The sequence below is a fragment of the Pelmatolapia mariae genome, linkage group LG9 (genome assembly GCF_036321145.2).
Source record: "Pelmatolapia mariae isolate MD_Pm_ZW linkage group LG9, Pm_UMD_F_2, whole genome shotgun sequence".
In the NCBI taxonomy this organism is placed as follows: Eukaryota; Metazoa; Chordata; class Actinopteri; order Cichliformes; family Cichlidae; genus Pelmatolapia; species Pelmatolapia mariae.
The window spans coordinates 22,104,542-22,222,315 of record NC_086235.1 but is presented as its reverse complement, the minus strand read 5'-3'; the positions used below and the strand labels follow the sequence as shown (position 1 = coordinate 22,222,315).

Here is a 117,774-nt window from a genome sequence, read left to right as displayed (position 1 = left end):
GAAAATATATTGACAATTTCGACCGTTTTCAGAATTTACACAGAAACCAAGTTTATGTAACTTAAAGAAGTTTAAAATGCAATCATAAGACTATAAATCAGAGAAAGTTTCTGAGCAAAGTTTTGTCAAAATTGGTCTCAAAAAGTCAATTTATGTGATATTAGCATAAATATTGTATGAGGTTCAAACGAGTTTATAGTGACTTTATTTCTTTTGATTTAATAAAATTGCAGCGCAATTTGACTAAAAGAAAAAAAAACAAGAACAATATATATTTACAAAACAAAAAAAAACAACTTTTAAACCATTCTATAAATCCGGGGATTTTTAGCACTGGGGCCATTATTTCCCCCTGTTTTTCAAAGCCTGGCTACCCCAGTGAAGCTGGTTTCCACAGCAACCAAACCGGTCCATGGAGAGGACAATAGATTCCTGTCCCAGATTGGGGCCACAGAGACACAGTGCGTCCGATAATGAGAACACAAAGCGTGTTTTGTCCTTCATTCACACAGCTTATTTTGGCTTTCTATACATTAAAAGACAGTGATTACTCCGCCAAGTTCCGGAGGACCTCACAGTACACTGCAGCTTATAGAAAGGCTCTTTGTAGTATTCATCTTATTTTTGTCTTTACAACATTAGGCTTTTTCCACTTGTTCTCATTAGGGTAAGAAGTTGCAGATTGCATGAATTAGGCCGTTTGCTAAGGTACAAATCTGAGGAAGTCTACTGTAAGCTCTGCTATATCGACTATGGCCCACAGTTGTCGCTGCTCATCAGCGCTGAGCAGCTGATGCGTCCTTTGGTCAGAGTAGACAAACAGCTTGTTGTTGCTCTGCTGCGCTTTTGCCGCTGCGCAGCTCGCTCACTTTATAAAGAGCAAAGCAGAGAAAAAGTGAGCCTGATTGTGATATTTTGTTTGTTTCACCATGGTGAAACAACGACGCGTCAGAGCGCATTCCTCTTGCGCACCTGTCGCGCCTTTTTGTCGCAGAAGAGGATCTCTGAAGGTAAGACATCCCTAAATAGACATTAAAATAATTGTTCCTTTATGCGCAATTTATATGCCTATTCCATTTGTTGACTTTTTTTCTTCTTCTTTTTGGTGAGGATTCGCGGGGGTAAATTTTGCCCGTTAGCTTGGAGGGTAAACTTTTGTGAGTGGTCGGAATCTAACCCTAAAGAAAATGCGCCAAATATTAAAATACGACGATCCTGTTACAGTCAAATGCACTGCTGTACTTTATATGAGCTTGGTCTACCTTAAGTTATGCAATGAGGGATACTAAACTAGTCAGCACAGTTTTTTAGCTTCTTCTTTCCCACAATCATGTTTGTTTACAAATCTCACACAAAGATAAGCACATAAACTAGACACGTGAAAACCCACATACTTCTATTTAAATCAGCGTTTGGCGGATAGCGGTGCCACTCAGTGCCATTTTCCACTGATGGTGCTATGGCCTGCCCAACCAATCCTCACCGGGTATACTGGCGGTCCTCTCTCATTGGCTACCTCATGGAGCTCGCTCTCCTCTTTTCCGTCGCCATGGAGAAAGCTCCTCAGCGCGCAGAGATCGTTTACGCAGACACAGATTCACTCACGGCTCGTGAAAAGATGTCAGTGTGATCTCTTAATTCATCTCCTCACTGTTTTGGGTTGAATTTGTACTCATTTGTTAGTACACAGTAATAAACAGACAGGTCGTAGCAAATCAAAATCAGATTATTTGACAAATATGTTTTCCCATGTGAGGATTTCACCATAGAGTCAAACAATCAAAAGAAGAGTGCTCTGGTGTTTCCCCGTATACCCTAAAGGGGCACCCCTGAGCAGACAGGGTTAAAAGCCTTTCAATTCGGAGAAGTCTTTTATGTTAAAGCTTTAATATGGCGCAAGACTAAAGGGAATATAACTGTGATTTAACAGACGGCGCTTGACGCTTTTTAAATTGCTATTAAAACGCGGAAGGCAGAATTTGTTATGCCAAAAAATAGTCAGAGTGAGGCCTCTGCCATGAGCCTGCGTCTCTGCAGCAGAGAGGATCAGATGATGAGGAGAGGACAGACAGAGAGGCAGAGCGGAGAGTGGGCGGGGGAACAGAGGAAGGAGACAGAGTGGTGAGGAGAGGCATCGTTTCACTGATGCTGAGTCACATATCAGAGGGACCACAGCTGCATCCCATGAGTCTTTGGGAATAATGGAGGAGCTTGAACACACCTGCCCTCATCCCCGAACGGTAGGGCATCCGCGCCTGTGTGCGTGTTTTCTCGTCTTCCATTGCGCACAGAGTGTGTGTGACAGAGAGGGAGACAAAGGGTCCTGTTATGAAACAGATCCCCTGTAGCATGTGGCTGTGGGATATGCTTAGAGTGCTGAGTGGACAGTGTGTATGTGGGTGTTTCTGAGTGTGTTGCCAAAGGAGGGAAGGGGTCCGTACGGTAGCCAACATAGCATGAACGTCCTGCTGAGGGGGAAAATGCTGCAGCGAGGATTACAGAGCCTCCTATGTTAGGATACTCTTTCTTATCTCTTCTATCTTTTTGATGATTGCTCACCCTGGTGTGATTTCTGGCTTTAATGCTCCTAAAAACTCTAAAAACTCTCCATTTTGCCTTTTCCTCACCTCTGTCTCCACTCCATCAAGCCATTTTTTCTTCTTGAGAGCCAATCTCATTGTTAGTCTCATGTCCCGTGTCCCCGTGGCTCTCTCTTTCCCCCCAGCCTTAATCCTTCTTATGCCAGATGTTCTTTGCTTGTGCCAGAGTGGGCATTACTGAGCGCCTGCTCTGATAGGTCAGGTGCCTGTACCTCTGGTCACTTGGTTTTCAGTCTTTACCATCTGCTGTGTTCAGATGGTGGAGCTCTGTTCTTCCTGGGCCATAGGTGAATCACAGGTGATGAGGTTGCTCCTCCAGTACTTTGTTGTTTTTTTCTGTTGCAGCCCTGATGACCCCAATTTAACTCTAATGCCCTTGAATTAGAAATTGGTGGGTCAGTTTATGACAGGTAGGATTGTTTAACATGACAAACAGCAAAATGTTCATTAGGGTGAGATTGTGCATGCAGGTTGGTCCTCTTTTGCTTTATCTTATAAAAAAATAGCAATCTAGTACAGAAAGAGCACATTGTGATAAACCTTTTAAACTTAATGCTTTCTGGATCATAGTGCATATTAGGAGTTATGCATGTATTCACTTTTAAGCTCTAATAAACACTGTTAACCAACACCTTCTGGCTGTAGTGTTGTCTGTAAGTGCAGTGGAATGAGGAAGTATAGGACAGCATTTAAAGGAAAAGGTTAGCAAAGCAAAAGTTAGATTGTCAGATTGATGAAGACAGTAGGCAGGACTACTGGGAGGCTATGTGTAGAAAATAGAAGAGGCAAAGGAAAAGGCTTGTAGTGAGTTCTATGTAAGGCTGGACACTAAGGAAGGAAAAGGACTTGTATTGATTGGCTAAGCAGAGAGATCAAGCTGGAAAGGATGTGCAGCAGTTTAGGAAGCTCAAGGATAGAGATGGAAAGGTACTTATGAGTGAAGGGATGATAAAGGATGGAAAAAGTACTTTGGGGGGCTAGTCCACACTGTGATTTAATGTATGTACCTGCGTAAATTCATTCATATTGTGCCAAAATGTCCAAGGAAAACTTTCGTTTTTGTTGACACGGTATGTATTGGAAACCTTTCCTTCTTTCCTTAAACTCAACTTAATCATTTGATGAAGCTCACATAATATAGAAATTCAATTCAGCTCAGTTTTATTTGTATAGCACCAAATCACAACAACAGTTGCCTCAAGATGCTTTATATTGTAATGTAAAGAGCCTATAATAATACAGAGAAAACCCAACAATCAGATGACCCTCTATGAGGAAGCACTTGGTGGCAGTGGGAAGGAAAAACTTATATTTAACAGGAAGAAACCTCTGGCAGAACCACCCTCAGGGAGGGGCCGGTTGGTGGTGAGGGGAGAAAGACAGGACAAAAGAAATGACCACAAAGCACAGCTGTTGCACAGATAGGCAGGCTATACTGTTCAGCTTATACATGTGCAATTTGAACTCCTTTTTGGGAAAACAAATATTCATCTATGATCCAGCCATGTGCATTTCCAAAGTTAGAGAAGTACAAGCATGTATTCATGTGGCACAAAAGTGGTAAAATTGCTTACTCCAACACTGAGACAGGATCAGTCAGGATCTAACTGTCACGGTCACTACTGTTTGCCTTCGATACTTGTTTTGAGTTCTTTACTTAATGTGTTTAAGTTCGAGGTTCTGTTTGTTTCTTTTATAATTCTAGGATATTACAAGTCTTAGTTGTGGTGGTGTTAAGTGTGTAGCTGTTTTATTTTATTATCTTAGAGCAGGGGTAGGCAACTCACCTGAATCAAATGCTTAGTTCATTACCAGGCCTCTGGAGAACTTCAAGACATGTCGAGAAGGTAATTTAGCCATTATATCAGTTGTGTTGGATCAAGGATACATCTAAAACCTGCAGGACACCAGCATTCGTGGCCTGGACTTGCCTAACCCTGTCTTAGAGTTTTTATTAGAAGTTGTTTTGGTTCTATTATTGGTTTATTAGCACATTTCTGGTGTTTCTTTTTGTGCTTCTCTCTGTTGCATTTCTGTGTTTATGCCTTGGTCCCTCTCCGCTCTCTCTGTCATCTTGCTAAGTGTTACTGTTGGTATCTGTCAGCCTCTTTAAATCATTACCGGCTTTTACTTTGAAGATTGTTTTGTTTTGTTTCCCATGTAAGTTTTGCTTCCTGTCTGCCTTCCCTAATGATTTTTACCTGTTGCTGACTGTGTTCCCCTGTGCTCCTCTCCCCCCGTTTCTCATTAGTCGTCAGTCTTCTGTCTTTCATCTTTTATCACATCATCTGTTTGCTTATTTTAGTTTCTTGTGTTTTGAACTTGGATAGCTGCCACTAAAGCTTGCTTTTGCAGTACATGAACTCTCTCCTGCATTCTGTCTTTGGTTCCACCTTTCTGGTCACTAGCAGTCAGCAGGGATAAATGTTGACATTTTGAGTTAGGTGTCTCAAAATGTCAACTTACTGACTTCTAAGTAATCAAAGTTTTGAGATACCTAACTGGAAATTTTGACCATTGCATTAAGTGGCACAAGAGTTTATAAGCTGTCTGTTAAAGGGTATAGTGAGAAAGGTTCATAAGGAACGCTTGATTTGTTACTCAAATTCGAGGTTGGTAAAAATTCAGTAAACAACAGTGGCATGTTTCTTTTTTGATTTATGGCAGTGAGATACTGTTTTAAGGTCAATATAAAATATTTGGCATCAATTTTCCCTTCATTATAATGGACTACTGATGCATACATATATGCAAATAAAATCTGCCCTCTAGCTCTGTGTTTTCTTTTGTTATCTATTTACCTTTTTAAAACCCCCTCAGACTAACCTTCTTGGTGTCACGTTTACTGGTTTGTCTCCATGCCAGACCGGTTGCTGCTCCTGGAGGATACATGTTGACGTCAGGTGCCTGTTTATTCCACAGAGGCTGAATCTGTCTCCATCCTTTCTTCCTCCTCTCACACTCCCACGGCTTTCTGTTCTGTGCTGACTCCAGGTCCCTTTTATCTGTGTGAATGAGATTCAGCGTTTCTCCTGCAGTTAACAGATGGCACGAAAAGACACATTTTCAGGCGGGCTGCAGCACTTTAACCTTGATATAGCTTTGACACACGCTACCAGGCACCCATATCTCACCTGTGCTTTCTTGTTCTGTATTTTGCTTCCATGTCCCAGTGATAACTCTCCTCACCTTGCTCATTTTACCGCACAAGTGCTCTTCTTGTTTTGCATTTTTCCTGAGAGGCTTTTGAATCAGTAGCTCTACTCTTTCTCTATCTGTGCCGTCATGTCAATGCACACACAGGTTTGCGAAAAGGTAAATGTCTGCCCGCACACACTGACTGATCGATAACACTGAGTGCAGCGTTGTCTGTTTCATGCGCTGCTGTCCCAACAGAGCGCAGACATCAGCTATGATCAATAACTTAATGGAGGTTACAGTAAGTGGGGAAGGGCGTGGAAAAGGAGGCATGCTGTGCATAGCTGAAGTGATAGATGAGTGTGTTTCTCTGCAAAGGGATTTCCCATGCTTTTGGATGCTGAAGTAACTATCATCGGTCTCCCTCGTTCATTCTGTGTTTAACCTGGTCACTCTCTCTTTCTCAGACTCTCACAGAGCCTGCCATCTTTGCCAACGAGACCAGCTGTGACTGTCGCGCGCCTCATGAGAAGCTCACCATCGCTCAGGCCTGCAAAGGCACCCCAGGTAGACCTCCTGCTGTTTGGTATCCTCCTGTCTTGCGCACAGTCTTCTCCCAGCTTTCATGTTTTCCATTTACAGCATTCCTCTGCAACATCTCCTACTGCACTACTCTATCACAATTACGTCTTTTTCTACTACTACTACCACCACTGCTACAGCTCCTATTGCTGTTGCAACTAATGGTTCTGTTCCAAGTGTTTGTACTATGAACTCTCAGAGCAGCTACTACACTCTCACCCCTGATGTCATTACCACCACTAATTCTGTGCTAACTCCTTCCACTAAATGTGTTGTTGTCTGCTGTTGCCATTTTTACAGCTGCAACTTCCCATGTACTCTTGTACTTGCACTGCTACAGTAATTATAGTATGTGAGATAATAGCATGTGTTTTTACAAGATAATTGGACTGAAATGGGCAAGTCATTACTAGTCCTTTTCATGTCACCACCACTGCTGGGGACGACTGAACTTGTAATTAATGTAGGGATTTAACTACATATTGCAGTAACTTGCTGGCAGTTCAACTACACTCATTACTTCCACAAAAGAGTCTCTTTCTTTCTTTCTTCTTTGTCTTTCTGTCTGTTAGCATGTTATTTAAAAAGGTATGGCTATAAACTGCTCAAACAAATTATTGTAACACTTTGAAAACACATTAGATCTCAATGGGGAAAAAAAAATCATGCTGGATATCTACACTGATGTGGACTGGGTAATGGTTTAAGAATGAAAGCAGGAGGCTAGTCGATTTTGCTGAAGTTTAATTGCACCAACTCAGTATGGTACTCAGTAGCTTGTACTCACACCAGTGGCCTGCTGGAGGTCATTTTTTTGGGTCAGTGCTCATCATGTTCCTCCTGCACTAAGGAGCAGATACCGAGCCCTGTCCAGCTCTTCTAGAATAACTGTCTGTCTCCTGGTATCTCCTGCATGCTATTGAGGCCGTGCTGGGAGTCACCAAACCTTCTGACAATGGCACCCACTGATGTGCCATTCTGGAGGAGTTGGACAACCTGTGCAACCGCTGTTGGGTCCAGGTGTTGGCTCATGCTACCAGCAGTGATGCTGACCCTAGTCAAAGCCAAAGCTGGTGAAAAACAGTCAGAAAACGATAAAGAGGAAAAAAATCCTTTGACTCCAAAAGCACTGCCAATTTGATCATGCTTGGAAACATTTAAAAATGTTTAAATGAGCCTCTGTGGCTCCAGATGAAGCTGTGCAAAAGTACTTTGCAGCCTGCTTATTCTCTGTTTCTGTGTTTGACTTGAGGCTATATCCACTGTTACTCTAACAGCACACCACTTCACTTATTTGTGCTTACCTGTTCCCGTGATGTTGTACTGTTTTTCTGTTTTTGTTTCTGTATTTTCAGTGGACCGGCCAGTCAGAGTCTACGCAGATGGCATCTTTGACCTATTCCACTCTGGACACGCTCGTGCTCTCATGCAGGCCAAGAATCTCTTTCCAAACACCTACCTCATAGTAGGAGGTAAGACAGACCACACTGGTACGGTTTCACCTGTCCAGATTTGTTATTTAATCACCACACCTCACGTGGGTTTTATGTATGTCACTGCTGTGCTCTTGAAACAGTGTGCAGTGATGAACTGACCCACAAGTACAAGGGCTTCACAGTCATGACGGAGCACGAACGTTACGAGGCGCTGAGACACTGCCGCTATGTCGATGAGGTCTTGAGAGATGCACCCTGGACTCTCACGCCTGAGTTCCTTGAGAAACACAAGGTGTGTGTGTGTGTGTGTGTGTGTGTGTGTGTGGGAGGCGGGGGTTTGAACTATATAAACTTTAAAGTAGATGAAATATTTTGTTCACTAATTGGCTAAGTTTTGAGACGCTTGTTGCTCAAAATTAGGATCTTGACAGTTCCTTGGGCTTTAAAGTTTTTGGTTTCAGGGTGAAGTTACCTGAAAGAAACTTACCTGCTCACATTCAGTCAATGGTGCAGACAGTGTTAGCAATTAAGTTTATTTTAGTTTAGTTTTGCTATTAAATTCAATTATATTTCAGTCAAATCTAACCTGGTCTAATCTAGTTTAGCTCCTTTAATGCTGCTCTGCATTGATATACAGGTAGAGCTGGTCATTCACTTATCAGAAGATCAGTAGTTTGATCCCCAGTGTCTCCCTGGGGCCAAATACTGAACCCCAACTCCCCCTCAGTGCATCTGTCAGTGTACGAATGAAATGCTTAGAGGAAGAGAATAAACGTGCTATGTGAATTTGTGTAAACAGGTGAATGAAGCTCGAGTGCTTCGAGTAGAAGTATTAGTACATTTACTATATGTATTGTACACATTCACTTACACAAACCTGTCACCTGTGACCTAATACCTGTAGCTAGTGAGTAAAGTATTTGAGGAGGATGCTATGCTGTGAGTAAGGAAACTTTCTTTACTATTTAGGAGACCTCTAATGATGAGACGCTTGTGACTATCACCCCGGAAATTCTGTGTGCAATGATGTGTTCATGACCATGTCTAACTTTAAGCATGCATAGTTTGCCCTTGAAAGACCTGCTGCATGTTCACTTGTGTGTCTGCCATACAGTACGTGTCCTTTGATTGTTCCTCAGATCGATTTTGTGGCTCATGATGATATTCCATACTCCTCAGCAGGAAGTGAGGACGTTTACAAACACATCAAGGAGGCAGGTCAGTGTCTGTTGATTAAAAGGACATAACATAACTGTGTTTTCCACCATAAAACATACCTGCTGTGTGTGTGTATATTAGGGATGTTTGTACCCACGCAACGCACAGAAGGAATCTCCACCTCTGACCTGATTACGAGAATTGTCAGAGACTATGACGTCTACGCCCGACGCAACCTTCAACGTGGCTACACGGCCAAGGAGCTTAATGTCAGCTACATCAATGTGAGAGCATTTTACTGCACTGTGTTGTATTTATAAACATCAGCTTAGCACAAATTTAATGTGAAAAAAAGCAGATTTTCTTCTTTTGAGAAACTAACAGGTCTTTGGATATTGTGCATCACAGTTGTATGGAGCTTAATTTGTGATGTGACTACAAAGCTGCGTTGTTGAAAACTGACCTCAGACATATGCTTCCTATTTACAATATTCGCAAATTTCTGATTTAGGTTCTGGTTCTCCAAAAACATTTTAATCATCTGCAATATTTTGTGCCCTCAGGAGAAGAAGTACCGGCTACAGAACCAAGTGGATCGGATGAAGGAGAAAGTTCGCACAGTCGAGGAAAAGAGCAAGCATTTTGTTTACCGCGTGGAGGAGAAGAGTCACGACCTCATTCAGAAATGGGAAGAGAAATCCAGAGAATTCATCGGAAACTTCCTAGAATTATTTGGACCTGATGGGACATGGGTAAGTAACTATGCAATGCAATGTCAATGTTTACTAAATACAGAAAAAACTTTAAAATACTTAATATCATTTGGTCACTAGAATGTCTTTGACACATTTTCAAGTGCAAGTTTTATTCCCTGTCGCTTGTACTTTGGTGTGATAACAAGTCCAGTGTGGTGTGTGGTGCGGCTGCAGGGGAGGCGTGATGAGCCGATGCAGCTCTGCTGTGTCAGCTTCCCCGCAGCAGCGCCACAGACCGCGCCCCGCCACATTCAGTTTTCTCAGGTGATCTGATTTCCTAACATTTCGATCCTCTTTCCCCTCCTTGTACAGAAGCAAGTGTTTCAGGAGCGCAGTGGTCGAATGCTCTCCTACGCTCTGTCTCCCAGAGAGTCACCCAGCAATAGCCCTCCCCGTGAACTTTCCCCCCTGCGCTCACCCTCTCCCCCGTCTCCCCCCGCCCGCTGGCACAACGCGCGGCCCTCGCCTCCCACCTCCCCAAAAGGAGCGTCTGCCTCTATAAGCAGCATGAGCGAAGGGGATGAAGACGAGAAGTAGACGGTCACACCAACCCGCACACGCGCACACTCACACACAAACACACCTCACTCACAAACACATGCACACACTCCTCCAAACACTGGCTGACAAACTGAAAAACAGTTACCCTCAAGGATGTTGCAAATATGCAATGCAGACAGTGATCATGGGGAATGTAGTTCTGAGCTGCAGAGCTAAGAAGCCATTACTGTCTCTGTTGTTTCTGGGCAACCAAGCAGACAGGAGGAAGAGGAAGGAAGAAGAGGATGAGGACACAGTGTCAGATTTTGTAAGGACAAAAATCCCGTGCAGCATCTTTGACTGTCCAGCACTGATAGAGACTGTCAAACAGCTTGCTTATAATATCATCATTTTGTTTTTTTGTCTTATTATGTGAGATTATCATTTTCTCTTCAAGATGCCTAGTTTTCTTGTAACCGGTGTGATAGCTATGATTGAGTAGGCACAGACTTACAGAAACACCTCGTCTTACATTCAGTTCTACATATCGTCTACACTGGAGCTGGTTTCATTCATTTTGTGTAATTTTGTGCTAGTTAAACAGAATTTAAACAACAGACCCCTGCGAACCCTAGAGTAGCTGAGGCGATGCTTGGATAACGCACGCCCTTGCTGTTTTAGACCGTATTCACAAAAACGATCACATTGAAATTCACTAATCACAAGTTACTTCTAAGATATTCATATGAAATTCTCTGCAGGAGCCCAGAAGAAGAACGTATATTGTCAAGTTTCTGAAATGCAGATAATATGTGCAAAAAATCCTAAGCAAAACCCATCAAGATACAGGAAAAAAAAGACATAAACACAACTTTTAAAGCTCACTTTTTTTCTTTTTTTTTTGATGATTGTAAAAGAGACACAAAATCCAATCCTTGAGGCTTCATGCACCAAATAGTTTGATGAAATAGAAAAAATAGAGCCTTCGTTTATTAACCTCTTGAATGTAAATTGCATCTTTTAGACTCCACAAAGAGGTAATGTTATCACTCTCACATCTAGCCATATAAAAGGTTGCGTCTCACCTGTTAAAGGAAGCACTTGTGGATTTTCACCATTAAAAAAAAAGCCATGTAATTTTTTAAGTAGTTTTTCATGTTTAGCAGAGATTTCTTTGGCTCTTTGGGATCTGATGTCAGCCGTCCACAAAAACCTGACAAACTCTGACGATACTTGAAATATCTCAAAAATATTAAAGCTCTGTGGGTGAATCATCAGGCTTGAACATAGCGCTGTTCTCGCTGCGATGATTAGAAATGTACGTTGCTCACATCTGAGCAGACCTCTCTTCCACCCCTACAACACAGTAAGTACCCTATAATGCAACGTAGAGATCTTAATGTCCTGTACACACTACATGTTAATCTGCACTATATGAACAAAATTTGGGAATGTGTGTCTTTTTTTTATTATTCATTTTAATGTTCAAATGAATCAAAATGTGAATAAAAGAAAAAAAATGTATAACAGAATATGAAGCAGACTTTTAGACTTTTTAATTGATGCTAAAAAGTTAAAGGTCAATAGAGACTGGGGGGGAAATGACTTTAGTTCAATAGCTGTGCAAATAAAGAGTTGAAGTAGTGGGAAATGTGCAAAGAACTCTGTTAAACTCCAGTGACGGTCTGTGCGGTATTTCCTACACTGTTACAGTGTAGTTTGATATTAAAAACAATATAAAACCCCAATAGCACACATATATGGAAACTGGTGTAGGTAGTGGTCATGTGAAAAAGAAGGTATGGCGTCTTTCACTTCTACGTTTTCAAAATCAGGACATAAAAATAATCCAATCCTTAGCTGTTTTAAAAAATTACGTGTGTGAAACAAGATACAACCTATTAGACTGTATCATTATTTCCACCTTCCACAACAATTAGAAGGATAAGTAAGTGTGAAAGCAGAGGTTTCAGCAGTTTTTTAGGTCTGGAGTGGTTTTCTCTATATAAAGAACACAGCACAGCTCAGGCTTGCAAAGCTGCATTTGAACAAACCACAAGACCTCTGGATTTTTCCCATAATAAGCACAGAAACCCAAACACAGCTGTCAGCACGGTGGTGGTGGGGTAATGATTAGGCCTTATTTTACAGCCACAGGACCTGGACACCTTCCAGTCACTAAGCAGACCATGAATTCATCTGTATACCAAAGTATTATAGAGTCAAATGTGAGGTCACCTTTCAGTCAGTTAAAGCTGGACTCTAACTCGGTCATGCTACAGGATAACAATCTCAAGCACAGCAGCAACAGAATGGCTGAAAAAGAAAAGAATAAGTCAAAGTCCAGATCACAACCTGATTGAAATACTGTTGCAGGACCTCAAGAGTGCTGTACATAAAGCAATACCCACAAACCTTAAATAAATAAAACAGTGTTGTGTAAAAGAGTGGGATAAAATTCCTCCACACAAAAGGAAGAGACTGATAATTTACTTCAAGTCACTTGCTGCTAAAGGTAGTTTTTCATACACTGCTTCTGTTTTTTGGTTCATTTTTTGTTAAATGACAACACTGAGTAATAAATCATGTGTTACTGTTCAGCTAAGGTCGTATATTTCAATAATTTTAGAACCTGGTGAGGCCCGATTACATCTTTTAAACTTGTTTAGTAAAACCGTAGACTGGACAGAGGGTGTACTTCCTTTTCCACAACTGCAAACTTTAGGCAAGATCTTTACGGGAGATTCAAACGTTTATCTGAGGCAGAGCCAATCATCTAAAAGCAATCGATCAAAACAGAGACATGAACTGCTTAATGTAATCATGCATAATTGCACCGCATGTGGTGTGGACCAGAATGTTTCAACACTGTGGGAAAAAACCCCGATCCGGTTACAGCGTGGATAAAAACTGAACACACCGATTACACACAACAGCAAATCTCTTTTATTGTAATGTTTGACAGTTGGTATTGGAAGTTCATCTCATGCTGAATCACATTATAAGACCACTGTAAAACTTTTTTTTTTTTGGTGTATGTTGATGTTGCACGACCACCTCTTATCCAGGAGACTCCAAATGCAGTATTTAAGCTGGATGTACAGTAGGCTGGAAAGTACACTCATCACTCCACACTGGCTGCATGTACAGCTTATACATTATATATGATTTTCTAAAATACTCTTACCACATAGAAGGTCTTTAAACAGTAAACTACTAAAAGTAGAAGATCTTCATTTCAATAAATGATGGAAACTGGAAGTATAACTTTGATCAAGACGTGGTTTTTAGGTGACTGGTCAACAACAGGACCACACTGACCTACACGTCAACCACTAACCTATAACGCAGCTCATCCTCTACGGTAGGTTATTCACAGGGTATCAGCCACACTGGCAGGTCACAAGGAATTGGCAGTGATGAAATCTGATGGTTAATATGTCGGTTTCCACACCGAGTTATTCTTTCTTTACACGTCAGGTGAAGCTAAATGACATGAGAAAAATAAGTCTCTTCGTATTTGTGAAAAATCTCCCAACATCTGCTTTAAATAAATCCAGGTTTGAGCCATGACTCATTTAAGTTTTGGTCTTTTTCAGCAGCCTCAAAAAAAATTGAATCACTATTAGTAAATCCTGACCTGGGATCCGATCCGATTTAATTAGCTCCTTGATAGAGGTCTGGAGTGATTGAATGAAAGCTACATGAGGTTAAAAATATACACGTAGGATTAGTAAAGTGCACAAAAACAGGTTCCTGAATATGATCCATGTGCCAAAAAAAGAGAGAAAAAAAGTGGATGGATTGATGCACTTTCAGTGCCCTGGAGGCTCTGCTTCTTTGACCACATTTTCCTCCGCCGACTTATCCAAACCCTCAACTGTGTGTGCCACATGACTTCCTATTGTATAAATAAGGAAAAAAAATCAAGTTAAAAACTTACAAATCACTAAAAGATGAATAAAAGCAATCACGTGTCAGTGCCAAAAGACAAAAAAAAAGCCAAGGGAAATTGTGCACAATCGTACAAATAAACTAAAAGCCTGTCAAAGTATCTGCTCTTACGTTTAGCTTTTAATTCAGTTATTTTCACTCAAGTTAAAAAAGGCAGAAGCACATAAAAAAGCAGAACTTTGTTCAAACTCAGAAGACTATGAGGATTAGTAGTACCACAAAATAGATACACGCTGACCCGATGAAGCATTGTTAGGAAAAAAAGTCAAAGCTGCGAGCAAGTTGCTTATCCACCGTGGCGTGCTGGCAGCGTCTGCAGGACGAAATAAGAAGTGTCGAAATAAAAGCTGTAATCCCACCTTTTTTTTTTTTTTTTTTTAAATAGTCCAAGTGTGATCCCAGCAGATCCATCGCATTTAGCAAGGAGTTTTTTTTCTAAGCAATACATGGTGCTGGTGTGGCTGAAAAATGACACGACTGCAACCCTGCGCTTTCCTTCATCTGGTGTTTTGCTGAGAGGACAAACTGACTAAAAAAAACCCCCAAAAAACGTAATTACGATTTATTGATGAGCAATTCAGATTATGCGAGTGCATCGTGGCTACTCAAGCGAAGTCTCTCATGATCATTGGAAAAGGTAAAAGAGTAATAATGATGATGCTACTATCATTTGAATCACAGTGAATAGACAACTCTGGTGGCAACTCTTTCCTAAGGATCCGAGAGATGCTCCATTTGTCTGTTAGTAGTTGTTAAATCAGGACAAAGAGCAAAAATAGGGTTGATGAGGGTTAGTACCATTTGTTAATTGTCTGCAGGTGGCTGGTTATCCTCTAAGCGCAAAGCTAAACAAAGTTGAGTAAAAAACACTTAACTTTTCACTTCTAACATCGTCCCTTTTTAAATGCTCTTCAAGTTCCAGCCTTCAAAGGCGGGCTTTTTAAAAACAATAAATATGCCATACGTTACCAGAAGTAAGGCTCGCTCTCTTTTTCATTAAATAAAATCCTGACTTTTAGAAGCTTTAAGAATAAAGTGTATGCTTCATCCATTGGTTCCTATTTTCCCCCCCAAGCTAAAAACGGAGGGCAGCCAAAACAAGTCTCTATGCCAAGGGCACACCGGCCTAATTGTGCGTTCAGTCAAGAGTGTATCCGAAAGGAAGGAAGTAAAACCTCCTCCTATTCTAACTTGCACTCAAACTAACCCCTTTCTCCTGACTCTGCCTGTGTGTGGCGAGAAAGAAACAGAATACGAGCGTTTACTGAGAAAGACACTCGATCAGCAGCGGGAGGGGAGCTTATTCAGCTGCACAGAGCAGTAGCCTAGTCAGCAGCAGGCCAATGTGTGTGAGACAGAGGAAGAGATGGCAGTACTGCTATAAAGTAAATTTGAAGAAATGAAGTTCATCTTTGTAAAGGTTCACGAGAGCAACCAGATATTTTTAAAGGGGTCGGACACTGGGGGTCTATAACATGGAAAAGGTTCATTTTAAACCTCGTCTTACAGCCAGTGGTGAAGCCACGACAGTGAAAGCTACGCTGATGAAGGTCATTGCCATTGGGTACTGATATGAGTGGAGGACATCCATCCTTTCAAAACCTTTAGCGACTGGAATGTGAAAGCAGGTCTAATCCAAACCCAGGCGTTTTACCCAAGGGCAACATTTCATCGTGCATGCTCTATGCAGAGTGCCGGCATTTTGGCTCCCAGGGGAAGGCTTTGCTAGCGAGCTGGGCAGAGTTATCTGTTGGCTTTGTATTTGGACTTGCTGGCATCACGTGGCTCTTTGCTGGGGTTGCTCCAGTCGTCCGCCTCGGGGCTCGTCTTATAATGCCTCCACGCCGACTTGTTGAAGACAGGCAGACGCTCAAAGGACTCACTGGACAGAGCCTTTAAATAAAGAAACAAGACATCCAAGTCAAGGAAAAGCAACTTTGACTTATCTTTATTAGAGGAGTTATTATCATTGTTTTTATTACTTGCCAAGAGTTGGATGGGTCTAAATAACCGTGACGCTGGAGATGATTAGCTTAGCTCAGCATGAAGACTTTGAACACTGTTTCTGGTGGCTTCCAGCTTCTATACAGTTTTGTAGGTAATAAAGTGATGAGCCTAAGAAATCTTAATACTTGAATAGTGATATGCAAGGTGTTTACACTGCTTCAAGTTTTATGCTTAACTAAGCTACTCATCTTCTGGCTTAATCATCACACTATTTATTTGGGGGGGGGGGGGGGCGCCTAGGTTACAGATACACATATTTTGCAGAACATCAGCCTACATACCTATAATAACTGTATGGCACCTTTCAAAGAAGCTGAAAGAAAACCAGTGCCATTCACCTTTTTCAATTAAAACACAGGGAGCTGCTTCTGCTAAGAGGAAAATTGTTTGTAGCAGCATGTAGTTAAAATCTGTCAAGTCAGCCTCAATCTGTCCACAGTTAACACACCGCTCGCAATTAACACCACATTTACTCCATCACAGTCCAATACCAGTATGCAGTACCAGCATAGGCCAGCGAGTATACTGAAACATGATATACTAGAGTGATTTTTTCATTAGCACCTTGATGTTCATAGGTATCAAGCTGTTTTTACAGTATTTGATTGGTTGAAATGAAGACTTTCAGCTTTAGTTCAATGGATTTAACCAAAGTATTGCATGTACTGATGAGGAACCACTGTACCCAATTTTCAGAGTCTTAAAAATAACTGAACATTTGACTGGCAGGTAGTTTTCAGGTGAAGCCTGTTCTCTTGTTACTCCATGACAAACATCCACAATCAGTTGTACAACAATCTGATACATTCTTAAACAGAAGAAATTCATTGGTCATCGTCAAAAGGCCTGAAAGACCACAGAAGACAGCTGACATGGATGACAACAGAATTATTTCCATGAGTAAGTAAAACAACTTCGCACATCTAACCAAGTCAAGAGCACTCGAGGAGGTAGACGTGTCATTATCACAGTCTACAATCAAGAGGCGCCTTGAATACAGAGGTTCTTACAACTAAATGTAAACCTCTGCACTCAAGAACAGGAGGGCTGGGTTAAAACAACCTACACAGATCTGGAAAAAACAAATCGTTGGACAGATGAAATCAAGAAAAGCTTGTACAAGAATGACGGGAAGAGAAAAGGAAGAAGAAAAGAAAAAGTTCAGGGCCAGCCACTGGTGTTTATTGACAATGTGACTGCTGGTACGAGTGTTGGGATAACCTGTGAAGTGTACGGGGCTATACTCTCTGCTCAGATTCAGCTCAATGCTGACGGCGCTTGGTTTCATGGAGTAAATTAATCATGAACCAAAGCAAACTGCAAAAGCAACCCAAGATTTTCTCAAGGCAAAAAAGTGAGCTATTCTTTAATGGCCAAGTCAGACACCTGATCTCAACCCAGCACAGCATAACGTTCAGTTATTAAAGACTAAACTGAAGCCAGAGACTGCAGTTGGCTGCAGTAAAGGCAGTAAACTCATTCAAGACTTTTGCTATGGTATCGATTTAAAAGTCATCCAAGAAATCTACATCGCCTCATTCTTGAGACATCATGTGCACAAAGTTAGGCGTCCAAACTCCCCTTCCACAGCAGCAGAATAGTTCACAGAGAGACATGGGAGTGAATTCTTCTCTTTTAATCCTTCCAAATTTAAAAGTATTTTCAACTCTCAGTTAAATAGAGGTGTCAAATTAAAGGAAAACCAAAAACAAATAAACAAAAACAACAAAAGGAAAGGTCCTGGGTAATTACGCGTCACCCATTTAATGTCAGTACAGCCTGGATGCTTACAGACTCCAGGGTTCTGAAAGTATCCAAGAGTCTACAGGAGGGATGGAACGCCTTTCTTTCAAAGGGCATTTCCTCACTAAGGGTTTTGATGAAGCCAGGAGAGAGTATTATCTCACACAAAAACCCCACAGTACAGTTCGGCCATCTGCCCAGAACATCACCTTTTGTGGCAGAATCCACAATCGAAATCACAATTCTCCTGACAGATTTAGTAGAACTCGTGATTACATGACTGGCTGTGTATATGGCTGCCTGGATGCAAAGCCTGTGACTTGAACTTCAAGCTAAAATCCCAGCTTATAAGTCTCTGCATACTCTTTCGACATCTTTATGTCTGATTAATGAACCCAGTCCTAAAAAAATAAGAGAAAGAACTCTTACTGGCACTGACTGACGTCAACTCTAATTTCACTTTCGCTTCGCCTATTTTTACCATAACCAGTTCCACCTCTTTGCTGTCAGCTCTCACTGATGGCAGGTTACAACCCAAGACACCAAATATGGCACACAACACTAAGTATCATTTTTCCCCAGTAATCTATCTCAGGTGCAATTTAAAAAAAAAAATACTAAGATGATCACACAAGTGATGGACATAATAATAGTAGGAAAAAATCCTGGAATAGGAAAGTTTGAACAGCAGGAGGGGCAGAAATAATCGCAAACTGTGCCAACTCAATCCCAAACAGCACAACTGAGGTGTTATAGAGGTCAAGGGTTCAGTTTTTTTCCTTTAATTCATCACCAATCTGTGTCATGCCTTACAGATCTTTGCAACTTTACAACATACTCAAATTTGAAAAGCTCACCTTCAGATAGATGACTGCATCCGTGCCAACTCCTTCCATAGAGTACAGCTTCAAATCCCCCTGGAAATATCGGGCATACAGCCTGGAAATTGGTAAACCGTAGCCAAAACCAGCCTGTAAAGTAAAAAGAAAATTAATGTAAAGTCATACCATATAAAAAAAATGCAGGAGCCAAAAGATGCTTTTGATCACAAGGGTCGATACTGATGTGATTGTATGGTTGCAGGTACCAGCGGGACAGCTCCTGGCTCCAGGCTCGGCGTCGGGGCAGTGGAGTACATATAGTTGAAAAGACGGTCTATCTTCCTGAGAGGGACTCCTCCTCCTCTGTCGCTGATCTAGAGACAAAAAGGATAAGACGAATGGAACAATGCTAAAGCTAAAACACCTCTAAATATTTCTTTAATGATGCAAATGTGTGTCAAATTTACCTTTATCGAGAGATCCTCTTTACCCAGAGTGACTTTTGCCTTCACTGGTGGTAATCCCTCTTTACTGTTCTCATGAAGCTCCACTGTTGCTCTCATGGAGTTCTGCAAACACCCCAAGACTTTATTAATTCAGCTCAGCAGCAGCCCTAACAGAATTATAGTCCAGTTACGGCTTAATTGCATTTAATTAGACCCGGGTCAGTTAGGTTAGGAGCACTGACACTGGCCTGCCTACCTTAAAGAGCTCAAATAACATGTGGAATAGATGAGAGGGCACATACACCACTTGGATGGGCCTTTTGGGAGCCTTCACTGCAAAGAAAAGGAGCATGAAGACTAAACACACACTAAAAAGCAGCTTCTTTTGAAGTAAATGAGGTGGTGGATCATTACAGGACTAAATCTGGCCCCAATCTGTGCCCACAAGCTCTAAAAAGACCGGGTAACATGGTTGTAGTTTTTGCAGTGCTGTGACTAATTACAGAGGAGATTGCTTAAACTGCATAAATGCACAAAAGCACTCTTACTGTTGAATTCCTCAATCTTGAGCTCGGGAGCGGCCGAGTAGTACTTCTCGCACAGCATCTTGGCAGTGTCGTAAGCATCTGATGGAAGAGGCAAAACAACATAAGTCAGACCAGAGAACGGCACATATTTCTGTTCACAGGTCACTAATGCATCTTCTGTCCCTTCCTGAGTCACTGAAAGTGCAGCGCTAGACCCACACTGCTGGAATTCCTTTAAAACTATCATTATGTAAACACCCCGCTCAGCAAAGATTGATACTCTTTTGTTTGATTTGTGTCACTGCAGAGAGCGGCTGATGTGATATAAAACATAGCTAACCCCCGCTTCCTGTGAGAAGAATGAATACATTTGCTCAGTATAACAAAATAAGTCAAACATAGATAGAAAAATATTCCCTCTGACTTGAGTGAGCATGATCATGAGGAATTACGGCATTAGAAGGAGGATGAACACACAAAACAAATTGTATGCCCAGAATGTTGGCTCTAATTTGATTACATGTAAAGTTTCCTGTCATTTTGTTACATAATTACAGTGCAAAATATAACATTTTATGAAATCTGGTCTAACAAACTTTACTGGACTGGTATACAATCAGTTCATACCAAGTACTCCTTAATGACTCATGATCTGACTAAATAAACCTTTAATTTTATATATTTTAGCTGCATTTTACTCAAAATTACTGCTTCATGTTTGTTGAGGGTGAAGAATATTTGTCTTTTTAGCAAACCGGGTTAAATCGGTCATGTTAAATAACTCCCAAACTTACCATTGACAACTTCTGCCACGTTGCAGTTCGGATCAATGCTGCCTATGTGTTTGGGATGTGCTGGGTTGGTATCGTTACCAAAAAGGAGTGCTGAAACACAGACGTGTGGATATATAAACTTCAGCTGCACAGATAGATCCGAACGGCTAAACGACATAAATGTTTTGGGGGATTTTTGGAGACTCACTGTGCTGGTTGATGAGCATGCGGAACGAGATGCGGTTGGTGTAAAAGCGGTCCAGGAAATACTGGACGTTGCTGCTGATGAACGGGTCAAAGCCGAACCTCTCCTTGTACTCGATGACCCCCTGAGCCATGGTGGGAACTACATCGTTGTGGCGGTTGCGGATCTCAATCAAAAGCTCCAGGAAACTAAAAAAAAAATGAAACATGAAAGAAGAAACATATTTTATATGTGCACAAAGAACAAGCCAGAACTTTAAATGTGACCATGATTTCTCTGCACAACGCAGCACAAGAATGAGGATCTGCATTGTTATTTCATTTTCCCTGAACAATTATTGGAAACGTGTTCTCTAAACAGAGAGACCCAAGCACATTCCTGTCTGCGTTTATCAGTGACACATGGCTGTTTAACAGACGGGCATTGTTTTTGTATAAATACAGTGTTACCTGAGCAGTCAGCAGAGATCTATGTGCACTAAGAGGATTAGTTGCAGTGCCAGAGGGACTCTAATCTTAATGACATAAGTATAGAACAGCTGGGTGTCGTAAAGCTTTATTTACTGTACATACAGCGTGCTTATTAATTTTTCATACAGCTAACATCCACTCACTCGTTCAGAGTATGAGGGTCCTCTGGCTTTCTGTTCTCGTAATCGAGCAGCTCCACAAAGCTCTGCATGTACCTGATCAAACAGACAGAGGTCAAAAGGCAACTTTTACACATGCTTACTAACAATATGGCAATAAACCTTAAAACAAGTCCTGCTGCCATAAAGGCTGCCCTTTGGCAGGCGTACAAAGAACATTTCTGGAGGGAGTGTCTTACCATTTTTGCACTAGTTTGACAGAGGGCTGGCTAAGCAGTTTATCGGGGAGAAGGTTGACCTCTCTCATGGTGTTGGCCAGCCGAACGGGCAGCTCCTTACGCAGGAACATGAAGGACGTTTTCTCACATGCATTGTCCCGGCCTGAGGGAAGCAGAAGTGAGAGGCACAGATAAAGCCAGGAATATTTGAACGTCGACGGGTGTTCTGTACTGCCGCCTCTGTGCACCGTCACAGCAGATTTTTTAAATTGAACAATCCATATGAGACTGAAATACAGAGTTTCAGCTTTAATTTAGTCAAAGTTTTGCATTAGCCATTTATGAATAACAAGTTTTGGGGGGTTTTTTTATGAATAAACCACCAAACCAAAATAAACCTTTTAGATAGGAATAACTTTAGCAATCAATCAATGACCAAATTAATAATTTGGGCCACCTTAAAAAGAACAAATGCACTAAAAGCATTCAGCAACACTGAAAAACCTGAAAGACCACAGAAGTCAACTAAAGTGGACGATCGCAAAAATGATTTCCACGGAAAACTACTTCACCACATCTAAGCAAGTCAAGATCAAAATGAAATATAAGGACTGTTTTAAATACTAGGATGAAAATCCTTTGCAGTCAGTGACTGCCTGAAGTCTAGAACCCTTGGAGATCACCTAATGTTGCGTTTCCTTCCTTGAGATGCTTCAGTTGCTGCTTCTTTGTGAGTCTTTCTGCCCTCAGCTTTGTCTCCAGTAACTAGATTATACTCCAGTAAAGTTTAATCTGACCCTTCTGTTCTTAACCTGTGGTTTGCACCTCGGTGGTTCATGCAGAACTTCAGTTAGAACCCTTTGGATTGCAGCTGACAGCCTAGACTTGAACCATATTGACTGCTTGATCCATTGTGGTGGTGTAAAAAAGGCAAAGATAATAAAAATTGTGTCTTTGTCCAAATACTTATAAACTTAACCGCATATGTGGAGCTTCCAGTTTAGTTTTCTCTTGCCAATAAATACAGTGTGGAGTAAAAATTATCAGCTTTCTGACACTTTCATAATCCTGTTTATTGCCATCAATAAAATATCGTGATTAGAGTTCTTTGGTTGCTTTGGCAATCAGAGAGGCTCCCGGCTCACGGGGATCAAGGTCAAATGAAAGACAAAGCTTCATATAAGAAGGTGCTTAAAAAGCAAGTGTGCTGAACTCATCTAAGAAGAGCGCTCGGTTTCATATCTAACCTTTAACCTGATATTTTAAACTTTGCCATCTGACTGCAGCTGTATCCACGTGCGTGCCAACATTAGCTCGAAAAGTTCACGCAGGGAAATCATCGGTCATATTTGCCTGGAAAGAGGGATGGGCGGTCAGGGAGACGTTCGAGGGATTGGTGTTTTAGATCTGTTGTGGGGGAACTTAACATAAAGTAGAGCCTTCTAGAGTGTGGACAGTGCTGCCCTGGGGACAACCTCAAAACTCTCAACACAGAAGAGACGATCATGACGTCCAGTGTTAGAACTTGGGATGATCACACAAGAGGAAACGAGGGAAAAGCTGGACCTGACTCAGCAGTTTAAAGGGGGGAAATCTTGTGAAATGCAGAATGAGGAAGCTTGTGCGTGAGAACAAAGAAGCCTGTGGCGACTATCCCTGGATGACGTCTCTCGTGCTCCAGAGTGAAACACAGACACCGATATGTTTTGGCTCTCTTGGTGCCAAGCAGGGGTTCTCCTTAATGCAAACAAGTGCGGCACACTTCCCGTCACGCATTCTACATCCACAGCTGCGAGAACAAATTACGCAACAGACATGCCAGCGTTTAATCAAGAGGCGGATTAAGGAAAGCCTTGAGTGCTTCTGCACCATTAATAACCGTCGTCTTGAGGCACACATTGCGACTGGCGGGATTTCTACATGTCTTTGTGCAATAGAGGGGGAACTGAAATCAAAAGGGAGGGGGGGGGGGGGGGTATTAACCAGAAACACATAAAAAAAACATCAATCTGCAATGACTCGTGCTCTAGAGCGACCTCACTAAGACACAGGTGAAAATAAATAAAATGACTAAAGGCTTCCTGAGCATCTTGGCAACAGGAGCAGGGCTGCTGGCCCCTCCACTGCATACGTGCTGCTGTGCCAGTCTGACTGAGAATACCTGCATGCGTTAGGGTGCCTGTCAGTACTTGTTTACAACGTAAACAAATCCGCACAGGACAGAGGACCGTCCTCTGTTTATATGTGGCTGCTTCACTGCAGGCGATCTCTACGTTTAACACACCTGACCGTAAGAAAGTCTAATGTTCCCTTCTATTAATAACGAGCCGGGGCTTGCGTGTGACTCTCCAGGTCCACAGCTGCGACTGATGAGATGACAAAAACACACAACAGGGCCTTCCACCTCATCCTCCACCCTCTACAAGTCATTCAAGTCCTCTAAAGGTGCCGGGCGATGCCTTTACTCACCGAAATCCAAAAACTGCTTGATGGAGAGCGGGGACGGTGAAAATCTGGAGTAATACTCGATTTTGGGGTTGCTGTTTTTCAGCAAAGACCAGAAGATCCTCATATTGAAAGTTTTAGCGATGATGTGAGAGAGAAGAAATTAGGAGAAGGCGGACAGATGCTCGGACGGTGCGTTTCTCCCAGGGGCGGCCACATTTCCACTGGCCACAGCGGAGGAGACGGAGCGACGCGACAGAGGCAGCTCCATTAGGTTACAGGATAGGATACAAGCGACACGGACGGCTTCCTGGATCTACATTACTGCACGCTCAGATGAGATCAGTTCTGCAAAGCCCCTCGCAATGACGTGACGACTTCATGCCATACTTTTCAAAGTAAAGAAAGAATGCGCAGTATATTTCGTAATATTTTATACCGTCTATAGGGCAACACTGCAAGCTGCAAGGAGGGGTAAATTGGAAAACCTGGCAACAACATTTATTAGTTTTATATAATATTCAAATAAAATGATTAATATTTATTAAATCAATTAGCATATTGTATATTTCATTTTCTGCACACACTGTATATATTTAATACTGTAGATATGGTACTTATTTATCTATTGTGTTTTGCATGTATTTCTTTAGCACTGATGTGGGCCAATACAACAATTTTGGTCTACTGTTGTGCAAAGTATGAGCGTGCAAGGACAACAAAGAGTTAAACTTAAATGTTTTATTAATTTTAATGGATAAAACATTATATTCTTATACTTGGGATTATTATTTAAAGTCTCCCCCCGACCCATGACTTGCATTTATACACAAATTCTGTTGCTTAACAGAAACACCATGCTTTTTTTTTTTTTTTTAAAGAATTTACTTAATTACTGGTGTATACATGGTCTATAAGGGTCACTTATCACTCGTGTTTTAAATTACAATGGCATTATCAATGTAACCCCAAAGCAAATGTCTGTGGACAGTTCCTTGTTGAAGGTTGTATGAAGTTCGTATTAAACAAAATATATTTTTAGGTAAAATGATTTGTTTTTGTCTTGCAACAGGTTTCCTTTTTGTGTTTTCGTATTAAAAATAAATAACAACACCGTAAACCAGTTCATAGATGAAACACGTTTAGGTGTAGTTGAATGTATCCCTGCGTAGAGGCAAACGCTTTTAATTTGAAGAGCTGATCTGTAAACATCCGGTGTAATTGATCTCCGTTGACGTTTGTGGAAAACTTCGACTCAACCGCACTTGGTGCAGGCTTGTGGATTCACAGCCGTGATTGGCTCCAAGAGAGGAGCGACAAATTCGACAATGTTATTGGTCAGAGGCTTGTCAGTCAACGTCATTAACGTCTACATACTTGTTTATCTGTTCATGCGCAGTCAGCGGGCAGTGGATGTTAGAAATGGGGGGTACAGAACGTTAGATTGTCGGTGGAGAACAGGTTTAAGCACAATTTTTAACACGATGTAAGCAGATTATGGTTCTTTTAAAACGAAAAATTAGAGGTTTTTCGTTTTCCTTACTGTTTTGTTTTGTTTTTTTGGTTTTTACTGCCCCCTAGCGAGGCAATGTTTTAAAAATCTACAGTGGCCAGAGCAATGACTGTATTGGACCAGAGAACAAACACCACAGCGGAGAACTGTTAGAACATTACCTTTTTAAAATAACCACATGTGAATAGTTAAAGTAGCCCAACATATCATACATACATACATGCATACATATGTGTATTATATGCATTTAATAATACTCTATTTGAGCACCTATAGTTTTACAAAAACAAAGTAAACAAACAAACAAAAAAAATCACCTTTTTTAAATTTAATGCTAATTCAGCTTTTTAGAAAGACTTTTAAATTGGCCTGCTAGTTATTTCCAATTCTCTTTGTAACCCAGAGAGTCGGAGGATTGCAGGTACGCTGATGTTAAACTGTAAAATGTCAGCATGTAATGAACAAAATTTTTTAATAATAAATTAATATTAAAATACAGTACTGCACAACAGTCTAAAACCACTCCTCATTTCTTTGTATTTTGTTACTAAAGTGATTAATAGGTTCAACGTGTACACTGAAATCTAAGCAAATGTACTGGAAATACAGCTGTAACAAGCCTTACTGTTAGTGCTTGGTATGACCACCTTTATTCTTCAATACAGCTTAAATTCCTTTAGCCAAGCTTTCTTGTCATTACTTTTAAAGCAGTCTTCAGTTCTCTCAAATAGCATTTAAAGCTTATTGTAAACTTGGTGCCAGTGGCAGAGTGTTTGGGATCATTGTCATGCTGAAAAAGAAAGTTATTGCTAATCATGGTACTCATGGTGTGGTATAATGAATCAAAATATGATCTTTTATGCATGTGTAATCCGTCAGTTTTGAGAAGATCCTCAACACTGCAGCCCCAAATCATGACAGAGACAGCTGAAGACACTCACTGTTGCCCATCTCGCCAGACCTCTTCCAAATATATTGACGACGATTCAAGAGAAAAATATTAAATGTATTTATTGTCATAAAACCTGCCGTCACTAATTTTAAGTCCAGTTTTGATAATCTGAAATATTTAAGTATAGCTTCTTCAGAGCCAAACATCCACTGAGACCATTTCTGTCAACAGCAGATGGCTCAGAAGATGCATGTGTCAAGTCTTTGATTTTTTTTTCTTCCTGTTTCTTAAGAACACGATTTTTAAATACTGTTCATTTGCTGTACATAGCCAAAGAAGAAAGAAATGCAAACAAATGATATGTTTTGGGAACTTGCTGCTAGTAACAAAAAGCCTCTTTTCTAAGTTTGTTATGTGTAGATCCAATATTGCTTCATGTCTTGAGTTACTGAGGCGGTAGCTCAAGACTTTTGCACAGTACTCGATACTTCAGTCATCTGAACTTTGGGGATTTTTTAAAATATTTGCTTTGCTTTATTTTTCTGTAGTGTTGTCTTCTTGTAACTGAGCACCATTGCAATGATCTCAAGTAGATGAGAACCAGCATCCATCAGCGAGGATTTATGATGCTGTTCCAGCTTTTTTCCTTTATCTGTTTCGCAAGCGTAAGGAAATCATGCATTGAAATCTCCAGAGACAAAGGCTTTCTTTCACTTGTGTACTTCACAAGCCATTACTCAAATGGTATCAAAGTAGCCTACATAATTTTTTCAGCAACATTTCTGGTTAATTATGGGGAAATCCCATATTTGTAAAATAAAACATCTCCTAAAACAAACCCCCCGATACCACTTAATTAAGAACATGTTTTCTGGCAGTCAGATGTGGTTTTGTGTCTCACTGGCAGATTATGTTTTGGAGGAAAACTAAAGGGTTCTTCTGGGGAAAAAAGTGCGTATACAAGAGTTATCACGCAAAAATGATCGGGCGACCTCGAAAATGTGAGAATGTGGTGTCAAATGTAGCACTGAGAGCTCTAGGACAAAACAAGTCCAATGTCGGAGTCTTCAGTAAAGCTGTATTTTAACTCTTCAAGTTATTGCCTGTACCTGTTTTTGTGTACAGTACAGTGAACTGTATTCACAGACAGTGATTTCTGGAAGTGTTCCTGAGCCTGTGCAGTGATTTCCATGATAGAATGACACCTGTTTTTAATGCAGTGTCATTTTAAGACCTGAAGATCACATGCATCCATGTGCACGGAGATTTCTCCAGGTTCTCTGAATCATTGGATGACATTAGGCACTGTAGATGATGAGATATTCAAAGCCTTTGCAACTTTACATTGAGGAACATTATTCTGATTTTTGATTTTTTTGCAGATTGGTAAACCTCTGCCAATTTTTACTTCTGAGAAACTCTGCCTCTCTAAGATGCTCTTTTTATTCGCAGTGATGTTACTGATCTGTTGCCAGTTAACCAGATACTCTGCAAAATGTTCTTTCGGCTGTTTTGTTTTTTAGTCCCACTTACTTTGTACGAAAAAAATGGAGGCTTTTAAAGAGAGTCAGTCCATTTCCACGGGATGTTCTTATTAATTTCACATGCCTGTACATGACCTGAGTATCCTGTTAGTCAAAACTTTGTAGCGGACTCGCAGCCCGGTAACCTTAATGAGCAGCCACATGACCCATTTACATATAATTCATATTTGTTATTTTGAATATATGCAATGTCTTAATCAAATACTTGAAAGAAAATATGAATCAAACATACAAACACACACACATACATACACACATTAACACAGTTTAGTTCTCATGGAGACTGTGTTAAGTCAGTCATCCTGGTGTTTTCATTGGCATCCTGCTCTTCAGGTAAAGGATCATACTGTCGTCGATAGAGCAGCCGTGTCACCATCGTTATGATGAACATCTCCATGATCAGCAGCTGCTGGCTCATCACTGTGAAGGCAGAATAAGGACGCAAAGAAGCTCAGCTGTCACAGGGTTACTGGTAAAAAATAAGGATACTGATGCATGCTAAATATGATACAGTTGGATCCACAAATATTTGGACAGAGGCTGCTTTTTTTTTTCTTATTTTGGTTCTGTAAATTACCACAATGACCTTTAGATGAAACAACTCAGATGCAGTTGAAGTGCAGGATTTCAGCTTTAATTCAGTGGGGGAACAAAAAGATTGCCTAAAAATGTGAGGAACTAGAGTATTTTTTAACACAATACCTTCATATCAGGGGCTCAAAAGTAATTGTACAAATTAAATAAGTGAAAATAAAATGTTTATTTTTAATGGTTTTGTTGGCAATGACAGCCTGATGTTTTGAGCTCATGGACATCACCAGATGCTGGGTTTACTCCTTTTCATGCTCTGCTAGGCCTTTACTGCAGTGGCTTTCAGTTGCTGTTTGTTTGTGAGCCTTTCTGTCCAAAGTTTGGTCTTCGACAAGTGAAATGGATGCTCAACTTAGTTAAGATCAGCTGACTGACTTGGCCATTCAAGAATACTCTACTTATTTGCTTTAATAAACTCCTGAGTTCCTTTGGCACGTTTTGGGTTATTCTCCATCTGTATTTTGAAACGCCGCCCAATCAGTTTTACTGCATTGAGCTGGATTTGAGCAGACAGTATGCCTCTGAACACTTCAGAACTTATGCTGCTTCTGTCCTGTGTCACATCATCAATAAACACTAGTGTCTCAGTGCCACTGGCAGCCATGCACGACCAAGCCATCACACTTGCCTCCGCCGTGTATTACAGATGATGTGGTTTGCTTTGGATTCAGAGACATGAGGCGTTTCACGCTTCTCCTTGCTTTTTTCTTGCCATCATTCTGGTAGAGGTTGATCATGGTTTCATCTGTCTAAAGAATGTTTTTCCAGAACTGTGCTGGCTTTTTGAGATATTTTTTATTTTATTTTATTTTTTAGCAAAACCCAAATCTAGCCTTTCTATTCTTGAGGCTTATGAGTGACTTGCAGCTTGCAGTGAACCCTCTGTATTTACTTTCATTCAGTCTTCTCTTTATAGTACACTTGGATATCGATGCGCCTACATCCTGGAGAGTGTTGTTCACTTGGTTGGCTGTTGTGAAGAGATTTCTCTTCACCATGGAAATGACTCTGTGATCATCCACCACTGTTGTCTTCTTTGGATGTCCAGGTCTTTTTGCATTGTTGAGTTCACCAGTGCGTTCTTTCTTTGTCAGAATGCACCTAACTGTAGATTTTGCAACTCCCAATTTTGCAGCAATTTCTCAGATGTTTTTTTTTCTTCTGTTTTTGCAGCTTAAGGATTGCTTATTTCACCTGCATGGAGAGCTCCTTTGACCGCATTTTGTCTGTTCACAGCAAAATCTTTCAAATGCAAGAACCACACCTTAAATCAACTTGAGTTCTTTTATCTGCTTAACTGACATATTCAAGAATTGCCCACAACTGCCCATGAAATAGCCTTTGAGTTAATAGTCCAATTACATGTGGTCCCTTTAAAAAGAAGGTGGCATATGCTAAGGAGCTGGAATACCTAAACCCTACCTCCAGTTTGAATGTGGATACCCTCAAATGAAAGCCAGGAGTTTACACATTATGTCCAAGTCCATTATTTAACTACGATCGAAATGTGTTTCAGTAAACACATACAAAAATAAAACTTGTGTCAGTGTCTAAATATATATGGAACTGTAAATATGTGGATGATTGGTCTGACAGGATAGATGGATGTAAACTCACTGTATCCTCTGATCGACGAGGGGAAAGGTGGAGAGCAGGCGATGGTGCCACTCGAGCCCAAGGTGTTGATAATAGCTGTCTGCAGCTGGGTAAGAATCAGGAGCAGCTAACGACACAAATGAAAACATATAAGGACTAATTGTAGTTGCAGCTTGTGTTATCCTGGCAAAACAGTCTTTCAAATCTGTTATTAGTCTTTATCCAAAAGTGTGCACATGTGCTTGATCAGTGTCTTACCTGATACATGGCGTATTTCGGAACGATCTTTATTGTTCGCAGGGTGTTCTTCAGGTGTATGAACGTGATGCCAACAGGCCACAAACCTGTGATTGTCAAGACGCCTACAAAACTGTTGATCCATATTGCATCTCCTGTAGCACTTACCTGCAACATACAACACACACACACACACACACACACACACACACACACACACACACACACACACACACACACACACACACACACAGTGGAGTCAGGCAATGAGGAACCAGAACTGTACAAACTAATGACACACTGTGGAAAAAAGATGGTAGGAAATGTATCTGAGAACTTTATATAAAACTGGATATTAAAATCACATCAGATATCTATTATTCTATTATATTCTATTATATCTATTAGATATCTATTAACAAAAAATAGTTGTGCTGCAAAGAACAAGCATTGCTTGAGGTGAACACTAATGACAACATACTCATATGGTCACACTGACAGCAAGATGAAGGTTACAGCAAAATGTTTGCCATGTTAGCTCAGCTGAGTTGACTCAACAGTGGGCAGGACATAATTAAGGCAACTTTGGTGACTTAGAGAAACTGCCAACACATTAGTAATCATCAACAGTGATCATTTTATATATATAAAATGGTCAAAACAGAGCTTGTCCATTGTCTTTAACATATGAATATGGTGATTTATCTTTTTCATACAAAATTGGAGTTATAATATTGGTTTAACAGTACTATAAGCAGAGCTTTGTCAGCTGACATGAGAAACTAACAACAAAAATACAGAAATGAAAACAGCTTTATCAGGATTTCAGGGTAGTTTCAATTACATTGTACTGTCATTGGGCACTTTGTTAGGAATACCAGTTCAACTGGTTATTTTGGGAGAGTTTAAATCCATCTTAACGGAACGAGAGAATAATTCTTTTAGTTAGCGTGATTGTTTTTAATGTCGCTCTTACTTCATCTGTTATTGTATGTTTTTCACATGTCTGTACAGGATATTGTATTGTATAAGGACTAATAATAATAATTTTTTTAAAAAGTGTTCCTAACCACAAATGTTTAATTGGCCAATTACATCGCAGCAACTCAACTGCTATTGCACCTAGGCATGTAGACATGGTCAAGATGACCTACTGAAGTTCAACCCAAGCATTAGAGTGAGGAAAAAAGATGATTTACATAACTTTGAATGTGGCATGGTTGTTGGTGCCAGACGCCCTGATCTGAAACTGCTGATCTTATGGGATTTTCTCTCACTAGGGTTTATAAAGAATGGTCTGAGGAAGATAGTATCTTGTCTGTTCCCTGGGTGAAAATGCCTGGTTGATGCCTAGGTTTGGTAGTGAATTGCTTTGAATGGAAAGAAAGGCATCAGTAAGTCAAATGGACTAGAGCAGAAGTACTACTTTTGTAATTTACACAGGCTCGCCAAAATTAAACAACAGAAGATTGGAAATATGCTCTTTGGTCTGATAAGTCTCAGTTCTGCTCTGAGATTTGGACGGTAGGGTCAGAATTTGGTATGAAAAACATGAAAGACTGGATTCACCCAGTTCAGGCTGCTGCTGGTGTAATGGTGTGGGATATGCTTTCATGGCTGTCTTTGGGCCTCTTTGTACTAAATTCTACTAAATTGAGCATTGTTTAAACACCACAGCCTACCTGAGTATTGTTCCTGACTGTGTCCATCCCTTTATGACCAGTGTACCCATCCTGTAACGGCTGCTTTCAGCAAGATAACACACCATGCCACAAAGCTCAAATCATCTGAAACTGCTTTCTTGGACACAACAATGAGTTTGCTGTCCTCAAACGCCCTCCACAATCACCAGATCTTAATGCAACAGAGCATCTTTGAGATGCAGTGGAACGGTAGATTCACATCATGGACGTGCAGCCAACAAATCTGCAGATGCTAACTGTGATAGAATCATGTGGATATGGGCCAAAATCTCAGATGAATGTTTCCAGGAGCTTGTTGAGGGCTGTGCCACGAAGAATTAATGCAATTCTGTAAGAAAAAGGGGGTCCAACAAAGTAGTAGCAAGTGTGTGAGTGTGTGAAGACTCTTATGGCTAACAACATGTGATTTACTCAGAGTGGAGTTATTAAAAGTAACTCTAGGTAGAAAATAATTCACTGTCAGACAGGTGGCTGAATCTAGACTTAACTGTAACAGCTTGATTTAAGGGAGCAACCATATGACACAGTGAAACAGATAAGTAACATAGACTATAAAAACTACTGTACTATAAAATGAGGCATGTTAGGCAGATCAGCGATTTTGTTTTCTGTGACTTAGCTTTGAGCCAACTTCAGCTTTTGTGACTTCGCAAACGTCTTCCATGTACAAAATATTTCTAAACTGAAAAAAGGGACTATTAACCCTCTGTCTCTACAACAGGCTTAGATTACAAATTACAACTGCGGTTCCAGCTGTGTATAAAACGTCCAGAGCAACAGAGTATTTTTTAAAATCATTTTCAATGAAAAAAACTAAAGAAGCAAACAAGAAGCTTTCTGAGAGCGCACACCCCCCTCAAAGGCTGCGTACTCTCTGGGCAGTATTTACTTTTGGGCAGCATGACAAAGGTGTACTTTGATTACACAAACATTATTTAGAAGTGGGTAATGGATAACGTGTATTGATTTTTAAATAACTGGACATGAATAACTTGAGTTTACACATGGCTTAAAAGAATTAAATGAACATTTTTTAATCAGAGGATAGCATTAAGTCAGTTAAAATTCTGGGACACTGATCTGATCGTTTATGTAGCAGTTTTAGCTGCTTTGGTGTTAATGAAATGACAGTAACAGCAGGTGCACTAGAGATGCAACAATGAGACAACCACCAAGACAGGACTGCTTTTACAGATGGAGACCACTGAAAGATTTCACTACTGTTCAGTGTCACTACTGGTAGTATGAGGGTATACCTGGACACTACAGAGGTTGCACAGGTAGTCCAAGTCCTCCAGGATAGCACCAGCATCAGCATGTACCATTGCCAGAAGGTTTGCTATGTTTCAACAGCGTGCGAATTTACATGTACATCTCTCCTAAAGTAATTTTACAGGGTCAAATAAAGTCCTTAACCCATCAGCAGGACTGGTATCTGCTCCTTTCTGCAAAGAGGAGCAAGATGAGCACTGCCAGAGCCCTACAAGATGACCTCCATCAGGCCATTGTCGTAATTGTCTATGACCAAAAAATCAGTAGCAGACTTCATGAGGGTGGCCTGGGGATGGGATGTCCTTTGGGCCCTGTGCTCACTGCCCAGCGCCATCGAGCCTGATTGACTTTGCAATAGAATAAGAGAATTGGCAGGTCCATCTCTGTTGCCCTGTGCTTTTCACAGATGAGAGCAGGGTTACCCTGAGCACATGTGACAGATGTGAAAGAGTTTGGAGAAGTTATGGAGAACGTTATGGTGCCTTTGACATCGTTCAGCATGATCGGTTTGGCAGTGGGTCAGTGACTGTAAGACCCTAAGCTGGTGCAGTGAGTCCTGGATTCCTCCTGGTGCACGACAATGCCCGGCCTTATGTAGCAATAGTACATTATGTTTCGGTCTAAACGACGCCTCCAGGTCACAGCTCAAGCTGTGCAGGAGCTCAGTGATACTCTGGTCCAGATTTAGGAAGTAGATTCTCCAGGGCACCATCTTTCATCTCATTAGGAGCATGCCCCAATTAAAAAAAAAATCTAAACTAGATCTTCAGGCATGTATACAAACTCGTGGGGGCCATTTAGACTACTGAGTACCATGTTAAGTTGCTGCTGCAAAATTTGTGGGAAATCTGATGCATATTTTTTAATGTTGTCTTTGAATTATGTCCTTGATGGGGTGATAATTTTGATTGCTTCTATTTCTGTTTTAGAAGCCAAATTTTAACCGTTAACGCAGCCCTGCTCTACACCATATAGGATTCTAGTTGCCCAACAGTCCTTCTGTTCTGTATTTTCTATTTCATGATGTGCCAGATGTTTCCGTTAGTGAAAGGTTTGGGTCTGCAGACAGGCCAGTTTAACACCTGGGCTTTTTTATTATAAAGCCATCCGTTGTAATAGCTCCAGTATGCAGTATCTTGCTGAAATATTCAAAGCCTTCCCTGAAAAATACATCTGGATGAGAGTATATGTGTCTCTAAAACCTGTATATGTTTTTCAGCACTGCTGGCGCCTTACCAGATGTGCAAGTTGCCAATTCTACAGGCACTAATGTAACCCCATCCCATCAGGGATGCAGGAATTTGAACTGAACACTGATAACAAGCTGGATGGTTTCTCTCCTCTTTAATCCAGAGAATGTGGCGTCTGTGTTTTCAAAAAAAAAAAAAAAAAACCACTTAAATTTTCCAGCCTTTTGTTGCCTCTGTCCCAACTTTTTGGAGACGTGTTGCTGCCACCACATTCAAAATGAGCTGATATTTTTACTAATCTTTTTTTTTTTCTTTACACAGTGTCCCGACTGCTTCAGAATTGGGTTTGTATTTGGAGAGATAGTTGTTTACATTTCTGTACTTTCAACTCACATCCTTTATATGATAGTTGTCGTTGGTGTAGAGAACGATGGAAAAGATGGTGAAGGCAGTCTTCAGGACGGCAAACTGGAAGGAGCCAAGTTTGAGCAGGAAGAGAGAGCGTCTGGAGACGAAACAGAGGAAACCATTTCATTATCTCTGCTGATGACCCGGAATAATCTAACCTCTGATTTACAGTAAAAACCACAAGAAAGTTCATTGTGCAGTTCCACTATACCTGCCCTTGAACATTACTACAGGATGTCTGGAGCAATACAAAGTGGATCTGGACACATCTGTGTGTGCTGCTGGCATGTCAAGATTTGACTGCTGTTACGCAACCAAAACAACATTGTGCTTCTGAGGTGCATTAGTTTTTTTTTAAACATAGAAACAGGGCACAGTATAAGTAGCTGAGCATGCCCTGGCTTGATTGTCATGATCTTGCAATTCAGAATGAAGGCTTTAAAAGGATTTTTTGTTAACTTTGTACATTTGCCTGTCACTGCCTGGCAACAGTGTGGCCTCATTCCAAGAAACTACGTGGGAAGGAGATAATGCTTGTGTGGGCAAATATGTGGCATGTTCACCCATTTTCTTATTTGTTTAGACCCCTTGGGCTCATCTTTGGCCTGGAATTGATCCTTTCTATACACTGAAACTACAATCAAGTTCATATTAGCAGAACTGGGAGTGTTATGGTGTGTTTGTATTCCACATTTCTATCGCCATTAACTGTGAACTTTAATTGCAGCGGCTGTTCTGTCTGGTCATCATCTTTAGGCTTCAATAGGGATGCGTTCATAGATCGGCACTTCTCTAAGGGATAAAAATGCCACGCAGTCCCATATGAACTGGGACGCCAGGTCAGCTCTGTTCAAATAGTACATTCTGCAGACAGACAGACAAACCAGTGTGCAACTCCTGTATCTGATTAAAATGGCCAAATCAGAAAGTCCATTGCAACACATGGTGCCACTTGGCTTTGTCCTGAAAGAGAGGGGGATGATATGACTGTTCTGTAAATGCTGCCCCACCCCGACCGAGTTGAATGACCAGTGGAGTAACCTGGATTCTGAGAACCGGACTGAAGCTCTAGTATGGATTCAATGCTCTATGCAAAGAGGCTCTGTGTTTGTGTAATGTTTGAACGGGGGCGCAAACTACATCAAAGCCACCCGCCATGGTCTGTGCTTCATTAGCATTCCAGGTTGTTGCCATCTGCCTGTCCTGGAGCAATTGCCCAATATCAAAGCATCAGTGGAAACATCCTTGGAAATTGACCACCCTTCGCTGGAACTATTAAATACGGACAGTAAATAAATAGAAACTACTGCGCAGGTGAACGCACCATTTCAAGACTATTCTTCCATATACGTAAAACTTCAATAAAATAAGCCTGGAATTCAGGCAAACACGAGAGCTCATGCTTGATTGCACTGGCAAAATTGCTTTCAGATCTCTGACTGCTTTCAGAGAACTTTTGCGGATGTTGACATGCTCCTTTAAAGGCCAAACTTAGCCGTGAGGTTTAATCTAGTTTATTTAATCTGGCGTTTATAGCCTTAAAGCCCCCTTCACCCCTCCACCCCTACCTACCAAGGAGGAAAAAAATGTACCAAAGAAAAAGACTCTTCTGCCAAGAATAACAAAAAACAAAGATCGGAAGACGTCCATCATCATCATCAGCTTTAGTGACTATTCTGAAGATATGCATCTGCTGAGTGCTCTCCAGAAGTTAGTCATTTAGCAGGTTTACTCTCATCTTACGCGGCAGTAAACTAAAGCAGAAAAGTGACTGTGTCACTTGTGGATTTACCGTGTGATGGCCACCTCTGGCAGGCAACAGCAGCAGCAGCAACAAGGCCCCGTGCTGATCTTCAGTTTATATTTTCCTGCACGCTTCAGAAACGCCTCGTCGCCACCCACCTCTTCCACCATCAGGATCAGGAACTTGAACACCACGATGGCAAAGTAACTACGGTGAAAGAAGAGGACGAGAGGCGGGTAAACGGAAACGAGGAACATGGGAATGAGATCTAGGAACGTAGGAAGAATAAGAGAAAGAGGTTTTTGGAGGAGGGCTCAGGAAGAGTAGTAGAAAAGTAAATGACACTTCACACATTACTTAACAGCACTCCTGTTTTCAGTTTTTCTGTAGGTTCTGAGGTTCAGGTTTCACTATTATCTTTCACAGCAGGACTCTGCTGGTCAGAGAAACACACAGCACAGTGGGAAATGGAGGGTGAGTAAAAGAGAAGGAACGAGTGGGAAAAAAAAAAATAAAAACCCACCAGCCAGAGAACATATCAGTAAACATGGTAGCTCTGGGGAACCACATCCCCAGACATGACATGGTGCCAATCGCCTGAAAAAATGAGACAAGCGTCAATTAAAGATCCAGGTATACGTTTGTGTCATCTGTTTCTTTTCTGCAAACTGTTCTCACCGGTGCTGCTCCATTCACCCAGACGATGAGATTCTTCTTATTGGCAGGTACTTTCCTATAGATGTAGATACATTCCTCTAAGAAGACCAGCAAAGAAACTGTTGCCATGAAGGTCAAGATGCCATACAGGATGTAGTCAAAGACACCAAACCCTGAAATTAACAAAGGAAAGGAAAATAAGTTTGTTTTCATCAAATCTGAGGTGGTCGATATGATCTTTGATTCTGCTCATGGGTATTGTTGCTGATATATTTTTACCATTTGCTCAAAATACTACCTACTGCTGAAAATGTTATGTCAAAGTGTTACCCTGATATGGCAACATGAGAAGCATGTGCAAGCAAGTGCTAGCATGCTTTTTACAGGAAAAAGTCCAATTAGGTTTGACCCTGTAAACCACAAGAGCCCTCTGATGTCAGAGAGATCAGTCAAGTGTGACTGCTGCCCAAGTCTCCTCCAGGATGTCCCAGAGGTTCTCAGTGGGCCTAAGAGGAACATGATATTTCATGTTCCCTGAATCACTCTTGCACAATTTGAGCCCAGTGAACTCTGGCTTTGTCTGAATCTAAATATGCCTGTGTGATTCAGTATATTCATATTGTCAACTGAGCTCAATTTTTTTGGCCTTATTACACCGATGAACCTAGACCCGACCAGGTGAAGCAATCCCAGATCACAGCATTACCCACTGCACTGCACAGGCTTGTTCGGTAGACACCAGGCATGACAGCTGAAATTGCTTCATCAGCTCTCCTCTGACACTGATGCTCCCATCACTTTAATCTTTATCAGACTACATGATCTTTTCCCATCACTCCAGATGCCAGCCTTTATGCTCCCTAGCAAACTAAGGCTTTTTTTTACAAGCCTCACTGATAAGTGCTTTTCTTAAGGCTCACAGCTGTTTAATCCCAGTCTTTTGAGTTTTCTTTATATTGTATATTGAAATGCTCTCATTTTCACAGTTAAACATGAGCTTAAAAGTGAGCTCTATGGTTGATTTCAGCAATCATATCATTTGAGATGCTTTTTCTAGATGTCTGGTCACCGCTATCTTTCTTAGTTTTAATAGTGTGTCGGAGAGTTAACCCAGTTTTAGTAGTTTCAGCAATCTTGGCCGTTTTCTTTGCTTGACACAGGCCAACATTTTGACTCTTCTGAAAATGATAAACATCTTTTACCGCGACCACAGGATATGCCTTCTGACATAGACGTTGAAGCAATGAGAAGGTACTCAGTGCATCAGTTGGCTGAATAACATGATTCAGCTGTTATGAGGTGAATCACTACAGCTGAATCAAAACAAGCTCCTGTAAAACAAGCTCCTGTAGCTTTGCCCATTGTTAGGCTGATATTCATCTTTGTGCTAGCAGAACTTACTTTGTAGTCAATAAACAAAAGTGCCATCACAGACGTAAAATGAAACAGCAGTAGGTAAGCTTCTCGTAAGCTGGTTAATGATTCTGAAACAAGGTGCCATGCATGTGGGCAGGATTATGCACAATGGAAAGTAACAATGCAGGGCAAAGTGTAAGTTGCAGAAACATCCACAGCAGCTGGAAACCAGCAGCTAGAAAGTGTAATTACGACTGAATTGTTCAAACTGATTTTTCACAGAAAGGACAGTGTGTGATAAGAAATCTGCAATCCGGTTTGTGTCTGAACAAGAATGGGAGGAAGGGCTGAGTAAAAGTTTCGGCATGCTGATATAATTAAGACGATTCTCGTAATATGTGCCATTTCTTCTCTGGTGTTCATGGTTTTGAGCGCACAGACATAGACAAGAGACATTCGTTCATTTGTTTGTTTGCGATGAGGCAGACAATGACTGAAATCTGGAGCCTATAAATCACAAATTCTAGCGGTATTTTAAGTGTTCACTTTGACCACTCAAGCTACCATACGATGAGCCAGATATGCATGTGGCACCATCTGGTTAACTCAGCAAAGTGGTGACGAGGCCACACGGTTTTACCCTCTCCTGCAGTGGATAATCAATCCTTGATTTTTGGGGCTGTTACTGATTTTTGAGAATTAATTAAAAACAAAACAAAACAAAACAAAACAAACAAAAAAAAACATTACCCACTGGCCAATCATCTGGTTTCATTTCCTAACGTAACATTACGCATCTTTGTAGCACATTTGCAACTTAGACATGCAGTCTGAAGGACATTTATCTCAGCGCTACAAAAAATAAAAATAAAAATAAAAATCTGAAGCTTCAACAAACAGGATGCAGCAATAATTTAGCGTAAAATCGAAGGTTAATTCGTAAAAATAATTAAGGAAAATGCGCTTGGTATAAACTGAATATGTATCAGGTAAATTTAAATGTAACCAGATCCCACAAATGTAAAAGTTAGCACTGTTCTTATGTAAGCAAACTACATGGAAAATGTACACGTAATTATTTAGTTAAAGTCAGAAATTTGGGCAAAATATTGTTTATTTCAGTGTGTCTCGTTGCTGATCATGTGTAGCACTGCGCATGATCCAAAACAGACATTAAAGACAAAATAATAAACACGTTTTTCCAAAAAAAAAAAAAAAAAAAAGAAAAAAGAAAAGAAAAAACGCCCTCAGGCCAAATGGAAGCCATCCACAGAATAAAATTGAAAGTGCAAACATGGCTCACACTTTCACGCTCTTATTATTGGGATATTACAATAACAATATTAAATCCACATCTGTAGAAAGTTTTGTTGTGCGGTTTGTCTATTTGTTCGCAGATGGGTTACAGTAAATGTAAAGCGAAGGAGGGGGAGTCTCTAACTGTACTAAAAGATCACTTGCTGTACACTTCAGTGGTGGGGAAAAACCGAGCAGATGTTGGCACACACCTGGCTCTGAGACAGAGTCAAACTGGGCTTAAATAGTTTGCTGGGAGGGGGCACGAGCAAGATACCATAAAAATACGTATATGTTATCGTCTGTGTATTCCAACACAGTATTAATATGTAATTCTCGGCTAAATCTATATTGTGACACCCCCTCCCCCCCTCAAAAAAAGTGTAACATTAAAAGCCAAAAAAAAGAAGAGTCTCCTAATGAAGGTTAGAAGGGCACAGTGGCCCAGCTGGTGTTCACAGTATGGATTTTTACTGTAAAGTAAAGAAACAAGTAGCTTTGATTTGACTGCTGCCCTAAAAAAACCTGAGCCTGTTTACAGAGCACAGCTTTTGAGAGGATGACACAGAACTGGAACCTTGGTACATTATTTATTTTGTTTTATTTCATATGTCTGAAAAAATCCTCACTTCAAAGTAGCTGACCATCGTGCTGTAAAGGGGCAGCAACATAGCACAACTTCAGTCTCTCATTCCACAGTGTGGTTCAAAGATTTCCAGGAATCCCATTAAGTCCTAATGAAGTACAACCAGCAGTTTAGTTTCTCTGCTCCCCCACCGTTACCAGGGCTCTGCGACCCAGTGGTACACAAAAACCCTCCCACCAATTAAAATTCCCGTGGATCTACTCTTGCTGATCGTAGGGAGCTCTTGAGGGGAACCGTGAAAACGGGCAAATCTGCCGTGCGGAACCCGCTTTACTCACTGCGGATGACATCCATAGCGAAAGGAGCGTCCTCCGTTTGACATATCGGGTCAGAGATAGGGAAGGATCTATTGCTCATGTTGGCTCCTGTCGGTGCCGTCTCGGTCCCCTTTCCATCCATGGACGCTCGATGTGTAAAAGTCCGAAGTGGCTTCTCCTGAGAGCGTCCTCAAACTTTTTAAAAGGGCATATCTGCTTCTCAGATACCCTGAAACACTCAGTCAGTGCAACTGGACCCCGCCTCCTTTGAATAGACAAGGGTGAGCTGTCTGCATCTGACGGGGAACTTACGCACAAAGGATGACTTTAAAGTAGTCCCACATTAAGAGACTCTTGCTTCCTTTGAATTGGTGCAATATTGATTTGCTCACCGTTTAGATAACACTGGGCTGATGAAAACGCGTGAGTCATGTTTGTGCCGCTCGTTAGAATCAGGTGGCAATCTGGTTAATATATTCTGATTTGGAGAGTGGTAGTTTGTGACCCCACCGTGGCTTTTGTAAATGCTGCTCACTTTAGACTTGTCCTGCGTCGTTGAACGCAAAAGCAGCCGTTCTCCTCTCCTGTTCATTATGACACACTCACATATATAAGGTGGAATCTGATAGAGGGTTAGCTTGATTCTTTACTTCACTGTTACTGTCAACTTTCTCTTCTCAGATGAGGATTTGAGCTAAGTGGGAACATCTTTTATAATTTACTACAAAACAGTACCAAGGCAGTGGAGTTTAGGACGGAGGAGGAGGGGCAGTTTGACAACATCAGGGCTGCATGTGTATGTGATTGGGGGTGGTGTATTGGTGGTGGATTTCTTTGGGATTTCTTTGGACTTGAGCACCTACAAAGCACACACATCTTTCTGCTTTCACTTTTTTTTTTTGCAATACTTTTGAGCAGCACTCAAAAGGCAGTTAATTATTTGAGACCACCCAGGTGGGTTTACAGCATCTGAACAGCACCAAAATACAACTACAATGATAGGACGCCTCACTGGATATCTGAGAACATGCTCTGTGCCTGTTTTGTTTGTTTGTTTTGGGGGGGGGGGGGGGGGGGGGGGGGGGGTTGATTCAGGTAAACCTTGTCTCTTCGCGAGGTTGGATCCTTTCTTTTTGTTTACACCAAGATTAAACCCCTTTATCCTTGAGTTGCATGTACAGACCCGTCACAGGAATGATTAACAGAGATAGCTGAGGGGCACAAAAACAGGGACGCATCTCACGTCAGATGATTTACACAAGTACACATCCTTCACTGTACAAAAAAGGGATGATATAACACATCATTTTCTGACCTCATATGAACACTGAGTCATTTTAACCAAGCCTGTGCAACTCTCTCGACTCTCAAGGCTCACCTTGGTTGCTACAGACTGAGTCTTTAGAACTGATTTGCCCTGACTAGCCTGCATTTGGGTAATTGATTGAAAACTTCAACACTCTACAGCCTTCAGCCCTGACACAGTTTTACCCTGAACAGGTTTGAACAGGTTTCTCTTCACACCTGCAATCTTGTTACAGCCAGTGATTCACAAAATAGGCGAAAAATTACTGATTTGAGCAATTTCGCATCTGGAAGCCAGAAATTTAGGTTAAAGTTCATTTGGGTTCAACCTTAAATTTAGCTGATAAATTTAAAATAAAACTGTCAATTGGTTGCATCTAATTTCCTGCTGGTTGGCTTTGTTTGTAGAGCCTGATGTCATTATCCAGTCATCACCATCACTATTTAATGCCTTTCCCTTTAATGGATAAGCCACACAGTGGTCTTCAGTGAAACTGCGGCTGCCTTTGCTTTTCATACTTTTTTCCCCCTCTTTTACAAGCAAATACTGTTTTCTTTCTCTGGAAAAGTGACTCAGACTTTATTATCTTAGGTGGCTCAACATTGGCTCAAACACTCACATTACAGAGGAGAGTAGAAAACTGGCGAAAACCAAAAGTTCTTCTGTTTTTATTGTGTTTCCTCTTTTTTGAACTGTTTGGATTTTGTTTATGTTTTTTCTTTTTTACTACATTTTGCTCCAGTAGCTGCTTAAACTGACCCGTGGAACAGATGCGACGCACGCTCTTCTGTCTTTGTGTGCCAACGCTGTGATTTGCAGACAAGCACAGCGAGCAATTTTACAGAGAAAGTGACCGTGAAAGACAAGAGGATGAGCAAACAACAACCTCATCACCAGAGGTGAAGGGCCTGGGTGTCACAGAGATAGCAAAGGTCAATGCTCAACAGGGTTCCTGAATCTAAGTCCACAATGAGTGTTTACTCTTTCTAATCACTTCTGACAGCACATGGCTAAACACAGCTACCCATTCAATGTGCACACTGTCACTGTAGCTTTGATAGAAAAACTTAGAACTTTTTTTTTGTCATTGTACAGTTGCTTGCACAGCGATATTAGGTAGCAAGACCACAAAGGTGCAAAAGTACAGAAATCAATATACACAGAGGGAAAGCAACATAAGTACAACAATATAAGTACACTATATACATGCATAGTGCATGTTTCTTTGCAGATGCTGGAGTGTGTTTCCAGAAAAGATGTTTTGCAAGCACTCACTGTAAAAAAAAAAAAAAGAAAAAAAAAGAGAAAAAAAAAGTGCTGTTTTTACTGGAAAACGCTGGCAGCTGGGGTTACCAGGGACTTCCTGTAAAAAATACAGCAGCACAGTAGATCGCTTTACAGATGCAATATGTAAATTGATTTACAGTGAATGAAACTCACATTAAAAACTGTTAAATCTACAAAAAAAAAAACCCCAAAAAACAAGTTAATTTCACACAATGTTGTTATATATGAATAGACTATTTCCTGTATCTTTTAGATGTAATAAATGCTTATTGTGGATCCATAAATTGTAAAATTAACAGGGAAATATTGACCAAAAAATAATTTAAACTGGTAGAACAACAGTGAAACTGTGCATATTGGAGCTGCTCTGTATATTATACATAAAATCTATTACTATGCTGTATTTTTATGTTTTCATGTAAAATTTTAATCATAAACCTGCAAACTTATTACTGCTACGCCTACACCTAAACATGCAAAAATACATCTCGAGAAAACACAAGAGAGGAAAATATCACTTTTGGGAAATTTATTTTGCAGCCAATAAAACAAATGACGACAACTGGATGCATTTTTTCCAACTAACACAATATGCAAGGCACACAGCAACTACACAATTCAATCAAAATATAAGCTATAAAGCGGTGGAACATTCCTGCAAAGCAAGAACCATGTTCATGAAACAAGCATTTGTTAGACCCTCTACCAGAAAAAGTTAAATAACCTGTTAAGACTTTAAAACAAAAATGACATATTGTGCCAAAATTATCATAATCACCATGCAAGGCAACACGCACCCTGCTGTCACCACAACCATGGCCTTGGTCAAAGAACACATCAGGAAAACCACCTGTGGTGAAACAAACCCACACAGGTGATCTAGAAACACTGCAGTAGCAGCATGGTTTTAAAAATAAAAAATAAAAAACTGGAACATTCCTTCAAAGCAAGAACATCTTCATGAATTGGCTTCATGCATTCGACCAGAAAAAGGTTTGAGTACACATTGTGGATTTAACAAAGTAAAACTAACAGTCCACAGAGAGTCAATATTTAGACTTAGCGCCACTCGTGGTCGAGATCCTGAATCAGGGTGAGGACTCGAGGGTTCACACTGAGACGATGCTTTGAGTTTTTGTTCTCTACTTTGGTTCCTTTTTCTGGGTTTATGGAGAAGAAACACCTGTAGAATAACATCATATAAAAGTATATTAAGCATTTTATAATTGATCAGTTAAAATATAAGTACAAAGTAAGTAAGTAAAAATTAAGTATATACGTATATATACACACAGTCATGGCCAAACTGCAACAATTGGTTTCACCACGTTCAAGACAAAATATAACCAAAATGCTGTGGGGAAGTGAACAATGCATGGTCAAAAGTATTGGCATCCTTCACGAGTGTCTTTTGCAGTGATATATCACACTTTAGCATTTTTAAAATCCAAAACAAAGGTTATAGGTAGTCAGACGTCAGCTGACTCTTGGTCTAGCCCTGAGTCTCGGCCAGGCTTGGACGCGGATTCAGACTGTTATTTTATAAAAAACCCTCTGAATCCGGGTCCAAACCCGACCGAGACTCAGAGCCAGACCTGGACTACAACCACATCAAAGCCAGTCTCCAGATCCCAGAGTCTCAGTTATGAGTCCAGGTCTGAGAAATAAGAAAGCCATATTTGCTCACCTCTGAAGAAACTCCAGAGTGGAAGCCAGCTCAGCTGGATAATGGATGTTAATATTGTAGTAGCTCCCGAACATGAGGCACAGTGCTGAAATGAAGGAGGATAAGTTTGTGCTGACGAGGTTCCGATCAATACTCAGCATGTATCTTCTTGAGGAATAGCAGGACTGTCCTGCGAACAAATTATTTAACAGGTTATATCAATAAGCACGGCAGTCACATGACATTCTATAAAAAGTGCAATTAAAAAAAGAGAGAGAGAGCTATGAAACAGACTTACCACACACAATAATAGTCGTTGTCAGAGGCACTTGCTCCAGTTGTACCTCATCTGCCAGACATGTATCTTCAACATGGAAAAGCATGTACTCCTCCTTCTCTTCAAAGTAGCTGAGCAGAAGCAGGACCACCGCTTTCACATCATCTGAGCAGCCACTCTGCGGTCCCCGCATCCTCTGAAGCCTTGCATAAGTCTCAAGGAACGTCTTGCTTTTGCTGACAGCAACTGTGGTCATATAGTCCAGAAGCCTTTTCCCCTTCAAATCCAAATTTCGTGTGAATCAGTCTGAGTCAGTCTGATGTTTTCTTTTTCTTATTTTGGGTGTTGAAGTGCACCTTACATTTTCAATTCTTTGAGGTCAATCCCAGTAAGTTCCTTGAAGTGGACAGACATGCCAAGTTCATCGAACCAAAATGGCCACTCCTCTAAGGCATTTGACACTTTTCCCCTGATTGACATGGAACATCACCTTGAGTTTTTCCATCTTTTGCTGTTGGCTCTCTGGAATTTCTTCAAGAGGCAGAAATTCTACATTCCATTTAATGCACCCGTATGTATCCTGCATTGCTGCCCTTTCTTCTAATGGGATCTCGTCTGTGTGGTCTGAGTCAGTCTGATGTTTTCTTTTTCTTATTTTGGGTGTTGACAATATCAACAATATCACCCTCTATTACATCTTGCAGAGAACTGGTATATTTTGCCACGTCAATTGAATGTTTTCTACCTACATGAGGGCATTTTTCCATCATCTCAGTCACAACAATCCAGACCATTTGCCTCCTCAGTTTTGGGCGAGGCCTTTTCTCCCTCTCAAGAAAACGCATCACTTCTGCAGGAAGTTTACTCCATGGAATTTCAAAGTTGTCATCCCAATGTGTGTCACATCCTGGGCTGCTGGAGGAGGTTGACGATAGACTTTGGTGTGAAACAGAGAGCAATGACAGCGACTGGGTGGGTGAGGCTTCCACAGATGATAGCGAGCTGTTCTCTGGAGTTTGGTCTTTAAATTACAAAAAAAATACAATTATGATTCACACTGTATGTCTGTCTATGACCATCTCTACCTTTGATTTTGAATAGTTGTCTGTAGTTTTTACTTACATTTCTGTTTCCAAGCAGAAAGAAGCTTTCTTACTTGTACAGGTCTTAATGTTGTCATCAAATCTGCCTCCGTTACGAAGCGTAGATCATCACTTGTCTCAACTCCAATGGACTGCAAGTGCTCTTCCAGGATGTTTTTGTTCACTGCTTGAAGTTCTGGTAGGACTTCCGTGATGGCGACATCTAGGAAGGCTCGCTCTGAGTCACTCATATTTGCACTGAAGAAGAAATGCCACCTCCAAACAAAATAGAAAATCACAAACAGTTCATACACTTAATGGAGCAGGGTATGGATCAGGTAACACATATTAATGTTAAACTATTTACAGTGAGAAGTGAGCTATTAATTGGACGTTATTTTGCCACAATACTGTGCTTTAGTGGAATGACTCGGTATCCTTCAAGAACGTATGATACCAAAGGATAGAAATCAGGCAGGTCATTAATGTTGATACACTGTAACCCAAGACTGTCCTTTGTCACAGAATACAGATGGTATTCTGAGAGGAAGATGCCTTTGTGGATATCCATCAGAACATACACAGACAGTGTTGGGGAGTAACGGAATACATGTACCGCCGTTACGTATTTAGAATACAAAATATGAGTAACTGTATTCCGTTACAGTTACTGTTTAAAAAGGTGGTATTCAGAATACAGTTACTTTGTTGAAATAAATGGATTACACGGCGGTACTTTCCTGTTTCATATTGTCGCGGGTCAGGATTGTTTGGGTTTGTTTGACAGCTACGTTCTGTTGTTCCAGGCGGCAGCGTTACGGTTGCCATGGTTACTGGGTGACGCGCTCTCTCTCTGCGTGTTTCCTGGGTGAGAGAGCGCTTTTTTGTTGTTGTTGTTGTGCTAAGCTAAAAGGCAGAATGCTACAGGCATGGCCCTAAAGAATGTAGCCTCATGGGCAGTGTAGTCCGTGCTGCAGCGAGAATGGACTACCATACACGTTATGTGTCTGTGAGCGAGGGAGGGAGAGAAAGGAAAAGTCCGAGCTGTCACGGAGCAAAAACGGGAGCTGGAAGCATGTAAATATAATAATAACCACTGCAGCCAAGAAGAGTGCCTGACGAGCCCATTTGTAAGTAAGCTATTAAGACTCAACTGTACACTGTGTTCGTGTTTTCCTCCGGAAAAAATAAGTTCCGTTGGAGCAGCCTTTCAACGCCTCTCTCTGTCTCTGGCAAGCAAAGTTGACCCGGACAACAAAGTAAAGCTAGTTTTCAGCTACGAGCCCGACACGGAACCCACCGTATTAGCCAGATGTCCCTTTACTATGGTTCGGAGCCGCGGACCTTCAGTAACAGTAATAAATCACAGCAATAGTACATTCACGTAGTTGTAAACAGCATGATAATATATTAAGTAATCCAAAGTATTCAGAATACGTTACTCTGATTGAGTAACGTAACGGAATACGTTACAGAATACATTATGGGGCATGTATTCAGTATTCTGTAATGGAATACATTTTAAAAGTAACCTTCCCAACACTGTACACAGATGTGTCATTTTGAATCAAGATGAGTAGAAGTTCACCAAACTCCATACACTCGTCATTTCTGTACACAAGAAACTGTCCCTTTTTATATGCAGTGCCCTTGTACTGAATGTCTGTGGTAACTGTGGTATTGCTTTCTGAAAAAGCTAACTCACTGACTGCATGCTGAATAGTGTCACTGTAGAAGTTTGGGATAAAACAAACAGCTCTCCTTCACTTGCAGCAGTTCACGGCATTCTTGCCCAGCTAAAAGATAACCCTGATGCATCTGATGACGTGCTGACAAACTTTGACAAATATTTTTGAAGCTTTTCAAGTGTCTGGCACATCTTTTAAAATAACTGTGTTTACATTCAAACCTAAGCGTCCATAACCTCATCAATGGACCAACAGTGCTGAATAATGGCCAAATAGTGGTGCTTGGGTTTTAGTTGAATTTCAGGAAACAACATCTTTCTCATCTCCAAATATTCTTGGATCAAAATGTCAGCAAATGCTATCTGGGACAAGGAAATGCTCTGAGCACAAATAAGGTCCACAATGTCTTTCAACTGGAGAGCTAACTGCCATACTTCATCCTTATGGTTTTGCACTTTGTCAACAATCAAAACTGGCAGGTTTACTATACTTTTCTGTAGGGATTTTACATGGTTTTATGTCAAATTCACTGCCATTTTTTACAGTGCTGCTTACCTGTTGATCACAGCTGGTGCGACAAGACATCCGATTTCACAACTAATTTTCACCATCAAAGTGTCAAAACTACTATGAGGAGATGATACTGAGTATATCAACTGTAATATCTATGTTTGCTTTATCGTCTATGTGCTTTACGCCAGTCTGCCTGTGTTTGTACCTTGTACCTGAATACCTGTTTTGCTTTAGCTTCACTGGAGATCAGTTCCAGTGGTTCTAATGCAGCATTCTCTTGTAATATAAAGCTATTTTATAAGCTGCTGTTTGGAATGTGGCCCATTTTGAGTAACACTGCAAATAAAAATGTCACGTTTAATAATCTCCTTATTTGAATTTGTTAAAGGGTAACTCTGCTGGGTTTTACACACTAGTGCATACACTTGCAGTCAGATGTTTACATACACTTGTTATGGGCCTTGATGTCATGCTAATTTTGTGCTCTTAATGCTTTCTTTGATTTGATCTTTTTCCAGGGTGGGATGGTTTTACAGCACACATCTCTAATGACTGCATGCAAGAGTTTGAATTTATTTTGGCTTTTCTCCACAAGGGGTCAGTTGTATGCATACAGACTCATATCTTAATTTTTTCAACATGGTTGAGGTCAGGGCATTGGGGAGACCATTCTAGAAGCTTAATGTTAGCCAGCATTACCCATTCCAGTTTTGATGAGTGTTTGGGATCATTGTCCTATTGGAACACCAACTCAAAGTTTCGTCCGTCTAGCTGTTGATTTGAGAAGAATTTAGAAGAATTTAGAAACTTTTGTCAAGAAGACATTCAGCTTGTCCATGTGGGCAGCTGCAAATTTCAGTCGAGCTTGAAGGCGTTGATTTTGGAGCAGGGGCATCTTTTTTGGTCAGCACCCTCTCAGTCCAAGGTGATGTAAAAGTCTCGTTGCTATGAACTGTGATGCTGGTATTCCAGGAGTTTCCCGTTCATGGCAGGCTTGAGCCTTTGTGGTTTCTGAACATCCTTACCTATTTCCTCTCATCTGAGGGTGACAGTTTGGGTCTCCTTCCTGACCTTGGCAAAGAGGTGACACATCAGAATAACTTGTAATTACCTACAATTGTTTGAACTGATAATATTGGAATCTGCAGGTTTTTGGAAATGGCTCTAAGAGATCTTCCCAGCTTGTGTCTTCACTAAGATCTATTATTTTTTATTAGTCCTTTATTTATCCAGGTAAAAATCTCATTTCCAAGACAGACCTGGCATCATGGCAACAAAAGTCAATATTCTTGGACTATCGCATTGTTCGGAGTTTCTGTCAACCCAACAAGTGTGAGGGAACAAATCCTTTTACCGGCTACAGTCAGTTGTGATCACTAATTTAGAAGTGCAGGTATGTAAATGACAACGCAGTGAAATTTAAAACCTAAGAAGCACAGGGTTTCATCAAACACATCATCTCAGTGCACAGAAACATCATGCTCTCCATGGAGTATAACTTTCCCGGCCTACACAGACACGCATCTTCTTTGACTCCCCTACTTACTGAAACACAAATAAGGTTATCAGGACCTTACACCACTAGGCATAGAACGTTCCCTCCTAAACACACACACACGCACGCGCGCGCACACACACACACACACCATGAAAGCCCTTAAAATGTGGCTATCTACTATCCAAACTTCGTTAAGTCAGTGAATAAACATAGAAAGGAACCTATGACATTGAAGAGACTTTTCTCCAACCATAATATCCTGGTGCACTTTAGACCCAGCAACAACATCAGAAAAATTGGATAATCTCAGGGACAAAAGACCCAAACATGAGCTAAGCAATGCTGCACAGTCCAGTGAGGAGTATCCAGTGGCCAGCTGAGGAGACAAATGAAACACTTGAACAGCAACACCAAAGCAAGGCTGCAGGCCCCGATCGCATCAGTCTTAGGGCCCTGCAGCATCTCTACAACCTGCTGCAACATTGTGAGAATCATGTTTTTTTTGTTTTTTGTATTTGTCTTTCCGCCATTTTCAATACAATCCGACAACTTCTGCTGAGTGAGGGGCTGCTTGCATTGGGTGTCACTATTTCCACTGTCTCCTGGATTGCTGACTGTCTGTCAGAGTGACCTCAGTTTGGGAGAGTGAGGAAGTTATTCAGGAAATTAATCATACCGGTCTCTATCAAACTGTACAATAACTCGCATGAGCACCCCTGTGAGGCATTAGATTCCACACGCACGGTTTGTTATTAAACCATCTTGCAGCTGGTTCCTAGACTGAATGCACATTTAAAATGTATTAATCTGATTTGCACCAGTCTCTTGCACAATCTCAGTTTTGTTTTCACTCTTCTTTAGCTTAAGTTTTTTTTTTTAATCACTGTTGATTATATATTTATATCTTGCATTATATCACAGTATAATGCCATCACTAAGAGCCTGTGGCATTTTTATTTCAACTATGATGATAGTGTAGTGTAACACAAATAATTTCCCGTGTGGGATCAATAAATTACCTACTTATCTCACAAATAAGCCAAGCTTGGGACCATGTGACCCTTGCAAGTCATGTGCTGATAGGGTGGGTCAACAACTCAGGACCCCCAACAAGGTGACAACCCCACTAGATGTTTCACACCTGGGATTCCATTTTAGATCAGAGGCTGAAAATCTTTAAGAATCAAATATAGAAGTCCATCTGCCTTCAACTCAAGCTCATAAGACGACCATGACCTGGAGACTGAGAACCTACATAAACATGCTGCATATGAAAAACGAAAAACAGATGCACAAAGTAATAAATTCCTTTCAAGTGATATCACTTGAGGCCTTATGTTGGAAAATGAAACAAGGGTTTAGTACGATGTGAGTTCCCTGGAACTCTGCAGCTTTATTTTTAACACCCAAGCAGACGTGAGGAGGTGACTTCCAGCATTCGTGATCACGCTGAACAGATTTCCAGGATTTTCAATCCTACATTGATGGGAAACTCCGATGTAGAACTTGTCATCTACCAATCGGAAGGTCTGTGGGCAAGCTACTGAATCCAGAGCTGCTCCCAATGCATCCACCAGAGTGTGAGTGTGTGAACGAGTGTTAGATTGCAGTGATGTGGGCATGACTGGGTGAATGAACCATGTAGTAAAAAGTGCTTCAAGTTCTCAGGAAAAAAAAAGTATAATGCTTTGAGCTTTTTAGAAAAACATTTATTGTTATTTTCACGTTAATTGTGTAGAGGCATGTACTTCATTCACAAAATAGGAACAGTAAAATTAATCAGACAAGAAAAATATATGCTGTCTTCTGTTTTCTTACATTATCAATATATATATACATACATTGTAAAATAGGACATTGTAACAAAAAAGAATCCAGAATGTAGCAAAAAGCAAGTTATGATGGCTACATCTGCACTGCACCGTGAACACAGATGTAGCGTGTTGTCAGTCTAAAAAAAAGAAAAAAAGAAAAAAGAAAAGCTGATATTAGACTGAGGTTTTCAGATCCTTCTTCCATTGTCAAAGGAGTTTTTATGGCTTTATTTATAGAGTTGAAATGACACAGCTAGTTATAGTTAAAAAAAAAAAAAAAAAAACCAAAACAAACAGCGACTTTTATAACACCATAAACCCCGTTATCATGGTAAAACATCTTTACAGAAGTTAGGCGCCATGCTTTTGAGCATTAATCAGTTATTGATGTTCACAGGGACATAAAAAAAAAAAAATCATCTCATCGCTGCACAGAAGCTTCTGTCCGAGAGCACAATATTACAAAAGAACACTCACTTAAGCATTACAAAACACACACCCACACAGGCGCACTTTAGTCTCAAGGACAAACAGCCCAGAGAGAATACAGGCATTTTTAAAACAATAGGACAAGTCCACACTTTTAGAATCAGTGGCTGTAAATGATGAGTGGAATTAGCCGAGCTCCTTATACACGATACAAAAATGACTTCTTATTTTTAAAGTTTAATTTCTTGAAATTTTTGAGTGCGATTTTTAGAAAAGATCTAAATATAATCAGAACATAACCTTGGCTTGGATCATGATCTTAGAAATTAATTTAACCTGCTACCTTTTTTTGTTTGTTTTGATTCAACCACAGTGTCATGATACAATAGCGAATATTCTCCAATCACTACTCTGCAAAAAGAGTTATTATAAATATACTTGGGCTCAAAAGGTCAAAGATGATTGGAGGATTCAAGAAGTAAACAAGAAGTCTAAAGATCAGGCTGTTTTTTTGTTGTTGTTGTTTTTTTTAAAAACACTCATACCTTTACTGTCCCGTCTGTGATACATTCAGCACATGTTACGATAACACTAACACGCTGTACATGATAGAAACAGCTGTAAACTTGTACACCACCAGTGTCTGGTTGGATATATTCAGCAGGAGGCTTTTCCAGCAACACTCAGGGATGCGATCAGAGGTGTGAGGAATGGCAGACATCAGGAACTTGCTGCATCGTCTTACAATGCTGCACTTAAACAATAACATTTCTTGGAAAAGGAACTCACTCCTGAACAATTGTTATTTGGTCATGCTGACAAATGTGAGCAACACTGTCTTCTGGGTATTAAAAACACTTTCCTTAGAGATTTCCGCACACCCCGTTAGTAAATTCCCAGATGTTACACACTGACACGGCACAGGAATTAAACAAGCTCACGCTCAAGATCACAAAAATGAGCTGATTCCAAAATACAGACATCCACACATGTCTACAGCAACAAGGTGAGCAGAGGCTGTAGCTCTATCAGAGGGGTTCAATTCACTTTCAAATTAAATCCAGATGAGTTATTACAGGAATTTAATGCATATTAAAGGATATTAAGAAAGCGATTTAACCTGAAAGTGAAGTGAGCCCCGAGGAAGTGATGTAGTGATATAAAAAAACAAACAAACACACACACACACACACACACACACACACACACACACACACACACACACACACACACACACAAAAGACATTTAGCTGAATGAGTGGACAAACAGGACTCTTGTCTCCACCTGCTGGCCAGCACTGGTATTGCACGGACATCATGACCCACAGGTCGGAGCGACAAATGTACAAAATATTGCGCCACGACTACTGTTGAATTCAATTTGGTTATGATGAGATTGGCCAGTGAGGTTAGGATAAAGCTAATATGCTGTAAACACTTCAGGTTCGGAGGTCAGAGCTCCTGACAGGCCAGCCCTTATTTGGCAGAGTGTTGGTGTTCTTTGTAAAGGTTGAAGCACTGAGTTGTAGAAAAACAGGATGTGCACATTGCGGGCTAAGAATCATTGATCAGCCTCTAAAAGAACAGATAGTGAGCGAGCTTCATCTCCAAAGTTAAACCGTCCATTTGAAGCAGCAAGTTTTGTTTTTTTTCCTTTGACACAAGCAGGCCACAAAAAACACATATAAAGCTGATTCTTTTAGTCTGTTAGTAGGAAAGAAGAAAACTTACTGCCACTTCAACTGTTACACACAATCTCTCTCTTTCTCACACGGACACACACACACAATACATTATATTAAAAAAAGGAAAAAAAAAATCAAATGATCGACCAACATCCGTAACACCTTTTTTTAAAACTTTTTTTTTTTAAATAAAATAAAAATGAAAAAAAAAGCAGCACTTTTTTCTTTGATGGATAATCTACAAAGTGCAAATGCGCCATCTTGTGCTCTGATGGATTTAAAAACAAACAAAGTCTACCCAAAACCTGGTTAGAGTTTTCCTTGTTGTGCACGGATTCACCGTGTGGCAGAGTCTTCTGTAAGATAGTCCAGGTTTGTTGGGAAGCATCCATCTCAAGAGGTGTCGATCATTGTTACGCGTATACTCGTTAAAAAATGAGATGAGACTCAAGGGTAAATCGATGCATCTCCACATCGTGTACTGCCTCTCTAAAAAACCAAAAACAAACCAAAAAAAAGCTGTTCCAGGCTCTCTTCACTGCAGCTTTGTATCTCCAAGTCTTGGTGGACCTGGGAGGCTTTCAGCAGTAGCACTGATTCACTTTAATGCGGTCCTCGTCAATAAATACTTCAATTGTGAGAGGTTAAAAAAAAAAAAAAAAAGGCAACAGAAATATGTATACAGTATACTGTTAGTGTGTGTGTGTGTGTGTGTGCGCGCGCGCGTAACTGCGAACAAGCTTGTCTCATGTCTTATGAAGAGAGGTGTGAGATGCGTTCATGACACTGCATGTGGAAATGCTAATGCCACGGAATACATGACTGTGATAATGGACTGCATTTCCATAGTTACTGTGAATGGATTTAAATGGGCATCTGCTGGCAGACTGCTGAGAAACTGAACTCTAGCTTTGCTTAAGGCATCGTAGTAGATGACTGAGGTGCTTCTCCTGTGGCAGGAAAGAAACAAAAAGAAAAAAAATTATATATACATACATATATTTATTACTTACACAAAGCAGTTCTATCTGGAAAAGTCAGATTGTTACAGGCACACATCGACCATTAAGCCAGAGCTACAGACTCGCTGAGAGGTGGCTGACTGTGATTACCTGGTTAGGACTCGCTCTCCATTGAGATTGTAATGGTTTCGCTTTCAGCTGTGAAGACAAGCAGAACAGAATACGTGATAGAATTTACATCAACAGCTCAGCCTGTCTATGTAATAATAACACCCCTGCTGGGACTCACCTGATTTGAGGGTGTCATTTGCCAGATGGTCTCCGATGTTATTAGCATGCTGCTCGTTGCTCAGGAGGCGATTCTGAGACTCGCTGAGTGGACTCACGGTGATGTCAGCAGCGCTGGAAAAATTAGCTGCCATTAGCACCATTTTTCACAAAATAAAAGCCCTATCAGAAGCTTCTACTATTGCACCGAGCTTTAGCACCTTTTACTGGGCTCTGACTGCAGCGTCACTGTGGCCTGCTCCACGTCAGTGTTGACCAGTCGGGTGGGGAACGTCAGACCATCTCCCTGGCTGCAGTAAGCAAGCAGAGAAACTAAAGATTAAGAGCTGTCAACTAATTAGAAAAAAACAAAACAAAATGTGAAGCTGAACTTCCTCAGGAGCTGCTGCAACCACAGACTGTATATAAAAGATGGACACACCATCATGTTACAAACTGTTCTGCAGACTGCTGTTTTAAAGGCTCGACTTTAGCATCTGGCACTTGTACTTTATAAACCAGATGCAACAAGTGATAGGTGGAGCCTGCTTTATTTTATTTTCGTACTCTAATGTGTAAGTATTTAATACAAAAAAGCATTATTTTGTATTAAATATGGCTTAAAATTAGCACGTGTAGCCATAATTTAATCTGGAAAACACTTAGACATTTTGTCACAGACTTCTATTAAAAAACAAAAAAAAACCCCAACAACAAGCAACTTGAGTTGCTGCCCCCTGCTGTCCATTACAAAGAATGCAGGTTTAAGACACTCTGGATTCACTTTTCGAACCTATATAGTCTATGCTGCAATAAAGTTAGGCTTATACTTAAAAGAATAACATCACAGCTTTAGCTTTTACTTCAGTATTTAAACAATTATACCAGATTCTTCAGGTTTTGTTTATTTAACACAGACGAACACAGAAATCCTGGTCTTCCTGGTTCTGTTGTGCATCTTTTCCGTTAGTACCTACTCAGACTCACCACGACTCGGACTGACTGGTTTTTCCATTACAATCAAGTACCACCAAATGTGTGTGGTTGCTGTCATAGCAACATGGCCGAGGGTCCTGTGACTTAATTAGTATGCAACACGAAGGCAACAACTTTGCCAGGTTTCAAAAATGGCGATTTCGGTTTTCGTAAACGAGACACTCTCATGACTCATCGAGTGACGCCACTGACCAGCCAATCGGTGGCATCCAGTCTGACAACGACACATTTTAGTACCTGCTCTGTTTGTTTAGAACCTCGGCTGAGCAGGAACTATTTTAGTACCTGGTACTATGACCTAATGGAAAACTCTGAAAACCGGGGCGCACTGTGGTGAGTCGATCTGATTAAGTACTAATGGAAAAGGGGCTTTAGATCTCCTCTGTCTGAAAGGTACTCCTGGATATTTCTCTTATTTCTCAAGCGGTCGGCACGGCAGATGGAAGTACACATGATTTGGCACACGCTTTACACTGGATACCCTTTCTGATGCAACCCATTTATCTGGGCTTGGGATCTGCGCTAGAAATACACTAGCTTGTTACCCTCAGAGGCTTGGGTTTTGTCTCCTCCCGGGGATCTTTTGTGTGTACGGCAAACCACAACACTCCCTTTAATGTCCGTCTCTCTGTGAAAGTTTTTCTCTCTCTCTCTCTTTTTTTTTTTTTTTTACCTTGTGAAGACGGGCAGCAGCCAGTACTTCTTCTGGTCACCAAAGACCTGAGCAATATTCTTTCGGAAACCCAGAGAGAAACCATTTTTATCAGAGCCTGTCCTAAAGACTGGTGCTCTGAATGCCTCTGCAGGGTAAGAGGAAAATGAAAAGAGAAAAGGCAGACAGAGGGAAAAAGAGAACTGTTAGACAAACACTAAAGGAGGGGAACAAAACTCCGTCCCTAGCAACCAAGTTATTCCAGTGATAATGATGACAAAAATGACATTCTTCAACTTGACAAACTGTTAGAATATTTGAAATCACTGCTAGATATTAAATACAAGGAAAATGTTACCTATTGTCGACCTGTTCTTCCCTACAAGCCACAGGTGGTAGCTGAAGAGGGACAAAATACTGATGCAGAACATGGCGGCCACAAAAAAAAGAAACAAGACATGGAATTTGGCAGGCGTGTCTGTCAGCTCATTCTAGGGGAAGAGACGGGAGAAGAGGAGAGTCAGGTAGCCATCAATAACAAATTCACATCTGAGATATTTATGGAAATGCAAGAGCAATGACAGAGAGCAGATATAAACAAAAAGAAAAAAAGGCAGAGAAATAACTTTTAAAAAGTCTCATGTGAGCCACTTCACTTGCATGCACATCACGAAAACAAAAACGGCAAGGACGGTAGAGGAGGGGGGAGGCATCGGAGGATGGCTGCGTTACCTTTGGGCAGTTTTCTGCCGATTTCCTGCGGCAAAGCTTTAGTACAAACAGAAACAAGAGTGGTTAGCAACACCAGGAGAGAACAGACGGGAGGGGGGAGCACTTAGAAATCAGGAGGCAAATAGAAGTCAAGGCCAAGTTGGGTGGAAAAGTGGGGAGCTGCGGGGGAGGTGAATGAAAGAGAGTGGGTTGAAAGAAAACTGTGCCCGGACTGGCAAGAAACAAAGGGATAAAAGAGGAAGAGATGAGAGAAAATTGAAGTGAAACAGCTACGAGAGAGAGAGAAAGGAGGTGTTTGCGGGCACATGAGTGGTGTGACTGATGGCTCCGATAGTGGAAAGGGAGGCAGAAAAAGAGAAAAGATCCGAGAACAATGAGCCAGTGTGCGAGAACTGGGGATAACAGAAAGGGGAAACAGAGGGGTAGGGCGGGGGCCGGTCAGAGGGTGAAGGGTGAGAGAGGACAGAGAAAACAGAGGAGCGGCACAGCGCAGCGCAGGAGAGGTCAGCGCCATGCACAGCCAACTCAAGAGATGCTCATCCTGGCTACGACGTGCCACCCGATTCTGCATCTGTGCCACACATTCACTCCATGCTGTGGTGCGAGTGGGCATAGCGTGTCGGCGCGTCGTTACTCACTGTCCAGAATTTAATGAAATACTGCAGGACGGTGGCTGCAATGAACAAACAGTACACCAGCGAGTAGGCCAGGAAGAGGATGAAAAACTTGTAGTTGGAGAATCCCACACAGTTGTTCACCCTGCAGACACACAAACACCACATTTGGATGCAGTTTCCTTTCCGGTGCAGAAACCTTATCAAAGTTTGCAAAAGGTGGAGGCTACTGGTGAGGTAGCACCAAACAAATGGCATTATTAAGCAGTTTCTGAAAAGGTGTAGCAACGTGTCGTAATTTAAGGTATGTTAGTTATAAAGCGTGAGAACAAAGTAAAATGAACTTCTGTCTAGAAAGCACTTTATTCTTGGTTAACTAACTCAATGCACCAACAGGATGTGGTTCTTACATACCAGGGACAGTGATGATCCATCTTTAGCACACACCTGCCAAAAAAATAATAAAAACAAAAGATTAACTTTAAAAAACTGAAGAGTAAGAGAAAAAACTTCAAGGAAAGAAGATTCCCTTACATGTCACATGCTGAGCAGTGATGACATCTGTCTGGCTTGATAACTTGACAGCGGTCACAGTAGCGGATCGCTGCAATAAATTAGCACAACAATCATCGTGATAACAAAATTCCAAACAGAACAGATTCATTCTCATTTACATTCAGTGACACAGACGTACCGCCAGCGCCTGTGCGGGTGTACAGAGGGAGGCTGCTGGCAACTCTCCACAGGATCTCTTGCTGGGACTCTGGCCTCTCCTCCTTCTCATAGCGTTCCTTTTCAGCCTTGGGGAGGCAAAACTGGAGGGAAGGGAGCAAAATACCTTTTTTAAGCTGCCATTTACTGCAGCAGGGGATTATACACAGGCAGACAGAACAGGCTTGTTTTGTTTTGGAGGATTGGGTTAGTGTTATACCTCTTTGGAAGGGTTGGCAGGCTTGGTGAAGATGGTCTTCCAGTAAGACCACACAAACATGACGAATGAGAGGTGGAAGAAGATCAGGTAGACAACTGGAGGGGGGAAACTGAGCATCAGGATCAAGTACATACGCACTGATATGTGGGTTATATAAGGAAATGCCACTGTAACGCAAAACATGGCCTAAGAGCAAAAAAAAAAACAAAAAAAAAACTACGCCGTTAATTAATTAGAGAGGAAAGCTAATAGTTTATGCTGGATGAGGAGGAGCTGCTGGGCTACAAGCAGGCCAACCTCAGCACTTTGAGAGGAAACACAATTTCTGTGCCAGCCTTTTCTTTAAAAAGCCAAGTCTACAGAGTACTTTTCCAGAAACTTAAGTAAGATTATGCCAATAAAAAAGTCTTAGCTCAGTAAAATTCCATTTACGATTTATTAAACAAACATTGTTTGATGTCCTGGGACACTTACTCTGCTCTCCTATGCTGGGGATGGTGACTGCAAAGAGAAAACATAGACAATATATGTCAGATATTATATATACTGATAAACTTTTATACATTATGGTGGAAACAACCATATCATTTATCCAAACTGTATTCACTTCAAAGCATGCTTTTCAAAATACTGATACTGTACATGAGTAACGAATTAATTAAAGGGTTGGCATGTTTTACAGTTATCCATATCAGAAATTAATTAATTAACTACCGCCCCCTGCCCCCTTAATTAAGAAAAAAAGTTTCCCCCTATGCGTGTAACCAGTTCCCTTATTTACACCAACATATCTGATAAAAACCAAAAGAAAACCAGTAGATACTTTCACCTAGTCGTTTATCTAATAATAAATAAAGCCTAAAAATGGGGCGGGAAGAAAAATAAATAAATAAATAGTCACACCTCACGAGCACAGTAGCCATGTAATCTTTTATATTGCCCCATTAATCTCCTACACAATGTTAGGACAATTTAATTAGTCCACCTTGCTGTTGTTTCCATTTCCAAATAGTTAACAAAGATTAAGTTTTAGGAGCTGACTAATAAAAATACACATGCTGAATTTTTCACAGCTGAATTACAGCACTTAGACACAACCTTACATGAATTTATGTATATTTTTTGGGGGGAGGGACAATCCGCAACTATTGCCTTAAGCCAGTTTAATTAAAAGAGCCATATTGTGTGGTATTTATGTGTGTCAGCCAGTCAAATACCGTTTATTTCTCCATCCACACTCATTTAATTTCACATAAAACCACAGAGACGAGACGGGCAGCTTTAACATAAAAAGACAGCACAGTGCTAGTTTTTCTTTGACTAAAACAGTCCTCTTTTGAATATATGGCAACCCAGGCGATGGCAACCAACAGAAAATTAGCTGGATCTAGATTTGGACGGGTTTGCCAACACCTTTGTTGGGCTGCAGTTCATTTACTTCCTGCTGGCCAGCAGCCGCCGCTGTGTTTGTGTGTGTTGTCAGGAAATATGGTTAGCACCGGCTTTTAAAGGCCTTAAAAGAAGCGACAGACGACGGCGAGGTCTCTACTTACATATACAAAGCTCCACCACGTAAGCGTAGTACGACCAGCAGACGACGAGCGCGATAAAAATCACAGGTATCCATGCTAAGCCCCGTTGACAGCATCTCAGTACGTGTGTGGGCGCCATCTTTCCCCCTCTACTGTGGAGAAGGGAGTGTCGACGGGTGACGTCACGATAACAAAAAATGTGAAACAGGGAGGTGAGCCGAGCGATGATATACGACCGGGAAACCAAATATAGTGCTTCAGTATAAAACATAAAATACAATAAAGTCATCAAGCCCAGCTAGGTTATCACAGTTGTATAACATGTAGCACGGCAAACCCTAGTAATGTAGACTAAATCGATATATTTCCTGCTGTCTACGTGTCCAAATGTATCTCTGTATAAATAATTATGGATTTTAAATAATGTAGAAAAATGAATATGTTGGCAATAATAAAGCGGTTCAATTGTAATTATACTATTTATTTACCCGTAATTCTTAGAAAATACTAAATACTCGACATACTTTTTGAAAAACATATTACATTTTTTTTATCGTTTACTCGCAGTTTGCTTCATAACACTAACACATTTCTGATCCATTGGGGTTTTTTTCAAATGCATTTTAAAATAAAAAGCAGTGAGTTTTATTTAGGTTGGATTTTAATAAGTTTTTCGTAAGTTTTTTTTTTTCTAGTAGGCATTGTACTTTGAACTTCCTTGAATACGCCATATTGCTCATAGCCGGACAAAAATACAAAGTGAAACACGGGAATAAACCTGCTTTAAACTCCTCGGTGTCTTTTACTGCGCTTAATTTAAAGGTAAAGCGTGTTCAAGTATAAAACTATAGTGACGACATTACAAGAAGCGAAAATGACGTCCGTGGAAATGGACTTGGGGAAATATTTTGATCGCATAGGGTTTACGGGCCCCGCGGAGCCCAGCCTGGAGGTGCTGCGGACGCTGCACACCTGCCACCTCCTGTCGGTGCCGTTTGAGGACCTCACGGTGCACAGCGGGGGTCGGGTCCAGCTCGACCTCCACCTTCTGTACGACAAGATCGTGAACCATCGCCGAGGAGGCTTCTGCTATGAGAACAACAGCCTCTTTTACTGGCTGCTGACCAAACTGGGCTTCCAGGTGACTATACTCTCAGGCCAGGTGAAGAACAGGTTCACGGGTTGCTACGGGCCACCTTTCGACCATTTCATCCTACTGGTTGAACTTGAGGGCCGGCGATGGCTGTGTGACGTCGGGTTCGGGGTTCCCGGTTTCAGTGTCCCGCTGTCACTGGACACTGAAGACCCTCAGGAGCAGGGCCACCGAGTGTACCGGATCAGGAAGGACCTGGAGATGCACTTTGTGGAGTGGCAAGAGGAAGAAAACAGAGGAGTAGATGGAGACTGGAAAGAGATCTACAAGTTCACCCTTAAACGTCGGAGTAAGGAGGACTTCACTGAGATGTGCCAATACCACCAGACCTCCCCCAGCTCCATCTTCTTCTGCAAGTCCCTCTGCACTGTTCTGAGACCTGGCAGGAGGCTCACCTATATAGGCCACAGATTGATCACCACCACATTCCCAACAGAAGAGAACGGGCATGTGGTGGAAACCATCACAGAACTTAAAAATGAAGAGATTCCTGGTGTTCTAAAGGAAAAATTTGGAATTGTACTTAATTCCACGCTCATAGCAAAGGATGAGAAAATCACACCACCTCTAATCACATATTAAACACACGCCCAGTTATATGGGATAAATTCATACCTCTTATGGCTCCATAGCAACAAAATGTATGAATACTCTAAGATTAGGTCCAATGGCTTTTGTTTTTAAATTCATCTAATCACTGAGGTCTGAGCAAAGCAATTTATACATTATTTTAAACAAGTTAGAAAAGTCTCTACCTCTTTTAAAACCCAGATCTACTTGTTAATCAATCGCAGACACTGATCTGCTGTGAGAAAAGATACAACAGAAAATAAACTGTCATTCTGATTTAATAAATTATACATACACTTTTAAGATGTACAATGGTCATTGCATTAATCCACATCGGTCCTTTAAGACAAAGTCTCCTTCCAAAGTATTTACACATGTACATTTAAATCAGGCAGCACTTTATAAAGCAAGGCATGACTCTCAATACAGATGTTGGGCTTCAAATGAAAACTTTAATGCTCCTGCCTATTCTGTTTGTTTGAGGGGATTACTCAGCTGTCCAGTTATTACACTAAGTTTTCCCATCCTGACTTTGATGAAATGAATCTGAATAACACCCATAAAGTCCAGCAATAATCACAGGTGATTTCAAGGATTACAGTCTGAGGGTTGAGCGGGGAAAAAAAAAAAAAAAAAAGTCAGGCCGTGGGCTGGACGAGATGTGCGCAGGATCATGGGTTAAAAAAAACAAACAAAAAACAAACAAACATGGCATCATGTAACACAAATATTTATTCTACGACAGGGTTGGAGGGTGGGATTGAGCTTCCTCTGCCAGCTTTGCGTTCATAGTTGACAAGCCTCTGGCCGACCAGGTACCTGCAAAGACATATTATTACAACATTATTACTATTCATTTTTATGGACTTAACTCTAATTTGAAGCCTACACACACAGACACGCATACAGTATGAAACAATAAACCAAAAATATCCAACTAGAGCAAAAAGTCTGAACAACGTGTTTAACCTCCTATATTTAATCTGCAGTTTGTTGCAGATGCACTGAATGATACATTTGAAAAAAAGGGGGAAGGTTGTCAATGTAAGACAAACTTAATTTAAAACAAAAAAACAAAAACAAAAAAAAAACATGCTGCTTTCTCCAGACTGCTCAGTGCTAAAAGTTTCGTACTTGTCGTTCTTGATGTGTTCATAAAGACGTTTAAACTGTCGGATCTGAAAGGAGAGGATGCCGATAAGTGAGACCACCATCAAGAGGAAGGGGTAGATTCTCCTCTGCATTAGAATCTCCATCTCTGGGGTAACGCCTGCAAAAACAAAGCATAATTGTATTCAGTTATATGATTTTTCAAGAGTTCCCATTAACTCTATCAAGATGAAAAGAAATGTGATATTTTGGGGACACCTGTTATGTTAAATTAGGTGTTAACTATATTAGAATTATTACCTAGTTACGCTACATATCCAATAACAAGTCCAAGTGGCAGATTTATCACCAATTCAGTGCCCAAACAAATCAGAAGGTAGGTCACAATCTGCCACTTTTTTGGGGGAGGCTTTTATTACAAAACCAGTGTATTTATTAGTTTCATTATCTAATTAATAGCATCCATGTGTAAAAAAGTGTTCCCTGATTGGATGATTGAATTCTACTTGATGAATGGGAGAGAACATATTATTGTGTGAGTGATTGTGTACAGTCGTGGCCAAAGGTTTTGAGAATGACACAAATATTGGTTTTCAAAGTTTGCTGCTTCAGTTTTTATGATAGCAGTTTGCATATACTCCAGAATGTTATGAAAAGTCCTTCTTTGCCATGAAAACGAACTTAATCCCAAAAAACATTTCCACTGCATTTCATTGCTGCCATAAAAGACCCTGCAGAGATCATTTCAATCTTAACTCAGGTGACAATGTTGACAAGCACAGAACTTGAGATCTTTATGTATTGCCTATTGAGTTAGAATAGCAGACTGGATGTGTTAAAAGGAGGGTGATGCTTGAAATCATTGTTCTTCCTGTTAACCATGGTTACCTGCAAAAAAACAAACAAACAAAAAAAACAACAACCCAGAAACAAAACAAAAAAACCCATGCAGTCATCATTGTGTTGCATAAAAAGGGCTTCACAGGCAAGGATGTTGTTGCTATTAAGATTGCACCTAAATTAACCGTTTATCGGATCATCAAGAACTTCAGGAAAGAGGTTCAATTGTTGTGAAGAAGGCTTCAGGGTGCCCAAGAAAGTCCAGCAAGCTCCAGGACCGTCTCCTAAAGATGATTCAGCTGCAGGATCGGAGTGCAACCAGTGCAGAGCTTGCTCAGGAATGGCAGCAGGCAAGTGTGAGTGCAAGTCTGCACGCACAGTGAGGACTTTTGGAACATGGCCTGGTGTCAAGAAGGGCAGCAAAGAAGCCACTTTTCTCCAAAACCCCCCGAAACAAAACAGAAAAATCCCATTAGGGACAGACTGATATTCTGCAAAAAATACATCTGGAAAAAAGCCTGGAGAAAAAAAAAAAAAAAAAAGTGAGGCTACCATGTCCTGAGACCATTCATCTGTGGGGCTGCTTCTCATTCAAGAGAGTGGGGTCACTCACAATTTCGCCAAACCAAAACATCCTCCGACAGCAACTCCTTCCAAACATCCAAGGACAGTTTGGTGAAGAACAATGCCTTTTCCAGCATGATGGAGCACGGTGCCATGAGGCCAAAGTGATAACTAAGTGGTGCGGGGAACAAAACACTGAAATTTTGGGTCCATTGCCAGGAAACTCCCCAGACCTTAATCCAATTGAGAATTTGTGGTCAATCCTCAAGAGGCGGGTGGACAAACGAACTCCAAGCATTGATTATGAAAGAACGGGTTGCCATCGTCGGCCTTGGCCCAGAAGTTGATTGACAGCACGCCAGGAACAAATTGCAGAGGTCTTGAAAAAGAAGGGCCAATACTACAAATATTGACTCTTTGCATAAACGTGATGTAATTGTCAATAAAAGCCTTTGAAACTTATGAAGTGCTTGTAATTATACTTCAATACATCACAGAAACACTGAAGCAGCAAACTTTGTGAAAACTAATATTTGTGTCATTGACAAAACTTTGGGCCACGACTGTACACATCGTTTTTTGTAACTGATGAAGGTCGGTTGGACCGAAATGTTGTAATTTAAAAAAAAAATAATGGGAAGTGAGATAGTGTGCGGAGGTTATAATTTTATCCCTTAAAACATTTTTTCCCCCTCTGGTTTATTGCTGAACTCACAAAAAGCTTAAATCTAGAGGAAACCGTTAGTAATTTCCATTTCTTTTGCCACTAAGACTGTAATGTGCTGTATATCGTAAATGAGAAAGTCCTAGTTTTTTTAGGAAACTCTTCAAGTGACGCCTTAAGATCCATATGCAGAGAGATACTCACCTACAGCCGGTACCACCCCGGCAGCAATCACATATGGCACACATAAAGACAACAGCAGGACTGAAATGACAGGAGCTGCCAGTTTACGGATGATGAACTGGAGATCAATGTTGCGAATTCCATTTGCATAAACCTAGAGAAAGAGTTTACACTTTATAATGTACTAAACAGTTAATTTAATTCATCTCCAAGAAACAGACATGACAGAGATAGGGAAGACAGACTAGCAAACTACACACTGTGAGTCAACAGAATAAAACCCTTTCAAAGTTAAGTAGCCAAGAGTCTGATAGTCTGTAAAAATGTTTACAGTGTATCAGTTGGATATTTGGTGTGTCCAGTACCAACCTGCTCAATAACAGTCTTCAGCCACCACTGAGGGCCCATGAGAGTGATGGCAGCAATAATTTTGGCATGAAGAACCCCGAGAGCCCAATCCTGCAGACAAGTTCAATGGATGAACATAAGTGTAAGAACTCCTTAAGCTCTATTTAGTAACCTCCAAGATCCCACTAGAGAAAAGAAACACAAATGCATACAATCCTACCTGCCAGGGATAGAAAAGGGGTGTTTGGTCTAAGGGTACCCTGAGCGGAGCCACGATGACTAATTCAAACAGCAGGCCCAGTAGCAAAGGAATGACTCCAGCGACCAGCAGAGCCACAACAAGGGTCTTCAGGATCTACAGAAGCAAATTAGGGTATTGAAAAAAAAAAATCATTAAGAGATGCCACTTTCAGATAAGGAAACGTATACGGCACTATAAAGGTTAATCTGCTTTGATGGTACAAAATTCTTGGAATGCTACTTCAATGAACAAGTTGGTAATTTAGGATAACAGCTAATGAGAGCTCATTCTCAGTTACACCCATTTAACAAAAACACAGTGTCAAAGCTGGAAAGGGAGCAACCAATTAGCACAATTAGCTCTGCTGCCCAACTTCGAAGTTTGCCAACAAACCAGTCAGCTCACTGATGCTCACCATGAGTGTCCACTCCTGGACTTTGTGTACGATAACAGTGCGACCCTGTGGCATCCACGCCAGCAGGACAGTGACCCCGCGGATAGAAAGCCAGCAGACATACAGACCACATGCTGCTGTGTACAGCTCGTGGATTTTGGAATTTCCTGTCCAGAAGGACATCAGCCAGCGACCAGTGAATACTGTAAAAAACAAACAAACAAACAAACAAAACAGTGGGAAAAAAAGTTGACCACAGCAACTCTATAGTGTGTGTATATATATATATATATGTTTGCATGTAAAAAGAACTGTACTTTTTAAATGATGTGTTTGTGTATATGAAAAGTACCAAATCTTACCTGGTAGGGTTAAGCACACCAAACTAGCCACCAGCAGAGTGATGCACATGAATGCTATAAGCAGCACAATCTGGGGGGGGGGAAGGGGACACATTTCAGTTTAAAAGCTACAAGATGGGACATGCTGCAAAAGTCAAAGCTCTATTTTACAGACTCTGGTTGCATAATGTAAGGCTAGTATAAACAGGATCTCAGAGATTAGGGTGTTTAACATGAAAGATGAAGATCATAATAACAGAGTTGTGCAGGCTCAGATGGGCAGTGAGTGGTTGCTAGGGCGTTGGCTGATTTCTAAATTTGACTCAGAAACCACAAATTACAGGAGACACATCTTTATTTTAAGACTTGTTTTATCTGTAAAAATAGCCTCTATCTTTGTTCTAAAGCGTGGAGGACTATGACCCTTAATGAAATAATATAAATCATATGTAAAACTAATAAAACCCCTAAACATCTTGCATGTTTCGGGGTTTGCTTTGTCAAATCTTACTTGTAATTTGAATCATTTGATGAAAACTAACAACCTCTCAGGGTTCCAGTGTTAAAGAGAACCTTTTTTCTTTATTTCAAATCTACATGTCTGTGCGTGCGATACAAATAAGAGCAAGGGAAAAAAACAGATGCTTTGGCAGCTGGCAATAGTTCTGCATTATTGTGGTCACTGAAACTGCACAAACATCAGAAATCTGGGGGGGAAAAAAACCCCACTGGAAAGTCACAAAGAGCCCTTCAATTATTATATCACATTCATGCATGAGAAGAAACCTGGACGTCAGTCAACTTTGTCAGTGAAACTAAAAGACGTGCTAGAGCACTACAGACTACACTCAAAGACATGGTCAAAGATGGCTGTCCATTCATATCTCTAAAAGCTGTCTAGTTTCAGAACCACAGTATCCTGGTCTTCCCTACACATCTATCTGTAAAGTTCACTCGTTAAAGACATATATGAAAAAAAGCCTTTCTCACCCTTAAAGGGAAGCGAAGAGGTCGGTGGTAGGGCTGGAAACCCACTGGTCCCCCTTGCTGCAGGATGGCCTGATGGGCTGCATGTAGCCCTTCACCAACAGCTGGTGCAGGGTTGTTATTGTTGTTGTGATGAACATGTGGAGGGTTGTTATTGTTGTTGTTGTTCACGGGCTGGTTGGCTTCATTGTCCTCTTGTTCGCCAAGGAGGTAGGAGTGGAGGTCTCTGGAGACAACACAAAGTAGTGACAGAGTTACAGACAGTCAGTATATAAGGAAATATCATTGCCTCGGGTGTGTATTCAAACTTGGCTTACAGTAAATATCCTGCGCTGACTGTCCAGGCTCTGACCAGGCCTTTGAGCCACTGGCGAGTGTGTCCCTGCTCCAGTAGAGCTGGAAGCACAACCTGAAGCAGTAACAGCTCCAAAGACAGCTCACTGACAGGAGCGTCACTGAGAGGAAAGAAGTGACAAAGAAACAGACATTTATCTAACAAACACCAGACTAAACATTTTCTATTATTTTAAGAGTCAAACAGCATAAACTCAGGTGGATTTGTAACTGCAAATCTTGCTTTTTCATATGTGGTGATACTTCCACTTTGGTATGAACAGGAAGTGGTTTCTCAGATCATTTCAGATAGAAAGGCCAGCAGGTTTCACACAGTTTATTAATAACTATATCTTTGTTATGTACGCTGCTTACCTATAGAGCATGACATTGTAGGGAAGGAAGGTGGGCAGCAATAGTTTAATGAGCTTGATGGGAAGCCACAGCATGAGCAAGACAATTGAGCCGAACACAACCACAGACAGGATGAACCGCCGCAGGTGTCTGTAGATGGGCAAGTGAATCATCTCTTGCACTGGGTTAAAATCTGGATCATTGAGGTTCCTCAGAAACCAGAGCACTCCAGGTCTCAGCACCTAATGGAGACAGAAGGTGGAATGATTTAGAGCACCGAAGACTTTTTTCCTCTTTACTATCATCTGAAAAATTAACCTGAAGCACTCACACTCCTTGTTTCCCTAACTGAATGCATTTGAGAGTCTGTTTTTCTTACCTCTCTCAGCAGGAGGATGAAAGATGCAAAGTAGAAGACATAGACCATTCCCACCAGCCAGTGCAGGAACATGGTAGTACCAGGTGCTGATTTGAAGCTCATTTCTCTGTCTTTCAGCGAGGCGTCAAACATCTCCTGCAGGATGAATCAAATAAAAGCAGGGTCTAAGATGATGCTTTGATCACCTGTTTTTGCCCAAAAGCTGCTCTAAACTTCATGTTTTTCTGAATGTAAATACTTCAAAGGATTCACCCTCTGCTATATAAAGCTAAGAAAGATTTTTGCATGTTTGCACTGAACCATAATGTTTATGTTTTAGGCTAACATAGGAGGAATAGTTTAGATGTAGATATGTACACTGCAGATAAACTGCATTGAAACGGAAACCAAATTCGCTTGTAAATACAAAGTGTGAAACTTTCTACTTTTGACTGCAAAGCGCTAAGAGCTGCTTACGCCACACTGGCCATTTTCAGGGCCAATTAATTTGTTTCATAGGCGAACAGCTGCAGAGCAGATGAGACATGGTTCCCTTCTGCTGTGTAAGCTGCGCCACCTGTTGTGAGGAAGGTTGTTTGGCTTTGGAAAACAGGATCAGAAAAAAAAAATATATATCAACTGCCGTGTAATGATTTGGATAAGTACTATGCAAGCCAATGTTGTGGTAGAGAGAGACTTTGTTCTAGTAAGTGTTAGCACAAACAAACTCTCTGACAAACAAAGAGAGTGACAGCCACAGCATAGAGGCGTTTGGTACTCTCTCACTCCCCAGTCCTCCAAACCAGTCTGTTCTCTGTTTTTGTGTGCGCTGATGAATGTATGAACTGGGTGAGCTAAAGCATCTGGCTTTGTCTGTGTGCTGAGCAGGCCTGCTGAAAGCCACTTCAAAGGTGTTGTGACAGAGCCTCTGCGGGGTATTAGCCATCCCTCTCATTTGGCAAAATGTATGAAAATGGAATAAAATAGGAGTATTCACTGAAATTTCACGGGGAACAAGAGATATTCAGTCATTGGTGTTTGGAGAGCGCTTTTAGATAGAAGAAAACTTACGCATTTATCACTATAAAACATCAGACTTAACAATCACATCTGCCAAGTATGTTAATTAGAGTATGGACCCCCAAGCTAAAATACTCAATCAGTTTAATTAAAACAAAAAGTCCAAGAGCAAGAGAGATGTAGTGAAAACGTGATGAAAAGCATTCGTCTCTTACTAAAGAGCAGATGTCAAGCCACCATCCGCAGATCAATGGAAAAACACCTATCTCCACAACAACCAGCAGAGAGACCTGTAAGGATAGAAAAGGCTGCTGTCAGTATCAGTTAACATTAAATGTAAACACAAAAAAAGGCTAAAAAACCTCTGTGACAAGTAGTGATACATGAAATACTTAATACAGAAGTTCTGCACTTGTGTGTTATAACAATCCAGGGACCTATTCAATGGCTAGAGCTATCTTTATTGTATGATTGCAAACAAAATCTTAGATACTAAGAGAGTGAAAACGCCAGCGTCAACGTGACTAACACAAAGAAAAAAAAATGCACTCAATGTTACCTTGACAACAATATAGCAGACTCCAAGGAGACGCCGGGAGCGCTGGAAACTGACCAGAGCAGCCAGTCCCTAAAACGGCCATTAAGGATCAATACTGCACATATATTCTTATTTGCACAGACCTAACTGAATTACCTCATGTTCCCTTTCTCATACTTTTTTTTTTTTTTTAATTTTACAGCCTGCATGCACCAGACTGATAGATTAGGTTTGGATTAGGCACCATCAGGGCTTTTTATGAACTTAGATGGAAGGATACATGACACAGGATGAGAGTCATTGCTAGCAGTATGTAGCCAACGATTGTTGTGATTAAGCCCTCAAAATGAGAAGCCTGGACCTAAAAAAACAAAACAAAACAAAAAAACAAAGTTGCAATCAGAAAATTAAAGATGCAAGGAAGGAAGGAACATGCAATTGCATTATAAAGTGATTGAAGCATTTTCTCACATATTCTTCGAAGCCAAGACCAACAACAGAGAAGTGGCCGATGTGATACGGACAAAATGCTAAATGAAAGGGAAAAAAAGAAGACATTTTTATTACTGTATTAGTTATACGGTGGATTCATTTTGATGTCAGAAAAAGGACTATTATGATCATGGTTATGCTACATCATTGTTTCAGTTTACTCACCAAAGACCAGGATGAACAGTGTGTTGAGAGACACCACCCAAAACACGTGCTCCTACAAGACAAAGACACCAGTCTTTACTTGAGTTGCAGAAGGTAAGATTTATTTAGAGAAATCTATTTAGATTAGGACTTACCAAAAATACCAGTGAACCATCCAGGCCAAGCATCTGTTTGGAAAATTGAAATAGTTTGTGTATAAATATGAAAAGAGACGAGACAACAGCTACATACTAATAAATAGGTGCCTGGAGTTATGCAGGAGTTACCCTTTCCCAGGTGAGCTCCTCTGCTGCTCTGTCCCACTCCAAAGCATTCCAATTCATGTCATCTACACAGACAGATAAAGACATAAAACGCCTTGTAGACTAATAAAAAACCGTCAGCAACTTGAAACATAATCGATATAAAAACAATCAGTTTATCTCCCTACATGTCAGACATAGTCACAGAATAACAAAATCATCTGTTTATTCAGGCAAATCATTCTGCGGTGGTACATTTTTTTCTTGTTGTCCTGCTTTTGTTGCAAACAGTAAACGAAAAGTAATGTTTTCCCCGCTCTGCTGAAACAGTTATTGTTACATTATTGATGTTGCTCTGGGAAAATCTGTTAGTTTGACATGAACATTGTGCTACTGTCAGGCTTTTCTGTGCAATTTATTTAGCTGTAGTGACAGCCAACAGCTAGAGTAATGTATAATACAATAGCAATTTATTTTCAGGGTTTTCTGCTTAGCTTGATGCAAAAATCAGTCCATTAACAAAGCTGAACAAATGAGTGTGATTTCAAGGCTATGGGGCAAAAATTTGACATAATGTTATATTGTTCCCAAATCAACTGTGATGCTTTGGCAAACCGTCAAACAAATGAGGCCACTTTGGGACCCATTTGTATGCTGCAATGGCAGTGCTCCTGCTCTTGGGTTTGTTTAGTGGCATTTCCATAAACCTGCTGTTTGAAAAATGCAAAAACCTCTTACTCCATTACTAAACATGCTTTTGGTTGTCTGGCTGTCGGAGAGGATTTTTTAGTTTCATTTTTGAAATCATTTGGGCAATGATTTAAAAATGCAATGCACAGAGGGGCAGAATAAGACGTCTTAAAGAAGACTAATAACACATGCAATCCATTTCGTATACCAATATTAACATGAAACTTTACAACAGACGTATATGACAGCAAAATCTACCTTAAAAAAGAATCACTTTTTGCAATATATCATTTTAATCAGCTGAAAAAAATTGCATACGTCTTAAATTAAGTAAAGAAATAATAAAGTCCCACCTTGTGCACCATTGTTGGGGTCTGCATCTTCAGCAGCTGCTGCCTCCTCTTCCAGCTCTGGATCATCGCCTTGCTCTTGGGGAACGTCAGGAGGCTCAGGCTCTGCCTCATTCTGGGCTAGAGGATCAGCAGGTGCTGGCTGGGCCGCAGGGGGATCACCAGCTGCTGCCTGACCTGCAGCTTGTGCCTGAGGGAGAGGGAACAATGTGCATAACTTCAAAAAACAGAGTAACTTACCATGTAATGAAATCATGATATGTTGTCTAGTATATTAATTATCTATAACACAATCAACCATAATGTGTGTAACTGAAGGAAAATAAAAATACTAGCAGCTGCCCCCCTAGCCTACCTACTAGTAAATGTACCCATCATATAAATTTGACAATTCTAGGTGATTCTCAAAAATCTTGACCTCTGACCTTGAGTTCAAGGTCACTGGACTTGAACTTTTTTTGAGATTTTGATATTTGCACCTATGGTTTGAATTTTAAAATCCTATGTCTCCTTGTTCTCAACTTGCTGCATTCCCATGATATTCAGATAACTTGACCTCTGACCTTGACACCAGGATTCAAATTCATCCTGAGGTTTTTAGTGGATGCATCTAAGGTAGGGTATTTAAAAATGCTAGTTCACTTTCTTGTCCAGTTATCAGATTCACAAATTTTTTTAAAAACTTGACCCCTGACGTTGAGGTTGAGATTTTTAGCAGCTGCACTTATGATATGAATTTCCAAATCCTATGTCGTCTAGTACTCGACTTATTGTAATCACAAACTTGGGTTTCCAAAACACTCACCCACATGTGACAACAGGGTGACGACAATATCCCATCAACCTTTTACAGCTATGGGTTTTAAAAAAACCATCCCAAACACAGTAAATACATTTACTTATTTGCTTCTATTTACTTTCAATGATCTGTCCCACCACTATAATTTAAGTTGATTATGAGTTGGATAATTAGCAGGAGATTCATTTGCTACAGCAGGATGAGGTATGGTAATTACACACATTGTCATAAATGTGTAAGGTGCATGCAGAATGTTATTCTGGTTAGCATTTAAATAGCTCATGTTTTTAATTTGCAGTTAAGTGAATTACTTAAATCAGATTTTTTTACTGTGTCGTTTTAAACCTGAAAGAAACACAATTATACCATTCATTTAAGAATCTAATTTAGTAATCAGTCCAGCAAAGTACCTCATTGGCTTGTCCGGCAGCATTGGGCTGTGGTGGCTGGTGCTGCTCTAACCACTGGGGGGCTCCACCATGGACTATCTGTTCTCTGAGCCATACCAGACTAATAAATGCACACAGGGTGCAGGTAACCACAAAGCAACCCTGTAGACAATCTGCAAGCAGGTTCTCCCTGTAGGAATAAAAACAACAGCACACATTCAATTAAAAAAATTAATAAAAAAAAAGACGGAAATGATCCTCTGCTACTCATCTACTGTCCAGTAAAGATAATAAACAAGCTGACAATCTTGATCTCTATCAGGTTTTGCATATTTTGTGCTACAGTTGATGATAAAAAGCATTATCACTCACGTAGAGAGCATGTCCAGCGGCAGTGTCAAAAGAGAGCTCACAGAGCCGGTAAAAAGACACTTATAGATGCGACCTGGGGGAAAAAAACACATATTTAAAATCTACCTGTTTCTATTGTATGAAAATTTGTATAGTTCAGGCTTACAATTTTACATTAAGTACTGAGAGGAATTTACATGTTTTGGAACAAAGAACACACTATCTTGTTATGTATGTAGTGGCACTAAACCTATAATGCCGTTTAACATTAGCTAACATGAACACCTTATATGTTACTTTGACTGTATTAAACACCCCAGAAAGGGGAAATTTGTAAATGCGTGTAAGTGCACATACATTTCCACATACAGCAGATGAGGAAAAACATTTAGAGGGTCACCATATAAAGAATATTTGTTCCCAAATCTATTAAATAAGTTGGTCATCAACACTAAAATAACAGTACTTCTAAAAGTTAAAACAAAAATATGATTTCATAAATAACTGATACATGTTAGGCAATTTTTTCTTTTTAAAGGGGTTTTAAAGATAATTTCTCCTTGTATTCATATCTGTGGATACTTACATGCAGTGAGAGGAACAACACCAAGCCATGCAAAGGCCACCAGTGTGTAATGGAACCAGTAGCGAATGGCAGTGCCCACACTGGTAAGCAGGCCGGCACAAATGTCCTGGATGGGCAGACGTGAGGGCATGTCTGGGGAGTAGACTGAAGAGGACAGATGGGAAAGAGTGAACCAGAGTCAAATTATCTTTTGTGCTTGGTCATTTTCTTTTTTCGCTAATAGCAGTTATTTAGATTATTCTGTAACACTAAATGAAAACAGCACCAACTAATGAATAATCACATGCAAAAAAACAAACAAACAACAATTTATATGGCCCCCTCTGTAAGGCTAAATTGGAGGCTTGCGGCTACAAAATGCATTTAAATGGATTATCTGTTAATGTCACAAGGACTTACTTGGTGTGAAAGCAAATCTGTGCTTGCATAATTCACAGTACTCCTTCCTGCTGTGCTTCAGCCACTGGACCAAACTGTAAAATGACATTTAAAGAATGAAGAAAATTGATGAAAACAATGTAATATTTGTGCTCCATTTTCACATTTTGAGCACATAAATAATGACTGGATTGAAAAACAGCTTCATACACATATTCATGTGTTACATTTTAAACATCCAATGTATTATGTGTGTCCCAATATAAGACATATTTCCCACTGTGAGAATGTGTATTATTTAACCATCAGGGCCTGAAATGCCTAGTGTAAATCATGCCAATTTTTGGTTCCAAAAAGTGGCATGTAAGTCCTTTCAAAATCCCATTTAAGACATTTTAAGCCTGAAATAATCCATACAAAATATGTTTATTAATTGGTGTCTTCAGATTTGGTCAGTTTGAGATATTTGGATTAAGTTAAATAAATTCAATTGCCAATAGAAAGGATTGCAATGCTGCAGATTTAAAGAACAGTCCAAGTCCAGACACTTCCAAAGGTCTGAAGTGTTGACCCAACATAACCTTTTCATGATACCACTGCCATGGCTACAATAGTAGTAACAGTGCCACCAATATGATGCAATGAAAATGTAGGTGCAGCTGGGAAAACTGAATCTGTCACTGTGAGACTTGCTACCTCTCAGACTCCTTATAGACACAACTGGTATCAATTTCAAAATCCTACATTGCCTTGGTCTCAAGTTATCACATCCACAAGATTTTCAGAAAACTTAACTCTGAGCTTGAGATCATGGTCATTTAGATTTAAACTCATCCAGGATTTTTAGTAGATGCAAATAACAGCAAAAAATCCTGGCACAACTTCACCTGCTTCCAAGGTGCATGGAGAAGATGAAAGAATTAAAAAAGCAGGAACTCCAGCAACACTTGAAGAAAGAAGAACAACTTTAATAATTGACCAACGCCTTTCGGCTTGTGGCCTTCATCAGGGTCATGATGAAGGCCTTTTTTAGTAGATGCAAATATAAAATCACTTTGAATGTCACTTTGTTCTTGAGTTATTGCATTCACAAGATTTTTAGAAAACTTGACTTTTGACCTTGTGGTTGAAATCTTCCATTTTTTTAGTAAATAAATCTAAGGTATCAATTTCAAGCTCTTACGTCGCCTCGTTATGTGTTCACACCACCCGCACTCTTACAATAACAATAAACCAGCATTAATATACTTCAGTATTAGACTGACAATATCAGTCTTTTACAGCTAAGGGGTAATAAAAATATTTCATTTTAAAGTCCACACTATCTAATTAACAACAATTTGTATAGTATAGTATGTTGTCTATAATAACACCATTCCAGCTTATTGGGACAGTGAAATGTAGCATTATTATTATTATTATTAATATCACTATGGGTCATGAACGGGAGTTACCATCAGTCGATTCCTACATTACAACAACATTAAGATTAACATGCGTTTACACTGGACAGAACTATATTATCCAAGCAAAACTTTCAAGAACTGCAAAACAATCCAGGTTTGCTTTGCTCTTCTACACACTCACAAACTTCAAAATACCTTCATCTTTAATTTTCACAATGCAAATTTCTCACCTAAGGCCAGTAATCTGGTATCCTGCCATACTATATTGTTGCCACTACAGAGAGGGCCTAACCTGTGCTTCAGGAAGTTCTTAACAAACAGAACTTAAACTAAGGAAGGAAATTTAATTTTCCAGATTACACTGATTTTCAAATCAAGGGCAAATGTGTGCACCATATTGGAATGATCTGATTACAAAAATGCCTTTTGAAAACTGTTTATCTGTAATCTAATCAGCATAACACCCGCATAAACACACATCCACATTTTAGTTTTAGTTTTAATTAAGACTATGATGTTAAAAATAACTTGAGCAACACTGAATATTGGCCAGCAATACAGAATAATGACAGAAGAACAAAATGTTGAAAGAACAATGCTATATCATGTGCAATACACCGATTTAGCAACACTGGGTTGAATGAAGCTTTCACAACTGCTTGTTTACGTTGTGAATCAGGAGACTTCCTAGCTTAAAACAAAGATGTCAAAATCATTTTACACCATGGGCCACATACAGTGCACTTTAATCTTAAGTGGGCCAGACCAGCGAAACTCCCCTTTCTATCAATGTGAAACATTTAGGTACACATTTAAACCTTTAAAGTCTTTATATGAAGAAAAGAAGGGCAATTCCAACATTAAGTCCCAGTTATGCACTCAATCACATTTTCCAAAGCCTTTTAGTGGGCCAGATTAGAGTCTTTGCCAGGTCAATTCTGGGGCCTGGGCCTTATGTTTGACATCCTTGGCTGGAGAAGTTACGGGAAAGGGAAGAATAAATGACTGTCTTGCAGTAACTAAGGCAGCATGTGTGAACATTCTGAATCTAATTAGTTACACGATGGTTACCATGCTGTTTGTATGATTTTTTTCTTTTAAATGTTTAACATAAAAAAGAGAAAGTTTTCCTTGGGAGGATCTGAGAACTACTTCTTCACAATGTCACAATGAAAGCTGACAGAAAGAGGAAGAGACAGCCTGACACACTTACCATTCCTGGTGGATGAACTTGATACTGCCAGTGCAGACACAAGGGTGGTACAGGGGTTTGTCTGGGGTCCCCTCAGAGCGGCACACGCGACAAATATCCGCTACACACAAACAAAAACACACAACAGTTTCAATTTCAATGAATATCTGATCGTCTTCGCCAAGGGTTAGCAAAACAGACGCGAGAGCAAGTGTCACAGGGTGTGTATGTGGTGTCATATATATGCACAGTAATAGCGGATATTTAGTTAAAAGCAACATTTAAAAAAATATTTGCACCAGCAGCGTGGCTTATGTAAACAGAGCACACAGCAGGAAACTAATGACATCACTGGTAAATTCTGGTCCTTTCTACGCTCCCCGCTACTTATTGCACTATCCCCACATGCTAACATCGTGTGCTTTAAAACACCGTTTTCTCCCGTCTTCCTAACTTTACTTCACAGTCCACTGACAGGCTACATCCAGCCAGCTAAGTTTAACCATTAGCAGGCCAGCTCAGCGGTCGGCGAGGTGATGCACTTGTGAAGCTAATGCTAGCTATTGATGAGAAAGAAGCTACTAGTGGCATTTTTTTTTAAATTTACCTTCTTCAGCAGTATCCATGTTGCTCGCTAAGCACCGGTCACCGTCTATTATTCGACTAATTTGTACCGTGAACCCATCCACGACACGGACAGTATCGTTTAGCTAGCTCAGTTAAGCTAGCGAGACGACAATATCCTTATGGGTCAATTGCATTGACAATCATAAAATGGTTTCCCCACAGATTAAAACATAAATCTTCGCTTCGCTGTGTTCTCTCGCGTCCAGTATATGTTCGCCAGTACACAAAGGTTTCTAATTCACTGTGTATGTCTAATATAACACAAGAAACCAGGGGGAAACGCTACATCTCAGGGTGTTGATCATACGACAGTTTAAACCTGGGAAACAAATGGCTAGCTTAACCTGCTAACGCATGCGCCAACGACACTTCTGGCTCCTGTCATAACAGTTTTACTTCCCTACAGAGGTTCGAGTTTTACGGCAGGGAAACGACCATAACAACCGTCACGTGATTGTATTTCGTGTAATATTTTACTCAAATAAAACTAAATAATAAAAATAAAATGAAATAAAAAACATAGACGCAAAATTAAAAGTTACATACAATGAGAGAGAAAGAGCACCTGCAATATTTCGAAAATAAGAACTAAAAGTGTCAAGTAGACGTCACTATTAAACATTAAATTCTGCAGGAACAACAGGAACAAACATTTTTATTGGGACGTTTATCCGAACAGATAAGAGTTGTACTTAATTATAAATATGTGGTCAAACTTGTCACTACAATACTTGTACACTGATCATTCACTGCAAAAATGAGCTTCAGCATTTATCTTGGAACTTTATTTCGCTCGCTTTATATGTTTCTGTACGTATAAACCAACATTCCGTATTAGAAAAGTACACGTATCAAAAAAAGACCAAGAATGACAATAACAAGATTAAAATGTGAAGAGTCTCGACACCAGTCAATCAGGCAGTACAGCAATACGCGCTCTGCCACGCACCGGCGCCGTGGCTTAGTTGGTTAAAGCGCCTGTCTAGTAAACAGGAGATCCTGGGTTCGAATCCCAGCGGTGCCTTTTTGCAAAGGGTCGTAAAATTAATTTGACTTCGTGGTCCACTTTAATCTTAAACGGGCCAGACCAGATTAGCTCCTCTTTCTGTAAAGAAATTTAACTACACATTTAATCTTAATTAACATAAGATAAAGAACAATATGTCTATGTTTTTCAATGTGATGAGTACATCCTGCTGCTAAGAATAATGAAATAAAAGAAACTTTCCAGAATTAATAAATAAATCTCTAAAAATACAGACGTTATGGTAGATCATTACCTCAGATTACAAAAGTGAACATTTTCATCATTTTACATAAAAAAATTCATTCATTCATTTGTTTTTGTTTTAATGTGGGTCTCTTGTTAAAAAACAACAACAACAACAACAACAACAACAACAACAACAACAACAACAACAACAAAAAAAAAAAAACAACAACAACGAAAAAAGTCCCAAATCTATGCAAAACCAGCCCGATTGGAGTCGTTTCCGGGGCTATTCTGGGCTCATGTTTCTATCCTATGCTATTCTATGCTATTCTTATGTTTGACACTCCCTGCATACATACGTTATCAATTAATAACACTAAACGACACAACCCTATCCCATGTAAACAAGCCAGAGATAGGAAGGAAAAATATCAGTCACCATGACTTGCAGTTACAGACACACATACTGTGAAAACAACACAAGGTTTGTCCTCAGATAGTCACTTCTCACCTGTTTAAAGATTAAATACAGTTTAAATTCAACTGATTTCATTCAAGAAATAGGACGCGTGCAGTTTGCAGCACAAAAATATTCCCTGTAATCATGCATGAAAGAAAGAAAGAAAGAAATCATGCATGGAGAAAGTCATAAAAGTGTTATGGTAAAGCGCTTTACCATAACACGTTAATGACTTTCTCCACAAGTCGCAGAACCACCCACTCATGTGCAAAAACCAATGACTGTAAATCACTTTTATTTTGAAAGTGGGAGTGGAAAGGAATTTCAACTTTGTCCAACTCTCTACTCTTTATAAGCAGATCAAGATTTTGACTTTCAAAGCCAGGCAGCTACGCGGAAACTCGCAAACCAGCAAGGTATGTTTCTCACGTCGTCTTTGCAAACGGATTTTTCTGTCCAGTGTTGGATTTCATTAGTTTACTTGGAAAAAATATAGAAGGGGTGGAATCGTTTAACTGAAAAGACTTATGCAGCAAAGCATGTCGAAGTATTTTGCTTTGTCATGCTTTGCTGCGCAAATGTCACAAGTGAGTCCAGGTGTGCACACGGGACATTATTCTTTTTTTTTTTTTTTAGTTTAATACATCCCAGCTTTGCTGTCTCCTTTTTACCAATACTTTTCGTGCTTCTGTCTTTATCTCTGCCAGCAGATGGCAAACGAAGCCAAGCCGTGTCCCTGCGATATTGGTGATCGCATGGAGTATGGAGCGCTCGGCCAGGAGGTCCAGATAGAGCACTTTAAAGCTTATGTAGTAAAACCATCCACTGCATCCGACAAGGCCATTATTGTCATTCAAGACATATTCGGTTGGCAGCTTCCCAACACCAGATACATGGCTGACATGCTTGCTGCTAATGGATACATGTGCGTTTATGACTGACTCATTGATAGACTGGATTGAGATTCCTGAGGCGAATGTAGGATTTCAAGAATCAGTGATTTTCTGAGATTTTGATTCCTCCTTTTTCTGTTGTTTTATTGTGAGCAGAGCCATTTGTCCAGACTTCTTTGTTGGAAAGGAACCTTGGAATCCAACAAAAGACTGGTCCAACTTTCAAGAGTGGCTTCAGGACAAGAAGCCGACAGCTATTAACAAGTAAACAAACGCGTGAATTACGTAATGCAGCAGCTACTCATAGCTTTGATAGCTTTATGACCCCAGGCTTTTGTGATAGCGTACACTCATTGAACTTTTCCTTCTCAGAGAGGTGGATGCAGTGCTGAAGTTCCTGAAGAATCAATGCGGAGCCAAACATATCGGAGTAGTAGGCTTTTGCTGGGGAGGGGTTGCCACACATTACCTGGCCTTACTGTATCCAGAGATCAAAGCTGGAGTGTCTGTTTATGGTATGCCATTGTTACAGCAGAACACGCGGTATGGTAAACGGAAAATGTTTTCGTAATGGTTTTATGTGATCCTGTACAGGAATAGTTCGAGAGAGAGAGGACAGGTATGAGCTGAAGAGTCCAACACTGTTCATCTTTGCAGAGAATGACAGCGTTATCCCTTTGGATCAGGTTAGTGTGAATTGTGGACCGATTAGTTTTAACAGCAACTTTTGTTGCAGCAACAGACAATGTTAACTTAAAAATGTCAGAATTTCTGCCATGACATGTGCGCTGACATCATTTTTGCCCATCAGGTGAGTGCTCTTGAAGCCAACTTGAAGGAGAAATGCAAAGTGGACTACCAGGTGAAGATATTTCCTGGTCAGACTCACGGATTTGTCCACCGCAAGCGAGAGGACATCAACCCCGCTGACAAACCCTACATCCAGGAGGCCAGAAAAGACCTGCTCAACTGGCTCAACAAGTACATGTAAATGGGAATGTCAGGAAACACCTTAAAACTCTGCTTTATATATTCATATCCACAATAATTAATCAGAACATTATAAGACGATCAGTAAGAGGTGCTCATAATGAGTTTTTCTGTTGGTTTTGTCTGAATATTGATGGAAGCTTGTATCAGCAACTGTTTTTTGCCATCCGTAAATCAAAATTTCAGGTTATTGTATATCTAACTGCAAATTTGGGTTAGGATTAGTTTGAAATTTACTAACTCCATATTGACAATAAAGACCTTCAAAGTTCAAGTTATTAACTCAAAATTTTGATATATTGAAGCAAAATTTTGACTTATATAGGCAAAAAGCCATAGCAGAAAAAAAAGCATCCATGTTATCTTAGGGGTTTAGGAAATTATGATATTAATGTTAGTGAAATAAGAATTTAAATCAAAACTATATGTATACTGTTTTGTTAATCTCAGATCATAAACATTAAATATGAACTATTTCAAGAGTGCATTGATTCATTACATAATCTTGTAAATAATTGCTGAAATTATATCTTCTGTTATATCTTCTTGAATAAAAAAATAAAATAAATAAAATAAAGAACTTGAAAGCAAAAGTGTGGAAATTTCAACAGACCAACATTTTAATGGTGACTCTGGTACTACAACAGCTTGAACATGTTGTATCCAACTATAAATAGCGATTCGTGGTGCAGCTTGGACACGATGCTCGGGGAAGTGCTGAAAACCTCTAGAACGGCATTTGTTCAAGAGACCGCCCGAGCCTTTCTCGTGTTCAGGAGGGCTTCAGTCCTCGGTCTCCCCGGGGCTTCGGATGTCGTCTATCTTCAGGATCATCTTGACTACCTGAGTAGCGAGCAGGATCTGCTGCTTCTTGCCAATCAGGGTCTCGATCACATGCTGTTGCTTCATGTCTACAGGGGGAAAGAAGGGAGGAAAAAAAATAAAGAATTCAATAAATCATTGTGCTTTAACATTGAAGTGCAGTGCTGTCATCTCCAAAGGTAGTAATCCAGACTGAAGCCATGTTTAGTTCAGTATCTACTGCGGTGTATTATGTGCAGTGTAGGTGGTTCCTTACCATTGGTGTTTTTGTGTAAACAGTCAATGCCCAGGAATGGGTTGTTCTCTCTGACTTGTTTGGCTCTGACCTCTGTCATGGTCTGGATGGGGTTCAGCCCGCTGTTCTCAGCCAGCGCCATTGGGATTACCTCTAAAGCATCAGCAAAAGACCTCATGGCATACTGTTCCAATGACGGGCACTGAAAAGGAAATTGACAGATGTCAATGAGAGTCGAACAGGAACACAATCGTGTTTATCGTAAATGCTGAGGTCAGAAAGTCTCTGATGCAATTTCTCTTACTTTGTCTGCAGCCTGGTTGACAGCTAGGGCACATGCGATCTCTGAAGCACCACCTCCGTACACGACTCTGTTGTCCTTGACCAAATTGCGGATTACGCACAGAGCATCATGGAGAGCACGCTTAGCCTCCTCGATGATCTATCAAGAAAGATAATGACACTTAATCAAACTGGAATAATAATAAAAAAAACAAAACAAAACATGTAATTATGAATTTGCTTTTGGGCTCACCATTTTGTTGCCTCCACGGATGAAAATGGTCACAGCTCTGGTGTTTTTGCACTCCATGATAACCAACATGTGATCCTTGGTAGTGCCGAAGGAGATCTCCTTCACCAAACCAGCTGTGCCGAGCTTCTCCGGTGTCAGCTCACAGAACCTTGGGACAATGCGGCCTCCTGTAGCTATTGCTATCAACTGCAGACAAACAATTGATACCGACACTTCAACATAAACTCCACTTTATATTTTGTACTTGATGTAACATATGGCAAAAAGTTGCAAATACCTGACTGATCAAAGTGATAAAGGACAAAAAAAAGTGTTTGATTAAAGAGTAATTTTGCATCTCGTCTTACCTCAATCTCAGGCCCTCCAACCCAACGCACAGCAGGCAGGTCATTTTGCAGCAGAAGATGGTTGGCTTCATCATCAAAGCCCCACTGGCAGATGGCCAAGTTAGCCCCATTACTTTTGACCTAAAATAAACATGTGTCCATAAGCATGTGTGCCGATATGTGTATACTTATTTGCGGCTGCGATTTCTATGTTAATCAGTCAATAAATGAAATGGTTAAACATCAGTTGTTAGCAGACTCTGAGGGTACCAACCTGTTGGATCATCTCCTCAAATTTCTCTTTTTCATATTTCTGGAGCGCTTTGTAGTCTTCCACAGAAGTCACATCCAGCTTATGCTTGGTCTTGGGCTTAGGAGGCTCAAACGGGCAGGTAAGAATGGCAATTTTAGCATCTTTCAGAACCTGTGAAATAACAAAGGACAAGCTGTTAATCAAATTTTACAGAAGGAGGTCAGAACAGAAACATTTATTTTGCCCCATAAACTTTCAACTGATTTGATTCTTTTTGATCAAACACCAGACAGCTAGACAGCCAATGACATTGTGTTACAAATTCCCATCTATCATACCTTGGGCATCTGGGGGTGGCTGAACTCTTTGTCGACTATGACTCCCTTGATGAGCTGTGTGTCCTCCAGCTTTCCTCCGACCTTGCCTTCCATCTTGATGAGCTCGAAGTCGACATCCTTCCTCTCCATATCGGCCACAGTGAGGATGGCATTCACTGCAATCTCTGCCATCTGTCTGTGGCACCGGTTGATGCTGAAAGACAAACAGAACTTTAGATAAAGCGTGGTAACAACGCTATTGCAAAAACATTGAAAAAAGGTTTTGCATTTGAGTGAAAGCATATTCTAAATGTTTAAATGACCATAAAGCTCCATGAACTTATTCATGATCAAGTAGTTGGGTCTATTTTATGATGAATATCATGCAGTGTGGTAGAGACAATATAGCTGACAAAAGTGTGACCTAAGCTGTCCTAAGTATAGGAACACATTACATTAAAGCCTTGAACAAAAAGTGCTGGCTACAAAATGTGCAGCACATCACTGTGTGAGCAGAGGACTTGTGGATAAAGTGGATTCATAAGTTAGTAGACAAACTTGACAAAAAAACCAAACAAAAATAAAAATCACTGGCTACATTGATTCATAACGCCTGTTCATCTATGTCTGCTTTTCAACATTTTTCAGTGACAAGTGTCTGCCTGTTGCATGATGACACGTCTGTGTCAGTTCTGACAGAAACACAAGTGCAGATTCATTTAAAATGAACAGAAATATTTTTGCATCCATGCTGGAAGAACTTTAGAGATTTTGTTTAACAAAATGTATTGAAACAACATCTTTTCCCTTCCTTAACTCAAAAACAGAATAATAATCAGAAAATCTCTCTACTGACAGTTGTTATTATCTGCTCTATGACAATGTAGAAAAAGACGTGCCAGCTAGGTCAAAAGAGCATTTGGAAATGTAGACAAGGAGAGGAAACTAGTCCAAAATAATTACTGTTAATTGTATTAGTTATAACATAATAGTAAAAATAACACTAATTTAAACAAAAAGAAATAACCCAACAATATTTTGTATGGGGGACTTACACTTTGGATCCCAGTGTTGTCATGGCTGTTTGAATGAGAGGTTCTGTATTGTTGGGATCGTAGGGGAAGGTTTCAGCAATTTTGTCCAACTGCTCGGTGGCGATACGTGCGGCCTGGTCGTAACCGTCAGAGATCCTGATGGGATGGATTCCGCGGTCCAGCAGCTGCTCAGCCTGTTCCAGCAGAGCTCCGGCCAGAACTGAGGGCAACAGAGAAGATGCAAATGCAAAACCTAATCAATCTACAACCATAGTTTAGATAAAAGTTCCCTCATACGATGGAAGAGTCTACATTGAGAGCATCAGAACTTCTCCCAAGTAGTCCCAAGTCTGTATTTGTTTTTTTATTTAAAAAACAAAACAAAAAAACCCATCCTCCTCATCTTCCTTTTCCATACCTACAACTCCAGTGGTTCCATCACCAATCTCATCATCTTGGGACTTTGACAGCTCCACCATAAGCTTGGCAATCTGGTGGTCCACATCCATCATGCTGAGAATGGTGGCGCCATCGTTGGTGACAGTTACCTCTCCATCTCTGTCAACCATCATTTTATCAAGACCTGCATGGAAAAAGTAAAAAGAAAAAAAAAAGCCACAGGAGAAATAAGTGTTAAAAATCGGTATTCTAACGGCCAACTCTAATTCCCGAAAAGCAATAATGACATATAGTTTCAAACACAAAGGCTTCACTTTCAAAATGACAAACCGTTTGGACAGTTTGGTATGACAACACTACACTGGTTCAGACTCACCATTTGGTCCCAAAGACGTTTTAAGCGTTGACGCGACTGCCTTGGCTGCCATAATATGAGACTGCAAAATAGAAACATTTCCGAGTCATGCACACGTTTTTATTTTATTCCAAAGACAGGTAGAACTCTCCTTTGCCTGAAAAACCTAAAACTTAAAATTCTGTGCATCACCGATGAGAGAAGTGGGCACAGCCCTGTCAGCAGCACCTACCGGCTAAACGCATTACAGAAAGCACATGGGCCCCACCATTAGCATGACTGGCTAGTTATTTAGCTAATGCTATAGAGATGCTCTTGCACAAACAACTTAAGATTACATTATGAACCTGTGCTTAGTAATCGCAATCCACCTGTCATACGAGATCTGCGTACCCAGCTCATTAAACTAACTGTAAAATAGCAGCTTTCTAACGAAAAGCTATGTAGCGCTTGCTAGCCCATTGTACCTTCAATGCGTCAATGCCCGTTAACCGTGTCTTCTTATCCTGGTCTTTAATGATGATAAAAGGCCTTCCATACTCATCGAAAGCCAGTGTCCCCAAAGTGGACATGTTGACGGAGGGATTGGGTCACGTATTAAGTATATAAAGAATGAAATAATGAGTTTTAATAATAGAAATCTGGAGTGTGACTAAGCTGTGAGCCGCACGGGTCCGCCGGCGACTTCTGGAAGGCTCCGCGGGCGGAGAGGGCGGAACCAAGTACTGCTAAGTGTATCCTATAACACAGTTGTAATCTCTTTCTTTATAAGATAGCATTAAGAAATTAGCAAAAAAGTTTATACATATTCTAAAAAAATAATTATCGCCTCATAGCACTTAGAATATTGTAAGAATTAAAGTAAAAAGACACTTTTTTACAATATGGTTTCGCCCGATCTCGTTCAATCTCAGTCTGTGACCTGGTCTCGCGTGAATTGCAGTGACAATATTATAAAATTCCATGGGAAGGGCAGGACATATTACTGTATGATTTTCACCGCACTTTTATAAAGGTAAACACCTACAGAGAACTGAATACACTACATATATGTGATTGTAATTCCATATAAGCATATTTCACAAAGATTCGTGTTTTAAAGACGGGACTTATACTTTGACAACGTGACCTGAATGCGATCTGTCAGAATTAAGTTGTTAGCTGTCGCCTCTTACTAACTTTTAGCGAAACTTGTAACTTTGCTATCAATGTAAATCCGCTGCTTTTCACGGAAATGCATGAAGTGTATGAAACAGCACGCTAATACCCACGTGCACTATTATGGTAACTTCTCTAAACGTCAAGAAATGACGTAACGTCCGGTTACTTGATGGTGGTGTCCAGGGCTGCGAAAGCTACGGAGGTTGTTCTGTGGCAGTCTGTCTGTCACCTGTCAAATGTTCACGCATGTTGGTAAGCCAAAACACCTGTAAAGACTATCTGTTTTTCTTTCCGTTCCTTTAAAAAAAATATTACGGTCACTGTCATGTCCACTAATTCCATCTATGTGTTGATGTATCTTTGAAATTACTGTAAGTACTGTATGTGCCTCTGTATGCTTACCACAGATTACAAGCCCAAATGTTTGTGATCAGAACTAAATTAATACGCTAGATATACAGTTAGAACCGGTCTACAAACACTTCCTTTGATTTCCTGTGTACGCTGTGGTAACATAGGTAAGCAGTCTTTTTGTTAACCTAGCAAATCGACTTCTTAGTACTAGGTATGAGTAATGATATATTTGCATCTGTTGCTTCATCTTTGTTTTACATAATTTTGGCATCATGCTTGAGCTGACAACCCCTCACACCTGAGTGGATATAGCAAGTTTGTAAACATAAAAATGAATCAGCATTAGCCTCCTGGTTGTGTGCACTAAGTCCTTGCTGAAACACACGATCAGAGCAGCCATGGTCTACTGTGAAAATTGTTAATTATAAAATGTCATTTAGTTATAAACATAGTGCACAAATGACCTCAGTTCTGTATGGATTTTCTAGCATGCCCTGTGAAGTGAAGCCTCGGTTTGTGGTCTTGTATGGGTCTCAGAAGGGCCAAGCCCGGTCCATAGCAGAAGGGATAGCCGAGGAGGCGGAGGAGCACGGGCTGGTTGCTGATCTCAGCTGCTTGAATGAGAACGAGAAGGTACATTCTAGCTTTCACTTATGTAGTGATCTTAGTCGTGTGTTGTGATGTACTTTTCTCAATTAATGAAGATATTGACCCTTTCTTCTTTTCTTTAGTAGCATCTGTATAAAGGGAATTTTTACCATAAAGGCACCAGTTTAGGAACGGTAGAAAAAGATTAACACATGAAGGCCATAACACCATAAAAGCATAAATATCAACAACAAATAAAAGCAAACACAATCACTTTAGGTGAAGTACATATCTGTATAAAGTAAAATATTTACCAAGTAGCCCTCAGTTCAGCGATAGTTTAAAAAAGTTTAATAAAAGAAAAATGATACCAAACAACACATCAACAACATTTTAAGAAATATGATGCTGACTGATGGTTGTGTTTCTCTCGTCATTCACATAACTGGTTCCAGTACAATTTGGAGAAGGAGAGTGCCCCAGTGGTCTTTGTTGTTTCTACTACTGGAGATGGGGAACCGCCGGATAATGCCTTAAAATTTGTAAAGCACATCAAGAGGAAGACCCTCTCCACTGACCACTATAAGCACCTTTCTTATGCACTTTTAGGTAAATTCTTTTATAAGGGTCTGTGGTAGCGCTCCTTGTAGCTTATCTATCCGTATGGGAGTTTAATTTGAAAAACATGTTTGTATATATCATCACGATGCAGAGCATTGCGCGCTGTTTACTTTCTGAACAGTTGCTGGAGAGTCTCAATCTGTTTCCCTCTGTCTGCTCCAGCTTTAGGAGACACAAATTATGCAAATTTCTGCAACTGTGGCAAGACCATTGAGCGCCGTCTACAAGAACTCGGAGCCAAGCAATTCTATGCTACGGGTTATGCAGATGATGGTATAGGGTAAGTTTTGCAGAGAAAGAAAATGTAAACATCCAACTTTCCGAGCACATGAAGACACATTAAACCCAAATTGGTGTTCTTTTGTTTATGCTGCTGTCATTTTGTGAACTTTGTTCTCTCCAGGCTGGAGTTGGTTGTGGATCCCTGGCTTGGGGGACTGTGGAAAGCCATCAAAGAATCCTTATCAAAAATGGCTTCTGTTGGGACAGCTCACTTGAAAGAGAGCCCAGAGGATTCAACCAAAGAAACTCCAGATTCATCAGTTCCAGATGTCCAACTGAACCTCTTAAGCATCACTGACCAGCAGAACTGCGAGTCAGTCAGAGCATCTGTACCCGCGGACTCCAAATTTGCATCTGTTGCTTCATCTTCAGTTTCTGCCGCTTCTGATCTCAAGCCAGCTTCTCCTGCGGGGAGCCCTGGGTTGGCATCCCAGTCTGGTGACGCTGCCAGTGTTTCCACATCAGCATCAAAAACACACACAGAGGAAACTGGAGTTCCCCACGTTACACTGGCACACTCACTGTCATGCTCCGTGCCACCGCTGTCTGAGTCCTCGCTCAATGTTCCTGCTCTGCCTCCTACCTATCTAGATGTTTCTCTTCAGGAGGTGGACACTGTGGAAGAGGTGATGAATGTTCTTGCTGCTAGAACTTGGATTTAGCCCATGTTTCCTCCTTCACTGGCCACTAAGTTTTTATTTGTATATTTTTAGATTGTGGGGCCGTTAAACAAAGAGGCTCTTCATCAGGTGCCTATATCCAAGGCAGTTCAACTGACCAGAGGAGATGCAGTCAAGACAGCACTTCTCCTGGAACTGGAGATCTCTGTAAGCATGAAAAAAGATGCTCATTTAAATGAAGCTTTAATTAACCCCCAGCAAAGATGTAGATTGCAAGTTCAGTGTTGTAAGTTTCTTTTTTATCCATTCTCAGGCTCACCCAGTGTTGGCTTATCAACCAGGGGATTCCTTTGATGTGTTCTGCCCAAACAGGGCTGCAGACGTGGACCACATGCTCCACAGGCTGGGCCTTCACAGCCAAAGGAACCACCATGTCAATATTTCTCTGCAAAAAGACACTAAGAAAAAAGGTAATACTACAACTCATACACTCTTGAAAATAACACACAATATGGACAATAGGATATCTCATTGCAGCGATCACCATGATTGTGAAGCTGCCCCATTAGGCTCATCCTTTTAATTTTCCTTCTTCCCCTCTTAAAGGTGCCCAGGTGCCACCCTACATCCCACAGAATGTTTCTCTCCTGTTTTTGCTCACATGGTGTCTGGAGATCAGAAGTGTTCCCAAGAAGGTACCATTTTCCCTATATTGCTTTGCAGCTACTTGCTTTGCAAACTGCATAAACAAAGTCACTTTTTCATGTGACAATCTGCTTGTTATTTTACTGTCTTAGCATAATAAAGGGAATGTGTCTTTCTGACACCGCTACCTGCACGTTGTTTTTATTTGTTGTGTCAAAGCTGGGAGAAAAATGTGTCGAGTAGTGTGAGTCAGCAGCGGGTCTGGACCCAGAAGATTTGCAGGGGTTTGTATAGTTTGGTTTAATACGCTCAGGCAAGGCTGGATTTACTAAGTCCTGGTCCAAAGCTGAAATAATCATTTAACCTCCGTGATCCCTCTGTTGAAACGTTAAAATTAAGTTCACATTTGGTGCGTGAAAATGTCAAATTGCCCAAGTGTTGAGCTTTCGTCAGTCTGTGAGCTCTGGCTGGCGATGTGGCCTGCAGTAGTTTCCTCTGATTCCTTAAACGTGATTCATTAAAAACTGTTAATGGTGAAGTTATTATTTTCACATCATCTTGTTTTTTTGATTGTTTTTTTTTTTTTAAATTAGAGAGCTTAAGTGATTATTTAATGAAAAAGAAGGGGAAAAAGTGAAAAAAAATTCCATCTGGCATGAGCTGTATCAGTTATTTACTCTTCACTACACACTTGCAGAAAACATGACAGTATATGGTAATAACCCTAAAGCTCTGATAAGCACGTCATTGTAAATACTGGTCTGAATCCAGTGCTTGATTCCCTTTGAAACCCTTAAATCGCACAACATTTAAAGCACAATTTATATTTAATGATACACGCACACTACAGGTTTGCATTTATTTAAAAAGGTTACATTTTCTGGGTGTAGTGGTGGTTGGTATTGTCACCTCACAGCAAGAAGGTCTTGGGTCTGAGTTTGCATGCTGTCTCTCCAGGTACTCCAGCTTCCTCCCACAGTCTAAAGGCATCTAAAGAGATTTTCGGTTATCTGATGATTCTAAACTGACTGTAGGTGTTATGTGTTAGCCCTGCAACAGACTGGCAACTAGCAGCCCCACCTCTTCCTTTTGATATCTGGCATAGGCTCCACTGCTCCACCCTGCAACCCAGAATAGGAGAAATGGAAGAAAAAAGATGGATGGGTTACTTTTTCTCGTTAAGCATTTAAAAATATCTGACACGCTTATAAAACCCTGTGCAATAAAAAGTTGCTTTGTCATAATCATGAATTAAGTTAGCGAGCCATTATATATTGAATTCTGCTTGGATTTTATTTAAGGACTCTTTTTGAACTGCACCCAAAAAATTGATAAAGTGTCAGAAAGATGTAGAACATCTAAATGTTAACGGCTTCACTCAGTTCAGTTCCCTCAGAAGTCTTTATAGATGTTTTGTTCACAGCTTCCTCTATTAAATTCCTGCACAGAAATAGATTTTTTTTTCCTGCCACTGTGTTGTCGGAAGACTTACAAGACAATAAAAGTTTTATTTTACAACACCTGCCTGTGTAATGCAGGCGCTTCAGCTGTTTCACTAAAGCCTGCAATTTTTAAGCTTCACATTTTTTTTTTTTTAAGGATCGGGAAAGATGATAACCTCTGGTTCTTTGGCAATGAGACTTCCCAGTCTTATGTGTAGCAGCATCAAACACAGGCAGATATAGCTGTACATCCTGATTCTCCAATTGAGCTGAGAAAAATGTTACACTCGATCCAGTGCAGTGAAGAACGTGCCACAAATCTTTGCATACATGCAGTCAAAGCTGTAATGAATCACTGAGATTATACAGAGCACTTAGGCTTGACAAATACTTAGAAGTTCAGATTACAGCATCTGATTGATTCATGGTTGCAGACTAAATTTTAAGCAGAAGCGTTTTAATGTTTCTTTGTGATCCCTTTAATCTTTTTATTTTAATTGGTGCCTACAATAAAAATAACAAGCAGTTACTAATGAAATGCCGATTAAACCGCAGCGTGTCCTCTGCAAATGTAACTGGGTAATTGATTGCATTAATCGATTTTTAGGACTTTGTTTGAGAATTAAAAGATTGCTTCTTCGCCTCTGCTAATTTCTCAGTAGTCTTAAAGGCCTTTTTTTTCTCTTTTTTTATAAAAAAAAAAAAAGAAAATTATAATTTTATAGTGGAAGAAATGGCTTTGTGCATATTAAAATAGCTGTACTACATAACGGGGTTGGAAGCAGGGTCTACCTGTTTAGATTTCAGACTTTGTGTACAGTGTGGCTGGCTCTCCTTTTTGTAAAAGTCACGACCATTGTGGCTGACGGAGGTGCAGAACAGCTTCGGGTGACAGCGCATCTGATTTCTGTGTCTCTGTCAGGCGTTTCTGCGAGCTCTGGTGGAGCATACAGGGGACAGCGTGCAGAGGAGGAGACTGCAGGAGCTCTGCAGTAAACAAGGTGCTGCAGACTACAACCTGTATGTGAGAGACCCGAGCCTCAGCATTTTGGAGCTTCTTACAGCTTTCCCATCCTGCTTACCTCCTCTCAGCCTCCTCATAGGTCAGACTCCCTGCTGTTAGCTCACTCACACAGAAAATGTCAGTTTTTTTCCACCGACTAACTGAGTGTATAATCATCATAGATAAAGTGATCTTTTCCAGGTTTTAATGGGGAATCTGAAAGCCTCTCTAAAATACACAGTGTGATAAAAATCACAATTTTAGTCATGATTTTGTCCAATTATCATAGATAAGTATATTTTATGTTTTGGATTTTTCCAGTGTCTTCAAAAAAGTCATTGCATTTTTTTCAAACTTCAAGATTATAATAGATGCATGTTTAATTAAAACAAGTTTTCAATTTGCTTCAAGGAGATGGAGAATTACAATGATTGACGTGAGAGTGGGATTTTGACTGCACCCGCACAAAGTGTCAGTGGAATTGTTTGAGAACTATTTATTTCACTTTTAATAACACCTCGGGTTATTGTCGCGCCTGCCCTTCTGTCTTTTGTGATTCAGAGTTTGTCTGACTGGATCATTTTCATCCAGTAGGGGTCACTGTAGCCTTAGTAAAGCCCTGTTCTGTGAGCGCAGGCTCATGGTTGATTTGGTCAGAGCATTTAATTATACCTAATAGTCAGAGAGAGGGCATCAAGAGGCTCCCCAAAGGGTCAACGCTTACTTCCTCGTCTCATTTTAAAATCTGCAGCTCCAATATTGTTTTGTTTTTCCAGTTTCTCTAAGTATAACGCCAAACTTGATGCTCTAAGTCAAGATATATATTTTGAAGTTTATCCATTATCTCGCACTCTGCTAATAATATTGATGATTTTTTTTTCTGCCGTCTGCCACCTATCGTCTCCTTTTTTTTTTGACCCTTGGTGTGAACTGTTGGTAAGAAACTAACATTTTCCTTTCAGCTCATTAAGATAGTTGGCTGGTCATTCATTCAGTATAGATCTAATAAGCTTTGACTGAAACTTAGCAGACAGTGAAATTAGTTGGCTACAGCTTCATATACAAGTTGAGCTGTCCTCTAAAACAGCTGTGTCACAGCTCCTGGCCTACCCCAATGTCAGCTATTTTAGGCCTACTTGCCAACCACAGCACCTTTTACTCTGGTGAACTGATGCAGAAATTGGCAACGGGGACAATCGTGCCCTCGTGAAGAATGCGGCGTTGCAGACCCCTCAGGGCAGCAGCTGTTATTTGGTATACTGGTAAACCACTGAGCTTTGCAAGGACACGAATGCACAGGGTCAGTTTGGATCATAGGTTAATGGTAAACTCTGACTCAGGGTGTCGCTGTTAAAGTACACTGCTGCATTTTTGCAGTGTTCTTGGTTCATTACCTCAACTGAAGGGGAGGCATTTGCTGATTAGGGTTTAGGCTGTTTTACACTAACTGTAAATAATGAGGAGAGATGTCTCTGGACCCACATGTCTTTGGCCAAGTGCAGGCTGGTTACAAAAGTAGATGCTGGGTCTAAATTGAGAAAGATGCCCACTTTTCAGAGCCAGCTGTCGTGTTGATAGTTCATTGATTCATACAGAGTGTTAGATAAAAACTTTGGGGTCAAAGCCCCTGGGAACTGAATGCTGTCCATGAGCATCTTTTTCAATTACTTTACAGCAGACCTCAAATGAAATCATACCAAGGTGCAGTTTTCTTTTCTATTCTTTTACTTTTTTTCTGGACTTAAACTTGCAGAACAAAATAATCCTCACTAAAGTAAAGTAAAGGGAATATGTCGGTATCCCAAGAGGTTACTGGCCCTTCTGTTTTGAGGAAAAGCATTAAATTTAAAATGAAATTTCCTGGTCACAGAGAACGGACTGCATATCACTTCTATTCCCACTTTATTCATTTAAGTCGTAATAAAAACGCCACAGAAAATGTTTAAATGGTTTCGGAAAACCATGAGCTAGCAGGTCCTTCGTTCAGAAATAACTTGAAATTAGCATTTGCAGGCTATTAAAAACTGCAAAAACCTTCCCGAGGAGAATTCCACTTAACGCCTTAATGCTAACAACTTCTCTAATTCCATGCACAGCCAAAGAAACTCTCCATAAATCTCGAGAAGTATATGCTTTTATGTGCAACCACATTTCTATCTCATTTATTCTACTAAAATGGTACCTCTGCATATAAATTGCAGCACAGAGACTTTTGAGATGAAATAGATTATATTGTTGTGCACTATGATCGATGATACCCCTGAAAACATAGTGGGGATCTTGGGACTGTGCTTTTTGTTTTGTTTTTTTCTTAAGCCTTTTTTGGATTACATATTTAAAAATGTATCTTCGAGCCACTGACTGCGACAAAAAAGCTTTGCATTCAGAGGGTTTTAAAAGTGATCCATCCTCTGTATCTACCACCAGTATCATTGCAGCGCAGTGATGCGAGATGATGGATTGATTGTCCTCTGATTCAGACATGTGCTGTCACTCTGTGATAGAAAGGCAGCAACTCAAGCTCTGCACAGCTGTGGAGGATAGCGCTAACATACACGATACACCCTCTGATGGAGAGGTGTACACTTGCACCGACTGAAAGGATCCTCAGATATTTTGTGTGTGAGGATTTGTCCCATTAAGCAGCAACTCACTGTTGGTTTTTGAGAAACTTTAAAAACAGGAACGATTTATTTATCCATTCTGGTGCAGCTTAGCTCTAATTATCTCTAAAGATTTATTTACAGATGATTCACTGTGGCTTGTATCTCCAGTACATGCATATTGATTACAACAAAACAAGGCCGTCCTGTAATCTTGGCTCACCTTGTGATACGTTAATACATTTTAAGCCTCCAAGTCTGAAACATTTGGACTTCTTTCAGAATATAAGTCCTATTTGCTCCGGCTAGTTTTAATATTATGAGTCATGCTGGATATTGGAGGCATCTCAAAGAGAAATACAAGACACTGCTATTTCTCAGACTTCAAATATATAACAAGGAATCTCTTTATTGAGTATATTTATGCAGCCTTTCAAATACTGACATGCAAAACTGCCCTTTCAGTTAAATTTACATCAAAGAAAAGAATGTGTTTTCCCGATAAAATAGACAGTTTTTTTTAACCTAATCTTCCAGGTTTTCTTTACACATCTGATTTTCTGTGATAGTGGAAATAATTTAATGCTTCACTAAGATGGCAGGTCATAAAACAATTACATTTCTTCAGCCACAGACATACTTACACATTCACGGGTACATCTTTCAAACTGCTCGCTCATGGATATATGTAATAAGCCAATCAGGTGGCAGCAGCTCACTGCATTGAGACATTTAGACATCGACAAGACAACCTGCTAACGTTCAACCCGGGCACCAGAATGGGGAAGAAAAGTAATTTAAGTGATTTTGAACGTGACACGGTTTTTGGTGCCAGACTGGCTGCTCTGAGTATTTCAGAAACTGCTGATCTACTGGAATTTTCCCACACAGCCGTCTCTAGGGTTTACAGAGTATGGTCCAAATATGAGAAATTATCCAGTGAGCGTCAGTTCTCTGGGTGAAAAGGCCTTGTTGATGACAGAAGTCAGAGGAGAATAGCCAGACTGCTTTGAGCTGATAGGAAGGCAACAGTAACTCAAAAGACCACTCAGAACAACCAAGGTATGCAGAGGAGCATCTCTGGATCTACAACATGTTGAACCTTGACGCAGATGGGCTACAGCCGCAGAAGACCACGCTGGCTGCCACTTCTGGGAGCTAAAAACAAGAAACTGAGGGTGCGGTTTTCAGGCTCCCCAAAATTGGGCAATGAAAATTGAAAAAACGTTGCCTGGTTTGATGAATCTTAATTTCTGCTGCAGCATTCGGTTTGAATTTAGTGTAAACGACATGAAAGTATAGATCCAGCTTGCCTTTGGGGTGCTGGTTACCCTATTGGAGGTGTTGTAGTGGTGTGGGGGATATTTTCTTGGCACACTTTGGACCCCTAAGCACCAACTGAGCATTGTTTGAACAGCACAGCCTACCTGAGTAATGTTGCTGAACATGTCTGTCCCTTTATGAACACAGTGTACCCATCTTCTTATTGTTGCTCCAGCAGGATAACACAATGTCACAAACTCACATCCCAAACTAGGCTCCCGAACATGACAACGACTTCACTGTACTCACTGTACTTAAAGTGGTTAAAAACCTAATCGCAACCAAGTATTAAATATCTTTATTTCTTAGGAAATGTATTAAAAAAACATGTGCATTGCTTTTATTTAGTCTATTTTATTAGCCGACTGTTCTTTACTGTCTAAAACTGATGTTAGCCCCTGGCCCTGTTTTTATTTTTCAGTTTTGTTGGTCTTTTCAGTGTTTGAGGATATGTGGATAAATTATTAGTAGCTAACTGCTGTTTCAGCAAAGCCTTTGCGTTTGTTGAAAAAATCTCAGCGCAAAGAGATGAAATGGACGTCAAAGTGCGGAGCTGTCTCTCTGAAACCTCTGAGCTGTTTAGATGTCAGAGAAATCCAGAAAGAGAGGAGAGAGCAGATTTAGACCAGCTGTTTGTCTCTCTGGCAATTTAGCAGAAAAATGTGTTATTGTACAGCCTCAGCTGGTACATATGGTGGTGCTTTACTTGTCCGGCTTCATCTATCACCGAGATACAAATAAAATGTAGGGAGTGCACAGCAAGCACGTCGCACAACTCTCAATCTCTCTCTTTGCCAGCGTCTAATCAGTGGAGCTGGGCACTGGATAGAGAATGGCATATCTTGTTGCTGTCAGGTAAAAAGTTATCTCAAACTCTTAAAAAAAGTTTTCCCGATGTAACTGACACCTCCTCGCATATATAATGTGTGCGACATATTACCCAAAAGAGGGCACCTTCATGGCTGGCATTGAAATAAGGTCTGCATAAGCAATCTGTTTCCTACTGGCTCCACATCTGGACACTTGGGATTCTATAACCCTGAGTTTGTAATTTCATAAATATAGAAGTGTGTCCTAGAAACAAGACTGTAACCTGGGTGGGGGTTACTGAGGATAGATTGGTAGGTAGGACGTTTCAATGGACCGAAATGACTTTCGCATAATTCGTCTCCTCTCTGTCGCGATTGACTGTGTAACCAAATCTTAGCAAGACAGCGCGGTGATTGACATTTGTGCTTGCCTTTCAGAGCATTTGCCAAAACTGCAACCCCGGCCTTATTCAGCAGCCAGGTAAGGTGACAGAAAATTACACTGAAGAATACGCTTTGTACTGTAGAGCTGCACAAGTGTGCTTTATCACCCAGCCAAGTATGCCTGTTTTATTCTAAGTGATCTTGGAAGCCTAAATCTTTAAACGCTAGCTGGTATTTTCTTTCTGCACAACAGAACTATCCTGTTTAGTTTGGGGGTGGATTAATGCTGAACAGTTTCGTTGGGGGGGGTTGGTCTTGCATATTTCAGCACAATGATACCAAGCCATATTTAGCATAAAAGAGTGCTAAGCTAAACTGTCTGCAGTCTAAAGCTGTCACTCAGTGAAGACATGAGGCTTGTTATGAGAAAAGTAAAAAACGACACAGACGACTGTCTGCAAGCGTCAAGTAAATATGGTATTCTGATTTCATATACATTTTACATGGCTGTGCATGAATACTGCGTTACACAAGTATAATAGAAATCCATTGATATGCGTGTGTGTGTGTGTGTGTTGTTTGGTCTCATAGCTGCCTAACCTTGTTTTAAAAGTCTTGTTGCTGTTTTATTCCTATGCATGCATCATGATATATCACTGAATGCCCAGGTTTGTTTATTAGGCACCGCTGGACAAGAGAGTTTGAGTTTGCATGATAAAATATTGATTTTGCTCTGTTGGCAGCTGGGAAATGCAACAGCATCCACTGGAGATCTGCTATTTTGCCAATCCCTTCACAGGGGTGGATTGAGCTTTCAAATTATCGGACATTAAGAGCATTAAGGAGAGGGAGTTAATAACATGAGAGAGAAGCTCTGTTAACTTAATAAAATCTGGCATTAATATAAAATTAGATTTGTCGAGGTACTTAGAAAGAACTTTAAAAAGTAATAGTAATTTGAATTGTGTAGGGTGACAAATTAAAGGAAAAACCTGAACCCTTATACCTACAGCAAGGGCGTCCAGGGGCATGCTATGTTGTGTGCAGGGCATTGTGTTGGCTATGAGTGACCATCTCTAGTGAAGAAATATTTCTATCCTGGTATGGGTTGTTTCTTGCAGCATGACAGTTCTCTCCTGCTTGGGGCACGAGGGGACATAGAGCATGAAAATTATATGAATCATATGGTGTGGCCTTTGTAGCCGTAATATTTCAAGCCAGATATACACCTTTGGAAGATTTTGGGTTCAGCATGTTCGATGCAGTCTCCATCACCAAATGTGGGAGTATCTTTGGAAGAAGTGTGTTTCATCTCTCCAGTAGAGTTTCAGAGAATTCGTGCCATGGCACAGCGAAGCTCTTCTGGTGGCAATTGGCAGCGTGACACTTTAGTAAGACACTTTATGTAAGTTTTTCGTATCTGTGTGAAGCTTGTTTTGGACTCCTTTTGCCAGACGTGCACATTATGTGGTATACATTAGTTTGAATGGCTGTTTGTAGATTTCATTGATAGGAAGAAACTGCATAAATGAACGGACTTTAAAAATGCATAGACTTTAGCTAGCTGTGCTCAGTTTAAATAGGCCAAGTGTTCCTTCTTTTTTCCTCACTTAGCTAGTCATTGATTTGCGCTCCCTTTTAAGCTAGTGCCCATTAGGTTTTCTTTGAGACTCATGTTGAACAGCAACATCTAACGCAATGTCAAAACTTCTCCGCTCCTCTCATTAGTCTCTCCCTTAGCTGCTTGTATGTGTGTGTGTGTGAAGAGAGATGGGAAATAGACAGGAGAGAGTGGCTGTAGTTTATCAGATGGTGCAGAGACATTAGAGACCTGCATTATTGATGCTGTGGTCAATAGAGGTCTCCAGTGGCCCACAGGAACCGGAGAGTGAAGGATAAGAGTGCGCGAGAGTGCTCTAGCCGACAGTGAATAGAGAGGCATCTTTATCGAGGCAAATAAGACAGAAGCTTTTATTCTTCGAGAAGCAGAAATTACATTCTGGTTTGATTTTAAGAAAATATGTACACATACGTGTTTATTAGGAGGCTAATACACAGTATGATGTCAATTTCAAGCGTAGGATCCAAAAAACCACTACTAGATACAGTGGGTGAAAGCTCTGTAAGGCTTCCTCCAAACTGAGTCATTTTACCGCTTGTTGTGCCCGAGATATCACTAAACAGCTGAAATTGTTCAAAATAGGTAGCTGTAAGTAACGGCCATGCTGAAGTAATTGGCCTAAAATAATCTTTCCCAATTTTCTGCTTTCCCTCTGCCTCTCTGTGTTTCACTCTGTTTTCACTTCCTCCCTGCTTGTCACTGTCTGCATGCCTTGCACACACACTCTCACATGCTGATGTTTCCCCCCCTGTCTCTGCCTTTTTCCATCTCAAACCATCTGTGGTGCCATCTCTGTAGCTCTCGTCTTAGACACCCAGGAAGGCTTCATTTTGTCTTCAACGTGGTAGAGATCCCAGCATGCTCCGGCCGGCCTGCGGGGAGGCGAGGCTTGTGTACTGGCTGGCTGTTTGACCTCATCAATCCTGGCCTGGTTTTCCCTGGGAAGGCTGATTCGTCCAGCAGCCCAGCGCTGCCAAAGGTAATGAGTAGACTGGGGTAGAAAAAGCTGAAAGTAGATTGTGCACATTTGTGGTCTTGGCTGATAAATTTCTAAGTGCTCATATTTGCTGGTACAAGTGCTGTAGCAGTTGCAAGCAAACGCTCATAGGGTGAGAAAAAATAGATGTACCCTTCTGGCTAGGTTGAAATCTTGCTACACTTTACTGGTCCTTACTTTGTCTTTGTTTTGATTTTTCCAATAAAATAGCAAGAGAGGTTGACTGCCCCATTCTCCTTCCAGTATTACAGTTCAAGAGGTACTAGAAGGGGTGGGGAAAGAAAGCAAGAGTTGAGCACAATGGCTTGAAATTGTGCTGTGCTGGGCGTTAGGGATTCAGACAGCTTCCACTACGTGTTTTATGTCCCTCTGAAAACTCAGCTTTATTAGCTCAGACATGTAAAGAGAGTGAGCTTTGAGCCAGTTGTGTGTGGTTAATTAAAGTAAAGTAGTTTAACTTAGAGGAAGCAGTCTTCCCTACCACATACTCTGGATTTCAAATGAAGCTCATGAGTTTTCTCATTAGTATATCTTAGAGTAAGAAGTAGATCAATGAATCGATTGGCAAGCCCACAGCGGCTCCTTGGCATTGTTGTAATTACTCTAATTATTGTAAATGCGCTCTAATATCCTTTGACGCTAGATCCATGTGAGTTTGAGACCCAACGCGTCTTTTCGGCTTCCCCCTGATCCATCAGTGCCCTTCATCATGGTTGGCCCAGGCACCGGAGTCGCTCCATTCATCGGCTTCCTCCAGCAAAGGTACGCTTATGTTTTTTTTAAGCACACAATAGAATATCAGCTTGCAACACAAGTGACTTTTTTTTTCCCAAAGAAGAGGCTCATTGCATATTTTGAGATCTCCCATTTTGGAAATGTTTCCGTCAAGAGGATTCAAGTGCACGTAATAATGCACTTGAATCGGCGCCAAAAATCGCAGCTGAAGTGGGTCGGTGAAATGTCCGTGTCAAGCATCGGGTTATGTGCTGATTTGTGCGAAGTGTCGCACACACATTTCCAGCTGAAATTACGCAGCCTTTAATGAATATTCACAATGTTGAAGTGATGTTAAGTGCTCATCATCTGTGCATATTTTCTAGTAATCTGCAGAGACAATTAAATGAGACCCTTCTCAAAGCCGGTAAAAAGACCACGTCATGTACATCACATAAGCCATAATAAATCTAGCAGCGAGGGCTGCGATCACGTCAGGGATTATGTCAGCTGTTTTACTTATCTCACCAGGAATAAATTACACCTTCTCTGATGCACAAATTTATGACTTCTCTGATAAAGGGCCAAGAGTTAAAGCAGCACGTGGAGTGATATTGATTTCAAAGTAAATTCTCCAGTAGGTGGTGGTCATGTTGGAGCAAATCATTGCTTGTAATTGCCAAAGAGGTGATTGGAGGATATTGACTGTTAGCTTAGTAGGCAGTAGTTCTCTCCAGCTAGTTAAACCATCGCTGCGCTGTACGTCTGTGATTGAAGAGTGCTCTCATTTAGAGGAAAACGTGACATTTTGTTTAATTGTCTGAATTGATGGCTAAATCGAGATTGCGAGAAAATGACCTGTCAGAAGGATTTAATGTGATCCGGGCTGATGGCTGTGTGTTGAACCAGGCTTATAGCCACCATGAATTGTCAGAAAGCGCAGTAAGCCTTTTTAGTCAGACTGACATGTCTAACTCTTGGGTGGCTTTGTGTAAATGAGGTTGTGCCCCAGTCAACTCCAATTGTCTCTAAATCCCCCGGATGTCTGCTCTGTAGTGGCGGGTGGTGTCCGCGCGTGATTGCTCTGAGAGGTGACACGGCACCGGCTGAAGTGATGGCAGCGGTGGATTGTCTGCCGCAAAGATTCGGGGAAAGATGAGTGGTCATCTGGGGTGATGCTTTGCTTGTGCCTGTGGGATGGAGCGATGAAGATAGCATGTTTTCTGACTGACCTGGTCGCAGCACTCACAGGCAGGCTCTTCTTCTTCTTAATGATAAAGGCTCAGCCAGAGGGACAGTGCTCTGATGTAAGGCACTGATATGAACATATTAGTCTTACTTTCATCCTTACAGCAGAGGCCAAATATTGCTCTCCAAAATGTAAATCTATAAAAATACACATTCGAGTGTTGTATTACAGCAGCGGACGAGGATTTTGATTGATTTTTGCAAGGCTGCGTGTTCATAATGCACAGCCTCCTAATCAAATATGTCCTTAAAGTTCAGTTTAAAGACTTGTTTTTTTTTTTTTTTTTGTCTTGTTATTTTTCTTTTCTTTTTTTATATCACGCAGCTCTTGACTGTTACAGCATAAGCCCATGTGAATCAATTCATCCCAGCTGTCTCGACAGTCCCTTCTCCTCGTCCGCGTCTCTCATCTTCTCCCCTGCCAGCTGCGTATTCTGCTTGAGGATTGTAAAAACCTGTCGCGGTGCGCAGCATTGTGCACAATCTAACTTGAGATTCCAAACAAAGCCTCGGCGGCTGACGCTGCACTCTGATAGGAGATAACAATCACCAGTTTGTCAACGGGACGCCGTATCTGCCTCGAGGCCTGAGAAGGGCCCTGTTAGCAACAAAACAACATGGGGACACTTCGATCTTCCTACCTCTCCCCTCGTCCGCCCCCACTGTTAATCGATGGCTGTTTTCAAAAGTACTTTGTACGAGTTTGTAGCACTGGTAACAAGTAGAAGAAGAGTCTCTAAAGGTCACAGGCTCACTTGGTGGTACCAGGAGATTTTAATAAGGGCCTCCAGTAGTCTGGTATTGATTGCTGTGGTGTTCGTGGAAGGATTTTATGGAGAATGTGATTTTCAGTGTCTTTCAGTTTAGCTGGGAGCAGTGACAGTTAAACAAATATTGTATTTTAAGTGAGTGGTTTGCGTTAATCCTCTTAGAAGCCATAACATAAGTTTTTCTTTTGGAGTGGAAAAAAAAGAATCTTTTTTCCTCAGTTTTAGGTGAACCAGTGGGCATATTTGGTACATTCAATATGACAATTTGTATTAAAGTTTGTGTTTTTGTGTGAGCAAATATTTAGCTTCCATTTATCAGTTCAAACAGAAAGCTGACTACAATTAGGCAGCTTAAGCATCTTGCTTCCGTATTATGAAAACATTTTGAATTCATCACTTTGGATGTATATTGTAATTCTGCAATGCAATTTCAGTGATTAAGTCTCAAGCTGTTGTTGTTTTTTGGCTCTTTGTATTTTTAGAATGTAAAAAAGGCACTCAGTGCCACTCGCACTGAGCTGCAAAGATGAAAATGAAAGATATGAGATAATTGTGATGTTTACCAGGCCTTAACCTCAGCTTCCCTTGCAGTTTCCCCCTCCTGCTGATCATCTGAATGGCGCTGAAAGGCAACCGCCTCTGATTTCGACCCCAAATGGAGTGCTCTGTAGATGCTGCCTTCCCCTGGGATTTTATTGCAGGCTGTTATAGTGTGGGTATGTGGTGTGATGTGATTTGTATTCAGGGAAAGGCGCCGGTGTGGTCTACTCAGAATGGAATCCAGGTTTTTCATATTGGTATTGATCCCTTTAGGGCAGGCGGCGAGAGGAGAGACGAGCCCACTAAAATGAGTTTACTTGAGGCTGTTTGCAGATCAGAAGAATCTCGTCCAGGATGCTAATGGACGGGATCTGAGCGTTCAGATCAAGTCAGCCAGACAGCTCTGTTACCCAGTCTCAGTCGCAGGCACAAAGTTCAAACAAATGTATTCCCTGAATCATTCTTACTTACTGGTCAACTTTACATTTAATTAATGAGAGCTAAGCTTTGTTTTTAGTATTCGCAGTCACACTTGCGCATTGATTTGTTTTTGCCTATGGCTAATTAGTGTAGCCCTACAACAAAACAATTGATTAATCTCTTCATTATTTTTTTAAAAAATGTAATGAATCTGGTAATCCTTAAGTCTATAAAATGTCAGAAAATACAACCTCGTTTCCAGAATAACCTGGGATGCTGTGTTAAATGTAAATAAAAACAGAAAGCAATGATTTGCAAGTCATTTAAACCTTTATTTGGTTCAGTGTACTGCAGAGACTGCACACAGGAGTGTATGGGTATTTAAAGAAAATGCTCAGTTTGAATTTGATGCCAGCAACATGTTTCAAAACATGAGATGGAGGAAATGAAATTCAGAGATGTGTTATGCTAAATAGACACTTCATAAACATTTCATTCCTCAATGAGTAACTGGCAACACGTTAGTTAAATGAGTGGCAATGAATAGAAACTCCTGTGGAGACGTTTATTTATTGATTTTGCTTTTCCCAAAGTAAAGAGAAGGAGGGTATTATTGCTCTGTGGAAGACTTTGTGGGCAAATAATTCAGCAATTTCAGCATAAAAATGTATTATTACGTAGAATTTAGGAACTCCATCATCTGTGGTACATCATATCAGTAAAATCACAGTATGCAGGGAGCAATCGGCCATGATTTTTCTGTTCTTCAGGTGGAACAGCTTTAAAGACACGTCTCTGTTGTGAAAATCACCGTGTGGGCCCAACAAGACTTTTTTTCAGTGTCAGTTTATCACAGAATCCAGGATTGCAAGTTAAATCTCTGCCTTCCAAGGGAAATCCATACATAAACAAGATTTAGAAATTGACCCAAGTCAATTTAAGACAGACTGAGGGGAAGTGGAAAAGTGTCCTGTGGTCTCGCCAGTCAATATCTTAAATTGTTTTTGGTAATCGTGGACGCCACGTCCTTCAGGCTAAAGAGCAGACGAACCATCTGGCTTGTTATCGGCACTCAGTTCAATGCGAGCATCCTTGATTGTATGGGGGGAGGGCATTATTGCACATGGCTTTATAAACTTGCACATCTGTGAGCGTGCCATTAATGCCGAGTTAAGTTTTGGAGCAGCATATGCTGTCATCCAGACACTTTACTTTTTCGGGAATACTTTAAATATTTTAACAAAGCAAGTGCTGAACCATGGTTTTCATGTTTTTTCAGCAGCGTGCCTTCTTAGTAAAACTACTTTGGCAGTTGGAGAGTGTTAAATTTAGTTACTTTTCTGCAAAGTGGTAAACATAACTATATAGAGAGTTTTTAATAAGATTTATTACTGGCATCACATTCAAAATGAGCATGTTTTCTAAAAGGAAAAACAAAACGTCAGAGTTTCAGTGTTTACTATGTTGTCTTTATGCAATCTGTAATTAAATATGAGGCCTAATAGACCTGCAACTCATAGATTCTGACCTTTATGTACAGTTTACATAGTGTTGTTTGGAAACACTGTAATTACGAGTTCTTTGTGGTCTACAGGCCAAAGTGACTTCTTTGTGTTGCCGAGTTCAAATTTATATTAAAACAGTACAAATCTTTTAAAAAACAGATACAAGTGTCCTCTACCTTTTTAAACCAATTCAGCGACCTATCATCCAATAGCATAGTGACAATAAAATCCAGTCAGTCTTCTGTTAAATTTAGATTCTTCCTGGCTTTGATTCAAACCTTTGTTTTTGTGCAGTGGATATCGAATATTTCATCTCGCCTTTCCAATCAACGATTTTTCCACCTTGTTTATGTCATCTGCATCGTGCTGTTTGAATCATGCTGTTTGAACCGTCTTGGTTACCTGAGTCTTATTAGCTGTTCTTGTGCAAAAGCAATCTAGATTATTTATTGTTCCCTCATGAAACATATCCAGTCCAGTCCAGTTCTAACCCGTGCCTTCAAAGGAGGTCTTGCCCACAAAACTGCCTCCAGCTCCATGCAAAAATATCTTTTGCCTGGAGATTCACGTGCAGTCAGCTTGTTTTCTTATCCACATCCTGAGTCTTCGTCTCTGCTCATCTTGCAGTTTTAGACGTAGATGTGAGATGACTCAGACTGTGTCCAGTAGGTGAAAATTTGCAAAACATTCAGATCATTTAAAAATATTTCGATAAATGTAGTTCATTTTGTCTTAATTTTGATGTTAGTCATTTATTTTTTGTGCTGAAATACTTTGCTGGTTATTAGATTAACCAGCAAATGATTTCAGCACAGATTTAAAAGTATTATCACCTCTTTAAGCACAATATCCCTCCATTAGTCTCAGGAGCTGGCTGCCATTTTCATTTTGTGATAGCTGGAAAACACAGCAGGATTCAGTCTGTCTGTGAACAGCAAAGGATGGGATTTAGGGAAACAGGCACCGTATCCTCGGAGCGCAGCGGTGCAGCACAAAGAGCCCAGTCTCAGTGTCTCTCTGTGGTATTTCTCAGCCCCTTGTCATGGTTGGTCACTTCAGCTAGCCCCTCCCCAAATCACCCACCCACAGCTAGGGTAACAGATAATGCCGGTCTCTTTAGACAGTCAACTGACTGATGGCATCATGAAAGGTTGGAGGTCAACTGTTATCTGGGAGAGAGCTGTCACCTTTGCAGCAGGTGTGTGGCACAGATAACGGCATCCTCAGAGCCGCTTTGTGCTGCTGCATTGCTGTTGCCTGCAAAGGACTCTGGGAGATTTGCCAAACTCCAAAGCCACAAGAGAAATCACTTTTTCAGGAACAGTTTTTTTTTTATGTTGTTGCACCGAATAACAGTTAGACACACATAAATGTAGGAGTAAAACTTGTACACACACTCACACACTGAGCCCTAGTTTCATTTTCAGCAGCTGCTTATTGTGATGGAACCTGTGCTTGGGTGGAATTTAATAATGCATATAATGTCCTTCCTTAAACACACAGGTCGTCTCTGTGCACGTGCCACTCCTGTCATTACAGACAGTGCTCAACAGCGTCACATCTCTTCTTTAGCCTTTTGCTGTGACGAAGGACTCTCCTCCATCGGGCCTGTGTCTGTTTGTATTGATTGACCACTAACGTCTGTTGTTTGACTTTCAGAGAAGAGGAGAGACAGACGAACCCCGAGGCCATATTTGGAGAGACCTGGCTGTTCTTTGGATGCCGCCACAGAGACCGAGACTACCTGTTTCGGTAAAGTGTATTTTTCCTTTCAGTTCAGTCGCAATTCAGACCCACGTACCTTTTGTGATTCAGATTTAGTCCTCTCCATAACCCTCTTTACCTTGCTGCTGCACTTCTCCATGTATTAAAATCTGTGACCTGCATAATGAAGACTGCAGTCTGAATGTACAATGTGTGAGTTTTATTATTCACTTATATATATCTATATCTGTATATTAAATGCTCAGGGTATGTTCTAAGGTGTTTGGGAAGAAAACTAACCTGCATACGCAGCTACTTTACTTAATGTTGCAAGAGCCTCTGACCTTTTAACATGGTTTGGTTTATATAGCTGTTATCTGGAAATTCCTAGAATATCCAAATAATATTTTAAAAATTAAAGCAACTAAATCACAAATATGTAATATTAAAGCTCCACTAAAGGTATATCTTATAAAAAAAATGGGATCTATAGTCTGGTTAATGTTGGTTTTAGGGATAATTACCATTTAATTTATAAACGCAAATGGATTGGGAACGCAGTCAGTCCCAGCAACTCTACTCAGAACTCACTCAACTGGTTGTATTCTGGTTATATATACAAGCAATGTCATGTTATAGTGAAATCCAACCTTTAGTGGAAGACTCCAGGTTATTGCCAATTTGACCCCCCCCCCAAGTGCCATTTCAAAGGCAACATCCACTGTTTTCCCTCAGGGGGTCTGTAGCATTAGGATCACTTTTAGCTTCTCTTAACTCATTGTTTTAGCCTATAAATCAAATTCTGACTGTTTTAGTTCACTTTCATATTCAACAGCCTTAAAGGCTTTAAAAAGCATGTAGTTAGCAAGTTAGCATGTGGTGGTGGTAAAGCATTTAATAGCTTAATACTAAATATTTTCCACAACAAATACGGTGCAGAATTCACAGCTAAAAATAGACAAATAAAGTAAATGTATTAGACTTTAATTTGTCTGCTGCCCAGACCTCCAAATGCAACAGTTATGTTAGCCATAGTGGCTTTAAATGTCAACAGCCAAACCTAAACAGATTCAATATTTGCTAATGGATTTAGACTCAATGAATGGTTCTACTCAATCACAGCCTGGCTATAATTTAGTTTTTGTTTTATTAACTGGAGCAGGGGTTGTTTTTTGTGTCCCCCCCCCCTCGCCCTTTATTTTCTTAAAAAAAAATTAAGATCTGAAGGACTGCCCCCCTCCCTGTAATGAGCTTTGTTCATCTCGAGTAACATTATCTTGGTTGTGATCCGTGTGTGTGAGGAGAGTTGGACTGGAGCAAACAATGAAATGGACACACACACACACACACACACACACACACACACGCACACACACGGTAACAGGGAGCAGAGGAGATGAGTGTTACTAGCGCAACTGTAAATGACAGAACAGACTCTGACACAGTGCTGAAATCAAACAGTTTCACATAAAAAGCCTTCAGTTTCTTTTTACCTTCTTTTTCTTTTGGGTGGGAAGAGAGCGGTCCCTTTGAGGAGGGGAGGTCCCAGAAGGCACTGGTAGCAGAAACACTGAGAACATTTAATGGTTTAGATTTCAACGCAGGCACTAGGTTGTATTATAACGCCAATCTTAAGTTACCTTAAGTTTGATCCATTTAAACTGTACTAAATATTATACCACCGCTCTTGATTTGTGAGCCGACATCAGCCTCAGAGGAGATCTTTGCTCTGATTAGTTTGTTTTGGCTTTTCTCTCTCCTGACTCCATACTAATTGATCAGCTCTTGGTAGTACCAGCAGTGAGCGTGTGCTCAACACCGGTGCGCTGATCGAGTTCTTTTGCAGGATTAAAAAGCATGAATGGATTAGCATCCTTAATCAAACAAGGATAGATCACAGAGGATGTTGTTTGTTCCCTTTTGTTTCCTCTATCTCATAGTTAAATACGAACTCGCAGCCAGGTAGCAGGCAGTGTTTGCTCACAGTGTGGGCTTCTCTGATGAATACCCCCACAGTGTTGACCAATATGATTAGTCTGTGTTTTATGAGCCACCCATGAAGCGTTGTACTTAATTTAAATAGGTTAGCAGAATGAGAACAACATGCCTGCAGTTGAATTGACTGCCTGCATTCATCCCTGCTGGATTTCTCTTAAATTAAGTGCAATTTGATGTCTGGCATTGCCCTGGAATGCAAAAACCTTCTTAGCATAGTCTGTAATGTTTTTCTTTTTTTTTGTATAAATGTCCCAGATTTTAAAAGAAAAGTTCAGCTGCCTCTGTCAGAATCACAGGTCGAAATGTAAACTTGCATATATTGCTTTTAATGCTTATAAATATTAAGAAGAATGTAAAGGCAGGATGTGACCAACCCCTCCGGTCGTGCTCTGAATGCAGAAGACAAACGAGGCTCGCGACACGCCTCAATCAGCCGCAGCACTTAACATCCCTGCGAGAGATTCATGCTCATCTGCCTGCATGCCACATCAAACCTGTCCTCCCCTTTCGCCTCTGCCACACTTATCCTCTCCCCCCGCCCTCCCTCCGACGCCTCAGCCTCTTTATGGCGTGTGATTTCACGCTGTAGGGAAAACACGACTGGAAGGCCCGCTGGGTTCACGTCAGGGTCCGGGAAATTGCCACAGGATGTTACGTGTAGAAGCACACAGAGGAATCTGGCAGGTTTTGGCTCTCATAAAACCCCGGGTTGTTGTGTGTTTCTAAGAAGTCAACTGTCATTTATCATCTGCCGGTTTCTGCCTGCACGGTTATCAATCTGTGATGATTTATATTCAGACGTCAAACAAACAAACTCGGCAATCCTTCTCCTTGTTATTCATCTGGTTGCTCCTGTGTTCAAATAGACTTTGTAATCACATATCTTGGTCAAAAGATTTTTTCCTCGAAGATTTTTTTTTTCTTTTTAATTTAATGATGTCTCTAAATGAAGGTTAGATGGTAAACACGCTGCAGAAGAACTAACAATTCTGGACATCTCAAATAGAACAAAGGGCAACAGCGCCCGCCTCTCCCTTTAGTATTCACACCACAGCGTCTCTGTGTTATCAAAAAATGCCTTATTTTAGTCTAGGGGTTACTGCAAAACACAGACCCCCCGAGGCAAAGACCTTCACCCCTGATCTCAGAGCTGGGGCTGTTATGACTGTGTGCGTGTGTCTGCGTGTGTGTTTCTGCTCATTCCGACTGCTTAACTTTAAACAAGATGCTCTGAGCCACAATAAACCTTACTCCCTCACCACCTTCCTCCTGCCTTCCCTTCCAATAGCACCCCAGGCCCTGTAAAAACACTGAGGCAGAAGAAGGAGTAGTTGGCAAGCAAAACACAGATAGAGAGCAAGGTTACACCCCACTGCCAGGCTGGGAGGATTGATTGTAAAAAGATGCTTATAACAGTGACTCGACCTTGCTTATGAAATCCATATTTTTTTCAAACTTCTCTTGTTAAAGAAGACAAAGTGGTTGTCTGGCACATTTTTGCTCAGACCTTTTGCCCATCAGTGTTCGGTGTTGAGCTTGACAGTATTTTTTATTTTTTTTGTTCATAGGAAATGTTTGTAGTTCCGGTCTTGTGAGATGGTGGAAACCATTGCTAAATATCCCACGGGAGTGTTGGATGTGAAAGAATAAACAGTCAATGAAAAAATGTTAAATTAAATTGTTTTTTTTTTCTTGTAAAAAGCACATAAAAGTGCTGTCTCTCACAGTTGCTCCCATTCACGTATCGCCTGATCTTTTCTCTGCACCAGCAGCTAAAACTCAGGCCTCCTGACTGCTTTTGACAAGTCTAATCACCACAAAATGAGGAACAGACTGTCCAAGATTACAGGAATAACTTTAATAACCTCTGCTTGCAATTTGTCTTGTCCCAGAGAGGAACTCGAGGGCTTTGTGTCCAGAGGTATCCTGAGCCACCTCAAGGTGTGTTTCTCCAGGGACCGCGGGGAGGAAGAGGACGCCGCCACCTCAGCCGCACGTCCCAGATATGTCCAACACAATCTGCTGCTTAACAGCCAGCACATCACTGACATCCTGCTCAAACAAAACGGTTACCTCTATGTCTGCGGGTAAGAGTGACACACTGGATCTTATTTCAGCCTTAATTCGTGTTGAGTGATGGTTGTTCTTTTCTTTGTTTTTTTTTGTTTGACGTCCACCTTGTTTGGCTTTATCATGTTCTGGCTGCACTTCTATTAAGTGTATCACAGCCTGCATCTCACTCAGAGCTCCTCTTTCTAACACTTAGGCCTGGTTTTGTCACATTGCTTTGCCTTGCAGTATAGATTTCTTTCTATGCTCACGTTTGATGTTCATAAATTTCACATTTCCAGTTTTGCATTTTATATTAGAGTAGCTGATTTCCAGTTCAAAATATTTCTTAAATATTGTATATTGGGCCTTTGTGCAGCCAGTGTCTGAAACAAGACATTTTTGCTCCTTTCCCATTAAGCCAGCTTTCTCCTGATAAGCTGACCCACACAAACAGAAGGTTGGTAAGAGGGTCACTGGGGCTGCTGTGCTCACAGCGGGAGCTGTGAATCCTGTGAAGCCAAACTTTTGGCTCACTGGATAATTGCACATATGAAACTTCGACTGTTTAATGTAAGAGAAAGCAAGGTGAGAGCTAGACTGTTTGGGTGGTTCGGGAGAGAGCGAGGGTTCACAGTCTGCTGGCAGTTCGGGGGTGTCCCGTCTACCTGCAGAGAACTGTTGTCAGATTGAGGCAGTGTAAAAAGTTTGTGGTACAACTGTTCAAGCATTGTACAAAATACAAGGCTTTTGCTGTTGTCGGTCCTTCAGCCAGCTGCAGACAAAGTTATAACGTACAGAGAGCTGAAGTGAAAAAGTGTAACAAAGAATGTGGCCACTGACGCCACACTCTGTGCTTTTCGTGCAGTATTTTTGATCTTTGATGTTTTTTTGTGGTTCTCCCATTCCTGTGAACTCTGCTGTCGATCCCTCACTTATTCCGGCCCACTTGTCGTCCAATCAGCAGTCAGCAGATGCATATGTCATCCGCTTCCAGCGATGCGCAGCTGGAATATTTGGGGTGAGAAGCCCTCTCTGTCCAAAAGGAAATGTGTGCTCAGACGGACACATTTGTGAGATTATAAGTTACATTTTAGTTGTAGTCGTGGTGAAATATATTCTGAATGTGGTTTATTGTGTATAAAGCCAGTGTTTCCAAATAAAGTTCCTGTAGTTATTCCAGACCTGTGGCGTATAACACCATAATCAAGTTCATCATTTCTCGCAGAATGAATTTTTGGGTAACTTTGAAATATGGGCAGCATTTGGGATCTAGGCTGTAACTCTGTTAGGCTGAATATGTGCCAGCGCACACAGAACACGAGGCAGAAGATTTGAGTCAGGCTTTCTGAGTTAGCGTGCAGGCTTCTCGTCAGTTTTGCCAAGGACTCCTGAGTCACTGAAGACAATCCAGCTCGATCTGGTGCTTTCAGAGTGGTCGATAGCAAGTGTGCAGCGAATGAGCATAAAATCCATAAAACACATATGAATCGTCCTTATTGTTTATCCGCTCAGCATGCAGTCATCCAGAAAAATGTAGACACTAAAAAGTAATGAAGCTTTGTATTTTATATGACCACCTTTTGGCTTGTAAACGGCAAACACTCGCAGGTGTTTGGCAGGTACGTTGTTTCACGCCTGCCGGAGAATTTGCCACGGTTCTAATGCGGGTTTACAATCAGGAGCTCTTTTTAAACAAATTCTGCCTTAATGCGTTTAAGAAGACCCCTGTTTGTGACACGTTGGCTTGTTTAGACTAAACCACACCACCCTGACGTGTGATTTCTACAAGGTATGGCAACATTGTGGAATCTGAGAGGCGTGACATCTAACACGGCGGCGGCGGCTTCCCGCTGTGGCGGCTCTGACTTTTACACAGGCTACGATTCGGCTCTGTCACTTGCCTCTGCTGCTGGCTTGAAGGAGCAACAACAAAGCCTTCCCATTCTGCCTTTGTACCTTTTATGCAGAAAGCTACGGGCAAAATAAAGGTGCAATATTCCCGCCTTGAACATGCTCTGTGAAGAGGTTTCAGTTGTTTCATGTTGTCTCTTCGTGTAATCCCAAACTCGGTTGATGATGTTGAGATCAGGGCGCTGAGGGAGCAATACCATCTGTCGCAGGACTTCTTACTCTTCTTGTCTTTGAAGATATTTCTTTTGAGTGCGACTGTAATGTTTGGGTGCTTCATCATGAGCTCACCGATGGATCAAATAAAGCACCCTACAAGAAAATCTAATAATTTAGTGCTGAATTGCTTTGACATGAAAGTACAATGAGGTTTTTTCTGAGTGATAGACGTGGCTTGTTAATAAGAAAGATAACTGTCTTTTCTTCTTTCTTTTTGTTTAAACAGAACATAAAATCCTTTCTCTGACATCTTTGGAACTGTTGCCTTCACTCAAATGGAGCATTATGGTATTATTTATATTGCATGTGCAAAACCGACATGCCAACTCATATATGCATGATGTAGCTACATACCACATTCCTTTTCACGTTTCACCCTACTCGTCCGCTTTCCCCACCTTGGAATAGATGACTTTTGAAACGTCAGGCGTGTGTGAATTTTTTAGAGTTAGAAAATATCTCAGTTGGATGATGAATCTCCCCCAATATGACTGCTACAGCAAGATGGATATTTCAGCTATTTCCTTCCAGGATAGACTCCATCACCGGCTGTGCTCACTGGTTTTCTAAAAGATTGCTTGCCGCAGCGTATAGACATATAAAAATCCTGTCGCTTGATTATATTGCTCTTTTGCCTAAAATGACTGTTCTTTTGTTTTTTTCTTTCTGCAGGGATGCTAAGAACATGGCTAAAGACGTGAATGAGACCTTGATGGAAATAATTAAAACAGAGCTGCAGGTGGACCAACTGGAGGCCATGAAAAGACTGGCAGGGCTTAGAGAAGAGAAGCGCTACTTACAGGACATCTGGGGCTGACAGCTGATGATTAGATAAGGGCACTTTGCAGGATTCACGGGGCTTTCTTAAACCTTCTTTAAAAAATAAAAAAAAATATCAGCATCCTCAGCTGTGACCCAGAGAACCATAAAATTGCGGTGCTGAAGCCTGGAGATAGTTTACACAACTCAGTGCTGCCAAGAAGGAATGCACCACGCTGACCCGGGGATATCGGTTCACTACACCATCTTTGGCTTTGCTTTTTGAACAGAAATGACCTTGGTCAGGGCAGTGGTGCTGCAGATTAGTCCTGCAGTGTGGAAATGCTTTTAGTGTAGACAAGCCTCCTCCGTTTGTCCTTGCTTGGAAAAAAAAGAGGCATTTACTTCCGTTGGCTGTGATGGAGTGATTTCGATGGGGCCGAGAGCAGGATATCGCTCCTGCATAGATGGAAACAACTCAGCAATCTGTAGCTGTTAAACAAAACACACACGGGAAATGGTTTATGATCATTCAGGTATAAAAGTTTGGCTGTTCTTTGTTTTTCTTGTTTCTGGAACGTGCAAAACTACTACCGCCTTCTTCATTTTACCTTAAGTCTCAGATTTCGAATGCAGGTTTTAATGTATGCGATCCTAAAAAGGCTGATTGACAGCTGTATAATTTAACTCCATGGAGATGAGGGAGGATTTTCAGTCATTTATCATTACCGCGTGCCAAGACTCAAGCACAGAGGGCGTGATTCTCAATGATAATGCAAAGGCCCGACTAGAGCAATTTATCTAACTGACTTTGTTTGTGCCTGTCTGCCCCCACACACCCTGCAGAGTGCCAGCTTTGGAGGCAGCGAACTGCAAACTTTTCTAAGTCCCGAAAAACCGACTAAAACCTCTCAAACTGTGGGTAAAACAAACACATCTGTGCTTTGTGTGATCGGGAAATAAAAGACATTTCACAGTAAACCTTTGTTGTCTCGCGTTTCTCTCTGCTGTGCACCCACAGGTGTGTTTGTAGATGACCTTACACGCGTACGTTTGAAGTGCATGAAAAGGAGGGGCGTTTGAGAGGCAATGGGAATTATATGGCGCTAATGAACTCTGATTGATTGGGAGCGATTGTTTTATTTAAATTTAAAGATAATTTGATTGTTCAAGGTGACTTTGGTCAGAAGATGAAGGCTTGCTCTGCTAATTGAAGACTTTTCACAATAGGCTTCTTAGTGCAGCGCAGAACCCCAGAGAGAGGCTTCTCAGAATTAAATCTTCTAACAGCGGTCTTCTTTTTTTATCCTCTTGTAGGAGGGGGGGGGAAGAAAAACATGTTTACAATCTCCACCACTGCCTGAGCTGTAGATGACAACTCATTCGCTACTTATTTTTTTTTAATTTACTTTTTTTTTTCCAACCGCAAAACACAACATTTACTTTGGCAGGAAACAATCCCTGATAGTGAATAATTGGTTTAATACAGTGTCATCAAAGGTGGAGCTGTCCTTGTGTTTGTCCAGGCGCAGCTGGCTGCACCTCCTCACTCTCATCTCTCACCGTCCCGCTGCTTCACCAAGTCACCGAAGCAGAGGAGGACGAAATCAAAATAATGATGCTGTGTTAAATCTAACGGCGTCTCCAATCTCATCTCGCACTCATATGCAGACACACACGCGCGCGATGCGTGGCCTCTGTCGAGTTCAAAGCTGCAATCTGATGCTGCAGAGATTAAATGCCGGTACACAAATTGCAACAAGAAACAAAGTTTAATCAAAGTGACGTGACTGTAATCGCTCTGCCCTTATTTACCTGCTCTATTAACATGCCCTCGTCTCCATTTATAAAAAATGATCCCAGTGTAGAGCCTGACGGCTGCTTATGTCACCCTGTCCAGCGACCACCTACGACTGATGAAGTATTAAATTATGTGTTGATAATTAAAAAGGCTCACAGTGGCAGTTTTGTCCTGCAGCGCGAGTGAAAGACGGAGCCGAGGAGACGGTCAGGAATAAATCAGAGTGCTGGAGGTCAGCGCGACCGCAGAACAGTAGCACCTCCGTGATAGATGCTCCTTGTTAAGAATGGCTTAAATGAAGCAGAAAGATGTGTGCTGAAGATAATGACTCTTATTATGGAAGTGTTGAGTGAGCCAAGTGGGGAGATGCACTTTATGTCAATGAGCTCTGAGAATTTTTGAGAAGACCTGCTTAACATTCGACTCCTCGGTGCAGAAAGTACAAGTAGCGGTGATGATGATGATGATGAGGGGGAGAGTCACTGGAACCTCCCACACGCTCCCTCCCTGAGATCTGCTAGGATGGTTCCTTAATTAGGCAAGTGACAGTATGTCCAATTCATTTGGCAAAGGTCCTCAGACAATATGACTAACGCTCAAACAACGGTGGGAGTTTTGAAGTAAACCGCAAGTTTTGTCCCTATGGAAGATTTCGTTTTTAGATGCAGTGTGTCTGTGTGTGTGTGTGTGCATGCAGGAAATGGGTAGTGTGTGTGTGCTTTAGCTAAAACTGATAGTTACCCTGAATGGCTCAATTTTTTTAAAGTGCGCTTGGTCAATCCAAAATGTAAATTAAAGTCAAAGCTGACTATTTAATAACAGTAAAAGTGAGGTTTAGGCTTTTGTAGGAGAACATCTGTGTGTGCACAATCAGAGTGCAGACTTATGATGCAACTACATGAAAAACAATTTCACTATCTGGATTATTTTCATTTTTTGAATAATAAAATTTACAAATAAACATTTCTGACATTTCACAAGAAATTAAAAAAAATGACCAATGTAGCCACCCTTCTTTCTAATAATGGGCATAATTCATAGAGTTTCTTGATCTCTTGATAATCAACTTTTTGTGCAGCAGCATCCACAGCCTTCCAGACACTAATCAGGCAGGTGTGCTATTTTCCTTCACCTTAAATCTCTGCTGAAGAAGGGCCAACAAATTCTTAGTAGGGTTTACATCAGGTGAGGAAGAGCGGCAGTATAATTGTTCTTTTATCTTTAACTCTTTGCCCCATAAAGATGATCTCCTGCACCTACTAAGTTGATACCTACTAAGTTCTGATAACTTAGTAGGTATCAATAAAGACCTGGTTTTGCAACCTTTAGAATAGTTTTTGAGTTTTTCCGAGGGCAGCTGCATAGGCAGGAACCTGTAAGCAGGCCTGAAATATGACACAAACTACTCAGTTCAGAAAAGAACTTCAAGGCTTACTCCCAGTAGGCTTTCAAGGGGTAAAGAATTAAGGTCTTTAC

General features: G+C 40.7%; 9 protein-coding genes and 1 non-coding gene across 18 annotated transcripts; 5 read left to right on the top strand and 5 right to left on the bottom strand.

Annotated features, from left to right (window-relative positions):
• The first annotated feature begins 826 nt into the window (after window positions 1–826).
• pcyt1ba (phosphate cytidylyltransferase 1B, choline a) lies at window positions 827–12,749 on the top strand. 2 transcript variants are annotated; one of them, XM_063483783.1, is made up of 8 exons: window positions 827–1,010; window positions 6,206–6,305; window positions 7,676–7,792; window positions 7,897–8,048; window positions 8,896–8,974; window positions 9,056–9,198; window positions 9,478–9,666; window positions 9,982–12,749. In XM_063483783.1, exons 1-8 carry the CDS (start codon window positions 930–932, stop codon window positions 10,204–10,206), a joined length of 1,086 nt encoding a protein of 361 aa, XP_063339853.1. In that variant the 5' UTR covers window positions 827–929; the 3' UTR covers window positions 10,207–12,749. The 2 variants fall into 2 exon arrangements, with proteins under 2 accessions (XP_063339853.1, XP_063339854.1); XM_063483784.1 differs by lacking the exon at window positions 827–1,010 and adding an exon at window positions 1,990–2,240.
• A 323-nt stretch (window positions 12,750–13,072) lies between these two features.
• Window positions 13,073–24,233, bottom strand: pdk3a (pyruvate dehydrogenase kinase, isozyme 3a). Of its 2 annotated transcripts, XM_063483781.1 has the most exons (12): window positions 23,902–24,233; window positions 21,454–21,595; window positions 21,239–21,310; window positions 20,629–20,813; window positions 20,442–20,531; window positions 19,669–19,746; window positions 19,377–19,453; window positions 19,142–19,243; window positions 18,941–19,048; window positions 18,711–18,824; window positions 15,872–15,996; window positions 13,073–14,046 (listed from the first exon to the last, which is right to left on the bottom strand). In XM_063483781.1, the coding sequence occupies exons 1-12, from the start codon at window positions 24,002–24,004 to the stop codon at window positions 13,965–13,967; spliced, it is 1,278 nt and encodes a 425-aa protein (XP_063339851.1). In that variant the 5' UTR covers window positions 24,005–24,233; the 3' UTR covers window positions 13,073–13,964. The 2 variants fall into 2 exon arrangements, with proteins under 2 accessions (XP_063339851.1, XP_063339852.1); XM_063483782.1 differs by having other exon boundaries at window positions 13,073–15,996.
• Window positions 24,234–27,792: 3,559 nt separating this feature from the next.
• On the bottom strand, window positions 27,793–40,991 carry slc51a (solute carrier family 51 member A). Its single transcript, XM_063484016.1, has 8 exons — window positions 40,801–40,991; window positions 37,246–37,397; window positions 37,091–37,164; window positions 36,616–36,774; window positions 34,809–34,920; window positions 30,272–30,418; window positions 30,035–30,140; window positions 27,793–28,246 (listed from the first exon to the last, which is right to left on the bottom strand). Exons 1-8 carry the CDS (start codon window positions 40,919–40,921, stop codon window positions 28,101–28,103), a joined length of 1,017 nt encoding a protein of 338 aa, XP_063340086.1. The 5' UTR covers window positions 40,922–40,991; the 3' UTR covers window positions 27,793–28,100.
• Window positions 40,992–51,796: 10,805 nt separating this feature from the next.
• On the bottom strand, window positions 51,797–60,850 carry zdhhc20b (zinc finger DHHC-type palmitoyltransferase 20b). 2 transcript variants are annotated; one of them, XM_063483778.1, is made up of 14 exons: window positions 60,732–60,850; window positions 59,653–59,679; window positions 59,179–59,273; window positions 58,942–59,062; window positions 58,782–58,851; window positions 58,662–58,694; window positions 58,272–58,392; window positions 57,634–57,669; window positions 57,260–57,392; window positions 56,923–57,049; window positions 55,475–55,564; window positions 55,276–55,388; window positions 55,137–55,184; window positions 51,797–54,974 (listed from the first exon to the last, which is right to left on the bottom strand). In XM_063483778.1, the coding sequence occupies exons 1-13, from the start codon at window positions 60,847–60,849 to the stop codon at window positions 55,141–55,143; spliced, it is 1,128 nt and encodes a 375-aa protein (XP_063339848.1). In that variant the 5' UTR covers window position 60,850; the 3' UTR covers window positions 51,797–54,974; window positions 55,137–55,140. The 2 variants fall into 2 exon arrangements, with proteins under 2 accessions (XP_063339848.1, XP_063339849.1); XM_063483779.1 differs by lacking the exon at window positions 57,634–57,669.
• A 616-nt stretch (window positions 60,851–61,466) lies between these two features.
• LOC134634535 (arylamine N-acetyltransferase, pineal gland isozyme NAT-10-like) lies at window positions 61,467–62,630 on the top strand. Its single transcript, XM_063483797.1, has one exon. The coding sequence runs from the start codon at window positions 61,585–61,587 to the stop codon at window positions 62,443–62,445; it is 861 nt and encodes a 286-aa protein (XP_063339867.1). The 5' UTR covers window positions 61,467–61,584; the 3' UTR covers window positions 62,446–62,630.
• Window positions 62,631–62,694: 64 nt separating this feature from the next.
• LOC134634533 (E3 ubiquitin-protein ligase MARCHF6-like) lies at window positions 62,695–78,731 on the bottom strand. The gene is made up of 25 exons (XM_063483795.1): window positions 78,356–78,731; window positions 77,770–77,869; window positions 75,172–75,245; window positions 74,773–74,916; window positions 74,208–74,280; window positions 73,857–74,025; window positions 72,651–72,837; window positions 71,632–71,693; window positions 71,500–71,532; window positions 71,366–71,417; window positions 71,180–71,238; window positions 70,989–71,069; window positions 70,730–70,798; window positions 70,386–70,460; window positions 69,172–69,306; window positions 68,814–69,034; window positions 68,423–68,560; window positions 68,109–68,331; window positions 67,140–67,209; window positions 66,799–66,980; window positions 66,363–66,497; window positions 66,164–66,253; window positions 65,816–65,948; window positions 63,568–63,703; window positions 62,695–63,252 (listed from the first exon to the last, which is right to left on the bottom strand). The coding sequence occupies exons 1-25, from the start codon at window positions 78,372–78,374 to the stop codon at window positions 63,165–63,167; spliced, it is 2,748 nt and encodes a 915-aa protein (XP_063339865.1). The 5' UTR covers window positions 78,375–78,731; the 3' UTR covers window positions 62,695–63,164.
• Window positions 78,732–79,325: 594 nt separating this feature from the next.
• Window positions 79,326–79,399, top strand: trnat-agu (transfer RNA threonine (anticodon AGU)). Its single transcript has one exon. It is a non-coding gene; the product is annotated as a tRNA-Thr (tRNA).
• Window positions 79,400–80,372: 973 nt separating this feature from the next.
• cmbl (carboxymethylenebutenolidase homolog (Pseudomonas)) lies at window positions 80,373–82,448 on the top strand. Of its 3 annotated transcripts, none has more exons than XM_063483950.1 (6): window positions 80,373–80,464; window positions 80,759–80,973; window positions 81,098–81,205; window positions 81,314–81,456; window positions 81,536–81,627; window positions 81,753–82,448. In XM_063483950.1, exons 2-6 carry the CDS (start codon window positions 80,759–80,761, stop codon window positions 81,930–81,932), a joined length of 738 nt encoding a protein of 245 aa, XP_063340020.1. In that variant the 5' UTR covers window positions 80,373–80,464; the 3' UTR covers window positions 81,933–82,448. The 3 variants fall into 3 exon arrangements, with proteins under 3 accessions (XP_063340020.1, XP_063340021.1, XP_063340019.1); XM_063483951.1 differs by having other exon boundaries at window positions 80,409–80,464; window positions 80,756–80,973; XM_063483949.1 differs by lacking the exon at window positions 80,373–80,464 and adding an exon at window positions 80,595–80,635 and having other exon boundaries at window positions 80,756–80,973.
• Window positions 82,449–82,525: 77 nt separating this feature from the next.
• cct5 (chaperonin containing TCP1, subunit 5 (epsilon)) lies at window positions 82,526–86,904 on the bottom strand. The gene is made up of 11 exons (XM_063483299.1): window positions 86,675–86,904; window positions 86,229–86,289; window positions 85,872–86,036; window positions 85,475–85,673; window positions 84,441–84,633; window positions 84,124–84,273; window positions 83,871–83,990; window positions 83,524–83,709; window positions 83,293–83,430; window positions 83,010–83,190; window positions 82,526–82,842 (listed from the first exon to the last, which is right to left on the bottom strand). The coding sequence occupies exons 1-11, from the start codon at window positions 86,777–86,779 to the stop codon at window positions 82,715–82,717; spliced, it is 1,626 nt and encodes a 541-aa protein (XP_063339369.1). The 5' UTR covers window positions 86,780–86,904; the 3' UTR covers window positions 82,526–82,714.
• A 258-nt stretch (window positions 86,905–87,162) lies between these two features.
• On the top strand, window positions 87,163–115,468 carry mtrr (5-methyltetrahydrofolate-homocysteine methyltransferase reductase). 4 transcript variants are annotated; one of them, XR_010094848.1, is made up of 16 exons: window positions 87,526–87,620; window positions 88,211–88,355; window positions 88,766–88,919; window positions 89,094–89,211; window positions 89,335–89,839; window positions 89,927–90,040; window positions 90,147–90,303; window positions 90,440–90,528; window positions 92,843–93,023; window positions 98,097–98,139; window positions 100,462–100,642; window positions 101,304–101,422; window positions 107,517–107,609; window positions 111,452–111,646; window positions 113,965–114,026; window positions 114,411–114,520. XR_010094848.1 is itself a non-coding variant. In XM_063483869.1 (15 exons), exons 2-15 carry the CDS (start codon window positions 88,212–88,214, stop codon window positions 114,553–114,555), a joined length of 2,238 nt encoding a protein of 745 aa, XP_063339939.1. In that variant the 5' UTR covers window positions 87,163–87,222; window position 88,211; the 3' UTR covers window positions 114,556–115,468. The 4 variants fall into 4 exon arrangements, 3 of the variants coding, with proteins under 3 accessions (XP_063339939.1, XP_063339938.1, XP_063339940.1); XM_063483869.1 differs by lacking the exons at window positions 87,526–87,620; window positions 113,965–114,026 and adding an exon at window positions 87,163–87,222 and having other exon boundaries at window positions 114,411–115,468; XM_063483868.1 differs by lacking the exon at window positions 113,965–114,026 and having other exon boundaries at window positions 114,411–115,468.
• Window positions 115,469–117,774: the final 2,306 nt, after the last annotated feature.

Excerpts from the sequence above, each read along its gene's own strand:
- pcyt1ba (XM_063483783.1), top strand. The coding sequence starts at position 930 with ATGGTGAAACAACGACGCGTCAGAGCGCATTCCTCTTGCGCACCTGTC. Across the intron at positions 6,306-7,675 it reads GGCCTGCAAAGGCACCCCAG|TGGACCGGCCAGTCAGAGTC; the intron begins GTAGACCTCCTG and ends CTGTATTTTCAG. Across the intron at positions 8,975-9,055 it reads CAAACACATCAAGGAGGCAG|GGATGTTTGTACCCACGCAA; the intron begins GTCAGTGTCTGT and ends TGTGTATATTAG.
- pdk3a (XM_063483781.1), bottom strand. The coding sequence starts at position 24,004 with ATGAGGATCTTCTGGTCTTTGCTGAAAAACAGCAACCCCAAAATCGAG. Across the intron at positions 19,049-19,141 it reads AAGAGGATCTCTCGATAAAG|ATCAGCGACAGAGGAGGAGG; the intron begins GTAAATTTGACA and ends TTTTGTCTCTAG. Across the intron at positions 18,825-18,940 it reads AGCCAGGAGCTGTCCCGCTG|GCTGGTTTTGGCTACGGTTT; the intron begins GTACCTGCAACC and ends TTTACTTTACAG.
- slc51a (XM_063484016.1), bottom strand. The coding sequence starts at position 40,921 with ATGGATGGAAAGGGGACCGAGACGGCACCGACAGGAGCCAACATGAGC. Across the intron at positions 37,398-40,800 it reads CGCTATGGATGTCATCCGCA|GGTTTGGTGTCTTTGACTAC; the intron begins GTGAGTAAAGCG and ends TGTTAATTTCAG. Across the intron at positions 36,775-37,090 it reads ACTGATATGTTCTCTGGCTG|TTACTTTGCCATCGTGGTGT; the intron begins GTGGGTTTTTAT and ends CTTTCACCGTAG.
- zdhhc20b (XM_063483778.1), bottom strand. The coding sequence starts at position 60,849 with ATGGCGCCCACACACGTACTGAGATGCTGTCAACGGGGCTTAGCATGG. Across the intron at positions 57,670-58,271 it reads ATTTCATTAAATTCTGGACA|CTTTGCCGCAGGAAATCGGC; the intron begins GTGAGTAACGAC and ends TTTGTACTAAAG. Across the intron at positions 55,565-56,922 it reads CTGCTGCCCGTCTTCACAAG|CCAGGGAGATGGTCTGACGT; the intron begins GTAAAAAAAAAA and ends TGCTTACTGCAG.
- LOC134634535 (XM_063483797.1), top strand. The coding sequence starts at position 61,585 with ATGACGTCCGTGGAAATGGACTTGGGGAAATATTTTGATCGCATAGGG.
- LOC134634533 (XM_063483795.1), bottom strand. Across the intron at positions 71,239-71,365 it reads ACTGTTCATCCTGGTCTTTG|CATTTTGTCCGTATCACATC; the intron begins GTGAGTAAACTG and ends CCTTTCATTTAG. Across the intron at positions 63,253-63,567 it reads GAACACATCAAGAACGACAA|GTACCTGGTCGGCCAGAGGC; the intron begins GTACGAAACTTT and ends ATGTCTTTGCAG.
- cmbl (XM_063483949.1), top strand. Across the intron at positions 81,206-81,313 it reads AAGCCGACAGCTATTAACAA|AGAGGTGGATGCAGTGCTGA; the intron begins GTAAACAAACGC and ends TTTCCTTCTCAG. Across the intron at positions 81,457-81,535 it reads AGCTGGAGTGTCTGTTTATG|GAATAGTTCGAGAGAGAGAG; the intron begins GTATGCCATTGT and ends GATCCTGTACAG.
- cct5 (XM_063483299.1), bottom strand. The coding sequence starts at position 86,779 with ATGTCCACTTTGGGGACACTGGCTTTCGATGAGTATGGAAGGCCTTTT. Across the intron at positions 86,037-86,228 it reads AACGTCTTTGGGACCAAATG|GTCTTGATAAAATGATGGTT; the intron begins GTGAGTCTGAAC and ends TTTTCCATGCAG. Across the intron at positions 84,634-85,474 it reads ACAACACTGGGATCCAAAGT|CATCAACCGGTGCCACAGAC; the intron begins GTAAGTCCCCCA and ends TTTGTCTTTCAG.
- mtrr (XM_063483868.1), top strand. The coding sequence starts at position 87,538 with ATGGTGGTGTCCAGGGCTGCGAAAGCTACGGAGGTTGTTCTGTGGCAG. Across the intron at positions 90,529-92,842 it reads TCAGAAGTGTTCCCAAGAAG|GCGTTTCTGCGAGCTCTGGT; the intron begins GTACCATTTTCC and ends TGTCTCTGTCAG. Across the intron at positions 93,024-98,096 it reads TCCTCTCAGCCTCCTCATAG|AGCATTTGCCAAAACTGCAA; the intron begins GTCAGACTCCCT and ends CTTGCCTTTCAG.